Source organism: Asterias amurensis, chromosome 8 (genome assembly GCF_032118995.1).
Source record: "Asterias amurensis chromosome 8, ASM3211899v1".
NCBI lineage: Eukaryota > Metazoa > Echinodermata > Asteroidea > Forcipulatida > Asteriidae > Asterias > Asterias amurensis.
In genome coordinates, this window is record NC_092655.1 from 542,116 (window position 1) to 665,255 (window position 123,140).

At 39.1% G+C, this 123,140-nt stretch overlaps 9 protein-coding genes across 24 annotated transcripts in view; 5 read left to right on the plus strand and 4 right to left on the minus strand.

Annotated features, from left to right (window-relative positions):
- Nucleotides 1-2,267, minus strand: part of LOC139940904 (vacuolar protein sorting-associated protein 51 homolog) — a 21,327-nt gene extending 19,060 nt beyond the window's left edge. For both annotated transcript variants that reach the window (XR_011786505.1, XM_071937295.1), the window contains exons 1-3: nt 2,239-2,267; nt 883-1,089; nt 254-339 (exon numbers count right to left, since the gene is read on the minus strand). Coding sequence is in view for 1 of the 2 variants with exons in the window: in XM_071937295.1 (XP_071793396.1) it covers nt 254-339; nt 883-1,089; nt 2,239-2,257 (312 nt within the window). In the remaining variant the exon portion in view is untranslated. The remainder of the gene's footprint in view (nt 1-253; nt 340-882; nt 1,090-2,238) is intronic.
- A 3,108-nt stretch (nt 2,268-5,375) lies between these two features.
- LOC139940901 (monocarboxylate transporter 13-like) lies at nt 5,376-12,575 on the plus strand. 8 transcript variants are annotated; one of them, XM_071937293.1, is made up of 9 exons: nt 5,376-5,456; nt 5,757-5,906; nt 7,189-7,315; nt 7,953-8,169; nt 9,296-9,592; nt 9,828-10,291; nt 10,501-10,726; nt 10,991-11,134; nt 11,466-12,575. In XM_071937293.1, the coding sequence occupies exons 4-9, from the start codon at nt 7,974-7,976 to the stop codon at nt 11,630-11,632; spliced, it is 1,494 nt and encodes a 497-aa protein (XP_071793394.1). In that variant the 5' UTR covers nt 5,376-5,456; nt 5,757-5,906; nt 7,189-7,315; nt 7,953-7,973; the 3' UTR covers nt 11,633-12,575. The 8 variants fall into 8 exon arrangements, with proteins under 8 accessions (XP_071793394.1, XP_071793388.1, XP_071793389.1 ...); XM_071937287.1 differs by lacking the exon at nt 5,376-5,456 and having other exon boundaries at nt 5,478-5,927; XM_071937288.1 differs by lacking the exon at nt 5,376-5,456 and having other exon boundaries at nt 5,478-5,927; nt 7,234-7,315.
- Nucleotides 12,576-13,112: 537 nt separating this feature from the next.
- LOC139940795 (uncharacterized) lies at nt 13,113-17,685 on the plus strand. The gene is made up of 4 exons (XM_071937175.1): nt 13,113-13,312; nt 14,415-14,559; nt 15,059-16,424; nt 16,487-17,685. Exons 1-4 carry the CDS (start codon nt 13,297-13,299, stop codon nt 17,144-17,146), a joined length of 2,187 nt encoding a protein of 728 aa, XP_071793276.1. The 5' UTR covers nt 13,113-13,296; the 3' UTR covers nt 17,147-17,685.
- Nucleotides 17,686-18,309: 624 nt separating this feature from the next.
- LOC139941174 (phosphoacetylglucosamine mutase-like) lies at nt 18,310-37,426 on the plus strand. The gene is made up of 19 exons (XM_071937635.1): nt 18,310-18,584; nt 19,919-19,989; nt 20,930-21,059; nt 21,553-21,648; nt 22,553-22,626; nt 23,080-23,116; nt 23,915-24,005; nt 24,721-24,876; nt 26,177-26,219; nt 27,565-27,648; nt 28,641-28,684; nt 29,249-29,362; nt 29,496-29,597; nt 29,942-29,997; nt 30,821-30,884; nt 31,657-31,779; nt 32,489-32,610; nt 32,992-33,043; nt 33,592-37,426. The coding sequence occupies exons 1-19, from the start codon at nt 18,481-18,483 to the stop codon at nt 33,685-33,687; spliced, it is 1,659 nt and encodes a 552-aa protein (XP_071793736.1). The 5' UTR covers nt 18,310-18,480; the 3' UTR covers nt 33,688-37,426.
- A 327-nt stretch (nt 37,427-37,753) lies between these two features.
- LOC139941173 (uncharacterized) lies at nt 37,754-44,402 on the minus strand. 2 transcript variants are annotated; one of them, XM_071937634.1, is made up of 4 exons: nt 44,388-44,402; nt 42,671-43,313; nt 41,157-42,369; nt 37,754-40,825 (listed from the first exon to the last, which is right to left on the minus strand). In XM_071937634.1, the coding sequence occupies exons 2-4, from the start codon at nt 43,248-43,250 to the stop codon at nt 40,342-40,344; spliced, it is 2,277 nt and encodes a 758-aa protein (XP_071793735.1). In that variant the 5' UTR covers nt 43,251-43,313; nt 44,388-44,402; the 3' UTR covers nt 37,754-40,341. The 2 variants fall into 2 exon arrangements, with proteins under 2 accessions (XP_071793735.1, XP_071793734.1); XM_071937633.1 differs by lacking the exon at nt 44,388-44,402 and adding an exon at nt 43,936-44,065.
- A 532-nt stretch (nt 44,403-44,934) lies between these two features.
- On the plus strand, nt 44,935-51,139 carry LOC139941182 (RING finger protein 24-like). The gene is made up of 6 exons (XM_071937645.1): nt 44,935-45,157; nt 46,191-46,385; nt 46,702-46,741; nt 47,286-47,324; nt 48,123-48,202; nt 48,836-51,139. The coding sequence occupies exons 2-6, from the start codon at nt 46,264-46,266 to the stop codon at nt 48,972-48,974; spliced, it is 420 nt and encodes a 139-aa protein (XP_071793746.1). The 5' UTR covers nt 44,935-45,157; nt 46,191-46,263; the 3' UTR covers nt 48,975-51,139.
- Nucleotides 51,140-51,545: 406 nt separating this feature from the next.
- Nucleotides 51,546-111,604, plus strand: LOC139941184 (uncharacterized). Of its 4 annotated transcripts, XR_011786552.1 has the most exons (6): nt 51,546-51,700; nt 72,741-72,895; nt 87,466-87,620; nt 105,623-105,779; nt 108,853-108,937; nt 109,765-111,604. XR_011786552.1 is itself a non-coding variant. In XM_071937646.1 (4 exons), the coding sequence occupies exons 1-3, from the start codon at nt 51,600-51,602 to the stop codon at nt 108,933-108,935; spliced, it is 339 nt and encodes a 112-aa protein (XP_071793747.1). In that variant the 5' UTR covers nt 51,546-51,599; the 3' UTR covers nt 108,936-108,937; nt 109,765-111,604. The 4 variants fall into 4 exon arrangements, 1 of the variants encoding a protein (XP_071793747.1); XR_011786554.1 differs by lacking the exon at nt 72,741-72,895; XR_011786553.1 differs by lacking the exons at nt 108,853-108,937; nt 109,765-111,604 and adding an exon at nt 108,552-108,569.
- On the minus strand, nt 53,064-73,387 carry LOC139941178 (mixed lineage kinase domain-like protein). Its single transcript, XM_071937641.1, has 11 exons — nt 73,249-73,387; nt 71,008-71,524; nt 69,091-69,138; nt 67,998-68,151; nt 65,950-66,053; nt 64,789-65,000; nt 62,364-62,503; nt 61,915-61,964; nt 57,987-58,127; nt 57,400-57,429; nt 53,064-55,972 (listed from the first exon to the last, which is right to left on the minus strand). Exons 2-11 carry the CDS (start codon nt 71,486-71,488, stop codon nt 55,935-55,937), a joined length of 1,398 nt encoding a protein of 465 aa, XP_071793742.1. The 5' UTR covers nt 71,489-71,524; nt 73,249-73,387; the 3' UTR covers nt 53,064-55,934.
- Nucleotides 77,093-106,350, minus strand: LOC139941176 (mixed lineage kinase domain-like protein). 4 transcript variants are annotated; one of them, XM_071937637.1, is made up of 11 exons: nt 87,972-88,118; nt 85,689-86,202; nt 83,093-83,140; nt 82,158-82,314; nt 81,622-81,725; nt 81,040-81,251; nt 79,994-80,142; nt 79,227-79,276; nt 78,394-78,534; nt 78,064-78,093; nt 77,093-77,704 (listed from the first exon to the last, which is right to left on the minus strand). In XM_071937637.1, exons 2-11 carry the CDS (start codon nt 86,164-86,166, stop codon nt 77,667-77,669), a joined length of 1,407 nt encoding a protein of 468 aa, XP_071793738.1. In that variant the 5' UTR covers nt 86,167-86,202; nt 87,972-88,118; the 3' UTR covers nt 77,093-77,666. The 4 variants fall into 4 exon arrangements, with proteins under 4 accessions (XP_071793738.1, XP_071793741.1, XP_071793739.1 ...); XM_071937640.1 differs by lacking the exons at nt 78,064-78,093; nt 78,394-78,534; nt 79,227-79,276; ... (5 more) ...; nt 85,689-86,202; nt 87,972-88,118 and adding exons at nt 93,088-93,117; nt 93,673-93,813; nt 96,104-96,153; ... (5 more) ...; nt 103,048-103,561; nt 106,120-106,350 and having other exon boundaries at nt 77,095-77,704; XM_071937638.1 differs by lacking the exons at nt 77,093-77,704; nt 78,064-78,093; nt 78,394-78,534; ... (6 more) ...; nt 85,689-86,202; nt 87,972-88,118 and adding exons at nt 88,425-91,609; nt 93,088-93,117; nt 93,673-93,813; ... (6 more) ...; nt 103,048-103,561; nt 106,120-106,349.
- Nucleotides 111,605-123,140: the final 11,536 nt, after the last annotated feature.

The window sequence follows — 123,140 nt, forward strand, 5'->3', positions numbered from 1 at the left end:
CGATTCAATTTTGTGATATTCTCATTTTCCAATCGTTAGAGTCCCCATGTGAGTGGGGAAATAATTACAAGTCTCTAACCTCACGTTAAACTGGTGTGAAATTCAACAGCCTTCCAGTGCACAATTTTCAACATCCAAAACTTCCGATGAGAAAAATGGATCTCTAAATTTGTGTACAGGGATTTTTGTGAAGTTTCACTTCCCTGTAAAAAACCCCATTATTTTCATGAAACACTTTAGTAAATTCATTTACCTTTCTTATCGTGTCTGTTGCACTAATAAACTTGTTGTAGTTCTCATACACCAAGGTCTGCATATCACTATCTAGCGACCGGATCTCTGTGAAAGAAAGAACAAATGTTGAAGACTTTGAGTGTCACTGATTGACAGACATGAGCGCTAAAAAGAAGCCAATATTATTACTATAAAAGATACAAATTTGCATGGGGAACAAATCAGGATTTATCCCTGATGAAAATGTCTGATCTATTAATGCGGTACCCGCTTCTAAAATATAGGATTCGAACAGCTTCTAGCTACTGGCAATCAGGGTGGTCTAGTTGGTAAGACACTGCTCTAGATTGCAAAGGTTTGAATCCCACCCAAGTAGTGTTCCTGAGATTTTTTTTCACAGAGCTCGGCTAAGCACTGAGTAAACAGTGCTTCTTATACATTGGTGTATAATGGGTAAAACCAAAAGTTACAATTATTATTATAGTTTTTAAATAATATAGGTATTTAGCACCTTTAACAAAGATCAAAGCGCTAAATAATTAAACAAGAACAATTACAAAGCAAAGAAACAAGAAAAACAACAAAACAACAAATGATTAAAGGCGAGGCTGACTGAAACAGTTTTTCTTTTTGTAAGACTCGACTCACGCTTAACCATGTCAACCTCCTGATCTACCAGCTCAGTCAATCTCTTTTCTCTCATGAGTTTAGTCAGGTAGATCTCTGAATCAAAGTGTGCCCCGTCGATGTCAATGGGACTCGCACTGGTGTCTCCTCCCGATTCATCATCAAGTCCGTAATACATCTTGAGCATCCCATGCTTGCGTCGACGCCGCTGTTCACTCTCAGCTGATTCTAAATGCAAGACATATTGTTTATCTTTATTTATTTAGTTATTTTTTAGAATATTTATCAGGCATACAGTTTACATAAAAGATACAATACCCTACTACAAGGTCTTCTTCTTCTTCCTATACGATTACGAGTACAAGCCTCACATATATCTTTATGTGAGTAATATCGTTCATTTACGTTTTAAGTGATACTGGGCAGAATCCTTAAGTGAGGACGTAAGGCCAAGGGTGCTTGATTGTTGATGCAGTGCAGATCGGACACAAAAGTGCTAACAGAGAAACAAAACTGAAGAAACTGAAGGTGATGAAGACAAGACAACTGGAAGTGGAACTCAACTGGTGCTAGACAAAGTGCAAGTAAAAACTGGGCTGCTGCTTATAGGCTCGTTGCAACTCCTCCCCTGAAGGACTCTAAGGTTGGGGCGGCCAACACCACAACTGGGAGCGAGTTCCAGAGTTTGACTGTTCTTGGAAAGTAGGAACTACCATATAGCTGAGTGCGGCTAGTGACGGTCAGGAGTTTGCAAAGGTGGTATGATCTGTTGTTGGAAGGAATCATTGGAGACAGGTAATGGGAGGCGTTGATGGCGACGATGTTGTGTTGTATCTTGTAGAACCTACGTACTATGTATGTTAAGTACTACTACTATGGAGTGCAAAAGTAAGCAGGCCGCGGGAACATGTCGGTAAAAAAGCTCACAGCATGAAATAAGTTGTAGTAAGTTCGTGTAGTACAACAAAAGTGGGGAAAAGGAAAAGTTTCCGTATGGCGCCACCACTTTTTCATTCGAAATAAAATAATATAGTATCTAATTTACCTGATTGATATATCCCTTTTTGTAAAAATGAGTGAAAAAGTGGTGGCGCCATACGGAAAGTTATCCGGGGAAAAAATAAACAGGAAAATTGCAACCTCAGGCTACCTCTCCGCCCGCCCACCTCTGGTAATTTTTTTTTCAACATCTTCCTTGAAACTCTGCGTCCGATAACCATTTGACAAGCCTAAATTTTCACAGATTTGTTATTTTATGTATGTTGGGATACACCAAGTGCTTAAACTGGTCATTGACAATTACTAAACGTATCCAGTGCCTTCAAACCAACATAATTATTACTAATAAGAGTGACAAAATCAGAATTTGTTTTTTACCTTCTCTGGTCGCCGCCATCTTGATGTCTTGTGTCGGTGGAAAACGCCCTCTTTTGTCCTGCTTGGTAACTATTTTACTCACCATGCGCTAGTCTTGAAATCAAGTCGGTAATTGTTATTCTCGATGCCAGTATGTATGCGCGCTACCTACGACCGTTGCATGTGTATAATCGCACTTTGACTGTTGCATGAACGGCAGAATGTGTATTAGTAACAAATAGGCAGCGTCGAATGACTTGTCATCAAGTCTAACCATGCGCACAACAACATACAAAAGTTCTTTTTCGACGAAACAAGGACAAACAAGAAACACAAATGAGGCAAAGTCTATTTTATTGAAAAAAGACCCTCTGATAATCAATAGGGGGTGATCCAACGCGCCGGAGAAGATAAAAACACTTAAAAACATAAAATATTCCCAACAATAGTATCCTTTTGAAAACATTAAAGGGCATAAACATTCTTCTCTGAGTTCTTATTGTGGGCAAGTGAAAGTTTAGGGCAAAAAATACGTGTTTGGATCGCCGTCATTGAAAGGCAGCATGGGTAGTCAGGGTTTGCGATGAGGCTCACTTTCCGCTGCCTTGCATCTCTGGGACGACCCGGTTCGAATCATGCCGCGGCCCGGGGCACTACCTTAATTGTTTATCATTACATCCCCTAAACTATGGCAGAGTTATCACCCTTATCTTTTACATCAAACAGTAATGAGTTTGCTTTTCTCATGGCTTAAAAACCTGAATGTTAAGGTCTGTTTGTATTATGCAATACTCCTTGTTAATGGAAGTTCGCACACTGTTTACTTCCATCTGAATAAGCTCTTCTATATAGCACCCTATGTTTGTTCTTTTCCTAAGTCTTTTGTTACAGTTCTTGCATAATCCTCGGCAGTGTGATCAACCCAGAGAGATAATTACAGTTATTAATAGAAAACCCTACTTGGTAGTGAGTAATGGGAGCTGTTGATAATATCATGGAGGAAATGATAATATAAAACATTGTGATAAACGGCTCCCTCTGAAAAAACGTAGTTTTCGAGAAAGAAGTATTTTTCCACGAATTTGATTTCGAAACCTAGCACTCAGATTTAGAATTTTGAGCACTCGAAATCAAGCATCTGAAAGCACATCACTTCGTTAGACAAAGGTGTTTTTTCTTGCATTATTATCTCGTAACTTCGACGACCAATTGAGCTAAAATTTCCACAGGTTTGTTGTTATTTTATATGCACATAGTGTGCAGTGTCCTTAAAGGAGATTTAACAGACATTATACATTTTAATTACTCCACAGTTTAAATATGACCAGAAACTTACTTTGAAGATAGAAAGTTGCAGCTGCTGGTAATGCATAACGTTTTGAGAAACAATAATGTTAAGTAGTTGCGAACGCTTCTGCGTGTGACGTTTCTTAGATATAGTTATAATTATGAGATTTAATATGAGATTATAATAACAGTATTTACTTGTTTACAAAGTCGCTTCCTTGGCTTGGCTGTACATGAACGGGAAGTTTTGCAACTGTAAGTGGCCACTAATGAATTTTGCGCTGTGAAATTACGATAAAAATTTCTATTTTTATTTTCTTATGGATATTTTTGTTTTATCGAGGGTGGTATTATTGTTGAAGCGTCGAATGTGCTTTAAACGAGGGACAATAATTCATCGCTTGTCATGTTTTTGCATCTGTCTTTAGCTTCTTTGAGCTACTGTGCTTCGTGGCCCCAACCGGGCTGGATCTATCCATAGAGTACAGTATGTATGATCATGGAGGTAGGTATGATCTAACTTATCGAGGTGATTCTATTCCTAAAGTTATTTTCTTGGAACACTATTTGACCCTTACCCAAAGTTGTGCAGTGTTGAGGGTAGGACCTACGGAGTAGAATTCATGGTGGGCGTATTACGAATCAACTCGTAGTTTAGCAAAGTTGAAGAGCAGTCTTTTCTACCTTTAGCTTCTTTAGGGAGCCACTTCGTGCTTTGTGGCCCCCGGGGCTGGGCGATCTCATCGAGATGTTTCCTGCGACAGCATTATTTGTGTTTATTTATCTGACACTTGCCGAAATTTGGCAAAGGGGTACTTTGAGTACGTAGTTGAAGTCATGGTGGGCAAGTGAGGAAATTGGACGTGAAGTTAACGTTTTAGAAATAATTTTTCACTTTAAATTTGCATATTCTCGCGACTAAACATTTGCATAAAGTGAATAATTATTCTAGAACGTTTACTTCACGTCCAAATTCTACTTTCCCACCATGACTTCAACTACGTACCCAAAATACCCCCTTGCCAAATTTCGGCATAATTAAACACAAATAATGCTGTCGCTGGAAACTTCTTAATAAGATACACCCAGCCCCGGGGGCCACGAAGCACAAGTGGCTCCCTAAAGAAGCTAAAAACAGGTAAAAGAATCTAATGACTGCTCTTCATCTTAGATAAACTGTGAGTTGATTTACACGTAGTTTGGTTGTGCAACCGATCATTTTTCCTAGTCGGCACTCTAGATTTCCGGCGATTCCTAATACACTCCCACCTTAGTTTTATTTTATGTATACATATCGAACAATGCCTCTCGGATTTTCGAAAATGAGAAGTCAAAATTGTGTTCAAGCTACCCATCGCTTGTTATTGGGCTGTTAGACAGGAGAATATTTTAGTCCTCGCCCAAGGGCAAAGTTAATTGCATTGCCCCGGCTTACATTAACATACAAATGAGGTCATCACAAACGGCATGGGACACCTGCAAAAATATATGCCTAAACCTAGTTGCACTTTCCCTACATCTGATGAGCCAAGTTGTTTGACTAACATTGCCCGTCAACCATCAACTCACTCCTTTCCTTCAATAGTTATTTCGTGATTTGGTCTGTCGCGGTGAGATAGTCGAGTCGTGGTGGTGTCGTATAATGATTCGGGCTTCCACGATCTAATTCTGCTCTCGCGAGATCATTATAACGCGAAGCTGCTGGCTGCAGACTAAAGCAGTAGCCTCGCAAGAATAGTCGTCAGTGTCACGGGTATCGCGGAGAGAGTCGAACGCTATAAGGCGACAGACATTTAACGACTTGTTCACAAGTCTAGCATGCATACTGGGATATTTACTCCGTGCGCGGACCATCCATCCAGCTACATATATTATAGTGTGTAACTTGAACTCCTGAAATACCTGAATGGTATTTCATTTTTAATGCTCACTCGTTCGTGATATTTTGAAAGGTAAAAATGATATATGGCTGCTGCTGTCTGTGAGTTGTGACAATGCGATGAGATCCCTGTTGTTGACAGCAGATAAAATATAATGATTGTACCACCGATGGGCTTGACGGCAGGCCTAGCTGGAGAGTCTCGGTTTGTAAGGCCCCGTCATCCATGCCGGAGAAGGTGCATTAAGCTGGACTATTTAAGTTTTAACTTCTCTATTGGATTGTTCAAGTAATGTACAACTGAATAGCAGCTCGAACTACCGGAAATCTTTGCGGAAATGATATTAACAAATGCAGTTGCCTATCTATACAGAATTTTGCAGTCAAGGGGGAGAAGAAACGGCAGGCAGGCCACGAAGTGCATGCGTTTCTAGCTAGCACAAGTCTTCACGACCTGTCTCCACAGCAGACTGATTCTATCCCAGTGACATCCATCATCAGCAGCTGCCAACTCATTTGAAGGGTGAGCGTTCTGCCATTCAAGGTTGGAAATATTCAAGGACTAATGCATATAGCCTACCAGTAGCTTACATTGTAACTTACTATATTGATGGTATGGGATTTAAGGCAATGCATGGTGAGGGCGTCAATATTTGGTTGATGGTTTTGCGGAAACACCATGTTTGTATCTACTTCGGCAGGTATAGTCCGGGAGCCCAGCAGGATTTATTGGAAATTTTGAGTGCTAAAGATTGATGTGTGGTATGTGTAGTACCCCATTGGGGAACCTTGAAATGTGAATTCTTTAGCGCACCCAGTGGTGCGTTGGGATGGGAGGGGAGCCCCCTAAACACACCCCAAAATTTAGCTTGCACTCAACATTTCATTGAAATGGAATTTTGGGGTGTGTTAAGGGGGCTCCCCCCTCCCAACGCACCACAGGGTGCGCTTAAGAATTCACATTTTAAGGTTCCCCCATGGGGTACTATACATATCCCACACCTCAAACCTTTTGCACTCAAAACTTCCAATAAACCCTGCTGGGCTCCCGGACTATGCATGGCTTGATATTCTGCTACAAAGAGGAGTATATATTCCGAATTCGGGAGACTTTTCAGTTTCCAAAACAATGGTCTTGCTTTTCAACTACCTGGACAGAAGGTAGAAAATCGGTGGGGACTATTATTAGCTACTTTGGCTTTTTACTTCACTTCTGCGGAGTGAGTGCTTGGTCTCAACGTTTCGACTTTGCTCTTTTATGTTTCAGAGCCGCCTGAGACAAGTCTCCCGAATTCCCAAAATCTAAAGCCAGACAGCTCTCAAGGAACAAAATCTACCTGGCCAAATAAGCAACCTGCAAAAACTTGGTTGTTCTATCTCCATGGTTAAAGCAACACCACATGAGTTGTCACATGTTGATACCAACAATCAAAATTTACACCTTAGTAGTGCTTAAAAGAACACTAATTTTTTTAACAATTACATTGATCTTATTTTTAACCCCCATGATGTTAATTGTGATTTTCTTTGTTCGGTATCTATAATGTGTTAAATTTTAATACCAAAGTTTTGCAGTGTAGTTTCATGGTATGTTATGGTATACTGATGGGCGTGGTGAAAGACCCATAAATGGCTTGAAATGATATGTTTGCTTATTACGTAAAAGAAATTAACAATGTTTGCATATGGATTTAAATCATGCAAAACTTCAACCTAAGAACACAGCTATATACTGCTTGTGTGTACTGTGGGCAATACTGTACATGTGTCTTGTGGAGCTATCGTGAGTTTATCTATTTTGGCAGATCAGGGGATAAAAAGTGTTATCTTTTTTTCAACAACCGTGGTAGGCCTACTTGAAGTGAAATGTTTCTCGAAATGCATTGTTGAATCCAAAGCTGGGTGGCACATCTCAAAGTTCTATGTAACCACGTAAGTTTTTTTCCATTCCGTAAATGTACAGATTTATTACTAAAACAGATACAGACCCTTTAAAGGGAGATTACAAAATAGTTATTTATAATCTCATATCATGAATTAGCAATTAGCATTTTGGCATAATTATGAGTTGTGTCAATAAGACTAGATTAGATGTAATTAGTCGTATAGGCCCTTACCCCACGACAAGTGCTGACTCAACGCTTTCTACCCCCTCCCTCCCCATTACTCTGGCGAGGCACCTGTATAAAACGACTGTCTAGAACAGTGCTTTGGTACATAAGGTAATGATTAAATAATGCCGTATCCGAAGGCTATACAGCTACAACTGTAGTCTTGGTGCAAGACGTTGTTATTCACTATACCACTCAAATATCGCGATGCCCCGCTTGACTTCTCATAGCCGCGCACATGGAGGTTGACCAACTCAACAAGAACGTCATGCACCAAGACTACGACTGTGGCCAAATGACGTCCGAATCTTCAACGCATTCTGACGCATAACATAATCAGTGACAACACCGACACCAGTTCTCGCTTTGTGTCTTGATTGTACTGTTTTTACAGAAAAAAAAGACAGACCCAAAACCGCTTAGATAAAAGTTGAAATCGTCACCTCTTTATTTTTCAGTGATTACTTTGGAAGATAAAAATGACAGCTCCCGAAGCGAAGGAAGAAGGCATAATGATGCGCCTGAGATTGAAGACATTATATTCTGGCTGGTGGCATTGGGTTGTAACAGTCTCATCAGCGATTCAGTTTTTCATCGTCCTGGGTTTTTTGCAGAACTACAGCATTTTATTTGTGAGTTTTCAAGAGGAGTTTGGTTCAGGAGCTGCTCTTACAGGTAAGGCTATAGACAGTGACATTAATCATGACTTTTCAAGATTTCTTTCTTTCCATGTTCCATGTAAAAGAGAAAGTATACTTTGTAGTTTTTAAAAAATTTTTTTAAAGGCGCTCGGCACCTTTGGTTATTGTCAAACACCAGTATCCTCACTTCGTGTTACCGCAAACCAAGTATATATTATTATTATTACTGGTTCTTTGTAAAAACATCTGCTTGTCGCAGTCCAGAGACTGAATTAAAATACAGATTGATACGGTATTATTTAATCATATTGATACCTCACCATGCAATGCCTCAAATCACATAGACGACAATACTTATTCTAAGTTATTGTGAAACCAGCGGTTAGCATGATGGTGCTTGAACCATGAACCTTGTTATTACAATGTCCTGCAGTCTAACCAATTAAAACGCTGTTTTTGGATGTTAACAAATTTCACAAAATGGAAGGATCTGCCCACGTCCATAATCACCTTTCACCTCGCATCATTTCACACGGCCTTCATGGTTCTGGACCCCACGTCTGAACGTACCCATTGTCTCACGTATAGTTTGTTTATAAATAGGGAGGTTTAGTTGCACGTTTTTTATTTTTCAATGCAAGTTCGCCCAAAACAAGGCTAAAAGTCACTCAAGTTACGCGAGCAAACACGTGAACGTGAACGTCAGACAATTTCGCTGTAAAAGACTCACGTTTAAGCATATACTATTTTCACGTCAGGTAAGTACGTTCAGACGTCATACGTGAGCCTGAAATAAGCCCACAGTGTTGACGTCACCTAGAAATGACACAATCTGTTGACGTTAACGTTCACGTTTTTGCTCGCGTATAACGTAGAGCTAAACCTCACAATTAATAATACCTGCCATCATCCTTGTGGATGAATATTAAGGGGACCAGTTTACCCATTGATTTGGCAATAACATTTTTTCCGCTTTCTCCAGAAGACGATCAGAGCATACTGGTCGAAACGTCGAGTTAAAACCGACGGTTCTTTTCAGAACCACCCCAACTCATTTAGAGATAGTCATGACATGGTGTTACCGCAAACCTTTCCATATCGTATTTCTACCATGCAAAGTTTCAAATTCTACTGACATTTTTTGTTGTTGTTCGGTATAGGATGGCCGAGTTCAATAGCTTGGTCGCTGACTTTCCTTGGAAGTCCATTTGACGCTCTGCTTCTTTATCGGATAACGAATCGTACGATGACCCTACTGGGGCAATGCATCTTATGTGCAGGAATTGTGATGACGTCATTCGTTCCGTCCGTGAAATATGCCATCATAACTTACGGAGTCGGTGTTGGAGTCGGAAATAGCTTCGTGAACCATGCGGCATCGGTGGTTGTCCTCAACTGGTTTGCAGACAGAGATTATGTTCGCGCCAATGCAATCGTAACCATGGGATCATCTATAGGTAATAATAATAGATTTTGCATGGCAAATTGTTCTTGTAAACAAGCAATGTGGCAAAAACACAAAATTGTATGAATATAAATTGTAAATAGTGATGAAAAAGGTTCTCACTTGGTATTTTGAACAAAGACATGTTTCCATTATAAAATCCAGGCCATCTTACTACTATATTGTTTTTCTTATTATCCACAATTTAACAATTTAAAAGCCCGTTCTTTGGTTTTCCGTCTCTGAAGGAATGTTTGTCTTTAGCCCCGTACTCACAGCGTCTTTTGCGCGCTTCGGGTGGCGGGCGTCGTTGAGGTTTGTCGCCGGCGGATGTTTGGCTCTCAGCTTCTTCTTTGGAGTGTTTCTCGTTGAACCGCCACCAAACGACGATCCGCGGCATCGGGAAAAACAGCGAGCAATCAAAGAAGAAGGTGAAAGGGAACATATTTCTTTACGAGAGGAGGATGATAAAGACTATGAAGCCGCATCAGAAGAAACGTCGACGATGAATGTGGATCTTCAAGACAAAGAAGATGATAAAGGTGGGAACATTCAAATGGAAACTGACAAAGAGACGAGGTTGACAGAGGGACGAGGTTGTTGCTCTTGCCATTGGGAGTTATGTCACATGGTGAGATGTCTGGACACGTGGTTGTGGACCATCGCAATCATTCTCCTGTCGTTCGGCTGGACCTTTTTCGTCATAAATTTCGTAAGTATTATATGAAGACGATGCTCGCACTAATGACGTCACATGATGGGTGATTCAATTCAGTTCACAAAACACCTTACAAACAGCAACAACGCTGCTGAAAATGGAATGTAAATATGAAAAATAAAATAGTGATATACATAAGTACCTGGCAAAGCAGTTAATCGAAAGAATTGGTTCTCCAATTGTCTTCCTCCATTGTCAAACAGGCAAGTTTTCTGGATGGCCGCGGTCTAAGCAGTGAACAAACCGCCCTGGTCATTATGCTCTTCGCAGCAGGAGACATCGCAGGGAAAGCTCTCATCGCCATAGTTGGAAAGAAACTTCCGGTTAAGGAGATCTACTGCGCCTCTGCTTCGATGCTCGTGGGGACCGTCTTGTTCGGATTAATGACGATCGTCCGGACTTTCACGGAATCTATTATCTTGGCATTGGGTAAGTCGGATTGATTGTGTCTTGGGAAAGTGACTATTCAATTCAATAAGACGTTTATTCCATACTCTGTTTGGGAAATAATTAAATGTGAACATTTAGAAAGGTAACACAATCAAAAGCGCATACATGTATACAAAACAGCCAATCAGGAAATAAGGACATAAGTAACATTGATATCAATGGGAGAAATTCAAGATGGCTGCACCAAAGGTCTATTTCAACCATTGGCGAATCATCTCTCCCTTTTACTTGTCTATATTGTAGCAGCTGGAGTGACGAGATCAGTAGCGTTTGGTACATCTAACGTAATAGCAGCCGATCTCTTCCGACAGTACAGTGCCAATGGAGTGATGATTCTAGCAATGTTTCCATATGGTTTGGGAGGGTTGCTCAACGCTCCTTTATCAGGTATTTCATAACCGTAGGGTAGGGTCATGTTACACGAGCAATATACCGGAAACCAGCTTCAGGCAATATCTCAAAGAAGAACACTCATATTTCAATGTTCATCTATATTTCTGTGGGATCGTATAAGACGATGTTTGAAAATGTCCCACGCTACCAAAGTGGGCCTGTAGCATGCACTGCAGTTGGTTGCCCCCAAGTTGCCTGTAAAAGTTGCCTCGTGTGATATAACCCTAATATTGATACCTCATCCTGCAATGCCTCAAATCCCATCACCAAAACTGCTATAACGATCAATTCAAATAATCCATTACTATTTGTTTTATTTTCGCAGGTGGTTTATTTGACGTCACTGGTAATTACGTAGTCAGCCTCATTGTCATTAGTACAAGCTTCGTTTGCTGCTCACTGGTACTCTGTTTATTCCTATCCGTCGACGTATGCAGTCACGTGGTTGGTGGTGTTGCCTCAGGAAAACACGGTGCAACAACCCACCAGTGAAGTTATGATTCAAACCAAACATGGGCTCCGATTCTGGTTGTTAAAGCCAAGTACTCTAAGAAAAGCGAACTTAAAGGGGCACTGACCTTTGGTAATTGTGGCGTATCATGGCCTAACGGTTAAGAGCACCGGATTCAAACTCATCAGAGTGTACGTTCGAGTCCCCGTCGTGACATTGGCCCTTAACTACTGCGTCCTTCGGACGGGACGTAAAGCAATTGGTCCTGTGTGTTGTGTGACGCACGTAAAATAACACCGTGCAGTTATCAAAAGAGAAAGGACTCGCCTCGTTGTTACTGAAGGAAAGTAAAATATGTAGAAACACATACCTTTAACATCGGTACGTCAATTTTATTTGTTTACATTTTGTTATACAAGTTGCCTTTTGGGCAAATGGTGTTATGAAGATTTTTAGAATGAAAGTATATTATATATATACTTTTTTGTTTATTTTCTTTTGTATGGTACACTTTAATATCAATTATTGACAATTGGGCAATAGTATCGAACTATAGACAACGTGCCATTACGTTTATATACAGGAGAGCCACAGAGCCTGACTTCATGCAGGCGGATTTTTACACAGCCAAATGGAACAAGACATTTTTTTTAGTTTGCACTGTCTGATTTTCATCAAACGTTTAATATGCAGAAATCAGGCACATCTGAAAACTTGTTCAGCTGTTATTTTTGTGTAACTATTAAGTTTAGGATGAAAATGATACGAACATTTAAAATTTTCCACAAATGACCGACCTGCTAATAGGCCTACCCTTTAAACTTTCACGACTTATGAAAACCCACTTTACAAAGAACTACTTTTTAATAACTTTATATTGTTATTGTTTAGTTAATAATCATTATCTGTGGAGACAATGTTATTGAAATTATTTTATCAAATGGATTTTTTTTCATATAATTTAAATAAGAGGTTAAATAAATGATATTTGAACAACGTCACATGCAAAGGTCAAAATTCATCTGTGACCATAATATAATTACTTTAAAAAGACCTCCTCTTACAAATTTGGTGAAATTAGAACTTCCTTAACTTTGGGAATGCTCAGAATGGCTATTTTTTTTATACGCATTATGACGTGCACGTGTATGCGTCTTTTGCATAATTATAATCATTATTGCAATGCAAAAAAGGCACAAATGTGTATGCCTAAAGCTCGGTTAATACCTGGTACCTGTTCCCTATCCCATAGTCTTATGACCCTAGGAGCACCCTTGCGGACACTCGTCAATCAGTTCCCTCCATCCTCTCTCTCGCTCGATCCACGGTTCATACTTTCTGCAAAAGGGAATAGAATTGAATTGAATGGAATATTCTTGCGTCACAATTGGAAAGGGCGCGCGTACGGGTTGTTACGTCACTAAATTTCGCTTCGCATTCCCTTTCGCATGAAGGTGTGTGCGGTGACGCAAGATGCGTACCTTAGTTACGCGCATACGCGCCAGTGCGTTCACAGTTTATCATAGCAACATGTATGAACTCATGCTGGCATGCTCCAACACGGTGTAACGGGGCCAGTAGAGAGATGCAGAGCGCGTTTGTACATTGACGTAGAACGACTGGAAAGTTTGGGGGTTCAGCTTAAGGGGGGAGGGAACTGGGATACATTATATTTTCAACCTAAACTTGGATTAACATCATTACTATGACTCGTAAACAAAGTAAGTAGATTTTGAATTGTTTTACTTAAAGTATTATTTGTTAGAATGTTAACAAATTTCGACTTCCTTTTGTGAGAACAAAAACCCCGAAAACGAACCGGTGAGCCGCCCGCTGTTATTGGCATCGTCTCAAAAATACTGCTGCCCGCATTGTGACACTGTCTAGAAAATCCTGTTCTATCACCCCCATTCTGAAACAACTACACTGGCTCCCTATCTCTCAACGAATCATCTTCAAGCTAATGCTCATTGTCCACAAAGCTCTTAATGGCAAGGCTCCCCACTATATTTCTAAACTGCTTCAAGTTTACACTCCATCAAGGAATCTTCGATCAAGTTCCATTCTTCTCCTCATTGAACCAAAGTCCCGACACTCATGGGGTGACAGGTCGTTTTCTTCTGGAACTCTCTACCACTTAATCTTAGATCTTGTCTTTGTACCACAAAATTCAAGTCTCTTCTCAAAACTTATCTTATGTCACAGGTTTTCAATGAGTAATTTTGTTGCGTCTGTTTTTCTTTTTGTTTGGTTTTTGGTTTTACTGCGCATTAAACACCCAGCAGGGTGGATATGTGCGCATTAAGTCCTACTATTATTATCATTATTGTTATTATTAAAAAGTCCACCGTTGGCACAAAATGTCTCCTGTAAACCCTGGCATGGTATAAATTTAAAGATGGTCATGGTGGAAAACTTCTACAAATTTGAGACCCCCAGGGTTTCAGTTTTACAAAAATTCAAGAATTGTTGACATTGGGCCCAACAAAATTGGTCCTATTTGCTGAGATGTGTAGGGTCATTAATGTGTAGGGTCATTATATTTTCATGGTTGATGTTTGGACGTTTGAAAAAAATTACCCTGGTGTAGGGGCGTTTTGGGGTTCGAGGCCCGGGGGAATAAACTCGACGGGCCCAGGGGACCCCCAAAATTGAGGAGGGTCAGAGTTCAAGAGTCAATGAATAATTGTCCCTTTACAGTAAAAACAAATCTGTGAGACTTGTAGGTACTTTTCGTGTATTTTTTTAATGTTTTGCACTGTATGCTTTAGGGAATGTATTTAGTGGGGTACACCTTTATGTACTCCTTTTTCTTAATAACAGATCTGGCGGATGCCGTACGGCAGACCAGCCTGGGAAATTCTAGTAAGATGGAGGAGCTTCTGGATAGATTTGTACAGGGCAAACCTTGTGGGACTCCTCAGGACATTGACTTTCTTATCGATGAAGTTATCAAGAGGATCGAAAAGTAATTTTTCACATTTTGTATTTCATTATTAACCTTCAAAGTTTATTATTTTGTTTAAATATACTTAGGTTCGTCATCTTTTGTTTTGTTGCTCTCAAACCAACATCTTTCATGAGTTAGTGTTCGATTGGGCCAAACACTATTATGAATGAAAAGTTCCCTCTTTTACATTGATTTCCATGAAAATAAGATTCAAGTTTCCAATTCCCGATTGATTTACCGTTAGTGAATAAGAAGCCAGCTCCTGGTTAAATGACTAACGTCAAAGCTGAATAAGTAAATAAACCAGATGCATAACGAGAGTAGTTCCACATTGTATTGTGTTGTGAATAAGGAACGAGCCCCTTGACTGTGCACGTTTTTACGTGCGGGACTTGCAACCTGGTTGATATACATTTTTATTTGAGTCAAGCCCGGATCTAATGACCCCATAACAACACCCATGGAATGGATTAACAGAAAAGAGATTTAGTTTTCCTTTTTATCCTTTCTTTTGCAGTCGGTTGATTCGGAGGATTAGGCAGCTTCCCCAAACTTCTCTCGATCAAGAGAAGAAAGTTTCCCGTACGAAGAAACGTGGTGCCGGTACTACCAGTACCACTGTCGAGACGACTCTACGCCATCAGGCACGACTCATCGTCGAGCACATTCTGAAAATTGCCATGCGTCACTTCAAGGAAACCGGTAGAAAAGTATCTTCTGGTAAAAAGCCAGGAAGTGCTGGTCTCAGTGTTGCTAAGGTTAAGGAACTTGGCAAAGAGGTAGCTGTTGAGAAGTCCCCGGCTTCTACTAAGAAAGCTAATACTCAACCTGGCGGTAACCGTAGTAGACCCACCGGCAACAAGCCGGCACCAGACCGGCGAAATCAGGTATACTACCGCTTCGCCGACACCGATGGGGAATCACAGAGCACAGCCAACACTTATGCACTGAGGAAGGCTAACAAAGCATCCATGAGGAGGTACAGCGTGTCAGCCAATGTCAAGGCCTTGATGTGTGCCGCGCAGTGGGCTATCAGTGGAGACATGGATGTGGTCGCTGCACCAGTTGGACGCACTGTAGCCAAGGCTCTTCCAGACAAGGTAGAGTTGGATCAAGATGCTCTCTTTGATACTCACGATGATGCTGACTTCAGGACTGAAGTTACTTCCACGAAATCCCCTAAAGCTCGAGCAGTCAAGGCTTCTCCAAAAGGATCCAACAAGACCAAAGGGGCGGGGAGCTTCCTCAACTCTAGCTATACGTACGCTCGAAGGGCTGAGATCAAGAAGGCACTTCCAAAGTTCCTGGCAACTCGTCACCGTGACGCCATGATGAACATGTTCGATGCGATCAGACTTGCAATGGCTGAAGAAGAAGTCGAGAACCAGAGTTTTGACTTCGTAGCTTCACTCATTAACAGTTCTCAAGAACAGATCTCCTCACAACAAGCCAGACCGAAGCAACGGGATGCCAACTTACCCCGTGTTGCAGCGACCCCAACTGCACACGCATACGAGAACCAAGAGGCTCACACGGACACCTCGACCAGAGGGATCTCAAAGGATCGCATTTCTGCTGCTATGTTGGAGAAGCAAGAACCTGAAGTTCGTATGGATGGCTTCAAAGAGGACTCGCGCAGTAAAGCAATCACCTCCCAGTCCACCAATCAAAACAAAGGTGTCACCGAGTGCACGTACGGATTTCGTCGCGACATGAAACGTATGATGCCGAAGTTTACCGGTAATAGACCCTACAACGCCTTGATGCACTACGCTGACAGCATGATGGCGGACGTCTACGGAGAAATGGTGCGCACTGGACAGTTCGTGTCGTTCCCTGACAGCACTCCAAAACAAGATACCCCCCGCCCAGCGTCGACCCCAGCATGAAGAGAAGGCCGATGAGGTAAACCGCAGTGCAAGTTATTACAAACCCACACCTTTAGCTGTCAGTACAGGGCAGTCAGTTGCCACCCAAACATCGAAAGACTTCGGTGTCGACAGCGGCGAGGATTTGTTATACGATCAAGATGCATGGGTACCCTCAAATCACAAGCGAACAGCAGGAGAACCCAGAGATACAGGTTGCTATAATCCAGGAGCAAAAAGAACAACAAGCCCAACGTGAGATCGATGAAGTCATGAATCCTCGACCCGCTCAAGAACTGGACGAAGATGCTTTCAACCCCACTGCCTTTCTGGAGGAAAACAGGGCCTCTACCTCAGACCTCGGACGTTCATCGAGTAAGAATGAGAACAACACCGAGACTCGTGTGAGATTTGCCGACGGCATGAAGCCCGGGGAGACGGGGAGAGAGAATGACGACACCCTGGGGGATCCTTTCTTCAACAAACTCGGCTACTACGAGCGTGTAGGCGGAGGTGAGCTCCTTCACAAGACAGCCCTAAAGAAAAGCCAGAAGACAGACGCCAATGAAGCCAGCAATAAGACGGAGGAGATCACCGAGAAGGCCCTTTCTGAACCAGAACCAGGACCGTCATCCCAAGAGGAAACCGATGCCAACTTACCGGTTACAGAAGAGGAGAGACAGACCGAAGTACAACCCCCATCAACACCAGTTGAGAAGATGTGCAACTGCCTTTAGAAACTGTTCATCGGCCTTACAATAAAATTATCAATTTTTCAATTATCTTTTCTTGTCTATAACTATCTAATTGATGAATCACATCAGGTTCTTACTGCTTCTTAATTAGAACAAAAATTTCATTTACCAAACAGGTAGGAGGTACTTAGTGTTAATTTATTTACAACGTAGGCCTACCGGTATATTTTTCAAAAATGTTGGGCGGGAAAACTACACGGCGAAAAATATTATAGTCAAACAATATTAACAAATTAAATAGTGAATGAAAATCAACTTAACAATCATGAAGACTACTTACTGCGAATAAGAACACCGGTGACCAAACTTTAGTGATCAAACTTTAGACAATGATATTGAACCTTAAGTTTTCAAGAAGTACTAGTGTACCACAAAAAATAAATAATTTTATTATAAATAACCTGTTACTCTTGGCAATGCAAAGTATACACAAATACAAATACCTGGAAAAATAATGAGTTCAATGATTGACACTTACAACATGACACAAATAAAGAGGTGATAATAAAACAGAAATTTGAAAATAAGTTGTTGTCGTTTTTGTTTGTTTATTGGAGTGGCTTGTCGCTGTTGTTGTTTATGGTTTGTTTTCTTGGGGGGGGGGGGGGGGCGTTCTGTAAAGAACTATATCTTTAATCTTACACATTGAAATGACTGACAATAACAAGTCCGGTTCGAAGTACAGAGAGCTTTCGATAGTCAAAGTTGAGAATCATTACATGAAGTAATGTGGTAGAGGAAAAATATATCAGTTTTGATCCTGGATTTTGAACGATATCTTAAAAGCAAGACCACCTTACCCCCCCCCCCCCCCCCCCCCCCCACCTTTAGACTGGGCCCTGTCTTCTCGAAGTGTGACGTAAGATGTTCAGAGCTTACGATAGTCAAAGTTGAGAATCATTACATGAAGTAATGTGGTAGAGGAAAAATATATCAGTTTTGATCCTGGATTTTGAACGATATCTTAAAAGCAAGACCACCTTTAAATGTTAGTCCCCCCCCCCCACCTTTAGACTGGGCCCTGTCTTCTCGAAGTGTGACGTAAGATGTTCAGGCTACCCCCCTTCTCCCCGCCTTCCACCAAATGTGAAATCTGGACCTCAGCACTTGGTGGCAGTATTCAGTTTTTTTGTGGGCACGTTTTGTGCCATGCGTTTTGCACGAAATGCACGGTAACTGACGTATGTGATGCACACGTACATTCACAGCTGACCAAGGACACGTTGTCTGTCCATGACGTTAATATTTCACACCTACCTGAATAACAAAGACAACTTCGCACAAAATATCAGAGCATAATTCTAGAATTTTGCAAGATGAATCATTCGTCACTTTGTGGTTCTGTTGCCATTGGGGCCAGTAAACACCCCAACAATGGCAAGAATGTCTTCAGCTACGGCACGGCAGGATTTCGGTGCAGGTTCGTTCTCTTTTTTGTCCACTTGTTAAATCTCTTTCTTTTCTCGGCTCGAAAAATATTTGTTGACAAAACAAAACAACAAAACATCAACTCCTGTCATTTTAAAACTGCTTACTGAGTTATGGCTTATTATTTGTATATTAAATTAAAAGTTAGTTACGTATTAGGTTATTATTATTATATTAGTAGTATTCAATTTTGATAACTTTCCGTATCACGCCACCCCTTCTTCACTGATTTTTACAAAAAGGGATACCTTTAAACTTAAAAAGTTGTGGCGTGATACGGAAACTTTTTCCAATGACCATTACAATTTGGCCCTGTTTAAGCGGTTTATCACTAACTTTTGGTTGACCATTCTATTGTACTTATAAAAACCTTTAGTAAAGAGCGCTTTTTAATTCAAAATAGTTATTAGGTTAGCAGAAAACAGCTGTTGATAGTATGTATACATAAAACATTGTGAGAAAGGGCTTCCTCTGAATTCCTCGAAATCGAGCATCTGAAAGCACACAAATTCGTGCGACAAGGGTGTTTTTTTTCCCCATTATTATCTCACAACTTCGACGACCAATTCAGCTCAAATGTTCACATTATGCAGATACACCAAGTGAGAAGACTGGTCTTTGACAAATTACCAATACTTATAGTGTCCACCGTCTTTAAGTAAATATTTATAACCGGTGTTATATTTTTGTATCCATTATTGTTTCTTTGTAGTTCTAGCTATTAATTATGGGGGGTGTTGTTGTTAGTGTTTAGGCAATAAGAATGGACAGTCATAGACCCAGTAACTTGGGCGCTGTATGTACTCCTCGGCTCTTCCATGGCAAAACAGCCCAAATCTAAAGATTTTTCTTTTACATGTTTGATAGTTTATTGGTAAATTGAGGGTGCTTTTCCCTTTTAAAAATTTCAAAAGCATACTATGTATGTATGTGACTACAGGAATATGACCAGGGGTCGATTTCACAAAGAGTTAGGACTAGTCCTAACTTAGGACTAGTCCTAGGAGATATACAAATTGCATGGATAGTCCCAAGTTAGGACAAGTAACTGGTCCTAACTCGAGATAAGACTAGTCCCAACTCTTTGTGAAAACCACCACTGTGCCAGCCTCTTTTTACACTTTAGTCCTATGTCAAAAAAAAGCTTAAATCCCTGCCTGGTACTTGCAGTTGCCTATTCATAAAATTGTACTTTTTAGTTCTAACGTTTTGCCATTGAAGTGCCAACTGAGCAGCAATCGTTATGAGACTCTTCTCAATTGTTGCTACATGTAAAATGTTAATTTCTGCCATAACTGAGTGAAAAATTGTATTATTTTTACTCAGAGCTGATATCCTGGACCCTGTGCTGTATCGTCTTGGGCTGCTAGTTGTACTCAGGTCTAAAGCTGTCAAAGGTTTGTAATGATCAGGGCCCAATTTCATAAAGCATACATGTTAGCATACAAACTTGCTAAGCATGGACAACTCTTGCTTAACAGAAACTGGTTACCAGCCAAAATTCCATAAAGTTTACATTGTTGCAACTGGTGCACCACTCCATTTGTGCTTAGCAAAAACACTTGCTTAGCAGAAGTTTTCACAGAACTCTAATGCCAGACCATACAGTGCTTATAACAAAGTCGATGCAAGTTCCACAGAACTCTTATGCCACATACGGTGCTTATAACAAAGACGGTGCAAATTTAGGATTTGTACTAGACTTTCTTGAACACTTTGTCACTGATGTCAGTAGCACATTTAGTCAATCACTCGTCGACTTGTTAAACAGTCTAGGTTGTTTGGTCGATGGTGTAGTCCAACTCGTTGAGTTGTCTGGCCGGTGAGGTTGCCAGACTGGTGAGTTGTACAGCTGTTGAGTTGTCCGAGAGGTGGAGTTGTCAGAGTGTTGAGTTGTCCAACCTGTCGAGTTGTCTGACTGTCGGTTTGTCTGACTGTCGAGTTATCTGACAGGCTGAGTTGTCCGACAGGTCGAGTTGTCAGACTGTCAAGTTGTCAGACTGTCCAGTTGTCAATACTAGTTCCTGTGATCCATCCAATGTAATAATATTAGTAAAGATTTATACCCCGGTTTGTCTGTCAGACTTGACACTCCTGGCATGATTGAGAGATAAGCCAAAAAAGTCTCAGCTAAAGCAACAAACTAATTAAGTCAGGAAGTATGGAAGAGGTGGGTTTATTGAATTTTGAACTTCGCAAATGAGGTTTCTTTTTTGAGTTCAGCAAGGAGTCTGTTCCAGAGTAGAACGATTGAGTTCCCTAAGGAATGCCTTGACTGTAGGTTGTAACTGATTAGATTGGTTGAAGGTTTTGATTCAATATGATTGTTTTTTACAGCAACCGTTGGTGTAATGATAACTGCATCGCACAATCCGGAGGAGGACAATGGGGTCAAGGTCGTTGAACCCATGGGAGAGATGTTGGTAGCTGACTGGGAGAAGTATGCAACGTCCATTGCTAATGTTCCGTAAGTATACCCAGATGCAACAAATTATAATGTGCAAATTGAAGGGGATGGGTTTGAGTTAGGTTTGAGTTGGGTTTGAGTTGGGTTGTTACATGTCTGGGACTGGGGATGGGGTAAGCCTGTAGTACACAAGGGACTTTGCAATGTGCTGCATGTCAGGCATAAGGAGTTTAGTTCACCGGACCCAAGCTCTGGTGTTGTAGCAGCAGAGTGTGGGTTTGAATCCTGGTAATGACACTTTTGCCCTACGGCTAGGGCGGGCGCATCTGCTATTCTTCAACACTGACAGATGATCTAGCCGTAGCTGTAGCCGAAGTGGCCAATTCGGACACGGCCTTAGTCCCACATAGCTTGCAGGAAAATACTGAATGTTCTTGAGCGCCACTGAGTAACGGATATGAGCGTTATATAAAAAGCCACTATTATTATTATTGTTATTATTAATACTTCATCCTCGCTTACATTTGAGTCTTTGTGTGTCTGTCTGTTTCAGAGATGAGGATCTTGGCCGATACATTGAGAGCTTAATCAGTGATCTAGAGATCGACATAACACTCCCTGCAAACGTCTTCCTAGCAAGAGATACAAGGTAAGACGAGCTGTTGATTTATAGACCATGTGACCTGTGACATCGCCATTGTTGAGGCCTTGATGGGCGGTGCTGGGCATGCTTACCTAGGCCTCACAATTTTTGCCCAGCACTCTGAGTTAAATGCATTGTGGTGCCCAAAATCAAAATACTGTCCACTGTGCATTGATCTGAGACACAGCTAATAATGACGAGTATCAAATGTCACAGAAAAAGAGCACAGTCAAAAGGCCATTTACATGTAACTTATTGCATGGCCCATAATGCGAACAGTTTGGAAACCTGGCATCTTGTCTGATTAAACATGAATAATTTTGTTGATCTGCTCGCTCTCGTGGACCCTGGACATCACATGTTTACAAAAGAGCCACAGAGCCTGGCCTTCCTCTGGAACGATTTGTTAACAGCTGAATGGCAAAATGACTTGCTACAATGACTTGCTTAGTCACAATGTACCGCTTACATTTTGAATTTCTCAGACTATAGAGACAGTTGCTATGTCAAATGGTTCGAGGCAAGCTTTTGTATAGCAACCTTCAGAAGAGCAAACCCTGGCAGCATTGTGCCATACACGTTCATTCAGAATCGTGCATGGGTGTTCTTCATCTCTTACGCAACTAAGCAAAAGCTTGCCCCTAATCATGTGACATAGTAACTGTCTCGATAGTCTGAGGAATTCAAGTTTAAGTGGACTTGTGATCAGGCACGTCATTGTACCAGACAATATTAAAATCTAACACACAAATGACTTATTACAAGAGATGACACAGTCTGATTCTTATCAACTTATGATATTATAAAAGGAGTCACATCTCAAAATTGTATATTTGATTTTGTAATTTTGATGTAAAACGTCCTTCATGATAGTAACTGAAGATGTTTTGCTGTTTTTTTCTCTTCTCAGACCCAGTAGTGTAGCCTTGGCTCAAGCGCTAATGGATGGTATTCAGACCTTGAAAGGAGACTATATCGACTATGGTATGATTTACATAAAATTAATATTATTGATACATGTATAAGTAATAAGTAGATTAATTGTGCACCTGATGCAGGCCCGACCTCAAAGCCATCATAAAACCATGACAAAAGGGAAATTTACACAAGTGAATAATAATCCCAAAAGATTATTTGTTTAAGGAAACCCCACATAGCTGGTCTTATGCGTTTTCACTGGGAAGTGTAAAAAAACCAACTTTATCTTAATAGTTAAAAAGCAGGACAGCTCTTTTCAGAACTGAGAAGTCTCCGCGGTAGTGGAATATATAGCAAGACAGTTCTCTAAAGAACAAACTCTACCTGGCAAGTAGATACACCCATGGTGTTACCGCAAACCAAGTATTATCGCAATGCCTTAAATAATATGTATACTTTATCTTTTTCTGATAGCTATGTTCTAACACACTTTACATTTTGTATTTTGTCTTCTCAAAGGGCTGCTGTCAACACCACAACTCCATTACATGGTCAGGTAAATACATCTTAATTGTACCAGCAGGGCTCGCATTTTACACTGGACCACAGGCTTCAGGCCAGTAATTTCAGGCCGTGTCCGAATTGGCGACTTTGGCTACAGCTACGGCTAGACCAGCGCGTCTGTCAGTGTTGAAGAATGGCTGATGCGCGCGCCCTAGTCGTAGCTGTAGCCGAAGTCGCCAATTCGGACACGGCCTTAGCCTAAGGCCAGTTAACTCTTGACTGGACAAGTCTGACGGTCTGTTTTTAAACAAATAAAAAAATCCCACTGTGTTAATATAACTTCAATGAAAAAGAAAATGATGATCAAACATTTGAGTAGAGTCTCTCTTTCAATTCTACTTTTCGGCAATAGCAAGACAAGTTATCAAAGAACAAATATACAAAGCTAAGAGCATGTTCGAGTGCGCACATATAGTCGACTACTGCCCAGCAACATACATGCGTAGTGACGCACTCACTTGAACGACTTGTTTGGAACCCTAATCAACCGTCCGTACCATGGTACTTAACACTCCATTGCCTTCCGCGTTTTCCCTACATTGTCACTGGTTCCACTCTGCGCTTTACACGTGTTAGCATGGAACAGGCTATTGTGAACAGTGAACAAACCGTGGTCCTGAGGCTGGTTCCAAGTGGTCGACCACAGTAGTCATCCAATGGTCGACAATATAGTAAACCTTTAGTTAACCATGGTGCAGTCTCGCACTTGCTCTAAGTATATATACACATGGTGTTACCGGAGATACCTCACCATGCAATGACTCATAACCCTTTGTTGTCCAATCTTCAGGTGTCATAACACAAAGGGTGACTACGGTAAAGCAACTGAGCAGGGTTACTACAGTAAACTATCGTCAGCATTTACTCAAGTTAGGCAACAGGTTAGTTCATAATTGCTAATTTATCTACTTTGTCTAGTTAGAATTCAACCCTTTGTCAAAGACCCCTTGCACAAAGCGCAGCGCACATATGCGCACTTCTCTCTTGTCTGCCATTTTGTCTGTCAAAACGTGCTCAAAAGGAATGGACTCTCCACAAAAGGCAGAAATGGTAGACGCATTGTTCGGAGGTGCGTAAACACGTGTACCATCATTTTGTGGGTGTGACGCCCAAAATGGTGGGCAGGAGACCCGCATTCAAGTGCGCTGCGCATTATGCATTGGGTCTATAGGACCTATTAGCAGGGCTTGAATTTGGCACTGGACTACTGGCCCGAGGCCATTGATTTTAGCATGTGGCCAGTAAACTCATGACCGGGTTCAAATTCCGACTTTCAGTCTCATAAATAATATTCTGTCAATTATCTAAGACTAATTACCCATACAAATATACGAATGAGTATCAATCTCAGTATACAAATGAGATTATTTTAATCTTAGTGTTTTTATTTAATTCAAACAGTGACTAACATGTGAGGCATTTTTTTCTCACCTCAATTCTGGTCTTGTCACAAAATTTGGTCCAATTAAAAATATATTGAGCTTTCCCCAACCCCAATGCTAGCCCTGATTAGTATAGTTGATACTTATAATGTTCAAACGTTGTTTATTCTGTGGACGCTAAATGACAGCTCAAATACAATTGTTTTCCCTGTAGTGTAACTCTGGTGAGAGTTGTTACGCTAGGGAGATCTCAGTGGATGGAGCTAATGGGGTCGGGGCTCTGAAAATGCAGCAGTTATGTCAGCATCTAAACAACCAGCTGAAAATATCCGTTCATAATGATGGAACACATGGCAAACTCAACGACAGGGTAAGCGAAAATATTGATTGAAAAATGTAGGAGTCTTTACTCACCTGTAATAAATACAACCACAGGAAAAAGCCAAAGAGCAAAGATGAATATGAACAGTTTTAAAATCAAAACAAATTCATCCACAATGTTTGCTTTGAAAAGGTCTTTGTAGTGTTAACTAGTTTTGGTGATTATTATGGGGTTCAATATTTATACAAAGAAAAAAGTCGGACAATTTTGTGATGTGAATTTTAATGATTTATGTTACCCGTTATGTTGAGGGGACTCTATACCCTTGGTGTTTGGAACCGGTTGACTGTTTTAATTCTGTGCAAAGAAACTAACCTGTGAAAATTTAATTTCAAAATGTGGTAGCACTTTTGAGACATCTTCAAAAATCCATAGTGGTTATGTCCATGCAGGAAGTTTAATCCATATTTGGAATACACAACATGAGAAACGTATTTGATAGTTTAAAATTTATGGTGTAAAAATAATTTCTCAACATGCTTTATAGTAACGAAAACTAAGTAAGTTTTGATTGTCGTTTATTGTAACAGTGATGACCAAATGTAAACCTCCCCTTTAAAGCTTCTTACACTATTGCTTTTCCTGGTTATCTGGCTTTAAGTAATCCAGAAGCAGCCTTTATTCCTTTGGAGTGTGCAGCACCATAAGCCAAATTGGCACACAGTTTGTTAACTGTTCACTGGAGGCTATTTCGTGACATTTGGTAGACTCTTTTTACATTTTATGTTGTGTTTGGACATTTTCTTAAAGGCAGGGTATGCCTTTGGTATTGAATTTTCAAAGACCAGCATCTTCACTTGGTTATTCCAAAATATGGATAACATTGAAAACCTGTAATATTTGACTCAATTGGTCATCAAAGAGAATAATGAAACAAAAATTACTCTTGTTGCATAGAATGTTGTGCTTTCAGATCAGGGCCCGAGAACTCTTCCTCTAACCTTCCTCAGATTCAAATTTTTGTTGTAAAATTACTTCATTCTCTAAAACTACATTATTTTAAATGGGTTGTTTCTTCTAATTTAGATACTATCAACAGCTCTCTAGTCCTCTTTACCAAGTAACTTTGAATGGTCCTTAGCTTGTGGAGTACATGTAGTTACCAATAATATATTCTGCTTTTAAATCGATAGCCTTCTAGATTTACAGCCCTTTTGAGTGTTACAAATATGATAATTATTGCTAATCAGGACTGGATATAGCATTGAGGCAATGAAGTTATACAGCTGTGAAATGCTCACTCTGCTAGTTTGTGTTAATTTTGTTTTTGATTGTTTTTTTTTTACAGTGTGGAGCAGACTTTGTCAAAGTCGAGCAAAAACCTCCTCATGGTAGGTCTATATTAAGACAAATATGACATCCAGTATTTTAGCCGGAAATTGTAATGTGCGTAGGAGAATTATTTTAACGCTTAGCTGCTTTTGTGGCCTAAGCAGTTATGTGAAGTGGGGCTCAGCATAATTTAAAATAATTGTTGACACGTTTAAAAGAAATAACCAGCACAACTCAACGAAGCAGGGAAATTAAAAACAATCAATACAGGTGTATATCTGCCATATGTCAATAATTCGTACTTAACTGTGTAAAGACCATCTGGTTAGTCTCTAAATAAACATAAACTCAGTGGTTGTTGTTTACATTGCAACGTCTGGCACCAAATATTTATTATGGATTGATAATCAGAGTGAAAAATTCACATAAATTTAGATGATCAGGGTTCTCCCATGCAGTAGACAGCATGTTGGGCCAATATGCGCCAACTGCATGCTGATTCCTGCAAATTTCGTATGATACTCAAAAGAAATGTAAATTATTATTATTATTATTTATTTATACAAATTTCAAAAAAATCATCAAGATAAAACCATTATAATGCTCCAGAGTGGCACATAAAACCAAGATAATCAACAAGTAGAAAACAATCCATACTGATGACCATGTTTCAATTCCTCGTCCTTTGGCCAAACTTCCCAAATTTGGGTCTAGAATGCCCCCACAGTGTCGTACAAATTACTGGGGAGAGACCCGATGATTCTTTATTGATGTGTTTTTATGTCTGTGTGAAACGACATGTATTTTGTAGTATAGAGTTCTCTGCAATTTTCTAGTTTTCAGTTCCAACAAAAGTTTGGCAAACTTGGAACTGATACCCCTCTAACCCACTTGGATTATTGTCTCGGATCCTTCTTCTCGCTAATAAAATCCAACACTTTGTGTGTTGTGTAGGACATGTACAGATATCAAATACACTTATCAACAACCTTTACTGCCATGTAGCCAGGGATAAAGGACAAGTCAAACAGGCCCGATAATGAGAACGAAAACAGTAACAATAAAAATGCACGCCCTCGATTGGTTGAAATGCTCCACGCGGAATACGCCCACGCTCATTCAACCAATCGACGGTGTGCATTTGTGTCGTTATTGTTTTCGTTTAGGTTATCGGGGCCTGTGTGACTTGGACTTAACACCCAAGTTTACGATACAACCTGGGAAGTGGCAGCCAGGGGATCACCTCAAGGGGATGCCAACAAGATACTGACAAAATAGGGAGCCCACCAACAGAGGGTTAGATAGCTCATCAGTTGGTAGAGCTCTGGTAAATTTGTCTTTATTCAAACCCAACTTATTTTTGTTTAAAAACAATAACTAGAATAATTTGTTGATATCCTGAAGGTATGCCAACCAAAGAAGCTGGAGGTAAATGTATATCTCTTGATGGAGACGCTGATAGGATTGTCTACTACTTCATTGACAACGGTAAGTTGTTTGTACTCTCTTCAAGTAGCATGTTGCATTGTTCGTTTATTTATTTTGATGATCTTCCCATCAAGGGAACTCAGCAAACTCCCACAAGGGGATATAAACACCAAGCTGGCAACAGTCAATCTCTCTCAGTCTCACAAGCATTTGTTTAATGTCTATGATAATGAATTGCAATGTAAAGTGAGTTCGAGTGCGCACATATAGTCGACTACTGCCCAGCAACGTACATGCGCAGTGACGCACTCACTCGAACGACTCGTTTGAAAGTCTAGTCAACTATTGGTGCCACGGTATTCAACACTCCATTGCCTTTTCGCTGTAGTGTCACTGGTTCCCCTCGGCGCTTTACACATGTTAGAATGGAACAGGCTACTGGGACCAATGAAGAAACCATGGGCTCAGGCTGCTTTCAAATGCTCGACCACAGTAGTAAAACCAATAGTCAACCAGCCTGGGTTTGAGTCAAAATAGTCGACCTTTAGTTAACCACAGAGCGCACTCGAACTTGCTCATAATTGCTGACTAATGTAATTTTCATTAGAAATACATTTTTATAATAATGAAAACTGTCATTTGTGTGACCTTCGTCGTCCAATTGAGTGTCAAATTTTATGGAACTGTTTACAAACAAAAAGCACATGAGCACAACCAAAATTTTAAACTGTTTGTATTCCTACTATAATTGAAAATTTATTTTTATATTTTACGTGTATGGTGGTTAGTTTGTTTGCATATTTTATGGGTTTCTAATGCACTAGCCTCATATAAGTGTTATTTTTCATAATTTTTATTTAACTTCATGTAACCTCTATCCCCTTGTTCAACTTAATTTCAAAAAGTGTGTTTTAATAATTTATTCATGTCTGATTAGTCATTTGTTTTTGCTCTCTGACCACAGTTGTTGATGATTTGAAACAGAAATAGATAAATAAATACACGTAAATGAATAATTAGATGAAAAAGTTTGAACATTGTTCTTCCTTCAGATGGCGTTTTCCATCTCCTGGATGGAGACAAGATTGCAACTCTTGTAAGTTAATATTAGTTGTTGAATCTTATGATACATTCTCACGGTGCTTCAACATTCAGTATTTTCCAGCAAGGGATTCAGACCTATTCCTTTACATAGGACCATTTCACGGTTAATAAGGTGCTGTGATGCATTATAAAGCCAATCAAACAAGGAACACAGGGGGAACTCCTTCTCTTTTTGATAAGTGCACTGTCAAACTAACCTGTGAAAATTTCATTTCAAAAGGTGGTAGCGTTTTTGAGATATTGCTGAAAATCTGGAGTGGTTATGTTCACGAAGGAAGAATAACGCTTCTCAGATTAAATTTTTAGGGATAAAAGTGATATCTTTTTCCATACCTTAACCGCGGTACTTTAAAGTGAAAAGTCTCTCGAAATGCATTACATTTTCCAAAGCTGCAATACTTCTTACCCAGTAAGTTTTTGTCGCCATTTTTTTTTCATAGTCATTACCAAACATGTACAGACACTAAAACGAATGTAAAAATTGACAATATATGGACAATTCATATTTCAAATTAGAAGCTCTGAACCTTCTGTCTCCGTTCTTGTTTTTCTGTAGATTGCTGGGTACATTCAGGAGTTGGTCACAGCATCCGGTCTCCAACTCAATATGGGTCTCGTACAAACAGCCTACGCCAATGGAAGCTCTACAGCATATGCCTCAAACGTCCTAGTAAGTCACAAAACAGAAGTTTGATTTCTGAGTTGCGTTCTATATTCACAAAGTTAAGGAATGGACCTTTCATATTTCTATTATGTGCTACTTTTTCGCAAGGGCTTATTGAATTTTTATGAATTGTTTTCAGAAAGTACCGGTAGCATGTGCCTGCACTGGAGTCAAACATCTACATCGTAAAGCTCTGGAGTTTGATGTGGGTGTTTACTTTGAAGCCAATGGACATGGAACGGTAAGAATAACAACATTGAAACTACATTTATTTCTGAATCAAACTGATGTAATAAGGGAATAAAAGGGTAGTGACAAGTTCTTATCGGCTGTTTAAAACCGGCAGGGATGTGGCCGTGTGATAATGGCCTGAGCCGAAAGTGATCACACAAAACATTCACACTGTCTGCAACTGTTTTAACAGTTCAACCGTTCCTGTATTACACCTTTAAAAGTTTCACAGGGTTGTTATTTCTTGTATATGTTGGTCACAAAAAGTGTAGATACAGGTCTTTGACAAAAAACGAAGTTGGCCGAATGATTTAGAATGAAATGATGTGGATTTTGTTATCGTGATGTTTGCAGGTTTTATTCAGTACAGAAGCAGCAGACAAAATCAGTAAAGCCAGTCAAGACGAAAGGTAAGACCAACATTGAAAGTCTGTCATATCAGAACTTATATATAAAATAACAAACCTGTGAAAATTTAGGCTCAATCAGTCATTGGAGTCGGGAGAAAATAACGGGAAAACCCACTCTTGTTTCCGCGCGTTTCGCTGTGTCATGACATGTGTTTAAAATAAATCCGTAATTATCGAGAATTGATAATTGTTTTAATGTTTTCTCAAAAAGTAAAGCATTTCATGGAAAAATATTTCAAGAGAAGTCTTTCACCATTACCTTCTGTAAACCCTGTAGGTTATTTGTAAATCTGTGAACTTTTTTGTGTCTGTTCCGAAAGTGTCCAATGGCTTTAAGTCTGATCTCCGATTTGTTTGCCCTAAGGGACAAATCAGACAAATTGTGATAAAAAAGTCTATTAAAGGTGCCGGACATTTAGGTCAGCCCTTATGCAGAACTAAATATAATATTCCTACTTTTTCCCCCAATATCATGCCTGTATAGTGTAAGTTACAGTGACATATCAATGCACTCCATCTCTACCCCTGCATGGACATGTACCCATGAATTTCTCAACATATAGAATATTTTAGGTGTCACGTCACATTTATATCAAGGCTTATGTTCTGGTTGTTTCCACTTTTAATGCTATTTTTTTTAGGAATAACTTATTTTAGCACAGGGTGTCACATTTAAAGATATTAGATTGTTTTTGTTCAGATAACTAACTTATAAACTGGTCTTATATATAGTTTGCGGTTAAACCATGTGTATATATCTACTTTGTATATTTTGTAGAACTGTCTTGCTATTTAATCGACTTTTGTTTTGTTTCTTATGAAGTTTACCAGAAGATAAAAGGCATGCTGCAGTCACATTGAAAGACCTTCGGGATCTTATTAATGAGGTATTGTTTGTAATTTTGCTATTCGCATTGTGCGACCCAAAAAACTGTGCGAGTGCGAGCATTTATGTCTTAAAGGGGCAAGCCTATTAATTTAGTTTGATTTAGAGCTGCATAAGCATTCAACATGTTTTATGCTTTTGTTATAAGATTATGTTTTAAACTCATAATTATGTTGTATACTTTTGAGCGTAGGCCCTATCTGATATGATCAGTTAATTTCCTTTTGGAAATCAAATTCAGGGATGATGTTTTTCAGACTTTTATCCGAGATCAGACTTTTTATGTTCACTGGTGAAGTAAATCCGACATTGCTCTTTGGTGTACTTCTCTAGTGCTGAGGACACTGTTTTTGTTATGCAAGTCGCCAGACACACAAGGCCACTTTAAGGTGTGGGCTATATTTATTTTTTTCCAGAGGCCACCTACTCCTAGGGCTGAAACAGGGTTACCCCTTTTACAGTCCATATGGATGTAGGCTTGGGTATCATCAATCCGAAGCCTGGCCGGTAGAGCAGAAAGCACTACCTCCCCAATTTTATGTAGCAAGTGTCACTACCGGGATTCCAACCCACACTCTGCTGATCAAACACCAGAGCTTGAATCCGGTGCTCTCTTAACCGCTCGGCCATGACACGGAATCTTTGATTCCTTGGTTTACAAAAAAGTGGAAATGCTATCATTTCAAACAAACCTTAGAATTTGTATCCCAGTTTCAGACCTTTTTGTTAGCAATGACTCTAACCCCTGAAAATTCCTCATTTTTTATTTTCAGACTGTTGGTGACGCAATCTCAGACATGTTAGTTGTAGAATGTATCCTATATGCCAAAGGATGGGGGATGTCAGACTGGAACGCAGCCTACAAAGATCTTCCCAACAGACAACTCAAAGTCAAGGTACAGTGTGATTTTATAGGTTTTCAACTTGTACACCCTTTTCAGATAGGCGCACCGCAGTCGCACCAAACCAAATAGATTAGGAGCCACTCTAGGTCAACCTAAATAAGTTTTGGTTTCAGACAGGCGAACTTAACAATCAATTAACTGCAGAGACAGCAAGGGTCCATTGCGCCGATCTCCTGTGTCCACGTCCTACAGCCTCACGCCACATGTGGTCGATTCGCTAGGCGGGCCAAGTTGTTGGGCCCAGGATGATCGAGGGTGACCTCTAGGTCTCTTCCAGCCAGGAGCTGGTGCTAGGCCTCCTCTGGAGTTTATGGCGATGCTTAGAGCTTTTTTAGCTGGGATGTTGTCAGCTAGGTGAGCGACATGACTGAAGAAGGCAGAGCGGCGGCGTTGAATTAGGTGGTTGATGGGGGCAGACATGTTCTTTGGTTGACCTGATTGTTGTTGACGAAGTGAAACCACTGGATGCCGAGAATTGATCGTTGACACCTCATGTGGAACGATTCTAGTCGATTGAGGCCAGATTTGAGGAGGGTCCATGTTTCTGCGCCGTACAACATTGCCATATTGCATTGCTGTGAACAATATCAAGGTTATTATTATTACTAACAAAGATGTTGTACCCTAAGAGCTCAACAAAGAAATTCCGCAGATCGTTGATGATAATATTTGTTTTGCTCTCATTATGTTTTACCATCAGGTGAAAGACCGTAGGGCCATACAGACAACAGACTCTGAACGTTGTGCGACCTCGCCAAGCGGCCTTCAAGATGTCATTAATAACCTTGTTGGAAACTACCAGAAAGCTCGATCGTTTGTCAGGTATTTTAATATGTCCTATATCCTTTATTTCTCACTCAAATAATAAAAGACTTCAGCTGAAACCCTTTATTTTGCATGCAACAAGGTTGTTTTTTCTTTCATTATTCTTTTGCAAACTTGATGACCAATTGAGCCAAAACTTTCACAGTTTTGTTGTTTTATGCATAAGTTGGGTACACCAAGTGAGTATACTGGTCTTTGACAATTACCAAGCGCGTCCCGGGGTGGATTTCACAAAGAGTTAGGACTAGTCTTATCTCGAGTTAGGACGAGTTACGAGTCATAACTTAGGACTAGACTCTTACCTAACTCATTGTGAAATCGACCCCTGTGCATTTAACTCAAACCTTAATTGAACGATGTTTTTACGTTTACTGACAGGCCTTCTGGTACAGAAGATATAGTAAGGGTGTATGCTGAAGCTGATACACAGGTGAGTCTTGTACATTTGATACAAAGGTCAAAAGGGTGACCTTAATTATACTACTAATAATAATAATAATAACACAGCATTTTTAAAGTGCACTTAATCTGTCAAACATTCAAAGGCGCTGGTCAAGAACAAGAAGAAAATTTCACTGGATATCTTTATAGGCTAATCTGAAGAGATGGGTTTTGAAAGAATGTTGGAATCATGAGATGTCATGTGTGTCCTTGAGATGTTGAGGCAGAGAATTCCAGAGGCAGGGTAAAATGTTACCTAGCTGGATAAACGGGTCAGAGGAATAATGCATTTCCCGACAATCAAGTTTGATACTACACAGGCTATATGGGACACTTTACGATTTGTATCATACTATTCACCTCAATTCAAATGTTTGCAAAAAAACAAGAGCTGTACAGCTTTTGAATCGTCCCCTTTTTCTCCATATCTAAAGAGCTTAAGTTCGCTGATCTTATCGCTCCGCCCTGAATGCCAAGCTTCTCTCAACCATTAGTGTTTAAGTTTCCTCTATTTGTACTTTCTCTTTTTTCCTTTAGAACGCAGCAGACTCCCTCGCATATGAAGTGGCCGCAAAGGTCCACCAGCTTGCCGACGGCATCGGAGATCCCCCAGTCAAACCTTCATCCACATAAGAGGAAAGACGAGTTTCTCAAACTAAACAACTCTTTCGTCCAACACAAGTAGTCATAGACCTTTTTGCAAATACCCATTGTGCAAGCGCTTGATTGAGGTGCATGCTGGTCTAGCTAGCGATCCAACTTGATTGCTTGCTAGACCAGCATGCACCTCATTCCCAGCCTTGCACGCGCCTACCAAGTATTTGCGATTAGGTCTATGGTAGTTGAAGAAGAGTGTACAAAACTCTCTGCAGTACTATTTTTATAAAGTCTGTAGTAGTACTCAGAACAAGTACTTCTTTACACCACGCCGAGTCCCTCGATGTTCTTGCCAGGAGCTGCCCTAAATCCATCCAACCTTGGGATTGATTCAAATAAGTTAAGCATTCCTTACATAACCAGCATTCCAGTAATAATAGTAACAAAATAATAATGACTTTTATATAATGTAATTTCAAAGAGGAACATTGTGTTTCAAACATTACTACTCCTGGTCACTTGGCCATGTATTTCTTTCCACAAACCATCTCAGCGAGTGTACTGCCTGTGCTGCCAAGTGAGAAGCACACTAGCTAACACAATCACCAGAACCATGTCTGCTCTCACAGATACCAATTACCCCTGGGTGATAAGAACCAATTATAACCAAGTGTCATGACCGGGATTTGATTTGATTTGCTGTTGTCTCAGCAACGAGAACTTGAGTTGGATGCACTAAGCTGCTCGGCCAGTAGGCTACAAGTACTTCAGTCAGAATCATAGAGTTATATATAAGAACTAGAGGGCGCACTGGTGATGCTTCTTGCACAAACGTGGCAGGACCGCAAGGAGACACGCGTGCCATTCTGCACGCGCCTTGAATATGAAGTACACGTTGGAGTTTGTGTTTATTGAACGCTACGCGATGCTGTTTTGTCAACTTACAAAATGGCTGCACAAACGCACGCTGTGCGATGCCAATTATGTAAACTTAGAAAATGGCTGCCTGCGCGCATGCCGGGTCGCGTATATAGGCCAATGCGCCCTCTAGTTCTTATAATAACTCTATGGTCAGAATAGACTCCACAAGTCTTGCACATATTCAAATACTGGGGCCCGTGTAAACAACCGTACCCCCCCCCCCCTTTGGCCTCCTGTTTTTCAATTGAATCATAGAAGAAAGACAATCATTTAACTTATTTTTCTATTATTAAAGGCACTGTACACGTTTGGTTATTGTCAAAGACCAGTGTTCGTACTTGGTGTATCCCATCATAAGCATAACTTAATAAGCCTGTGGAAATATGAGCTCAATCGGTTGTCGAAGTTGCGAGAAAATGACGTCAGAAAAAACACTCTTGTTGGACGAATTTGTGTGATTTCAGATAGGAATAAAATACTTCTTGCTAGAAGTTTTTTATTTTGTAAGTGAGAAATAACCTCTTTCTCAAAAACTACGTTACTTCAGAGGGAGACATTTCCCACAATGTTTTATGCAAAATACCAAACGTGTACTTTCTCTTTAAGGTGCTCATATTTGATCGGGGGTAAGGAATATTATTTTGGTTTTACCTTTCCACTACTAGCCATTTTCACACTTAATCTAATCTCAGTGTTATTGTTTTGAGCATTCTTCTAAACTGACTGAAAAAATGATAATTAGCAACACAAACTTCAAGTTTCATGCATTTATCTTTATTTTTTTAATATAGTTATTTTACAAATATAGGTGGGTTATAATTACATTTTATGGTATGTAAGGTAGCTTACTTAAAATAAAAACACAAAAAACATTCCTTTTTTTTAGTTTGGGGGAAAACTGGTCTAGTTTTATTTACTTAGAATAAATAAAAGTGAAAAGTTTAAAGATTTTTAATTTACATTATACATAAAATACATCTAGGGTGAATGATATACGAGTTGGTTTATTTACAATTTATTGCTTTGTTTTTGACCAATGTTACTACAAACAAAATCTTGACAATGAGCCAACAAGTTTTCAGCTCTAACAGTTACGTAAACCGTAACATTTGTGCCAATTTGTGTTACAACTCACCTGAATATGTGAACCTGTTTTTATTTTTCCATTTAGTGAAACAAAATCTATTGGGAAATGAATAAGGTGAGGTTTGTGGTAGCACTATCTAAATCTCTTTTGAGAAGCTTTATTTCAGACAAGAATTGGTGGTTAACAACTCAACGTTTCCATCAGTATGCTCCATTCTCCAGAAGACAGAGCTGACTGATCAAAACGTTGAGTTGTCAACCAATGGTTTATTTCAGCACAAACACAGTGAGATTTACACATGGTGGTATCGCAACTCTAGCCTCATTATACTCCCACCATACAAAGTTTCAAATTTCAAATGTCAAAGTTTCTTACTTATTGGGAATTTACCAATCATTGTGGTCAGACAGATACAACCAAAGTACGTATGAAGCATAAGAAGCAAATACAGAAGCCTCAAGCCCGGTTCATACTTCCAGAAAATGTGAATACGAAGCGCATTTTAACATCACAAGGCTGTTTTGAAAGAAAATGTTGCGTTCATCTGTTGAAAATTATTAAGTGCGAAATTGTGGCTTAATTTATTTTTTTTTTTGCGAATTTGTGGCGTCAAATTTCACTTGGCAGGAAATATGAACTGGGCTCAAGTCGGAGGGCTGCCAGGCTCAGAGGCGGACGAGCCAAAGGTCAAATGTGCCACAGACAGAAAACACAAACTCTGGGGCTGTAAATAAGGCACTGTTATGCATGATGTAAAGTAACTCAGCTGCAACTTATAGTAACTGATGCCCAGTGAGTTATCTTTAGATAACATACAGTGTATTCCAGAAAAGTGTTCTTACTAAACATAATTGTATACATGAACAAAATTCAGAACTGGAAATTGCATTAACAATAGAAAATTTTATTTTATTTTATCATACTCATGAAATTCTTTGACAAAATGGGCACCTGTAAGTTGACATCAGCAACATGCTTAGCCCATAGATCTTATCGCAATTACTCAGTATGCGTGTATTAGACGTGGAATGAGGTGCATGTTGGTCTAGCAAGTGATCAAGTTTGATCCTTAGCTAGACCATCATGCACCTCATTCAACAGTAAGCACAGTTGCTTTTTGCCATAAGCCAAAGAGTTTATTTTTAAAGTAGTACACTGTATAATCCGTTTGCACAGTAGTCGGTCAACAAATGGTGCTTTTACTGCAGTGCCTACAAATTCTTCCATGTTTACAAACAACATGTGCATAAGTTATATATTAAACTGTCGATTGCTTAAATGTATTGTATGCTAATGTACTTACTAATCCTTTAGAGACCATTATTTTCTGTATAGCCATCACCGAATGGTCCGAAATTGCTTCTTGTTTTTTTTTTTGCACTTTTTTTTCAGAAACAGTCAGGAAAATATTTAAGAAACAGAAAAATATGGTTTTGTTTTAGAGTTGGAGATTCTATGTTTACATTGGAATCATTAGAACAACAATTCAATTCTGTCTGCTACCTTTTCTTTGACACTCTTGTTTAAGCAAAATTAGTCCAATCTTGCGGCATTTTGGTATGTGTTCAAGCAGTGTGCGGCCGCTATAGTCTTAAAAGGGTTGAACAGGGACAAGAAAATTGCCCTCTATATGTAGCTGTTATTGGTAACACTTTTTGCGTAATGTGCATGCTAATGAAAGCATTCAAGTAGATTGTTGTTGCATAATACATGTACTTTATGTGTTTTAACCATGTCAGTAGTTTTATAAAACCAACTGTTACTGTCCGTTGGCTTTCAGTTTTCTTTTTTGTCCGTTTTGAATTGAAGTTGCAGCGCAGGAATCATTCTTTATTTGCCAGGTCATGATTATTTGGCAAATAGAAATGGTGTGGCCTTTTAAAGTAACACTCTCAGTTCAAAAGATGTTAAAAGATGATACAAAATAAATCACTTGTGAACTTTATGAGGGTCATGTAACAGGTAATTCATATTCATTAAGCAGTTTATTTACCAATAATCACATTTTTCTGCTTACTTTAAGCAGATTTGTAAAAGCAATAGTGTATTTCATAAATGATCGAGACGGTTTGACAGCCTGTGCCTGCGAGTTCACAATGGATTTACTTGTTGTGACACTTGCTGCTTACAAGAACCAGCAAGCTAGCAATTACTTTGCTTACGGTTAGCAGTGTTAATGATAACCAAATTCTGCTAATGGCCTGCTTACAGGTTTTATGAAATAAAAGTGTGCACAGGACTTTAATTTGATGGCACTGCTGCTGATCACCACTCCATGCTAATGGTACCCTGTAAAAAAGGAGCTTGGTTTTTGAGATCACAGAATTTCTGGAGCGGATATGTCATCGCAGAAATTAGAACCCACAATCTGAGAAGCCTGATCTCAGATTCAAATTTTTGGGCAAAAAAAACCTTTTTATAAAATCACATTACTTTAAAGTGAAATGTTTCCGAACATGCTTTATACTGTTACAAGCTGCTTTAGGCTTCTGAACAAAAGGTTTTTCTTGCCATTAATTTGAAGATAACAACCTACCCTTTAACAAAGTCCAAAATCAGATTAAAGTAGGAAGAATATCATGGTTGTGTGGATGACAGTTCCTGACCTTTTAAAAAAAAAGTGCCAGTCGGCATCAGAATATTTCTGCTTAAAAACCTCCTTTAAGATATCACTGGGAATTCACCAAAATAAAGAAGTTGCTTTTTAAAATGAATATAAACAACAAAATGCAACTTTCCCTTGAATTGAAACATTTGAGGAACACCTACTAAGGAGAAGGTTAAAGTCATGGGTTGCTGAACAAAGGGCATTATTGTTATTCCAACAAATTTCAGTCTAAAACGTTTTCATATTATTTATATAGTAAAGGATACCTTAAAACTTTAAGTAGGCCATATTTTTGAATAATTTTGTTTTTACATAACCATGCAATCACTTTGATTTCTTAAATAATTGTACACTCTATGCTTGTTGAATAACATACATGCAATGGTCTTTGCTCCAATATTAATATTTTAAATATGTGCATGCTTTGTCTAACCACCCGTAGGGCTTATGTTTTTATTATAATAGCAAATTATTATTCTTAGTATTTTTTTCAACGAAGAGACATGGACCTAGGGCGAGACTAGCTAATGAAATAGTTCGACATTATAATCATATGGACGAGTACAGTTTTATAATTTTAGTACCCAATTGTAGTTGTTCATAATATGCATGGCTTCTTTGTATAATGTGTAGGCCTAATACATGTACAAAATGAAATAGATTACCTCGACCAGTTGGAAAAATGGGCCACTTGCCCTACCTGGCCAATTCCTGTCGGTTTTGGCCAATTTTCTCACAGACATTGTCATTGCATGCCAACTTGTTCAAACTGACCAGTGGCCACATTTTCATTTACTAACTGCATGTTTGTCATTGTATTTTAACCATCACATACTGGCCATTAAACTAAAAAGAGCCAATGTGAACCTAGAAGGAGCTCTGAAAACCTAACATTGAAACTTGGCGTGGTAAAACCATGTAGAAAAGGGTCAAACCCCAAAACACTTGTTGGTATTCTGTACCATTTTGAACAAAGAAATATAATTTTGTTTGACTACATGCAATATGTTGTTTATAATATAATATAATTTATAGTTGCATACATTTCTTCATGTTCAAATACATATCAATGATTGCCATGCATATTATATAACTTAAGAAAATTGCTATTGTCTTGTCAACAACAGACACATACTGTGTAATAACCTTAATATAAAGGCCACCTAACAAAAGCGGACACGTTATACAGTTTTGAGTGTAGTAGTGAACAGTAAATTATCACACGCATGTGGTTGTGGTTAGGGGGGGGGGGGGGCGGTGCCCAAGACGATAGGTTATTGATGTGCCTAGAAGCGTTAAGAAAGCCTGTTTCATACTTACTGCGGATGCTATATGAATTTTGGCGTCACAAATTCACAACAAACAATTGGCATCAGTCGACTTGTGCCGTACTCCTGTGAAACATTCGCTGCGAAAACAGTTCTGTGAGTCCTGTGACATTAAAATTCACTTCGCGATCGCATTTGCAGGAAGTATGAACCACGCTTCAAGCTAACGAGTGGTAATGAATTAAGCACCATTCAAACGAAGCACATCGCTGTGGCTTGAATGGTTCCATTTGAGAATACATGTACCGTACATTGTAGGTCTTTTGTAGAGGAATAAAGGCATGCATTTTGATGAGTTAGTCGACATCAACTACAAGCAATTTATGGACAGCATTTATTTATACTACATGGTTGACCCTCGACCAATGCTGTCCACTATTATCATGAGTAACACTAGCATATAATCAGTAGGAGTGTAGATTAATGTAGGAGTGTAGAGGGTGGTATTGGAGGGGTCGGGGAGGGGCAAAGGTAAAGGGAGATAGATATTCTGCTCTTGCTTTACTTGGGATGGCTGTGTGTCCAAATATACAGCCTGCTAAATTCATTGCATACAATATACAGATTCAGATGCGTCTGATCTTATTATGCCTACATGAAGCGTGACTATAGATTTATTTTTAATATTTATGTAAGTAAAATATTCTCAGGGCGAGTTGAGAAGAAAGTGCGAGATGGCCAAATCTGGAGTCACTTTTAAAAACGTAAATCCCAGACAGCAAAACAATAACATCCCTACTACCTGACTACATTAACGAAGCTGTATTCATCATGTAAGCTTGTAAGTTGGGAACTTGGTGAACCTGGTTAACACCCGGTGACATGGAGGAGGTTGTTATGTGAATGTTTTGGGAAGCAGACGAGATCAGACCCATGGGCATGGGAGACCGCGACGCCATCGACATGGGCGATGCCATCGGGGAGTTCAGGGTGGAGTTGGGCGGAGGCATCTGTAAGGCTTGGTTCTGCTGTTGGTGCGCATGTAGATTCATTGGGGTATGTTGACCTGGTGAGTGCAGGGGTGGGGTGGGGTCCGGGGATTGGGCGTGGTTGGGCTGGATGGAGAGTTGGTTCTGGGCATCGGTGTTGACTTGGAGGCCGACTGGGAGGTTGTTGCCAGGGGGCAGGGAGAGGCCTTGTACTGGTAGACCCATGAGTGCAGCGATGTGCTGGAGGGACCCACCGTCGTGTTGACTCATCATAGAAGTGTCTTGGGCACCTGTTCTCTGGCTGTAAAACCAGACAAAAATACCCAAAATAATATCATTTTCATTTCATTTATTAATTCGGATTGTGAACTAAGAGCTATCAGAAAAGCAAACGGTATTAGCCAAGTAACCAATGGAGAGATGACGAGGAAGGAAATTTCACTTCTGTGGACCCCAGTTCGAGTCCCACCTCAAACCAGAGCCTTGCATGTAGATTGGCTTTTCAACCTGATTGCATGGGTTTTCCTCCCACACCTTAAATGGAAATTTCTTTCATTTCCTATTAACCCTGTTATTTGCGCTAATTGTGCTGTTTAATGTGTAATCAAATATTTTGTTTTACAGAAACCTACCCCCAATGGTTCTTCTCGTGTATCTTCATACTACTGAGATGTCTGAAGCTAGCACCACACAAGCTACACTTATACGGCTGCTCACCGCTGTGAATACGCTGGTGACTTCGCAGGTTCTCCTTGCGATTAAACTGTGCTCCACACGTCTCGCACTGGTACGGTTTATTGTTACTGTGGATCATCATATGTCTATTAAGGTGGCCCGTCCGCTTAAAGCTCGCCCCACACTTATCGCAGGTGTGGGGCTTGGTATCGTTGTGAATCAGCGAGTGAGTTTTGAGATCGTTCGTGGTCTTGAATTTGGCCAGGCAGATATCGCAGGTAAAGGGTTTGTCAGAGCTGTGCACGCGATTGTGACTGCGTAGGTCGCTCTTGCGTTTGAACATGGCACCGCATGTCTCGCATTGGAAGGGTCGCTCACTGCTGTGCGTGATCTCGTGACTCTTCAGATAGACGAAGACGCTGAACTTTTTGTCGCAGAACTTGCATTCGTAGGGCGTGTCTTTCTGGTGGTTGGTGAGGACGTGCCTTTTCAGGTTTATGGACTGGATGAAGCGGGCACTGCATAGGTCACACTTGAAGGGTTTCTCCCCGGTGTGAGTTCGGACGTGGATTTTAAGTGCCGATGAGTATCCGCAGTTCTTACCACAATATGTGCAGACATACCGTCGCGGCCCTCTGGCCGTGTCGCGTCTCTGGTGGGATATCAGGTGGCGTTCTAGCTCGGCATCAGCGCGGAAAACCTTGGTGCATCTGTCGCACTGGCTGTGCTCCTTGATGTAATGCTGTCTAAGGTCTCTTAGCTTGCCGAACTTGAGCGTGCAAAAGCGACAGATATATTCCTTCCTTGATTTGGCAATGCTAAAGGTTCCCCTCTTGTTCCGCAGTGTCTTACGTAATCTCGTTGTACGCTGGACAGCTTCTGTTTTCCTCGGCCTGCCCCTCCTACGAGGAAGCTGCCTCAGAGCCCTCAACACTGGGCTCTTCAGGGCGGCTTTGGTTTCCACCTTGAGTGTCCGATCCCTGGTAGGGTCCAAGTTTGGCGGTTGTGTTTGTACGCGGGGTCGGAGCCTGTCCCCCATCATTGTTGGCACCATGTCTGAGAAGGAACAGTCTGATTCCACTCCACCAATGTCTTCACTCTCACTGTCGCAACTCTCTTGATGATTAGCTTCCAGGGCTGCTAAGGCTTCTTTATTGGCATTGATAAGACCTGAATCAAAATCATACAGAATATTCTTTAATATGCAAAAGTCTACATAAAAAAACTATAACCCTAAATGGGGCAACATTACTTTACCCATGTTCAAATTATAAATAAAATTTGAAAAACCCTGAACAAAACTGCTCCTGGATCAACCAAACCAATTTGAGGTGTAATTATATGCAAAACCTTTAACGGATTAAATGCTTTAAAAAGACTCTGCTAGGATCGAAATGTTAGGTAAATGACAGCTCTTTTGCCTTGGAGTCAAAATTAATGACAATTTTGATAAGGTTGCTTTATTTCCTACCTTCCAGCTCTTCTTTACTATCAGGAAGCAATGGCCCACTGCCTTTCTTGTTGTATGTCTGTGATAACTCAATCAGCCGTTCACACATGAGCCTATTAGCCTGACGTTTGATCTCAGTCAGGTTAAAAGTCTCAGCGACCGAGATGATGTCCACACAGTTATCTCCGGTCAGTTGAGACTTCAGGAACTCACAACAAGCTTCCAGGACAGACGCTGCCTTTAGATTGACGGCCACTGAGAGAACATCCTCCATGACTGCCATGGTAAGACACATCCTCGATGTGTAGGCAAACTCAAGAAGGAGGTGGAAGCCCCGCGCGCTGACATTCTCCAGGACGATCGGCTGGCCGGAGACATCCGGCAGGGTCGTGAAGTAACTCTTGAAGTAGTCACTGCAGGCTATCAAGACAGCCTTGTGGGTGTTAAAGGTTCGGGTCTCGACCAGGACGGTGCAGTCACAGAGCCGGGGGAACTGACGGCATTCGTTTAGTGTCTGCAAGATGTGCTGGCTGTGAGAGGTGAACTCGTAGAGGTAGCTGCCATCCTCCCGCCGAGTGATCTGAAGGGAGCTGGCTGCCATGCTTGGGGCTCAAAGGCAGCACCCTATAAACCAAGGCTTGGGCATTCTTTCACCACAGCGTTTCTATATTTGGAGAGAATAATCGTCAAGTATGACATTTAATTATTTATCAAATGAATTTTTCAGTTTCAGCAATACTACATCAACGACTTTATACTATAGCTGCTTTTTGGGTAATCTAGAGATGAACTCCATGATACAAGGGTTGAGGAATGACTTTGCCATCTGAAGTGGTATGATGATGACAAAGTGCCCTTAATTAAGTTATTGGCACCCTACAATACATGTCTAACTGATAGTTTTGTTCTGTTCAACATTAACAGTCAGGCCTGAAACAGTCAGGCCTGATAATTCACGTAGGCAACAAAGGTAATTGCCTTGGTGCCCCGTGGCAAACTTTCGAAAAAAGGAGTACAGCGCCCTAAAAAAGTTACTAGTGACAGACCTGCAGTTTTGAGACATATTGAAACCTGAGTTAGGCCTATATAATTTTAAGTCACCATCATGATCATGTGACCATGGGGAATAGCTTTTTAAAACAAAAGACTGTGTCACTGTAGTGTCAGTGCATGGAGGTAGAAACAGTGTGACCCGTGAAAAGTGAGCATGTTTAAGATGCTTTTTGGAAAAGAAATCAGGGACTGTGTTCAAAAACATGGAGAAAGTTTTGCAGAACCTATTTTACTTTTTGTTGGAGAAGTTTTTCATTTATTTCAATTTCAAGATCATGATCTATTGATTGAACAAACAAATTATAATTGAGGACTCGGAGGCCGGGAACCTTTCAATGTTCTCCTCACGCCTGTCACTTCGGCAGTGACATTTAAATAGCAATCAGTATGTACAAACAACACACTTTTTTCTTACACACAAAAAGGCCATTCAAGTTTCACACATACAGCAACCCTGGGCAGGGATACCCTGGTTTTCCGACCGAGTCAACTCAAACTCAAACTCAAACTCCACAAAGAATTCGATTATTTTCTTCCTTTTCTCACCACCAGATTCAATCTTTACTATAACCAAAATGACAATTAATATTTCACGTGTACAAATCTGTCCATCGTTTTCACTAAATGTTGTATGAAGGTATCCATTTAATGCAAAGTTAAGATTGTAAATTTAAGAAATACTCACCAAATTAAAAGAAATCCCTGGAAATGAATACTTACTAGGCTCATCGAGATGATTTAAATATGTCTTATTCAATTCTATCGAAAATAATTATTTGTTAACTTTAAACATACCATAGAAATATTCAATTACGTTTCTATTTTTATGAATGCCGTTAAGATTATTTTAAAACAACATAATTGTCGGAGATTGTGGACTATAAGAAACAAATCTGATTTAGGTGTCACGAACTTTTCTAAAATCAACGGGACATCATAATCAAATTTCGTTTCCCGTGTATTTGTTTTGAAATTGTCAAAATGTTTGTGGTCACTGATTTCTACGCCCAACATGTATGTTTCCATGCAAACAATTTCTATTAAAAGGGTAATAAAATCAGAATATTACTAACCAACATGTACGGCTTCGAGTTTATTCTTAATTTGATATTATGTTAACTGAAAGAATGTTAGAAATTAAACACATAGATTGTATTCTATTATTTATGTTATGAGAAACATAATTTTATAAGTGATTGGCTTGCATAACAAGCACTTTACAGTGTCATTACTCATACGTACAAAAGCATAAAGGTAAACAATGAGGTTTTACTTTTAGCAATAAGTTACGGCAAATCCAGATTGTACGTTGATAATAATGCTAGTGTTACATCAAATGTGTTGCAGGTATATGTTAGGAAATAAAGACTCCCCGATGGAAGCGCCAACAACTTGCTGAGAGCTGTATTTTCCAGCTGATGAAGTGCACAAAACCTGACTGCTGTATTAATAAAGGTAATTGTGCACGTCTCGTCGTCGATGTTTTGAATGACCTCCTTCCTTTTTAATAGCTCCATGGTTTTCGTAATCATGAGATAGGATAAATTTCCGTATGGCGCCATCACTTTTTTTACTCGTTTTTACTTAAAGGGTTATCTCATTGAGCCTCAATTTGAGGTAAATTAGATACCAGATTATTTCATAATCATATCGATCGAATGAACATGATGAAAAAGTGGTGCCTGGTCATGCTGGTGGCGCCATCCAATGATCCATGCGGAAACTTTTCCGCATAAGATATCGCCCAAATGCCCTGATTGAGCAGCGTAATTTCAGAAATGAGCAGTCGATCTGTGATTCAGTTGTGTTTGAGTTGTTATAACTGTATATATAAACACTGTTCGTTTTAAATGAATAGAATCGACCCCCTTCGTTTCGTCGTTGTATTTAGGGAATAATAGTCCGAATAATCCATAGGACACGGTCTTCACTGCATGGTAATGACCGGGTTGGTGGCTGGCGCTGCTGTTAACAGACCTGGAGGCGGGGTCTGTTAATAGCGCCAGCGACTAACCAAGGTCATTACCACGCAGTAAAGACCGGGTCCGAACACTGTTATTCACATTTAATAAATACCTTTTTAACAAAATAAATGGCTAAAATTGTCCAAATTGTGTGACTTTCTGATCTCTCACCGATACTTCCCTACATGTTCAGAACTTCAGGGGCCATATTTTAGCTTTTGATGGTTCCTTCTCTTTCGTGCATAATAATCACATCACTGATACTTGGAGTCCAGTCGCCCTCACTGGGGTCAAAGGAGGCAAATGATTGGATGATAGCTGTTCTTTGTGCATTAAAACGCGCACGAGCTCAGTTGTGTCTGTTTACTTTGGTTATTTTTTTGCAGCGCCTTGAACACTCCTGCAGGGTGGATATGTGGGCATTACAAGTCTTTATTATTCAAGATTGATTAGTAGTCGAAGTAACCAATATCTTCAATCCTATTTCCTACATGTAACTTAAATGAAATGCTTTGTTTTAACAGATGCAATTGTGAGCAGTTGAGAATTTGTGTATCAATGGTCTAGAAGACTTCCGTCCCATCAGTGCGAAAACAAATGATTGAGAATGTCACCATGTCCACTGAACTTCCATTGAATTTTCAGCAAGTGTTGCCGTTTCTTGTCGTTGCTGGGCTAATCTTGTTGCTTAACCTGGTCTTCTGCTGCTATCTTCTGAGGTAAGCACTGAGCACTATTGGTAATTACTCACAGTAATTGTTAGCACAAAAACTTACTTTGTAACAAGCATTGGAGAGCTGTTGAAAGAATATTTGAAGGTAGAGCATTCTGCTCTACCAGTCACGCTTCTGGTGGATGACACCCATGCTCACATCCTTATGGACTGTGAAGGGAGTAATCCTGCAATGACCCCTGGAAATAGTTGATTGTAGCCCACACCTTGAAGTGGACTACAGGCCTGTTGTGTCTGGCGACTTGCAGAAAAAAAAACTATTAAAAAAAACCTTAATTTCTTTTTTTTTCAATTGTTTCCAGGCTCAAACGATCCGGAAAGGTCGACCTTGGATTCAAAACAGTGAGTACATTTTTCATCAGTCACACCAGTGACTATCCAAAGTTGTTGTGATTTTGGAGGAACTTTGGCTACCCCATCATGTAATGCTTTCTACAATTGTTGAAACTAAATGACTCTTCCTCAAGTCGTCTCAGTCATTTTGTCCAAGTCAAGTCAAGTCTATAAGTCACTTTTGTCCCTGTGAACTCGCAATTTGCTTTTCTTTTCCAATTCGTTTTATTTTTTTCCAAGTTAAGTTAGGTCATAAGGCATTGTTTTTTTGAGCAAATAAGTCTCAGTTATTTTTGTCCCAGCCCAGTCAGGTCACAAGTAATTTTTGTCAAGTCAAATCAAGGCACGAGTCATTTTTTGTACAAGTCAAGTCAGTTCAACTTGCAAGTCTTTTATTTTCAAGGTGTGTCAAGTCTCAGGAATTTTAGTCCGAGACAAGTCAAGTGACAGGTCGTTTAAGTCCAAGTCAAAACAAGTCACAAGTCATTTTTGTCCAGAAGTAAGTCGTTTTGTCAAGGCAAATTAACAATAGTCATTGTTTCTATTCTTTCAGGTGAACTATACGAAGAAGAAAATTGGAGCCAAGTTTGACGTGAGTTTATGAATTGTTTGCTTCAAATACATGTAGGCCTACATGTTTTATCTTTAGATTTGAAGGATTTGAAACTTTGCATGGTGGAAGTATAACTAAGAGAGGTTTGCGGTTACAGCTTTAGAGTAATGTTGGTTTTGAAAAGAACCAGTGGTTAACGACTCAAAATTTTGATCATTATTGCGTATAATATTAAAAAAAAAAACATGAGCTTTGAAAATTAACTGCATCATAAATAGCAATACTTTGGTTGGTGTTTAGCTTTATGCTTTGCATTATGTTGGTTTCATGCCCGTACCAGCCATCTTAAATTGATACTGTTTTCTGCGCATACGCCCACGCGTGGTATGCCGAGCAGTGGCACCATCTGTCCTTGCCAAAAAACACAAAATTAATTTGCCAGAGAAAACAGTTAATTTCTAGGTTTCCAGAATAACAATAACATTGTGCATGTAACAATATGCTCATGTAGGGACCATTTATTCGCTACTTCACAGAACCCCCAAAGTGACCATTCTTTAACCAATCAGAGTGCAAAAAACTCTCTGAGCATATTTTTCAATCATCATTGTGTAGGCGTTTAAAAATACTTCAGCTGCATTCTGCCCACAGCAACTTGTAAACTATTCATGGTGCTATGTAAAAGGAGTAGGTACCTTACTTCAAACATAGCCCCCTTATACCTTGCAGTAAAGTACTGAACCTTGAGTGTCACTGAGTGACTAATATAAAGGCTATAAGAAGCAAATATTATTATTGTTAAAAATAATACATTGTCTGTTTGCATTTCCCCTACAGATGTGCTCCGTTTGCCTAGAAGACTTCGAAGAGGGCACAAAGATTGGTCAGTGTCACTGCCAGCATGTGTTCCATGTCATGTAAGAACCTTTGTATTACTTTTATTAGTCAAGTATGATATTTCCAGCCAATCAACAACAGCCCCAGGATTCTGCCCTGTATATCTATGCAGATAGCCTATGATGCTCCAATATTTAATAAAGGAGTCCTATATGAATAATTGGTCATTGTCACTGCCAGCATGTATTTCATGTTATGTAAGACCCTTTGTATTAACAACAACCGCGGAAATTCTGCATTGTATACTACCACAAACCCACAATGCTCCAATATTTAATACAGGAGTCCTATATAAATAGTTATAGGATGCTTTGGACGCTTCACAGAGCTGCTTTCAAAGTCATTGTTCCCCCACACATCTGCCAAATGAGGCAAGGCCCTTTAACCTCTCTAAGGCGTTGTTCTCTTCAACTTCCTTAATCACTTCTCGATGGGATCAATTTACCTAGCCTTTGCGGGAAGTAATTTTTTAGACCTTTGCGCTCTCTGAACTCATTGAGATTGCAAAAGTTAATCAAATCACGTCTGTGTTATTGCTATAATGATTCATTGAACTTGCTCCTTGTGATGATGGAATCACCTACAATGGCATTGTGATCAGTTTTCCACAACTCTCATAATGTACTGTTTTTTATTTGTTTATCTCTCTATAGATGCATCTCCAAGTGGCTGCGATTGCGCAATACGTGTCCTATTTGTAACGCCAAGTTACGGCCTTCAGTGACGGAGCGCTCGAGCCTACGTGTCCATGTGCATTCACTACCTACACAGTCAGTTACCAGTAACCTCTAACTGGTAAACACTATCGACCGGCAGGTACCCCAACTACAGCAGTATGTGACAGTATGTGATAGTATGCTGGTTACCAGGGAGAGACATCAGTCTGGTACCAAAGTCCACCACCTTGTAGCCAGTGATGCCAAACTAAACAAAACCAAGACCGATGGAAATGGGAACCACTCTGTCAGTTGTTGAAGGTGATATGAGACTACTTTTTTGGAAATCTTAATTTAAAGTTGGTGAAGACAGAGACTACTTCTGAATGTTTCTGTTCTATTTGGAAAGATCATCTCAGCATTCCTGCCCGGAAGGTTTGTCTCGGGCCGTACATTTATCTTTGTCGCTGATAGTGACTGGCACAACAGATTGATTGCAACTTTTTAATGATGGCAGCTGCAGTTTAATGCTGATGGATTTTGTCTGATGTAGGGAATATCTCTTGGTCTATTTGGACACTGTACATGACCATTCTGCTGTGTCACAGACAATAAAGGAAAATCTTCTTGAAGGTATCGGCTGTTCCAAACAGGAACTAATTTCATAGAGCTGTTCGAAGCACAACAAAATTGGGCTTTTTTGAAGTAAATTGTGTAAAATGTATCTTACAAATGAAAACTTGGCAATTTAAAATGTTATTGTATCTAAAACTTTGTTAAGGGCTGAACTGCTATCATGAAATCATGTCTTCCCGGTTGAATGCTAATCATATTTTTCAGTACTGAAACAGTAAAATTGTGTACATAGAATATATAAATATATAAAATATTTGTTTCTGTAATTGGTTTTTAAGGTATTTGGTAATGTAGAACTATTGAAGCAACTAACTTTTTTTCTCCAATTACGTATTGTCGATTTTAAATTGTAAACATTTTGAGGTTTTTTTTTTCAAAGTAAGATTTAAAGCTTTGCATGGTTGTAGAAAGTGAGAACTAGTTTTGGTATAAACAAAGAAAATGTACTTGAACGGGATTTGAACCAAAGACTGTTTTGTCAATAAAATTGTTTGGGTGCCAGTCAGACTAATGTTGCGTCCCCATAAGGTGATCCCCTGGCTGCTGCTTTCCATGTTGAAGCTGGTACTTGGGTGTGATACCTGGCTACAAGGTAGCTAGCAGTTATATGGCTCTGCCTGGTACCCCAGAACAAACATTGACAAAATAGGGAGACTGCCAACATAGGGCTAGATAGCTCAATTGTTTGGAGCGCCATCACATTTATCTGGAGGTCGTTGGTTCAAATCCCGCTCTAGTCAAATTGTCTTTGTTTATACTCAAATTCATAACAAGTTTACCCAGTCAGTTTCCCCTGTGGGTTTATTACTTGATAAAGTGAGAACTTTGTGTGTGTCTGCTTACCAGGTAGATTTTCCTTTGAGAGAAGTGTCTTACTTTATATTCTACTACTGCGGAGTAAATTTTAAGGGTTCGGGATACTCCTAAGCATTCTGAAAAGGTCCGGTCAGACTTACATGTACCTCACATCTGACTTCCGATTCTTGTGAGAAGGCATGTCACTTCTTTCACAAAGAGATTACATAAAAGCACCCAAGGGGATTCTATTGAAGAAAAGTCTAAAACATGTGGATTTCCTCCCACATTTCAAACTGGAGCGTGCATGCTTTTCTCATCTCCATTCGATTCTTTTCTGAGAGTTCTTGGCTTCACAACCAGAATGAATAAATGATTAAAACGAAAATGCAATGAAATTTGTGAAAATATTCTCATAAATATTCAGCATTGCTATACTAATTCCCAAAGTATAGTTCAATTATCTTTTCTATTGAAAGTCTAAAACATGAAACTGTAAAGTTTGGAATAGTTTGCTTACAAGACATCTCTCACACTGAAAGTGCTTTATGTTACTGCCTGAAACATTTGAGACACTTTCACATTTATATGACAGAAAAACTTGGTATTTGATGTCACACTTCACTTTACTCAGTACTTTTGTAATAATTTGATATCACTTTGGTGCCTTCTCTAAATTTGCCTAAAATTTTGTCTGCTGAGCCATTTACGGTTGATGGTTTACTAATGATCTGTAAAAAATAATAATAATAATATTTTTTTTTATGTACTTACAATAATTATCTTATATAAATATTTCTAAAGGGTTTAAAACATTTTGGGTATTTTATAATAACTTGTAAATATTGAATTTTGTCCCCCTTTGAATTCTTGAATTAATAAATGTGTACTTGATTTTTATGTAAATTGTTGGCTTACATGCGGTTTGTTGTAGCAAAGGATAACAGATGGTTTGCTGGGACGTGGGGTTGGTTGCAAGGGTGGGGTTGGTTGCAGGGGTGGGGTTGGTTCACTGGGTGTGAGGTTATAGGGGGATGGGTGTGAGTGTGAGGGTCAGTAGGGTTATGTTCCTGGGTAGGGCTAGGGGTTGGTTGCAAGGGTGGGGTTTTGCCCCCCCCCCCCGTCCCCTCAATTCGGTTTAGGCTAGCTTGACCCCACGGTTGTATTGAAAATTTGCGTGTTTGCGTGCGCACTTCAGACATCAGGACGGAGCCTGAAGCCGAATCCAAAGCCGGGACCGTGGTTTCGAAAAGGGCCATAGTGGTCTTGCGTGCGATCACACGAGCGCCCTCATGCGATAGACAAAGTGGCTGACCCTCGGATTCGAAGAATGACGTCACACGTTCATCTCTCTCTTCTGCCTGACAGCTCTTTCTTTCAGTTCACATTTTATGTGCGATTCAGCCGCCAAATCTATACAAAACGAGCAAGGTGAGTTTTAAATTATTCATACCTACTGATGAAGATCTTTTGCTGTAAATGTAATGGTTTGAAACAGTCAAAATTAACATTTTTATGGATCCACTGGAAATTGGCTGGCGGCGCCATCCCTTTTGAAAACCACACGTGTATAACTATAGGGCCTTTAAAGTTTAATATCGAGTCCGGCAAATTGCCGTTTTGTAAAACGTGTGAAAAGTAGCTGTGAATAACTCGCGTTAACCTTGTCCTAATCAAATGAGAATTCAGTTTTGCGGAAGAATAAAGATTAAATTCCACAGAAAATCTTCTAGAAAAAAATGCAGCAAATGAAATTTGTGAAAAATTCAGTTTACTTATTATTGTTTTGGGACCAGATTTTCTAATTCTGTTGACGCATCTACATTTCTGACCTTTGTCGGCTGCCAGAAGAAGTATATTCTTAAGAATATTGGAGGATGCTCTTTGTTTTGAGATAATGCGAGAAAACCAAAGCACATGATGTAGAATTTTGTCAGCTTTCCAATATAGTCATGATACTGTTGTACCATTTTGAAATATTTCTTGGAGTAAAATTTGTAACTTTTGCTGAATGTTTCAAACACTGTTGAAATGCAGAGATAGTATGTAGATTTTTCTCCTGAAAATGCTTCGAAACCTTTACCTATTTTCTAGTCATAACAGTTTTTTGACAGTAAATTAATTGAAAGGTTAGACTCTTAACTGGGTGTCTATGTTTTTTTTTTGTATTATGAACTATCGCAAAGGATCGCAAAGCAAATTGATAGAGAAGGCGCAATTTCCACAAAATTGGGTTGATGGTAGTACACGTGTAGGAACACAGCGCAGCACTGCGCTTTTCTGACACACCCTACCTGCGCAAATTTCAGATTTAACGATCGTGTTCCCCGACTTAAAATGGAAAGTTAGCAAACGTTGCTAGTGTGAGTGATTGACAGCATGGGGGAGTCTGTTAAAGATTGTGCAATTTGCTGATGCAAAAAAAATATACATGAACAACAAACACCATACTCTGCGGTAGTAGAATTAAGCAAGACAGTTCTCTAAGAACCAACTCTACCTGGCAAGTAGATACACACATGGTGTTACCGCAAACCAAATATATAAAAACAAACACCAAGCGATTTTTGCCTGGGGAGTTTATATGGTTCATTTTGGAGGCTCTATGGTTTAAATTATCTTCTGATGGCTGATGTAGCTTTCTTTTTATTATTGGAGGTTGCTTAAATTGATTAAATTCAACTTTTATTATTTGTTTAATAAGATATACTAACAAATTATCAAAACCAACATTAAAAGAAAATTAAAAAAAGTATTTTTTGCAAAATTTGAAATAAAATTCAAATAAGGCAGATGATATTTGACAATGTTTATTTTTACTTTTCAAAAGAAATTGCTTACAACAATTTTGCGCTATATTAAATATTAACCTGTGGCTATCTCATTCATTGTTATGTCTCAAAGACAATGCTATGTCTCCTAAAAAACAATGCCCCTGTCCTCTGGAGAGGAGTGGGTTTTAAACTTGTAGTGTACTGTCCAACGCACAAATCTATGCCAACAATTTTGATGAGAAAGTGACCTTTTCAAATATCCGTAAAACAGCAAATGTGATTTAAATCAATGGGTTGTATGAATAAAAAGTAGTATTTACTGACAAGTACCAGCAAAAAGTAAAAGCATAAACTTCCAAGTAGAAGCATTCAGTAAAAGCATCTTCTGAATTCTGTATGAATAAACCTATTCTTTTACTGCAAAGTATTCACTTAATGCTTTGGAGTAAATACTTCTGATATACCATGGCTGAATGGCTCTTTAACAAAAGGTTTCCTGTGTATTACAACTCCCATTCACGTCTACGTATGCGCTCACACACACACAGCTTAAGCAGCATTTGATTTAATAGAAACATAGAAATCTTCAAGTTAGCCATGAGTTTTTTTTTCTGACAACATTTTGATGAAGACGACTCATCTGGACACCCAGAATCAAAACGTTTTTGTTAAGGTTTTGCTATATAGAGAAGATGAGAGCTGGATATGAGCATAGCTATTTAATTTAAACTTAGAAGTTTTAATAGTAACACGAACAACAACATTCTAATGAAATGCATTTAACTGTTTAAACAATTACCTTTTCTGAGCCTAAATGACCGAGGCATTCATTTCTGAGCCGAAAAATTGCTTTATATCTTTAAAAAAGCTTGCTTTACTGATACAAAACGTTTTTTTTACAAATGGTTTTATTTTATCCTCAGCAAAAATATAAACAAACTTGTTTAAAAGCAGTTTGAGTTTATGTGCATTGTTTCTGTTGTGAAACACTGTGCATGTGTCTATTTAATATTTCAGTGATGTCTTTCATTTGGACTAAAACATTTATCCCTGTGAGGAACATTCATAAACACTCATTTCTTCAGATAAGCCTTTTACTTCTGTGTCCAAGGTAGCTCTGGAGCTACCTTGAAAAATTACCAGTACTTACTAGCATTTTGTAGTATTTTCTACTTTTTATTCATGTGAACGTAAGTAAGTGCTAAAAAGAAAAGGATTTACTTTTCATTAAAAGTAGATACTTTTAGCATTTTAGTAAATACTTTCCAGTAAAAGCTTTTACTTCCTTTTATTAGTATGGATGGTAGTAAACACTTGAAATTTTCAAGTAAAAGAAAATACTAGTTTTTATGCATATGACCCAATGTCTCAACATTCAACTTTGTAAAAAGAGCCGTTTTGGAGTTTAAAAGGGGTATTAAAATCGAAGCTTATACAGAGGACTCCCTTGGCCCTCATGAGATCAAAAAATGCGCAAATGCATAGTTAATACAGAGAGCGAAATCCTATAGCGAAGGCTGGCACCTTTTGCCTGTCATTTGAGATCCAAAAGATGCACAAATGCATGGCTGATATTATTAAGATAGCTCCATAATAATGTTTTTGCCCCTGCTTGACCCCCCCCCCCCCCATGAACATCAGGGGGCCATTGACTGATTCAAAAGAAACTTTTGCCCACACAGCATGAAGAGCTGATTGTACACTTTTAATAAGTATTCAGTGAATGTTTTCGATCAGCAACTTTGCATAGCAAGAATTTTAGACTGGACTTGTATTGTGCACATTGAATGCCAATATTGAGTACAACTGTAGCAAATCCTGATTTCTGAGATAGCCATTAAAACATTTTGTGTAGCATTTTGCTCTGCTATTCAATTATTACAAGGGAAATCGTTCACTGCTGGTGACTCCTTATATACTAGAGCCAGCTATTCTGACAATAATGAACCTTTGAGCTACAATGTAATTCTCTATTATGACATACATGAGGAGAGTAAAAGATTATATTTTTCCGTAATCACTTAAATTATTGATTACTATTTTAGAAGCAGCAAACATTTACATAATAGGTATATTACATATATAGGCAATTACAATACAGAAATGTACGTTACTAATTGCATTAGTAACATTATGTTAGTACTGTTTTAACCTTTGCAAGGTGTGGAGAAATAATAAGAAGATACTATAAATGCGGGTACAACCATGTGTAAATCTCTAATGGTGAGTGTTGGCTCTAAAAAGAGCCGGTTTAGTCTCGACGTTATAATACTCAGGCTTATGCATTTTTTATATCGAAAGCTGCTATAATATTTTCCAAGTTTTATTGCAATTATTTTTAAGAGTAGGATTTTGAATTAAAATAGTAAAAAAAATGTTGGGTCATTACCAGTGAACCAAGTCCAAGACTGAGAACGATTTTGGGACCTACATCACTGATACTGACTTAACCAAAAGTAACACTGATGTCACACTACATGCACTGTTAAACTGTCTGTACAAGCATGCAGGTCACCTTGATATAGACTGGTCCATCCGTAAGACAGGTATTGGTTTTACAGAACCAGTGATGTCATGGGATTCAATGCCTTCTACAGATACAATAATTTCATTGGATAGACGTGCAGTGCCGTACATGATAGCTTTCCAGGTGTTTTGATTGGTCCGAGGTGCTGTTTGGCAGCTGCACTTTCGGTCGTCTGCATGCAGCAGCGTATATTTGTTTGAATATTACATTACATGTATACATAGGATTTGACTCAGATCGTAATGTAAAACGAATGATAGGTCAATAAGTGCTTATAAAGAAAGGGATTAATGTAGGCTCAATGCAGATCTCTGATGAAATCTAGAGTCTTGAAGTGTGACGTCAGAGGTTCAGGCTAGTCACCTTACTGCCATGGTACACCACTGGATTTTTCGATGGCACCTGTGGATAGAAGTGCAGAGCTTTTTAATCGAACTCAAGCATTTCTATTGGCCTGGGTTTTGTAAACCCAGCAAATTGTTTAAATCTCATATAAATGTAGATGTACCGTATAAATCTAACCTGTGCAAAATTTATTTCAAAAGGTTCGTAGTGGTAGTGATGACCACCCTGGAAGAATTTAGAAAATACGCAATCTGAGAGTGATGCTTCTCGATTCAAATTGTGGGCATAAAAACTTATACAAAACAACAATACCTTAAAGTGGAATGCTTTACACTAAATCAGAAGCTGCTGTATAAGCTTCTAACCAAAAGTTGTTATATAATACCCAAGCAGATCCTTGCCATTTGATTGGAGGATTGTCCGTCATGTGATAGCAAATAAAAGTACCATTGCGCGCTGAGTCACTCACCGCGCAAATAATTCATGCACGATCTCCAAATTGCCGCGCATGCTGTACCAATCTTGCACTATAGGCATATAGCGCACACTACTCCTGTACTATTGTCAAATTGCGCAAGATATTCATGCTCAAATAGATAAGTCAATTGCATAAACCACAAACCATTCCTGCACGATCGGCAGTTACACAAACTATTCCTGAAAGATGGACTGATTGTGCACACAATTTTGCGCAAATCAATTCAACAAGAACACAACCACTTTAGTGCACGATCGGCTGTAAAAAAATTTGAGTTTCAGATTTGCGTTGGGGTGTTTTTCGATCTCTGATCGGTCTCCTAACACCACGTAAACTTGATTTCAAGTCTGAGAGTGCGGTCATTTCTCTGCATCAGCCATGCATAATTCCCCCGTAGATTTGCTACCCCGCTCTAACTCGCTCTATTGACATATGTTTGACCACGAGAGGGCACTGTTTCATCCAATAATATATCAGGACAACTAAACCGCACAATTGGAACCAAGTCTAAATATCACGCTGTTGTCAAAATATAGTCAGGATGCCCTGCGACACAGAGAAAAATGCACGCGAAATGCCGTTACGAAATAGCTGACTTCTGGGTACCAGTCGCTGCACACTATATGATACACAAAAAGATAGGTGATGCAGTGTGTTGGAACAGTGGTTTGTGTTGGTCTAGTGTTTTTTTTTGTCCGGGCGCGATATTTTTTGTCCGGGCGGACGACAAGTTTTTCCGGGCGCAGCATTTTTTGTCCGGACGCATTTGATAACAATGTTGGAAGTGGCGACGGGCCAAAAAACAGATCGACATTAAAAATATTTTAAAAAGCGTACGGCAGGAATAAAACCCCCTCCCCCAGCCTCGGTTTGTACGCTCATGAAAATGTTGAATATTGTGAACGGCCCCTTACTCGTTACCAAGATAGGTTTTATGCTAATAATTATTTTGAGAAATTACCAACTGTGTCCACTGCCTTTAAGACAACATAACAAACACACTTACTTCTCAAGCCTTGAAGGGTGTCCACGATCTCTGAAAAAGGGACAGTAAAACAGCATTCAATGAAACAATAACATAAACAAATGTATTTGTTAATAGTCAACAATACACTTCTGGTAATGAACAGCGTTTCATAAAAAGGTAGTTAGTCACTGAGGAAAGCGATACCGTGGGTGCTTGCTATGTGAACCAAAAACACCGGTAACCCCTACTTTTCGTCATGGGTTTCTGGGTCCTTTAATGCGCAATACCAATACTAAAACACAGGACCAATGGTTGATTGTCCCATCCAAAGGACAAAGCAATAATAATGGTGAAGGATCAAGGACAGGTGCCCTGACCGGGACTTGAACAAAGTAAAACAAATAGGGTATTATTAACTTTTAAATGTTTGGTGCTAGAGTTACTCCGCAGACATGTTTTTCCATTTCAATGCAGAATTTAAATTTCAAACCTTGACTACTCAAATGACCAAGAAAATAATGAGGTGTTCACATGCGAGGTTTTTTTGTTTGAGGTAAGAATTGTGCAATATAATTTGCAAATAATCTTTTGCTGTTTCTGCCGATGCACTTCAAATGTTTACTTACCACTAGATGACGGTCGATCCAGAGGGCGAAAGCTCCGACATTTATCAATCAGTTCTTTAAGTCCCTCATTTGTCACTGTTGAAGGAAAGGGTAATTTTTTCTTCTGCCTAACAAATTCCTCAATTTCCTTGGAATCTTTCCCTGGAGAAATAAATCAAATGTTTAAAGTCACCTGGAAATAGAATTTGTTTTTCTTCAAACATTGGAGTATATGTTTCTGAACAATAAAATATTTTTTTTAGTAATTGTTTTTAATGATTTATTTGTTTAAAAACAATAAATAAAGTTGTGTGGGGGGTGACTCCGCCATCCCTTTTGTGACGTCAATCGAGGCAAGGCAGACTTTGCCTCGATCGAACATCGACCACACGTACGTCCAAGTACATTCAAGTCCTAGTCGTGAGTTTGTACTAAGCTTGGGCGGTTCCAGAAATTTCGGACTCGGTTTCGGTTCCAACAAAAGGCTCGGTTCTGAGACATACCCGGTTCCATTCATTCAATAAAAAAACAGCGGTCTCAGTAGCTTGTATTCTCTACTAGTCACAAACAACACCCCGTGTGTAGTGCAGTACATGTACACTACATACATACTAAACTACGTCATGGAGTTTTTCCTCCACTCCATGCTATTACATGCACACACACACACACTCGCACTCGTGGTCGGTGACCGGGGGATTGGGGCCACTCCATTACAATTAGGGGAGAACAAAAACAGCTCTTAACATTTATCAAAGAAAGATGTTTATTAGAAAAACAAAATGAAAGAACAACGATATACAGTTAAGTTGGGCAAATCAGAAAGACAAATAACCAGTATTAGGAAAATAAACTTGCCAGATAAAAAACTTAAAACTGAATCAGGAAACATGATACTGTACAAAAACTACTTCCCCAAGCGTTTAATGGACTGCCCTTGGATGTGCTGATTGGATGGCAGATTTGTGGTTTTGGTACACATTGTTTTACACATACTGCAGGGCCCTTTTACGTTGTGTTGTTTACTTCTAAGATTTTGCGGAGATATCGGGGATGACGTCGTCTGAGCTGATCGTTGGCCCTTTTTGAATCGAACCCCAACGCCTCGGCTTTGGATTCGGCTCAGGCAAGCTTGTTTTTTTGCGTAAGCGTAAGTGCCAAGGGCTTCTCAGACGAGAGGACGGAGCCTGAGGCCAAATCCAAAGCCGAAGCTATGGTTTCTAAAAGGGTCTTAGTGCCGGACCATGGAGGAAAAGTTAGAGCCCCGCTGGACTGACTGCTAAATGTTTGCTTGTTTTATATTTATAACGGTTTCAATGAATTTTAATAAGAAATAATTTATAGTATTTTTTGTCAAAACAATTACAAGGATTTGAATTGACAGACAGAGAAAACACATACAATTTACACAGGGTCTTAAAAACACAATATTATCTTTATATAAATCTGATCTTGGGTTTCAAATGTCCGCAATAAGATTTACAAACTTATTTAATTAACTGTGTCCAGCCCTATCCTGATAAAATGGCCCAGGACTTAAATTGATACAAAGTTATACCTTCTTGTTAAATTTTCGCTTTGTATGCCGCCCAGGGAATAAGATTGGCCCCCAAACATGAATAAATTTGGCAAACATATACCGTAGCCGAGTTCATTGACTCTGGCGCACTGTAAGTCTTCACTGTCTGGCTGAGTGAGTGCGTTCGGTCGGGACTTGACTTACTATTATACTGAGTCTGGTTTGGGACCGGCGCCACCTGGCAGTTGGGGCTCGGTTTTTTTATAGGAACTGAGTAAGAACCGAGTCATGGGGCTCGGTTTTTGGATAAAAACCGAGTCATCTAAAGCCAGAACCGACAAAAGCGGGTACCCGGTTCCGCCGAAGACTGGAACCGCGGTTCCAGTTTTCAATTTGGAACCGGGTAGAACCGGGTAACCGAAGGCACCGCCCAAGCTTAGTTTGTACGTTTCGAAAAAGTTTTTTTCTTGCATTTTCCTGGCAATGTCGACCAGGTATATTGCTGCTGGATGCAGCAAAACAACTAAAGATGGTGTCAGTTTACAAAGTGGTCCGGTCCGACGTCTTTTCCAGCGCTGTGCAGCAAACACTTCGAGCCGTTGTGCTTTGAAAATCCGGAACACATTTTGACATGAAGAGAAAAGTTCTTTTCTAAAACATGACGCCATCCCAACATTTTTTCCAGCTAGTGGGGAAGTCGAAGAAGGTACCTGAAAGATTTGCCTAATTCAGGTATTGTTTCAACTTTGAGGGCACGTTTTTAGCTTGCGCCAAGCGTCACTATCTTGTGTTGGCACTGCATGCGATTCATTGTGCCTTGATTGACGTCACAAACAGCGCCGGGTCGGGCTTTTTTTCAAATTTGTAAATAACGTGGAAACTAATTTTGTTAAACCTTAGTTAATTGTTTATTCAATTGTTACATATTTTAGTGACAAAAGCTTTATTTTGACAAAATACCACTTCCAGGTGACTTTAAGAATATCACATCAAACTGATCTTCTTAGAAATTGTATACAAATGTTTTAAGGAAGGAGTTTCTTCTAATGAAACAGTAAGAAAGAATCAGATTCAATTGCTGATCTATATGAAGTGATGCGTCTAGGGAATAATTAATGCGATATCTGATGGCCGCTTTCCTAGCTTTTGACACTACACAAAATCTCTGTGTTGGACACAGAAACAATCCGGATAATGTGCACTGACCTTTTCACACTACAACTTTTCAACATGGAGACGACCCTGCCCGGGAGGTGAGTTGATAAATCTCTATCCGTGTCAAAGATTCCAACACGGATTGAAAGTTTTAGTGTGAACACCTCCGGGTTAATTTTTGATCCGTGTTGAGTGTGTACGCTTTATTTTGCGCCACCACGCAACGGCTCGCGCAGCTACGCGTCCTACTTCGATTCATGTAAGACCTTGCAGTGTGACACGGTTGCACAATATCCGCAATTGAAAAGTATACAAGTGTAACCAAAAAGCTGATTTTGCGCAGAGCCAGTGTGAAAGCGAAGCTGTTTGTATCCGTGTTGAAATGTTACCGAACCAACACGAACCCTATCCGGATAAGGTTCGACACTGATCGAAGGCTGATAGTGTCAAAAGGCCTAATGTCTTTGTTCTTCATACCACTTTATAAAAAGACTTGGAATATTACACAGTGTACATGGGCAAGTAGTCCCGTATCACAACCTCATAATATGGATGACCATACAGCCAGCAGTTGTTTTTTGAGGAACAGAAAGGTTGGGATGTGTGCAGAATATTTAATAAGGCGGAGGAGACTGTATTTCATATTGTCAGTTAGTGTGTAAATGGCCCAGACTGAGTACAAAGGAAGACACGACAAGTTGGCCAAGGTGATTGTGATTGATGAGGATCAGTGTCCGAAAATGGGTTGTCCGAAAATGGGTTGTCCGAGTCACTGCAAAATTGTACGACCATGTGCTGGAGAAAGTTGCAGAGACCGACGAGGTCAAGATCCTCTGGGACTTTAACATTCAGACTGATCATATAGAACATAGGTGTCCGGATGTTGTAGCCTTAGATAAGAAGAAGAAGTGTCATCTCATTGACATTTGGTAGCTCTAAAAGATCCAAAAGTACAAAAACCTTGCTGGGGAACTACGTTACATCAACACGAAATAGGGACAATGTGAGGATGTTTGTTGCAGAAGGCGGGTTTTTGGGAACAGTGAAGATCATGAGAAAAACCCTTGAGGTCTAGGTTAGGGGATGTAGTCCGACTCAAGGAATTACCGGCACAAAGGAAAATATTCTCTTTATTTCGCATGCTTTTATTGTTATTATTATAAAAACTTTCATGGTTATAAAACCATTTAAAAACTTGTTCATGGGATTTAAAGATGATGTTGAAAAAAAATATTCCTGAAGATTTTCTTCACAATCAAGATCATAATCATTTACCTTCGTATGGTCGGAGTCCAGTGGCAATTTCCCACATTATTATTCCATAACTGTAAAGAAATTGAAATAACAGATGACATGAATGAGAACCCCCATAACCAGCAACCTGCCGTCAGCCCACAGAATGCTATAATCCCAGACAAATAATACCAAACTATATGATAATTAGTGTTTTCACTACAATACTCGGCACTGCTTATATGTATCGCGACTGATACATACTTGCAACAACACTGTGTTTTAAGTTGAACACTAGAGTTTGCTTTGTGAATCTGCTTTTCTGAGAAAAACTAATGAATGTACTTCGGTGGCACATTTGGTGGTGTTGGGGGGGGGGGGTTGCTGTGTGACTCATTTTCCATTAACAATATTATAACTAACATGATCCGAATCTAGGTGATATAAGAGATATAACCAACTACTCTTTTGGTAATTCATGACGCCTGTACCTGTACACCTCCATGGGCGCATCTATGTCAAGTGGTTCATGCACAATGCGCTCAGGGCTAATGTAGCACTTGTGACTTCGCATCCTTCGTTCTGACATGAATACTGAAACATTAGCTTTGGCCATCTTCAAACCTGAAATCTTTAAATTGTGAAAATAATAAAACAGACATGGGTAAGAGCTAGGGGTATTGACAAGATAAGGGTGCCTCCATATTACGCCCTGTTTGGCCGGTGACTGGATTCATTGAATAATTGGACCTTCCAGTGATTTTCTCGTGGCCCGCACATCAATTGTTTCGTGGACTTGGCAATTGGGAATTTTTTGTGTGTGAAAACACTGGCTGTAATTAATTGTGCTTTTATAATTAAACCGTTTATAACCATTTGAGTTACCAGTCTCGTGGATGACTTATACAGCAGGGTCGCGACCATACATGTAGTCCTTTTACAACCAATCCCACGATGAAAATGAAGTCCACTGTCCAACATTTCATTTTATTTTATTTATTCTGTTGGAGTCAGTATACTCAAACCCAACAATCCACATAATAGTTTATGTGGATTATATAAACTGCTCACAAAAAGTAAGGAAACTTTTTTCAATCAAGTATATTTTTATCATTTGTTACTTTTTTTGTATTGAGTTATATATAGCTGAGGTGTTGCTCTTTAAAATGATACCACATTTGCAATGATTACATGTTGCTGAAATTGGCTACATGAATGACAATGAGGCAAAGTCACAAATCAAATGTGCCAAAATTACCGATACAGTCAAATAGGTAATGATCAATAATCAAACTGGTCAAGCTTCAGAACCATGAATGGTTTACACAAAGATTTGCACCAATGAGAACACCACACACAATTACCCCCATCTCTTAAAAAAACCACCTTGTTTGGGTATTTGCGAGACTCGTTACTGAGTTACTGAGTGGATTAAGATCAGTAAGTTGCCTTGCTTGCTTGAATCACAGTGTCAATTGTTTGTTACATTAACACAAAATTGCTAATTTTGGCACATTTGATTTGTTTCTCTGTCTCTTTCTCTCGCATCTGGCCAAGTCCAGCAACATGTCATCATTGCGAATGTGGTATCATTTTTAAGAGGAACACTTCAGCTTTGCACTGATACATAACTTAATACAAAGAGAGTAATAAATAATACAAATATATTTGGTTGAAAAAAGTTTCCTAACTTCTTGTGAGCAGTTTACATGGATTATGTGGGCTATTAATGGTGCCCCTGTGTCATATTCGAACCAGGGTTCTGCATATATATGCAAATGTCTATGTAAATTTGTTCATACTATAAATATTCATAGCTTGTGTGTACTATTTCATTGGTTGTCTGGTCTTTAGACTTCACTCAAGTGCCAATCCCGTGCCATTGCCAAAAAAACTATTGTTTTGTGGTGCTCTGCAATCCCAACCTGTTGTCGGGACCAACAACTATATACGGCCTGTTGCTTGTTTGCACGATATGCTGAGGGACCTCTCATATGAGAACGGGAGTTGAATCACTAGGTCACTATAGGTCCTAGAGGTGGAAGACTACATTTGTAGCTTACCCGTTCAGGTGGTGCCATGACCCGTTCACCATGATCTTCAAATACTCACATGGTTCATTGCTATGTACATGTATATGGCACCAGACTATTATAAATACAAGCCTCAGTTTAATCTAAAACAATATCGAAGGTGCTTAGGGCGCTTGATCAAAGAGAAACACGTTTTAAGTTTCTGCATACTACGAGGCCCATGTAGCACCTTCAGGTTCTACAAGGTGCTGCGGTGCACTGACATCCACTGCCAAACAAACACCTTGGAAAACCCCTTCTAGTAGTGTAACTGGGTTATTTTACATGCCTCAAACAATACACACAGCTTTAATTGTCAAGACCAGGACTCGAACCCACGCTCTGCTGATCGAAAACGCCAGAGCTTGAGTCCAGCGCTTGACCGCTCAGCAACAGTTTGACTATGAATTTTAAAGGAACACGTTGCCTTGGATCGGACGAGTTGGTCAAAACAAAAGCGTTTGTAACCGTTTTTTTTATATAATGCATATGGTTGGAAAGACGTTTTAAAAGTAGAATACAATGATCCACACAAGTTTGCCTCGAAATTGCATGGTTTTCCTTCTACTGTGCGAACCAACACGGTCGGCCATTTATGGGAGTCAAAATTTTGACCCCCATAAATGGCCGACGTGTTAGTCGACGAGGTAAAAGGAAAACCACGCAGTTTTGAGGCATGTTTGTGTGGATCAATGTATTCTACTTTTACAACATCTTTCTACCCATATGCATTTTATGAAAAACGGTTACAAACGCTTTTCAAAAACCAACTCGACCGATCCAAGGCAATGTGTTCCTTTAATTCAGTTAGTGAAAAAACTCAAAAGGCTAAATGACAGATCACCTTCACTTCCCACTTGGCATTGACGAGAAACCTGCGGCTTGCCAGATCACGGTGAACCATGGCTCGGTCCATGTTATGGATGCGATAAAGTCCGAGGGCGCCATCCAGAGCCATCTGAATGCGCATTTGAGATGTGAGCAGACTTGGGTCGGTGGTGTCTAGAACATGACGAAGGTTGCCCCGCTCCATATACTCCATAATGATCATAGGCTCTGGAATTAAAAAAAAATTAAATACGAACAGTACACAAAATTTCCAATTTCAGATGGTTCTTTTAAGTGAAGGGGAAGTAGATTAAATCCTTTTGCGTGTGTTTGTGTTTTTCAAAACAACTTGGCGCCAGGATTTCCAAAACTTTGCTCAAGTAGGGGGTTAATTTTTCAGTACTTAATAATGAAACCATGACTATAACCAAGTAAACACAACAAATGTTGTCATAATATGCAATATTATTGTGAATGTGAAACCTTACATGTAGCCGTGTGCAAGCAAATTATGTGATGAGACTATGTGTGACCACAAACAAAAATGTTGATGGTATTTTATGTATGTGCATCATCGTATTTTGTTTTAAAGACAGTGGACACTATTGGTAATTGTCAAAGACTAGCCTTCACAGTTGGTGTATCTCAACATATGCATAAAATAACAAACCTGTGAAAATTTGAGCTCAATCGGTCGTCAAAGTTGCGAGATAATAATGAAAGAAGAAAACACCCTTGTCACACGAAGTTGTGTGCGTTTAGATGGTTGATTTTAAGACCTCAAGTTCTAAACTTGAGGTCTTGAAATCAAATTCGTGGGAAATTACTTCTTTCTCAAAAACTATGTCACTTCAGAGGGAGCTGTTTCTCACAATGTTTTATACCACCAACCTCTCCCCATTACTTGTCACCAAGAAAGGTTTTATGCTAATAATTATTTTGAGTAATTACCAATAGTGTCCACTGCCTTTAAAGGATATATGCAAATAAATCAAAATAGTAGGCCCGGTGTCACAGGGATTTCTGTGTAGAGAATTCTAGGATTCCCACAGGGATTTCTGTGTAGAGAATTCTAGGATTCCCACACAATCTGCTTACATGTATCAGAAACATTTAGCTTGAGTCCATGTGCTTGATTGCTCAAGGGAATTAATTACGTAGCAATTGAAGATCTCACCTCTTGCGATACTACACACACCCCAAATGCGAACAACGTTCTTGGAGTCGAGGCGAATGAGATTTTTTATTTCTCGAAAGAGATAACCTTCTTTCAAATTCGATCTGCAAATATGAAATATTGAAGAAAAGGAAAAAATTAAGAATATAAAGGTTTTTTATTTCTTCTTTGAGCAGAAAATAATTGGTGAGCAAAGTTGGGTTACTATAGTATTATGACACACTGTGGAAGTATTTTTTGGTTTGTCCTCTTTCTGCTTTTCCTGGTTTGCTGGCACCAGGTTCATTGTTCTTCTTTTGTGATTTTTATGTTTGTTGTTGTTGTTGTTGTAATCTCCCCTTTAATTTTTTGGGTGGTTGTAAATAATATTCATAAATACCTAAGACAGTTTATCCATTCTGATTGGTCGAGAGGGAATCACTAGGGGGTGTTATAACGGATGATATTACACCAGTAAAAAGTGTTGAAACATGGGCGTGACACGCAAGCTTGCACCTGTGCTTATAAGACAGTTTCTTCATTCCTATTGGTCGAGAGCAACGGCTGAACCAACCGCGCCACATCACGCGATACACGCGACGCGCACAGCAATCTCCTTATAAGGAGATGTTTACCCGAGGGTCTTACCATTTCATAGCTGGAGGGGTGTTGTGTTGAAAGAAATAATTGAAAATTTTAAAATTTTGCATTTATTTTACTTTTTGACCAACAAGTGTTGATGTTTTTTGACCGAAAAGGTATTTATGAATGGGAATCAAAGTGTGTTGAATCGGTTTTCAACTAGTGGTTTAAACCCGCCGAGGCTTGGTTCTCGATAGTTTTCCTCGACTTCGTCTCAGTAAAATTATCAAGAACCAGGCCTCTCTGGGTTTAAACCACTAGTTGAAAACCTCTTCACCACACATTGATTCTCTTTATTTAATAATAATAGTAATTTATTTTTAATATAGCGTCTTACATAAAAACAATCTCAAAACGCTGTACAATATCTTTGTCTCTGTGTATTTTGTCCCGTTTCTATTTTTATATTTTTACACCTGTAGTTTATATTTATATTTATTGTTTGAAATTCTGTGTTTTTTTATCATTGTCTATTGATGCACACTGGAAGGCAATTATCATGTTTTTAATGTGATGTGAATAATAAATTGAATTAAATTGAATTGAAATTGAGATGAAGATAATTATTCACCATTATTAGCTCCTTTTCCGTTGATTGTATTATTAAATATAATTCACTAGGTTAAAGGCAGTGGACACTTGGTAATTGCTCAAAATAACTATTAGCATAAAATCTTACTTGGTAATGAGTAATGGGGAGAGGTTGGTAGTATAAAACATTATGAGAAACGGTTCCCTCTGAAGTGATGTAGTTTTCGAGAAAGAAGTAGTTTTCCGCGAATTTGATTGTGAGACCTCAGATTTAGAATTTGAGGTCTCGAAATCAAGCATCTGAAAGCACACAATTCGTGTGACCATGGTGCGACAAGGGTGTTTTTTTCTTTCATTAGTATCTCACGACCGATTGAGCTCAAATTTGTTTTACAGATTTGTTATTGTGTGCATATGTTGAGATACACGAAGTGAGAATCTGGTCTTTGACAATTACCAATAGTGTCCAGGGTCTTTTAAAATGTTCATTGGTGTTTACTATAGAAGTATTATATAGTTTGACCGTGTGTGTACTGAACCATCTGTGCATATTGAGGTAACATTTTGGTCTGGTTTACAAGCCGCTATATACCTCCCTATTTAAAACAGTTACGAAATATCTCCTTCATAACCAAAGCAGTGGTTATAGAGCATTGAACTTTTGCAAAGAATTTAAAAAAATAGTTGTTGCAAACAGCTACTTATACCAACTAAAAGGATCTTTGGTATAAATGCACAATAAACAGTTAATGGCCTAATGTACAAACATGGAATGGACCAACTAAAAAGGATGGGGGGGGGTAGTAGGAAAGAGAATTGTTTCGAACGGCTTGTACCCAACATCTTCCCTTACCCCCGTCCCCGTGTGTTGATTTATTGTTCATCCCTTGCCATACCCTTCTTTATAAATCTTCAGGGCGACCGTTTCCTTCATGTACGAAGCCTTGTAGACGAATCTCTCATCATCAGATAGCTCGAATGTTTTATTTTCTAGCTTGCGCATGTCAATTTCTTTGGGTCCACCATCTTGTCCAGGGTAAAAATTGTGTTCTGTACATTAAAAAAAGATAGACTGAGTAAAAAAACGTTAATGATTTTGGAATTAGTTTGGGTAATGAGTACATGACAATACTTTGACATTATGCGTGGGAGTTTACTTTGCTATACCTCCATGCTGCATCAAAGCACTGGATAAGGGTATTCAAAATGCAATCTGTAATAATCATCTCAATTTCCTTATTGATTGAAAACATTTTAAATGAATTAAGCAAAGACCACACCCTGCTGTTTTCGTTCAAGTAGGTCTTTGAGGTTTGTGTGAGTTATACATGTAGTACTCAAGTATCTGTGTACTTGGATTGATTACAAATACCAGGGGCGGATCCAGGAATTATTAAACCGGGGGGCACAACGGCGCAACAAGGATTTTTGATTAGAGGGTAAACCAAAAATGGGTGGGGTTCAGGGGGCGAAGCCCCCTGAAGCTCTGAGCTTTTGGCGTTCTGTTGGGTGAAAAACCATGCCTCCATGTGCCTAGAACCGAGAAATAGACACACTCTGATTGGAAATCAGATCCATATAAATCTTGTAAGTTTACTGGAAAAATGTCTGTAACATCGACGTTTAGGGTTCAGGGGCGAAGTGGTAGAAAAAAAACAATTTATAGGCATAGAATGAAAAAAAACCTCCATCCTGCTGCTGGGGGAAAAGACACTACACACACTTGAGTAAAATAGTTATAAAAAAAAAGTATTAAAACATTTTTCCCCCCTTTTTTTTCTTTTCTTCAAATTTTACCCGGGGGGCACGTGCCCCCTGGGCCCCCCCCCTGGATCCGCGCCTGAATACAAAGTGTCAAAGTGTGCCAAGTATTATGATATCGGATATGAGTACTCAAGTATGAGTCCTAACAACACTCTGGGCACAAAGGGGGGAGCCTGGTCAAGTTGGCATGACAGTTAAAGTCTAAAGGTAATAATGTAATGTTACCAGATTTTCCAGACGTTTTCCTTATTTCATCGATGATTTGTTGTTGACCTGTTTGTAAGAAAACAATGCAAATAATATACAAATGAGAATAACGAGATGTTTTGAGGAGCTTGGTCTTAATGTGGTGCAGAGTACAACTTTGCAACTGAGTTAAGAAGTTTTAAAGTTCTTTTTGAGGCAGTATATAGAAAGCAATTAAAGCAATGTGTGGAATTTGAAAGGACAAGAACTATTTCCCAGTTTTGTCATTATATTTAATCCCCATTAGACTTGTTGAGGTGTGGAGGACACTATATCCAGTACTGTTCAGTTTTCAGTCGTAAAGACAAATAATAACAAACACAATAGTGTTGAAAGCATAATGTGCCCACCGGTAGGCCTGGGCGAATTATTCGAATATCCTGTTAATGGCGAATAGGTTTTCCTATCCGTAACCGCGAATGCCTTTTTTTTCTTAACCGGATATCCGCATATAGGGCACGAATACCTATTTACAAACTGGATAATTCTGTAATTACAACCGAGTAACCGGATATTCTTTAATATCCGAATATCCGCGGACGTCGGGCGACAACTGATATGAATGTTTTGTCTAAATCCTTATGAAACTTCTATTAAGACAGCATAAAACAGCATATATTAAGTATTTAACCATGCTCACCTCCGTGAAGAGTTAAAACAATGACATTTCTGACGTAATTTGTTCAAAGATTACAAAAGTTTTCCTTCACGTAGAGTCAATCACGATCAAAAGAAAAAGCAAATCGCCATCTTTAAATTAGATCCGGTCATTTTTATGAATGAACCGAGTGACACTGTCTAAAACTAATATCAATCCGCTCATAAGATCTCATTCACAAACGAAGAGCGCCCTCTAGCGAAAAAAAATAATTATTTTTTAATTTTTTTTAATTTATTTTTTAAATAGCGCCCTCTAGCGGTGAAAAAACTATTCGAATATCCGGTTAATTTCGGATAGTTGGCCAGCAGTATCCGAATATCAAAATTTCACTATTCGCCCAGCACTACCCACCGGAGATCTCACAATAGCTTATGGAGAAAAGTCTGCCTGACCCGAGTAGATGTGATTCACAAGAATTCTCATCCTTCCTAGTTCAGGAGTTTCACTTCCTTGGGTATAAAAGGTCGACAGGAAAAGATTTTAAGAAAAGTTTTTACCGAACAGAACACCAATCTGTATTCTTGTGTATACCCCCCCCCCCTAAAGTTAAGCTAAGAACCTACTGACTAGGCCTGGGCGAATTATTCGAATATCCGGTTAATGGCGAATAGGTTTTCCTATCCGTAACCGCGAATGCCTTTTTTTTTCTTAACCGGATATCCGCATAGGGCGCGAATACCTATTTACAAACCGGATATTTCTGTAATTACAACCGAGTAACCGGATATTCTTTAATATCCGAATATCTGCGGACGTCGGGCGACAACTGACATGAATGTTTTCTCTGAATTCTTATGAAACTTCTATTAAAACAGCATAAAACAGCATATATTAAGTATTTAACCATGCTCACCTCCGTGAAGAGTTAAAACAATGACATTTCTGACGTAATTTGTTCAAAGATTACAAAAGTTTTCCTTCACGTAGCGTCAATCACGATCAAAAGAAAAAGCAAATCGCCATCTTTAAATTAGATCCGGTCATTTTTATTAATGAACCGAGTGACACTGTCTAAAACTTATATCAATCCGCCCACATGATCTCATTCACAAACTAACAGTGCCCTCTAGCGGCAAAAAAAAATATTTTTATTATTTTTTATTTTTTATTTTTTATTAAATAGCGCCCTCTAGCGGCGAAAAAACTATTCGAGTATCCGGTTAATTTTGGATAGTTGGCCAGCGGTATCCGAATAACAAAATTTCACTATTCGCCCAGCACTACTACTGACGTACCCGATTGTAGTCCTTCGAGTTGTTGTGTGATTTGAAGAAGATATTTCAGATCTTCCGCATGGTCTTCTTCATCTTGTTTAATGCGAGTGAACGCCTCCTCTCCTATCTGCACAACCACAAGAAACTGAAAATCGCCCACGTTGTTATCCAACTGCTCACTGAAATCGGTGAACCGTTTTCCAATTGAATTTACATTTAGTAACTTCTTGAAGAAGGATTTATTTGTAAGTGTGGCAAGGAAATCTTGAATATTCTGAACAAGTGCCAGCAGACTCTCCACTGCTGCTTTCCCCGGACCCATACTGTTCATTTTGTTGTTCTCATCGATGGTGGTGAGTTTCTCGATGGCTGGTGTAAATTTTGCAATCCGCCCTTTAAGAGTCTCACTACGATGCTTAAAGGACTGCACTTTCTCCACGGTGGTGTATATCTCCTTGATCACATTAAGGACCATACTAGCTGGCTCAATTATGTCAACCATTCTGATGATAAATTCTTACTTTCTCTGAGATGGAAACTGCAAAAGGGAAGAGAATTGTAAACAACAATGGGTTAGAATCGTAGTTTGTGGCATGCATGGTTTTGCAGTCAAACGTACTGCACTAAAGGTCTTAGTATTTTTTATTAGTGGAGTGTGATGGATTAGTTGGGCCTAATGGCTCTGCTAATGGCCACTTGTTAGCAGTGAATCTTTGCTTGAATGTACTCCATGCTATACAAAGGCAGTCTTTGCTTAAGAGGACAATTGTAATCATAAGCGCCAAATTCGGCAATAAGCAGATCCAGGAAGTTGGGCCCTGGTCTCTTGTCCGTATGAGCAAGACACTAAATCACTAATATTTTGTTGTTCGGAAGGGAGGTAAAGGTAGGTTCCGCTTTTGGATTGTCCTCACAAAATACTCAGGTGAAGAGTACCTTGCTCCTGGCTAGCCTCCATGGCATTCTTTACAGCTGGGAGGAATCTTGGGGGAATGTACTGGCTGTGGTTAGATGCAACTTCTAGATGTGTCTTCTTCGTGCAGTACCTCCTGGCTAGCCTCCATGGCATTCTTTACAGCTCAGAGCACTCTGGGGGAATGTACTGGCTGTCGAAAGATGCAACACTGCTATATTTCTAATGTGTCTTCTTCATGCAGTACCCCCTTGCTCCTGGCTAGCCTCAATGGCATTTTTTACAGCTCAGAGCACTCTTTACAGCTGGGAGGAATCTTGGGGGAATAGTAATTTTAGTAATTTTTACAAGACGTGTTAGTTATGGTGCAGGCTGTCATCTCTCAGTGTAGTCATGGTGTGGTGAATGCACTCGTCTCAGCAAAGATGTACCTTTCCCCTGATCCTACCATCCCATGGACAGAGAAGGGTTAAAAAGGTCTGAATACATGCATTCTTTTAATAACCAAAAGAGAATCATCCTTTTAAAGTCAAAATACAGAGTTTGTTCTTTGCTGTGGGATAATTTGTTCCTTTTGCACCGGCCAGCCTTCATGACAGATGCAAGTGTGGCATCCATCAAACAGTTCAGTGTACCTTTATCAACTCTTGCTCCATTCTCCAGAAGACGATCAGAGCATACTGATCGAAATGTCCAGTTAATCCAACGGTTCTTTTCAGAACCACCCCAACTCATATAGAGAAAGTCATTACATGGTGTTACCGCAAACTCTTCTATATATCTTATTTCCACCATGCAAAATTTCAAATCCGACTTGCTCTATGTCATTTTTGTCTTTCAGATGGCTGCGATGGATGTCCATCATATCTAGTTCTGGCAAGCTTGTGAAGTATTCAAACCATCCATACAGTTGGGATGTCCCACTACAAGGATGGGGAAGATCAACAGATGTACTGGACAGGGATCTTGACTTCTCCTCATCTTCTCCAGACACAGGTAAGGTAGTTTACTGAATTTAGTGATTCATTTTTATAATTGTGTTTCATCAAGGGTGTTGAGGGCTATAGTCAAACTTGCTTCTTGGGTAGCCCCCACAAACTAATCAAACCTCTAGGGTACCACTTATTTAACCAGGCCTTTGAAAATTTACATCAAGTTGATCAAAATAAAGCATTTTGATGTCGTCACAGCATTTTGAAAATTAATGTTTCTTTATTTGTCTAAGGCCGACCATTAAACCCCTTTGTGCTCATGAAATGGCAATTCAACTACATGTAGTTTCAGATTAAAATTTTACCCCACACTACCCCACAACTCAGAACATTTCTGAATGAAAGTAGACCGCTTACCCAACAGATCACTGTGAGATAGAAAATACAGCAGTCGGAAGATCAGACGATCAAACAATAGCCAGCAGGGTGGATATGTGCGCATTACAAGTCTTATTATTATTATTATTATTATTATTATTATTATCTTGTACTGCAATGAGTGCTCTGATGTGATCTAATGGCAAGGATTTCCTGTACTGTATCCGGTGGGAAAAAATTTGGTGCGTCACACTTGGGCAACAGTGCATGAAATGAAAGAACAGAAGAAAAAAAAATATATATATATACCATTGAATACGGGAATCGTGTGTGGGTGATGTTAAGAAATCGGGACAAAAGTACATGCACATTCTGAACGAGTATGTGGTGCTGCCTTTGAAGTCTTTTGACAATACTTTTGTTACCTTGGCTTTGTAAGCGTACTGACTCGGGGTTTGATATATCAGGGGAGTGTGGGTTTGGGTCCTAGTGTAGGCCCAATTTCATGGCCCTGTTTGCCAAAATCAATTTTTGCCTGGGGAATTTATTTGGTTCATTTTGGAGGCTCTAGGTTTAAATTATCTTCTGATGGCTGATGTAGCTTTCTTTTTATTATTGGAGGTTGCTTAAATTGATTAAATTCAACTTTTATTATTTGTTTAATAAGATATACTAACGAATTATCAAAACCAACATAAAAAAAAAAATTGAAATAAAATTGAAATAAGGCAGATGATATTTGACAATGTTTATTTTTACTTTTCAAAAGAAATTGCTTACAACAATTTTGCGCTATAATAAATATTAACCTGTGGCTATCTCATTCATTGTTATGTCTTAAAGACAATGCTATGTCTCCTAAAAAACAATGCCCCTGTCCTCTGGAGAGGAGTGGGTTTTAAACTTGTAGTGTACTGTCCAACGCACAAATCTATGCCAACAATTTTGATGAGAAAGTGACCTTTTCAAATATCCGTAAAACAGCAAATGTGATTTAAATCAATGTCTCAACATTCAACTTTGTAAAAAGGGCTTTCTTTTTGGTTAAAAGTGTTATTAATATCGAAATACAGACGATTATATGGTCCATCTTTACTGTGTAGCTTTGTTTTTTTATACCCATTATAGGTCATGTGATCTCATGTAAACAATGGCAGCGCAATCGGTCTATAACACTACAGAAATAATTACGTTCATATCGCTACACTAAAAAAAATTGCTTATATTTTCTGATTCTGAACATGTCTATAAACAGCAAATGTTAATTATTCCAATAAATGTTAATTATTACCAAGTACCACGTTTTAATTATTATTATTATTTTAACCCGAGATAGTCAAAAGACTAAATGGATAAGTTTGGATAAGTTTGAAATTTTTTTCAAAATTACTACCTTTTCTAATGCCACACATCATGCACATAATGGATTTTTAATGGGCAGGCGTGGATCCAGGGGGGGGGGGGCAGGGGGCACGTTCCCCCCCCCTTCCCTCAAGGTGGTTTCGGCCCCTGGACCCCCACCAGGGCTTCGCCCCTGGACCCCACCCCTTAAATATCTTTGAGCAAAAATCAAAGTATTATGACTACAAAGTTGTGCCCCCCGGTTAAACAAATCCTGAATCCGCGCCTGATGGGGGACCATTTGGATGCTAGGTGGCAGCAGACTTACCAGGTAAATCCATTGTTCTAGCAATGTGTGCATAATTTTGTCAAGAAAACATATAAAAATAGGAGGAACCCAAAATAATTATAACGATATATGACCCCATAGCAAAGGTTGACTCCCTTGCCCCTCATGAGATCAAAAAATGCACATTATGCATAGATAATACAATAAATATATTCTATGTCTTTGCCCCCTGGTTGCCCCCCTCCCCTAATAAACAAAAATCTGCACGCCACTAACTGTGATATTCAAAGGACAATTTTACCCACTCGGGATTAAGGCTATAGGTACACCTCTATATACTAAGTATAACACCATTTAGACTAGAGAATGCTATTCTGAAAATAATGAACCTCTTACCTACAATATACAATACATATTCTCTATTATGACATCCATGTATATGAATGGAGTATCAGGATCATATTTTCAATAATCAGTTAATACACTGATTGGATCTATAAGATAATTTTAGTAATTACTATTTTAGATGCAGCAAATAGCGACATGTATACATAAGTAAGCAATTACAATACAGAAAAAACTACGCTCATTATTTAACTACTGATGCATACTAACAGCTTATAATTTCTGAATTTTCCTAACATTAGCTAATTACAATGTAACAGCAAACAGTAAAATGTTAATTATTCCCGTATTTTAATTATTACCCCAAAAAACTCAAACGTTTTGACAAATGTTTCAAAATTAAAACACACAAAATACTTTTTCTAACGCCACATATCATGCACAAATTGATTTTTTTGGGGGGAAATTTGGGATGTTATGTGGCAGCAGACTTATCAGAGAAATCCATTGTTCCCAGCCTATGTGCGCATAATATTAATATTGTCAAAAAAAAAAAAAATAAGGAGGAACTTAATTACAAATCATTAAAAGCTTTACAAATCTCTGAGAGAGCATCGCAGTTAACGGACCTTTATTCTGTACCACATATAGTGGACATGTGACCCTATAGCGAAGGCTGGCACCTTTTGCCTGTCATTTGAGATCCAAAAGATGCACAAATGCATGGCTGATATTACTAAGATAGCTCCATAATAATGTCTTTGCCCCGCTTGACCCCCCCCCCCCCCCATGAACATCAGGGGGCCATTGACTGATTCAAAAGAAACTTTTGCCCACACAGCATGAAGAGCTGATTGTACACTTTTAATAAGTATTGTGCACATTGAATGCCAATATTGAGTACAACTGTAGCAAATCCTGATTTCTGAGATAGCCATTAAAACATTTTGTGTAGCATTTTGCTCTGCTATTCAATTATTACAAGGGAAATCGTTCACTGCTGGTGACTCCTTATACTAGAGCCAGCTATTCTGACAATAATGAACCTCTGAGCTACAATGTAATTCTCTATTATGACATACATGAGGAGAGTAAAAGATTATATTTTTCTGTAATCACTTAAATTATTGATTACTATTTTAGAAGCAGCAAACATTTACATAATATGTATATTACATATATAGGCAATTACAATACAGAAATGTACGTTACTAATTGCATTAGTAACATTATGTTAGTACTGTTTGAAGCTTTGCAAGGTGTGGAGAAATAATTAGAAGACACTATAAATGCGGGTACATGTACAACCATGTTTAAATCTCTAATGGTGAGTGTTGGCTCTAAAAAGAGCCGGTTTAGTATCGACGTTATGATACTCAGCGTTTTTTATGTCGAAAGCTTCTATAATATTTTCCAAGTTTTATTGCTATTATTTTGAGAGTAGGATTTTGAATAAAAATAGTTGATTTTTTTGGGGGGTCATTACAAGACTGAGAACGATTTTGGGACCTACATCACTGATACTGACATAACCAAAAGTAACAATGATGTCACACTACATGCACTGTTAAACTGTCTGTACAAGCATGCAGGTCACCTTATAGACTGGTCCATCCTTAAAGTCACCTGGAAATAGAATTTTTTTCTTTCAAACATAAGAGTATATGCTTACGAACAATAAAACAATTTTGTTAGTAATTGTTTGTCACGATTTATATGTTTAAAAAATATATAAAGTTGTTTGGGGGCTGACTCCGCCTACCCCTTTTGTGACGTCAATCGAGGCAGACTTTGCCTGCAATGCGTATAGTAAACACACGTGCAAAGTACATGTACGTCCAAGTCGTGAGTTGGTACATTTCAAAAAGTTTTTTTTTTTTTTACTTACAAACTCACGACTTGCCGTACATGTACTTTGCAATTGTGTTTACTCTACGCATTACAGGCAAAGTCTGCCTCGATTGACGTCACGAACAGCGCCCTCTCAGGTCGGGGTCTACTCTTAAATTTGTAAATAACATAAGAACTGATTTTTTAAAACCTTAGTTAACTGTTTATTCACATTCCACTCATCAAAACACATATTATTAGTGACAAAAGCTTTATTTTGAAAAAATACCACTTCCAGGTGACTTTAAGACAGGTACATGTATTGGTTTTACAGAACCAGTGATGTCATGGGATACAATGCCTTCATCGGATACAATGATTTCATAGGATGAACTGCAGTGACGTATAAGCTTTCTATATCTGTGTTTTGATTGGTCTGAGGTGAAAGCTGCACTTTCGATCGTCTGCATTCAGCAGCATAGCATGCATTTGTTTTAATGGATAAACCTTTTCCTAGGATTTGACTGCGAGTCTCAATGTGAAAATAAGTGCGAGGTCAAAAGGTGCTTTGGGGTTAATGTTGGCTTAATGCAGATCTCTGACGTTATTCATGAGTCTCGAAGTGTGACGTCAGAGGTTCAGGCTAGTCACCTTACTGCCATGATACACCACTGGATTTTTCGATGTCACCTGTGGATAGAAGTACAGAATTTTTTATTCAAATTTAAACAGGCCTGACGTTTTTGAACCCAGGCAGATTGTTTTAATCTCATATAAGTTTAGATGTAAAATTTATTTCAAAAGGTCCGGAGTGGTTTGACCACGCAGGAAGAAATATACACAATCTGAGAAGTAGTACTGACAGTAAACTCGATTCAAATTTTGGGCATAAAAACTGATATATTATTTACAAAACCACAACATTACTTATAAATGGAATTTTTCTCATATTACTCTATTGTATCGGAAGCTTCATTAGGCTTCTAACCAAAAGTTGTTACCACCAAACGTATACCATCCCTTTAAGACAACATGACAAACACACTTACTTCTCAAGCCTTCAAGGGTGTCCACGATCTCTGAAAAAGGGACAGTAAAACAGCATTCAATGAAACAAAATGGACAGCGTCTCATAAGAAGTTGGTGCGCCTTACAACTTACAAGCGACCACTAGATGTTTGGTGCTAGAATTACTCCGCAGACATGTTTTTCCATTTCAATGCAGAACTTAAATTTCAAACCGTCACTATTAAACTGACAGAGAAAATGCTGAGATGTTCTCACTCTTTTTTTTTTTTTTTTTGAGGTACGAATTTTGCACATGTATTTCAAACATTTTTTTGCTCTTTCTGCCGGGCGCACAACAAATGTTTACTTACCACTAGATGTCGGTCGGTCCATAGGGCGAAAGCTCCGGCATTTATCAATCAGTTCTTTAAGTCCATCATTTGTCACTGTTGAGGGAAAGGGTAACCTGTTCTTCTGCTTAACGAATTCCTCAATTTCCTCGTACTCTTTCCCTAGGGAAATAAAACAATTGTTTAAGAATTTCACAGTACTGATCATCTTGGAAATTGTGTGCAAATGTTTTGATAAGGAGTTTCTTCTAATAAATCAGTATTACAAATACTGAGATTTAATTGCTGATCTATGAAGTGATATCCGTCGGAATAATTAGGGCGATATTATGTTGGCAGCTTTCCTAGCTTGTGACAATGTATTCATTCTTTTATCTGTACATGTATACATGTAACACATTATAAGAAGACTAATAACACAGTTGTGTACAAATACATGGGCAAGTAGTCCCAAATCCCAACAATCTATATTGTCATGAATGACTAGAAGTTGTTTTTGAGCAAAACACAGTTGTTTCTCTTCATCCAGGTGTAAAAGGGTACCTGTGTTTGGCAGAGATGGTTCTTGTGATCTGAGGCTTTGGTATTTGTGCCACTTAACTTTTGACAGCACAGGCTGTATTCTTCAGGGAGCTGAGATTGTTTAGGATTGAAATGCCGTAATGACCAGGGGCAAAATATTTTGAGCACCATGATGGATTTACGCGTTGTACTAAAGGTCCCTTTTGTTATTATTATTATTGCTGGTTTTTTTTTCATAAAAAGATATCCATTTTAAAACTTATTCATGGGATTTAAAGATGATGTCTCAAAAAGCTTTCCTGAAGAATTTCTTCACAATCAAGATCATTTACCTTCGTATGGTCGGAGTCCAGTGGCTATTTCCCACATTATAATTCCATAACTGTAAAGAGATTGAAATAAACAGATGATATGAATGAGAACCCCATAATCAACCTGCCGTCATAGCCCAGAATGTGATAATCCCAAACAAAACTGAATTGGTTTGTTAGTGTTTTCACAATGGAGTGAGCTTCGAATTTGATGAAATTTCCAGGCTGACTGAGTCATACACTGTATGCCTTTGCAGAGTTGTAATTATTAAATGATATTTTGGTGGGATGTTGCCACATGAGTGAATGTTGATAATACATTGTGCACCTTATATTGCCGGAGATGAACTAGATAAGGTTTTACGATTTATATGTTAACATAGGCCTATGGGTGGACCTTACTAAATAAACTCCCAGTAGCATAAAGTGAAAATTGCTGGAAGTCTCATCTTTATACCGTATTGTGACACTTATTCATTGACTCTTGAAACTTACTATGGGCATGGAGGTAGAATTCTACCTCCATGCTATGGGCATCCCTGGGCCCGTTTAGTTATTCCCAAAACACTCTTACACCAGTGTAATTTTTCCAAACGTCTGAGCATAGAGTTTGCTCTGTGAATCTGCTTTTCTGAGAAACACTGATGTTTGTACTTCGGTGGCACATCTGGTGGTGTTGGGGGGGGGGGGCTGCTGTAAGACCAATTTTCCATGAACACTATACTTTTTAACATGCTCCGAATCTAAGTAATCACCCACTACTCTTTTGTTAAATTATATGCCTGTACCTGTACACCTCCATGGACGCATCTATGTCAAGTGATTCATGCACAATGCGCTCAGGGCTAATGTAGTTTATGCGTGCGCTGTAACCTTCCTCCTCTGGTTGTCGGACTCTTTGCGAACCAAAAGCTGTGGCCATCTTCAAACCTGAAATCTGTAAGTTGTGAAAATAATAAAACAGACAATGGTAAGACTATGAGCTGTTGTCAAGATGATGGTGCCCCCATTTTGGTCTGTAGGGCCGGCGAGTGAGTTTCGTTAAGTAAATGGACCTTCCATGCAGTGATTTTCTAGCAGTCCAAACATCAATTGTTTCCGGTGGACTGCAATTGGGAAGACACTTGGCAAGAACACTCTGGTTACCTAGTGCAGTCTGTAATCAATTGTGCTTTTATTAAATCAAACCATAACTACACGCAGTAAGTGTTTTAGTTACCCGTCGTGGTACAGCAAGGCTGGCCTCACGACCAATCCCACAAAAAACATATTTATTATGTATATAGTAAACCCTGAAGTCCACTGTCCAGTATATATATTTATTCTGGTTGTGAATTATATTTATTCTGTTTGTAAGCCAATACTCTCAGAAAAGTGAATTACATTACTGCCAGAAACACTGGAAAGGGAAGCCCCTTCTAGTGTAACTGGAGAGTCTTGCTTTAGGACACAAACTTGTGACACTTGTGTCAAGGCTCAATTTGATAGAGCTGCTGAACGGTTAGCAATTTGTTTTGCTTAATGTAGCAAAAATAATTGCTTAAACCATTCTACCACTATGCTAAACGTACACCTATTTCACGAGCTTAAGCACGTAAACAAACTGCGCGCGCAAGACTTTAGATCGTTTGCTTTCGCGAAAAAGAAGAAGGTTGGCCCCCTACTGACAAAATGGTGGGCAATATAAATGCAGAGTGGCGATAAAGAAAAATCATCGCCTTCTCTGTCTTATATGTACTATTTGTAATATGGTTCAAAGCACCCCTTGACAGTTGGCCTATGGTTATTATTCAGTGGAATAAATGGCTGAATGTTGACAGGCCGATGCATTCACCTTCACTTCCCACTTAGCATTGACGAGGAACCTGTGGCTTGCCAGGTTGAGGTGAAGCATGGCTCGCTTCATGTTATGGATGCGATAAAGTCCGAGGGCACCATCCAGAGCCATCTGAATGCGCATTTGACACGGAAGCAGACTTGGGTCGGTGGTGTCTAGAACATGACGAAGGTTGCCCCGCTCCATATACTCTATAATGATCATTGGCTCTTGAATTAAAAGACAATTTTACAAATTTCAGGTGGTCATTTTAAGTAAAGGGAAATCACATTAAATACTTTTTCTTTCAAAACAATTTGGCGACAGGATTTCCAAAACTTGTCTGTGCTCAAGAAGGGGATGTAATTGTTTAACATGACTGTTAACCAAGTAAAGACAACAGACATTCTCATAAAATGCATCAGGATATTTGTTTCCTGCTTATAGAGGGAGGAGCAAAACCTTATATACATGTAGCCTTAAGCAAGCAAATTATCAGATGAGACTGATGTCACAGGGAATTCTGCCCCCCCCCCCCCCACAATGATGTGGGGGGAAAAGAATGTACTAGAAAATCCTAGAAGCAATTGAAAAGCTCACCTATTGAGGTACTACACACACCCCAAATGCGAACAACATGCTTGGAGTCGAGGCGAATGAGATTTTTTATTTCTCGAAAGCGAAAACCTTCCTTCAAATTTGTTCTACAAACATAAATTAAACAAGAAAAGTCTAGGCTGAGGGAGACTTTATGCTTTTAAAACAATTACATGTAATGGTCATGAGTTTGTACTGAACAAACCATGCACAAATAGGAAAAAGTTCTGGTAAATACAACTAGCTGTTGCAAATACATGTAAAGTTCTGCTTATACAACCCATGGCCAAGATTGGGATATGAACAATTGAAAAGGAGATAGGAGGGTGGGGGTGGGGTGGGGGGGGGGGTAGAGGAAAGAGAATTGTTAACATATTGCTTGTGGTCAACCGACCTCTTTCCTGTACCCCGACTCAATATTACTTTATAAACTTTCATCCCTTGCTATTTCTGTATTTTTAAGTTTGTTGAGAGAGACTCTCTGCAAGGGTCGAATGTCATGCCATGAAATATTGATTTTGCAAAAGTTAAAAAAATACCCTTCTCTGTAAACCTTCACGGCGACCGCTTCCTTCATATAAAAAGCTTTGTAGAGGGTTCCTGTACCACGAGGTAACTCTATCTCTGTTTTTTTTTCTAGCTGGCTTTTGTCGATTTCTTTGGGTCCACCATCATGTCCAGGGTAAAAATTGTGTTCTGTACATTAAGAAAAGAAAGACTGAGTAAAAAAAACCTTTATGATTCTGGAATAATATTAGCTAGAGAACCTGGGAAGGTGCAAATCTTTGAGTTAAGTGTTGGTATATCTGGAGAGATAAATGACAACACTAACACCACATTTACACTAGATCCTGCTAGGAAGATCAAAGGAGGATCTGATCTCGAAAGGGCGATCAAAGGGAGATCACCGGCTAGTGTGAACGCTATCAGGTCGCGGCACAAAAATGCTTGATCCAGCTTTCAGGATCTGATCCTCATTGGATCCTTGTAGGAGGATCTAGTGTAAACGCGGTGTTTGACATCATGTGTGGGTGTTTGCTTTGTTCCAGCATGCTGCAACTATGCAAATTGGAGCTACCCATATGACGTAGAATGAATGATGACACTACAGAGCTTTTCGCGAATCTCTCTGAAAAGCACTGGATAAGGGTATTATTTTACACAATTAAATCTATAATACTCATGTAAACTCAATTTCGTTATTGATTGAAACACATTTTAAATGAACTAAACAAAGTTATGCCTTGCTGTTTTCTTTCAAGTAGGTCTTTGAGGTTTGTGTGAGTTATAGTACTTAAGTATACGTATACGTGTACTTAGCCATCGATTACAAATACAAAGTGTCCCAGTGTACCTATATGGTGTCGAATATGAGTACTCAAGTATGAGTCCTAACAACACTCTGGGCACAAAGGGGGGAGCCTGGTCAAGTTGGCATGACAGTTAAAGTCTAAAGGTAATAATGTAATGTTACCAGATTTTCCAGACGTTTTCCTTATTTCATCGATGATTTGTTGTTGACCTGTTTGTGAGAAACCAATGCAAATAATATACAAATGAGAATAACGAGATGTTTTGAGGAGCTTGGTCTTAATGCAACTGAGTTAAGAAGTTTTAAAGTTCTTTTTGAGGAAGTATATAGAAAGCAATTACAATATTAAGTGCTACCAACCTTTCACACAATCTGAAAACAATCCCTAACATCACTATGTACTCTAGGAGTACAAGCATGGTGAAAAAGTAACATTAAAGTAATAACAATCGTATGTATTGCAGTTGCTTTGTTCTCAAGATATGTAATAAATGGTTGAAATTGCAACAATTGTAAAAACAACATGATGATGTCATTGTGACGTCACTTTAAATTCAAGCAGGTATTGCCATTGACTAACAATACACCAGGGGCCGATTTCACAAAGATCTCAAATTGATCGTAACTTGATCGCAACATACATTACCCTTTGGGTTAGTTAGTCTCCTCTAGTTCATATTTCGTCAACCACATTTAGCTTTTTTGACAATCTAAGGGCTTTACGTACTTCACAAAAATGAACATGTTGGTGCACTTTTCTTAACCTTTTGACCTGTCTAAACTGGAAGTGACTGCATGTTAATGTTTTGAAAGGCGTTATTTAAAGGAAAGGCGTTATTTAAAGGAAAGGCGTTATTTAAAGGAAAGGCGTTATTTAAAGGAACATTTCAGAATTGGTTTTGCTAGCCAAAAAGTTGCTGGCAGTGTACCACTTGGTAAGCACTTTGTATACTCATGGAGGAAGGAAATACATGGAGTCCATTATTGGAGAACAGATTAGTGCACACAAGATAATCTAAAACTGTTCAGAAGCTCATACGGACATAGAACCCATGCGCAGTACATTATTAATGATAACAGCTATGCGTGCAATGTCTTGTTTGATACGTGTTGAATTTCCAAATCTTTTCCAGTTTTTTCCATATATAGCTTTTTTTAAGGTAAGATGTGACATTTTATGTCAGAACAATAGCCTTAGAACAATATGAGTGAAATGTGTGATCCTTTGTTTATGAGTTTAGTGGTTTCCAGTGATATCCGGTGCTGGTAAAAGAGTTTGCCCTTTTCTGCGTCATTCGTATGTTGTTGAGCTGTCCAGAGTAGTCCAGAAATGTTATAGATGTTTTGCAACATGCCTATTGCGCAGCCGCGATTCACGCGACATTTTGTCATCCATCTCAGACATCATTCTTGTGGGCTTACCGAACCGCGCTAATTGGAATTCCCAGAATGCCAGTGAACGACCGAGACAGCCAACCTTGTCCTTTTGATGTACATGTAGGCTAACTAGCTTGTTCGAACTCCATGTATTTACTATTAGATTATTAGAAATTCTATCATTTATTTCTCATCAAATAAGAAATTTCCGACATAAATATTTCAACGGATGTCTTTTCTACCATCATCATCATTAGACAATGTAAATTTTATGTAAATCTGTGATCTTCATGTTTTTTTCTTTTTTTTTACCAATTCTGTAGGCCTAATAACCTTCCTCTAATGGCTTTTGATGCATTACCATCACAGAATACGTGTCTGGCAAAGGTCTGGTTTAAAAAAAAAAATACCGATGACGTCACCAAGTATAAGTGCGCCCCCTAGTGGCAGATTAAATTCATCTAAAAAATACACTTTTACTAGATGTCTGAGTCAGAGTTTATGATAATTGTTTCAAAATTAGCATACATAATTTCCTTCATAATAGCAACATATCTGTGGAGTCTTTAGCTTGATGACACAATCATGTGTCATGTGGTATTGCTTTAAAGGTGCACTTTTCAAAGCTGTATGTCTGCCAAACCAAAAGTTTGACTGAGGTAAAACCATAGTGTACTGTTAGTTAAAGACAATGTGCTTGAATTTGTCATGATGACGTCTGCAGCATGTTGGTTTTTTTTTAAATGTTTGCAATTTCAACCATTTATAACATAGCTTGAGAATAAAGCAGCTGCAATTATACATACTCTTGTTACATTTTCACCATGCTTTACTCCCGGAAGCCAAACAGCTGGGATTTTGTAGTTGACAAAAACTGAATGCCTCGTTTTTTTTATAGGAAATCTGTAAGAAAATTCTTGTAAAACATATTTAGAAAAACTAAAATATGTAGAGGACAAAAACTTAGTAAAAATTATACATAGAAAGCTGGTATGTGTGGAATTTGAAAGGACAAGAACTATTTCCCAGTTTTGTCATTATATTTAATCCCCATTAGACTTGTTGAGGTGTGGAGGACACTATATCCAGTACTGTTCAGTTTTCAGTCATAAAGACAAATTTAAACAAACACAATAGTGTTGAAAGCATAATGTGCCCATCGGAGATCTCACAATAGCTTATGGAGAAAAGTCTGCCTGACCCGAGTAGATGTGATTCACAAGAATTCTCATCCTTCCTAGTTCAGGAGTTTCACTTCCTTGGGTATAAAAGGTCGACAGGAAAAGATTTTAAGAAAAGTTTTTACCGAACAGAACATGAATCTGTATTCTTGTATATACCCCCCCCCCCCTAAAGTTAAGCTAAGAACCTACTGACGTACCCGATTGTAGTCCTTCAAGGTTTTGTGTGATTTGAATAAGATATTTCAAATCTTCCTTACGGTCTTTTTCATCTTGTTTAATGCGATTGAACGTCGCCTCTTCGATTTGCACGAGCGAAAGAAGCTGAAAATCATTCAATTGATTATCCAACTGCTCGCTGTATTCGTCGAACCGTTTTCCATTCTTGGTTGCATTTAGAAACTTCTTAAAGAAGGAGTCATCTGTAAGTGAGTCGAGGAAATTTTTGATCTTCTCTAAAAGTACCAGCAAACCCTCCACTGCTGCTTTCTTCAGACTCTTACGGTTCATTTCTTTTTTCTCACTGGTGGCGAGTTTCTTGATGGCTGGTGTCAATTTTGCAATCCGCCCTTTAAGAGTCGCGCTGCTACTCTTAAAGGACTGCACTTTCTCCACGATGGTGTATATCTCCTTGATCACATCAAGGACCATACTAGCTGGCTTAATAATGTCAACCATTCTGATGATAAATTCTTACTTTCTCTGAGATGGAAACTGCAAAAGGGAAGAGAATTGTAAACAACAATGGGTTAGAATCGTAGTTTGTGGCATGCATGGTTTTGCAGTCAAACGTACTGCACTAAAGGTCTTAGAATTTTTTATTAGTGGAGTGTGATGGATTAGTTGGGCCTAATGGCTCTGCTAGAGGCCACTTGTTAGCAGTGAATCTTTGCTTGAATGTACTCCATGCTATACAAAGGCAGTCTTTGCTTACACAACTAGCGCAGAAAATTGGCACTTGCACAGTTTATATAAAGAGGACAATTGTAATCATAAGCGCCAAATTCGGCAATAAGCAGATCCAGGAAGTTGGGCCCTGGTCTCTTGTCCATATGAGCAAGACACTAAATCACTAATATTTTGTTGTTCGGAAGGGAGGTAAAGGTAGGTTCCGCTTTTGGATTGTCCTCACAAAATACTCAGGTGAAGAGTACCTTGCTCCTGGCTAGCCTCCATGGCATTCTTTACAGCTGGGAGGAATCTTGGGGGAATGTACTGGCTGTGGTTAGATGCAACTTCTAGATGTGTCTTCTTCATGCAGTACCCCCCTTGCTCCTGGCTAGCCTCCATGGCATTTTTACAGCTCAGAGCACTGTGGGGGAATGTACTGGCTGTCGTAAGATGCAACACTGATATACTGCTAATGTGTCTTCTTTGTGCAGTACCCCCCTTGCTCCTGGCTAGCCTCCATGGCATTTTTTACAGCTCAGAGCACTCTTTACAGCTGGGAGGAATCTTGGGGGAATAGTAATTTTAGTAATTTTTACAAGACGTGTTAGTTATGGTGCAGGCTGTCATCTCTCAGTGTAGTCATGGTGTGGTGAATGCACTTGTCTCAGCAAAGATGTACCTTTCCCCTGATCCTACCATCCCATGGACAGAGAAGGGTTAAAAAGGTCTGAATACATGCATTCTTTTAATAACCAAAAGAGAATCATCCTTTTAAAGTCAAAATACAGAGTTTGTTCTTTGCTGTGGGATAATTTGTTCCTTTTGCACCGGCCAGCCTTCATGACAGATGCAAGTGTGGCATTCATCAAACAGTTCAGTGTACCTTTATCAACTCTTGCTCCATTCTCCAGAAGACGATCAGAGCATATTGATCGAAATGTCGAGTTAATCCAACGGTTCTTTCAGAACCACCCCAACTCATTTAGAGAAAGTCATTACATGGTGTAACCGCAAACTCTTCTATATCTTATTTCCACCATGCAAAGTTTCAAATCCGACTTGCTCTATGTCATTTTTGTCTTTCAGATGGCTGCCATGGGTGTCCATCATATCTAGTTCTGGCAAGCTTGTGAAGTATTCAAACCATCCATACAGTTGGGATGTCCCACTACAAGGATGGGGAAGATCAACAGATGTACTGGACAGGGATCTTGACTTCTCCTCATCTTCTCCAGACACAGGTAAGGTAGTTTACTGAATTTAGTGATTCATTTTTATAATTGTGTTTCATCAAGGGTGCTGAGGGCTAGTCAAACTTGCTTCTTGGGTAGCCCCCACAAACTAATCAAACCTCTAGGGTACCACTTATTTAACCAGGCCTTTGAAAATTTACATCAAGTTGATCAAAACAAAGCATTTTGATGTCGTCACAGCATTTTGAAAATTAATGTTTCTTTATTTGTCTAAGGCCGACCATTAAACCCCTTTGTGCTCATGAAATGGCAATTCAACTACATGTAGTTTCAGATTAAAATTTTACCCCACACTACCCCACAACTCAGAACATTTCTGAATGAAAGTAGACCGCTTACCCAACAGATCACTGTGAGATAGAAAATACAGCAGTCGGAAGATCAGACGATCAAACAATAGCCAGCAGGGTGGATATGTGCGCATTACAAGTCTTATTATTATTATTATTATTATTATTATTATTATTATTATTATCTTGTACTGCAATGAGTGCTCTGATGTGATCTAATGGCAAGGATTTCCTGTACTGTATCCGGTGGGAAAAAATTTGGTGCGTCACACTTGGGCAACAGTGCATGAAATGAAAGAACAGAAAAAAAAAAAAATATATATTATACCATTGAATACGGGAATCGTGTGTGGGTGATGTTAAGAAATCGGGACAATAGTACATGCACATTCTGAACGAGTATGTGGTGCTGCCTTTGAAGTCTTTTGACAATACTTTTGTTACCTGATATATCAGGGGAGTGTGGGTTTGGGTCCTAGTGTAGGCCCAATTTCATGGCCCTGTTTGCCAAAATCAATTTTTGCCTGGGGAATTTATATGGTTCATTTTGGAGGCTCTAGGTTTAAATTATCTTCTGATGGCTGATGTAGCTTTCTTTTTATTATTGGAGGTTGCTTAAATTGATTAAATTCAACTTTTATTATTTGTTTAATAAGATATACTAACGAATTATCAAAACCAACATAAAACAAAAATTTGAAATAAAATTGAAATAAGGCAGATGATATTTGACAATGTTTATTTTTACTTTTCAAAAGAAATTCCTTACAACAATTTTGCGCTATATTAAATATTAACCTGTGGCTATCTCATTCATTGTTATGTCTCAAAGACAATGCTATATGTCTCCTAAAAAACAAATGCCCCTGTCCTCTGGAGAGGAGTGGGTTTTCAACTTGTAGTGTACTGTCTAACGCACAAATCTATGCTAAAAATGTTGATCCCAGTAGTGACCTTTTCAAATATCCGTAAAACAGCAAATGTGATTTAAATCAATGTCTCAACATTCAACTTTGTAAAAAGGGCTTTCTTTTTGGTTAAAAGTGTTATTAATATCGATAAACACAGACGATTATATGGTCCATCTTTACTGTGTAGCTTTGTTTTTTTATACCCATTATAGGTCATGTGATCACATGTGTGACAATGGCAGCGCAATCGGTCTATAACACTACAGAAATAATTACGTTCATATTGCTACACTAAAAAAATTGCTTATATTTTCTGATTCTGAACATGTCTATAAACAGCAAATGTTAATTAGCTAATAAATGTTAATTATTACCAAATACCACGTTTTAATTATTATTATTATTTTATCCCGAGATAGTCAAAAGACTAAATGGATAAGTTTGGTTAAGTTTGACAAATGTTTCAAAATTACCACCTTTTCTAATGCCACACATCATGCACATAATGGATTTTTAAGGGGCAGGCGTGGATCCAGGGGGGGGGGCAGGGGGCACGTTCCCCCCCCTTCCCTCAAGGTGGTTTCGGCCCCTGGACCCCCACCAGGGCTTCGCCCCTGGACCCCACCCCTTAAATATCTTTGAGCAAAAATCAAAGTATTATGACTACAAAGTTGTGCCCCCCGGTTAAACAAATCCTGAATCCGCGCCTGATGGGGGACCATTTGGATGCTAGGTGGCAGCAGACTTACCAGGTAAATCCATTGTTCTAGCAATGTGTGCATAATTTTGTCAAGAAAACATATAAAAATAGGAGGAACCCAAAATAATTATAACAATATATGACCCCATAGCAAAGGTTGACTCTCATGAGATCAAAAAATGCACATTATGCATAGATAATACATTAAATATATTCTATGTCTTTGCCCCCCCCCTCCCCTAATAAACAAAAATCTGCACGCCACTAACTGTGATATTCAAAGGACAATTTTACCCACTCGGGATTAAGGCTATAGGTACACCTCTATATACTAAGTATAACACCATTTAGACTAGAGAATGCTATTCTGAAAATAATGAACCTCTTAGCTACAATGTACAATACATATTCTCTATTATGACATCCATGTATATGAATGGAGTATTAGGATCATATTTTCAATAATCAGTTAATACACTGATTGGATCTAATTGATTTTTTTGGGGGGAAATTTGGGATGTTATGTGGCAGCAGACTTATCAGAGAAATCCATTGTTCCCAGCCTATGTGCGCATAATATTAATATTGTCAAAAAAAATATAAAATAAGGAGGAACTTAATTACAAATCATTAAAAGCTTTACAAATCTCTGAGAGAGCATCGCAGTTAACGGACCTTTATTCTGTACCACATATAGTGGACATGTGACCCTATAGCGAAGGCTGGCACCTTTTGCCTGTCATTGAGATCCAAAAGATGCACAAATGCATGGCTGATATTATTAAGATTATTATTAAGCCCCATAATGTCTTTGCCCCTGCTTGACCCCCCCCCCCCCATGAACATCAGGGGGCCATTGACTGATTCAAAGGAAACTTTTGCCCACACAGCATGAAGAGCTGATTGTACACTTTTAATAAGTATTGTGCACATTGAATGCCAATATTGAGTACAACTGTAGCAAATCCTGATTTCTGAGATAGCCATTAAAACATTTTTTGTAGCATTTTGCTCTGCTATTCAATTATTACAAGGGAAATCGTTCACTGCTGGTGACTCCTTATACTAGAGCCAGCTATTCTCACAATAATGAACCTCTGAGTTACAATGTAATTCTCTATTATGACATACATGAGGAGAGTAAAAGATTATATTTTTCCGTAATCACTTAAATTATTGATTACTATTTTAGAAGCAGCAAACATTTACATAATATGTATATTACATATATAGGCAATTACAATACAGAAATGTACGTTACTAATTGCATTAGTAACATTATGTTAGTACTGTTTTAACCTTTGCAAGGTGTGGAGAAATAATTAGAAGATACTATAAATGCGGGTACAACCATGTGTAAATCTCTAATGGTGAGTGTTGGCTCTAAAAAGAGCCGGTTTAGTCTCGACGTTATAATTCTCAGGCTTATGCATTTTTTATATCGAAAGCTGCTATAATATTTTCCAAGTTTTATTGCAATTATTTTTAAGAGTAGGATTTTGAATGAAAATAGTAAAAAAAAATGTTGGGTCATTACCAGTGAACCAAGTCCAAGACTGAGAACGATTTTGGGACCTACATCACTGATACTGACTTAACCAAAAGTAACACTGATGTCACACTACATGCACTGTTAAACTGTCTGTACAAGCATGCAGGTCACCTTGATATAGACTGGTCCATCCGTAAGACAGGTATTGGTTTTACAGAACCAGTGATGTCATGGGATTCAATGCCTTCTACAGATACAATAATTTCATTGGATGGACGTGCAGTGCCGTACATAGCTTTCCAGGTGTTTTGTTGGTCCGAGGTGCTGTTTGGCAGCTGCACTTTCAGTCGTCTGCATGCAGCAGCGTATATTTGTTTGAATGACTACATTACATGTATACATAGGATTTGACTCAGATCGTAATGTAAAACGAATGATAGGTCAATATAAGTGCTTAAAAAGAAAGGGATTAATGTAGGCTCAATGCAGATCTCTGATGAAATCTAGAGTCTTGAAGTGTGACGTCAGAGGTTCAGGCTAGTCACCTTACTGCCATGGTACACCACTGGATTTTTCGATGGCACCTGTGGATTAGAAGTGCAGAGCTTTTTAATCAAATTCAAGCATTTCTAATGGCCTGGCAAATTGTTTAAATCTCATATAAATGTAGATGTACCGTATAAATCTAACCTGTGCAAAATTTATTTCAAAAGGTTCGTAGTGGTAGTGTTGACCACCCTGGAAGAATTTAGAAAATACGTAATCTGAGAGTGATGCGCTTCTCGATTCAAATTGTGGGCATAAAAACTTATACAAAACAACAATACCTTTAAGTGGAATGCTTTACACTAAATCAGAAGCTGCTGTATAAGCTTCTAACCAAAAGTTGTTATATAATACCCAAGCAGATCCTTGCCATTTGATTGGAGGATTGTCTGTCATGTGATAGCAAATAAAAGTACCATTGCGCGCTGAGTCACTCACCGTGCTTTTTCGTTCCATCCGAAAAGTACCATTGCACTGTTTTCAAATTGCGCAAATAATTCATGCACGATCTCCAAATTGCCGCGCATGCTGTACCAATCTTGCACTATAGGCATATAGCGCACACTACTCCTGTACTATTGTCAAATTGCGCAAAATATTCATGCTCAAATAGATAAGCCAATTGCATAAACCACAAACCATTCCTGCACGATCGGCAGTTACACAAACTATTCCTGAAAGATGGACTGATTGTGCACACAATTTTGCGCAAATCAATTCAACAAGAACACAACCACTTTAGTGCACGATCGGCTGTAAAAAAATTCGAGTTTCAGATTTGCGTTGGGGTGTTTTTTGATCTCTGATCGGTCTCCTAACACCACGTAAACTTGATTTCAAGTCTGAGAGTGCGGTCATTTCTCTGCATCAGCCATGCATAATTCCCCCGTAGATTTGCTACCCCGCTCTAACTCGCTCTATTGACGAATGTTTGACCACGAGAGGGCACTGTTTCATCCAATAATATATCAGGACAACTAAACCGCACAATTGGAACCAAGTCTAAATATCACGCTGTTGTCAAAATGTAGTCAGGATGCCCTGTGCCACAGAGAAAAATGCACGTGAAATGCCGTTACAAAATAGCCGTCTTCTGGGTACCAGTCGCTGCACACTATATGATACACAAAAAGATAGGTGATGCAGTGTGTTGGAACAGTGGTTTGTGTTGGTCTAGTGTTTTTCGAAATTTTTTGTCCGGGCGCGATATTTTGTGTCCGGGCGGACATCGAGTTTTTCCGGGCGCAGCATTTTTTGTCCGGACGCATTTGATAACAATGTTGGAAGTGGTGACGAGCCAAAAAACAGATCGACATTAAAAATATTTTAAAAAGCGTACGGCAGGAATAAAACCCCCTCCCCCCCCCCCCAGCATTCGGTTTGTACGCTCATGAAAATGTTGAATATTGTGAACGGCCCCTTACTCGTTACCAAGATAGGTTTTATGCTAATAATTATTTTGAGAAATTACCAACTGTGTCCACTGCCTTTAAGACAACATAACAAACACACTTACTTCTCAAGCCTTGAAGGGTGTCCACGATCTCTGAAAAAGGGACAGTAAAACAGCATTCAATGAAACAATAACATAAACAAATGTATTTGTTAATAGTCAACAATACACTTCTGGTAATGAACAGCGTTTCATAAAAAGGTAGTTAGTCACTGAGGAAAGCAATACCGTGGGTGCTTGCTATGTGAACCAAAAACACCGGTAACCCCCCACTTTTCGTCAAGGGTTTCTGGGTCCTTTAATGCGCAATACCAATACTAAAACACAGGACCAATGGTTGATTGTCCCATCCAAAGGACAAAGCAATAATAATGGTGAAGGATCAAGGACAGGTGCCCTGACCGGGACTTGAACAAAGTAAAACAAATAGGGTATTATTAACTTTTAAATGTTTGGTGCTAGAGTTACTCCGCAGACATGTTTTTCCATTTCAATGCAGAATTTAAATTTCAAACCTTGACTACTCAAATGACCAAGAAAATAATGAGGTGTTCATATGCGAGGTTTTTTTGGTTGAGGTAAGAATTGTGCACATAACAAATAATCTTTTGCTGTTTCTGCCGACGCACTGCAAATGTTTATACTTACCACTAGATGTCGGTCTGTCCAGAGGGCGAAAGCTCCGGCATTTATCAATCAGTTCTTTAAGTCCCTCATTTGTCACTGTTGAAGGAAAGGGTAATTTTTTCTTCTGCCTAACAAATTCCTCAATTTCCTCGGAATCTTTCCCTGGAGAAATAAATCAAATGTTTAAAGTCACCTGGAAATAGAATTTGTTTTTCTTCAAACATTAGAGTATATGTTTGTGAACAATAAAATATTTTTTTTAGTAATTGTTTTTAATGATTTATTTGTTTAAAAACATAAATAAAGTTGTGTGGGGGGTGACTCCGCCATCCCTTTTGTGACGTCAATCGAGGCAAGGTAGACTTTGCCTGAATCGAACATCGAACACATGTACATCCAAGTACATTCAAGTCCTAGCTGTGAGTTTGTACGTTTCAATAAAGTTTTTTTCTTGCATTTTCCCGGCAATGTCGACCAGGTGTATTGCTGCTGGATGCAGCAAAACAACTAAAGATGGTGTCAGTTTGCAAAGTGGACGTCTTTTCCAGCGCTGTGCAGCAAACACTTTGAGCCGTTGTGTGCAGCAAACACTTCGAGCCTCTGTGTTGGACACAGAAACAATCCGGAAAATCCGGAACACATTTTGACATGAAGAGAAAAGTTCTTTTCTAAAACATGACGCCATCCCAACAATTTTTCCAGCTAGTGGGGAAGTCGAAGAAGGTACCTGAAAGATTTGCCTAATTCAGGTATTGTTTCATCTTTGAGGGCATGTTTTTAGCTTGCGCCAAGCGTCACTATCTTGTGTTGGCACTGCATGCGATTCATTGTGCCTCGATTGACGTCACGAACAGCGCCGGGTCGGGTTTTTTTTCAAATTTGTAAATAACATGGAAACTAATTTTGTTAAACCTTAGTTAATTGTTTATTCAATTGTTACATATTTTAGTGACAAAAGCTTTATTTTGACAAAATACCACTTCCAGGTGACTTTAAGAATATCACATCAAACTGATCTTCTTAGAAATTGTATGCAAATGTTTTAAGGAAGGAGTTTCTTCTAATGAAAGAGTAAGAAAGAATCAGATTCAATTGCTGATCTATATGAAGTGATGCGTCTAGGGAATAATTAACGCGATATACGATGGCCGCTTTCCTAGCTTTTGACACTACACAAAATCTCTGTGTTAGACACAGAAACAATCCGGATAATGTGCACTGACCTTTTCACAGTACATGGAGACGATCCTGATATGGCACTTTATCCGTGTCGAAACCAACCCTGCCGGGGAGGTGAGTTGATAAATCTCTATCCGTGTCAAAGATTCCAACACGGATTGAAAGTTGTAGTGTGAACACCTCCGGGTTAATTTTTGATCCGTGTTGAGTGTGTACGCTTTACTTTGCGCCACCACGCAACGGCTCGCGCAGCTACGTGTCCTACTTCGATCCATGTAAGACCTTGCAGTGTGAAACGGTTGCACAATATCCGGATTGAAAAGTACAAGTGTAACCAAAAAGCTGATTTTGCGCAGAGCCAGTGTGAAAGCGAGGCTGTTTGTATCCGTGTTGAAATGTTACCGAACCAACACGAACCCTATCCGGATAAGGTTCGACACTGATCGAAGGCTGATAGTGTCAAAAGGCCTAATGTCTTTGTTCTTCATACCACTTTATAAAAAGACTTAGAATATTACACAGTGTACATGGGCAAGTAGTCCCGTATCACAAAACCTCATAATATGGATGACCAGCCAGCAGTTGTTTTTGAGGAACAGAAAGGTTGGGATGTGTGCAGAATATTTAATAAGGCGGAGGAGACTGTATTTCATATTGTCAGTTAGTGTGTAAATGGCCCAGACTGAGTACAAAGGAAGACACGACAAGTTGGCCAAGGTGATTGTGATTGATGAGGATCAGTGTCCGAAAATGGGTTGTCCGAAAATGGGTTGTCCGAAAATGGGTTGTCCGAGTCACTGCAAAATTGTGCGACCATGTTCTGGAGAAAGTTGCAGAGACCGACGAGGTCAAGATCCTCTGGGACTTTAACATTCAGACTGATCATATAGAACATAGGTGTCCGGATGTTGAGAAGTGTCATCTCCGTCATTGACATTTGGTAGCTCCACAAGATCCAAAAGTAGAAAAACCTTGCAGGGGAACTTCGTTACATCAACATGAAATAGGGACAATGTGAGGATGTTTGTTGCAGAAGGCTTTTTTGGGTTTTTGGGAACAGTGAAGATCATGAGAAAAGCCCTTGAGGTCTAGGTTAGGGGATGTAGTCCGACTCAAGGAATTACCGGCACAAAGGAAAATATTCTCTTTATTTCGCATGCTTTTATTGTTATTATTATAAACCATTTAAAAACTTGTTCATGGGATTTAAAGATGATGTTGACAAAAAATATTCCTGAAGATTTTCTTCACAATCAAGATCATAATCATTTACCTTCATATGGTCGGAGTCCAGTGGCAATTTCCCACATTATTATTCCATAACTGTAAAGAGATTGAAATAACAGATGACATGAATGAGAACCCCCATAACCAGCAACCTGCCGTCAGCCCACAGAATGCTATAATCCCAGACAAATAATACCAAACTATATGATAATTGGTGTTTTCACTACAATACTCGGCACTGCTTATATGTATCTCGACTGATACATACTTGCAACAACACTGTGTTTTAAGTTGAACACTAGAGTTTGCTTTGTGAATCTGCTTTTCTGAGAAAAACTAATGAATGTACTTCGGTGGCACATTTGGTGGTGTTGGGGGGGGGGGGGGGTTGCTGTATGACTCATTTTCCATTAACAATATTATAACTAACATGATCCGAATCTAGGTGATATAAGAGATATAACTAACTACTCTTTTGGTAATTCATGACGCCTGTACCTGTACACCTCCATGGGCGCATCTATGTCAAGTGATTCATGCACAATGCGCTCAGGGCTAATGTAGCACTTGCGTCTGCGACTTCGCCTCCTTTGTTCTGACATCAATACTGAAACATTAGCTTTGGCCATCTTCAAACCTGAAATCTTTAAATTGTGAAAATAATAAAACATACATGGGTAAGAGCTAGGGGTATTGACAAGATAAGGGTGCCTCCATTACGCCCTGTTTGGCCGGTGACTGGATTCATTAAATAATTGGACCTTCCAGTGATTTTCTCGTGGCCCGCACATCAATTGTTTCGTGGACTTGGCAATTGGGAATTTTTTGTGTGTGAAAACACTGGCTGTAATTAATTGTGCTTTTATAATTAAACCGTTTATAACTATGCAATGAGTGTTTGAGTTACCAGTCTTGTGGATGACTTATACAGCAGGGTCGCGACCATACATGTAGTCCTTTTACAACCAATCCCACGATGAAAATGAAGTCCACTGTCCAACATTTCATTTTATTTTATTTATTCTGTTGGAGTCAGTATACTCAAACCCAACAATCTACATAATAGTTTATGTGGATTATATAAACTGCTCACAAAAAGTAAGGAAACTTTTTTCAATCAAGTATATTTTTATCATTTGTTACTTTTTTTGTATTGAGTTATATATAGCTGAGGTGTTGCTCTTTAAAATGATACCACATTTGCAATGATTACATGTTGCTGAAATTGGCTACATGAATGACAATGAGGCAAAGTCACAAATCAAATGTGCCAAAATTACCGATACAGTCAAATAGGTAATGATCAATAATCAAACTGGTCAAGCTTCAGAACCATGAATGGTTTACACAAAGATTTGCACCAATGAGAACACCACACACAATTACCCCCATCTCTTAAAAAACACCTTGTTTGGGTATTTTGGCACATTTGATTTGTGACTCTGTCTCTTTCTCACTCATCTGGCCAAGTCCAGCATCATGTCATCATTGCAAATGTGGTCTCATTTTTAAGAGGAACACTTCAGCTTTGCACTGATACATAACTTAATACAAAGAGAGTAATAAATAATACAAATATATTTGGTTGAAAAAAGTTTCCTAACTTCTTGTGAGCAGTTTACATGGATTATGTGGGCTATTAATGGTGCCCCTGTGTCATATTCGAACCAGGGTTCTGCATATATATGCAAATGTCTATGTAAATTTGTTCATACTATAAATATTCATAGCTTGTGTGTACTATTTCATTGGTTGTCTGGTGTTTAGACTTCACTCAAGTGCCAATCCCGTGCCATTGCCAGAAAACTATTGTTTTGTGGTGCTCTGCAATCCCAACCTGTTGTCGGGACCAACAACTATATACGGCCTGTTGCTTGTTTGCACGATATGCTGAGGGACCTCTCATATGAGAACGGGAGTTGAATCACTAGGTCACTATAGGTCCTAGAGGTGGAAGACTACATTTGTAGCTTACCCGTTCAGGTGGTGCCATGACCCGTTCACCATGATCTTCAAATATTCACACGGATTGCTATGTATATGGCACCAGACTATAAATACAAGCCTCAGTTTAATCTAAAACAATATCGAAGGTGCTTAGGGCGCTTGATCAAAGAGAAACACGTTTTAAGTTTCTGCATACTACGAGGCCCATGTAGCACCTTCAGGTTCTACAAGGTGCTTTGGTGCACTGACATCCACTGCCAAACAAACACCTTGGAAAACCCCTTCTAGTAGTGTAACTGGGTTATTTTACATGCCTCAAACAATACACACAGCTTTAATTGTCAAGACCAGGACTCGAACCCACGCTCTGCTGATCGAAAACGCCAGAGCTTGAGTCCAGCGCTTGACGGCTCAGCTACTGTTCGACTATGAATTTTATTTAGTTAGTGAAAAAACTCAAAAGGCTAAATGACAGATCACCTTCACTTCCCACTTGGCATTGACGAGAAACCTGTGGCTTGCCAGATCACGGTGAACCATGGCTCGATCCATGTTATGGATGCGATAAAGTCCGAGGGCGCCATCCAGAGCCATCTGAATGCGCATTTGACATGTGAGCAGACTTGGGTCGGTGGTGTCTAGAACATGACGAAGGTTGCCCCGCTCCATATACTCCATAATGATCATAGGCTCTGGAATTAAAATTTTTAAAAATACGAAAAGTACACAAAATTTCCAATTTCAGATGGTTCTTTTAAGTGAAGGGGAAGAAGATTAAATCCTTTTGCGTGTGTTTGTGTTTTTCAAAACAACTTGGCGCCAGGATTTCCAAAACTTTGCTCAAGTAGGGGGTTAATTTTTCAGTACTTAATAATGAAACCATGACTATAACCAAGTAAATACAACAAATGTTGTCATAATATGCAATATTATTGTGAATGTGAAACCTTACATGTAGCCGTGTGCAAGCAAATTATGTGATGAGACTATGTGTGACCACAAACAAAAATGTTGATGGTATTTTATGTATGTGCATCATCGTATTTTGTTTTAAAGGCAGTGGACACTATTGGTAATTGTCAAAGACTAGCCTTCACAGTTGGTGTATCTCAACATATGCATAAAATAACAAACCTGTGAAAATGTGAGCTCAATCGGTCATCAAAGTTGCGAGATAATAATGAAAGAAGAAAACACCCTTGTCACACAAAGTTGTGTGCGTTTAGATGCTTGATTTCAAGACCTCAAGTTCTAAACTTGAGGTCTCGAAATCAAATTCGTGGGAAATTACTTCTTTCTCAAAAACTATGGCACTTCAGAGGGAGCTGTTTCTCACAATGTTTTATACCACCAACCTCTCCCCATTACTCGTTACCAAGTAAGGTTTTATGCTAATAATTATTTTGAGTAATTACCAATAGTGTCCACTGCCTTTAAAGGATATATGCAAATAAATCAAAATAGTAGGCCCGGTGTCACAGGGATTAATCTGTGTAGAGAATTTTAGGATTCCCACACAATCTGCTTACATGTATCAAAAACATTTAGCTTGAGTCCATGTGCTTGATTGCTCAAGGGAATTAATTACGTAGCAATTGAAGATCTCACCTCTTGCGGTACTACACACCCCCCAAATGCGAACAACGTTCTTGGAGTCGAGGCGAATGAGATTTTTTATTTCTCGAAAGAGCTCACCTTCGTTCAAATTCGACCTGCAAATATGAAATATTGAAGAAAAGGAGAAAATTAAGACAATAAAGGTTTTTTATTTCTTCTTTGGGCAGTAGTTTATTGGTGAGCAAAGTTGGGTTACTGTAGTACTAAGACACACTGTCTTATATTTATTGTTTAAAATTCTGTGTTTTTTATCATTGTCTATTGATGCACACTGGAAGGCAATTTTCATGTTTTTAATGTGATGTGAATAATAAGTTGAATTGAATTGAATTGAAATTGAGATGAAGATAATTATTCACCATTATTAGCTCCTTTTCATCATTGTATCGTTGATTGTATTATTAAATATAATTCACTAGGTTAAAGGCAGTGGACACTATTGGTTATTACTCAAAATAATTATTAGCATAAAATCTTACTTGGTAACGAGTAATGGGGAGAGGTTGGTAGTATAAAACATGAGAAACGGCTCCCTCTGAAGTTTTTGAGAAAGAAGTAGTTTTCCGCGAATTTGATTTCAAGACCTCAGATTTAGAATTTGAGGTCTCGAAATCAAGCATCTGAAAGCACACAATTCGTGTGACCATGGTGCGACAAGGGTGTTTTTTTCTTTCATTAGTATCTCACAACTTCGACGACCGATTGAGCTCAAATTTTTACAGGTTTGTTATTGTATGCATATTTTGAGATTAAGTAGTTGAGATACACGAAGTGAGAGTCTGGTCTTTGACAATTACCAATAGTGTCCAGGGTCTTTTAAAATGTTCATTGGTGTTTACTATAGAAGTATTATATAGTTTGACCGTGTGTGTACTGAACCATCTGTGCATATTGAGGTAACATTTGGGTCTGGTTTACAAGCCGCTTTATACCTCCCTTTTTAAAACAGTTACGAAATATCTCCTTCATAATCAAAGCAGTGGTTATAGAGCATTGAACTTTTGCAAAGAATTTAAAAAAACAGCTGTTGCAAACAGCTGCTTATATACCAACTAAAAGGATCTTTGGTATAAATGCACAATAAACAGTTAATGGCCTAATGTACAAACATGGAATGGACCAACTAAAAAGGATGGGGGGGGGGGGTAGTAGGAAAGAGAATTGTTTCGAACGGCTTGTACCCAACATCTTCCCTTTACCCCCGTCCCCGTGTGTTGATTTATTGTTCATCCCTTGCCATACCCTTCTTCATAAACCTTCAGGGCGACCGTTTCCTTCATGTACGAAGCCTTGTAGACGAATCTCTCATCATCAGATAGCTCTGTTTTATTTTCCAGCTTGCGCATGTCAATTTCTTTGGGTCCACCATCTTGTCCAGGGTAAAAATTGTGTTCTGTACATTAAGAAAAGATAGACTGAGTAAAAAAACGTTAATGACTTTGGAATTAGTTTGGGTAATGAGTACATGACAATACTTTGACATTATGCGTGGGAGTTTACTTTGCTATACCTCCATGCTGCATCAAAGCACTGGATAAGGGTATTCAAAATGCAATCTGTAATAATCATCTCAATTTCCTTATTGATTGAAAAACATTTTAAACGAGTTTAAGCAAAGACCACACCCTGCTGTTTTCGTTCAAGTAGGTCTTTGAGGTTTGTGTGAGTTATAGTACTCAAGTATACGTAAATACATGTACCTGGGCCATCGCGTTACAATACAAAGTGTCCCAGTGTACCTATGGTGTCGAATATGAGTACTCAAGTATGAGTCCTAACAACACTCTGGGCACAAAAGGGGGGAGCCTGGTCAAGTTGGCATGACAGTTAAAATCTAAAAGTAATAATGTAATGTTACCAGATTTTTCAGACGTTTTCCTTATTTCATCGATGATTTGTTGTTGACCTGTAAGAAAACAATGCAAATAATATACAAATGAGAATAACGAGATGTTTTGAGGAGCTTGGTCTTAATGTGGTGCAGAGTACAACTTTGCAATGCAACTGAGTTAAGAAGTTTTAAAGTTCTTTTTGAGGCAGTATATAGAAAGCAATTACAATATAAAGTGCTACCATAGGGAAACCTTTCACTCAAACTGAAAATAAGCGCTAACATCACTATCCTCATTGTCAGCAATTATAATTTTGTAATTTTCTTTCAATATTCACCACGGCGACACAATGCAAAAGGACCACTCAAGATAAAGGTCACACAGAACATAACGAAAACATAAATAACTAGACATTCAGTTTTTGTCAACTACAAAAATCAGGGCCCAATTTCATGGTTCCGTAAGCGCCGATTCTGTGCTTAACAGTAAGCAGAGCCATGAAATTGGGACCAGGTGTTTGGCTTCTGGGAGTACAAGCATGGTGAAAAAGTAACGTAATAGTAATAACAATAGTATGTACTGCAGTTGCTTTGTTCTCATAAATGAAATTGCAACAAATGGCAACAATTGTAAAAAACAACATGATGACGTCATTGTGACGTCACTTTAAATTCAAGCAGGTATTGCCATTGACTATTATACACCAGGTTTCACCTCATCAGTCAAACGTTTGGTTTGGCAGAAACTGTCAGCCTCATAGACATGATCCCGGCGTTCAAAAGGGAAGATGAAAGTTTCAAAATTCATATCTCATGCATAAACATTTTACACATACACCACGTGTAGTGTAAGCTGAGGTGAAACCATGGTGTATTGTTAGTTAATGAATGTGCTTGAATTTGTAGTGACGTCATGATGATGTCAGCATGTTGTTTTTTTTTGAAATTTTTTGCAATTTCGACCATTTATAACATAGCTTGAGAATAAAGCAACTGCAATTATACTCTTTTTACATTTTCACCATGCTTGTACTCCCGGAAGCTTGTACTCCCGGAAGCCGAACAGCTGGGATTTTGTAGTTGACAAAAACTGAATGCCTCTTTTTTTTTATAGAAAATCTGTAAGAAAGACCTTGTAAAACATATAGAAAAACAAAAATATGTAGAGGACAAAAACTTAGTAAAAATTATACATAGAAAGAGCTGGTATGTGTGGAATTTGAAAGGACAAGAACTATTTCCCAGTTTTGTCATTATATTTAATCCCCATTAGACTTGTTGAGGTGTGGAGGACACTATATCCAGTACTGTTCAGTTTTCAGTCATAAAGACAAATTTAAACAAACACAATAGTGTTGAAAGCATAATGTGCCCATCGGAGATCTCACAATAGCTTATGGAGAAAAGTCTGCCTGACCCGAGTAGATGTGATTCACAAGAATTCTCATCCTTCCTAGTTCAGGAGTTTCACTTCCTTGGGTATAAAAGGTCGACAGGAAAAGATTTTAAGAAACGTTTGTACCAAACAGAACACGAATCTGTATTCTTGTATATACCCCCCCCCCTAAAGTTAAGCTAAGAACCTACTGACGTACCCGATTGTAGTCCTTCAAGGTTTTGTGTGATTTGAATAAGATATTTCAAATCTTCCTTACGGTCTTTTTCATCTTGTTTAATGCGATTGAACGTCGCCTCTTCGATTTGCACGAGCGAAAGAAGCTGAAAATCATTCAATTGATTATCCAACTGCTCGCTGTATTCGTCGAACCGTTTTCCATTCTTGGTTGCATTTAGAAACTTCTTAAAGAAGGAGTCATCTGTAAGTGAGGCGAGGAAATTTTTGATCTTCTCTAAAAGTACCAGCAGACCCTCCACTGCTGCTTTCTTCAGACTCTTACGGTTCATTTCTTTTTTCTCACTGGTGGCGAGTTTCTTGATGGCTGGTGTCAATTTTGCAATCCGCCCTTCAAGAGTCGCGCTGCTACTCTTAAAGGACTGCACTTTCTCCACGGTGGTGTATATCTCCTTGATCACATCAAGGACCATACTAGCTGGCTTAATAATGTCAACCATTGTGATGATAAATTCTTACTTTCTCTGAGATGGAAACTGCAAAAGGGAAGAGAATTGTAAACAACAATGGGTTAGAATCGTAGTTTGTGGCATTCATGGCTTTGCAGTCAAACATACTGCACTAAAGGTCTTAGTATTTTTTATTAGTGGAGTGTGATGGATTAGTTGGGCTTAATGGCTCTGCTTACCAAAATCAAAGAATCGGAGTTTAAAGAAGCACTTAAGAAGCACTTAATTCTGCCCTTATGTCAACAAGTTACACTTGTTATGCTTGAATGTACTCCATGCTATACAAAGGCAGTCTTTGCTTACACAGGTAGCACAGAAATTTGGCACTTGCAGAGTTTATATAAAAAGGACAATTGTAATCATAAGAGCCAAATTTGGCACTATAAGCAGATCCAGGAAGTTGGGCCCTGGTCTCCTGCCGTATGAGCAAGAAACCACTAATATTTTGTTGTTCGGAAGGGAGGTAAAGGTAGGTCCCGCTTCTTGGATTGTCCTCACAAAATACTCAGGTGAAGAGTACCTGGCTATAGCCTCCATGGCATTCTTTACAGCTGGGAGGAATCTTGGGGGAATGTACTGGCTGTGGTTAGATGCAACTTCTATGTGTCTTCTTCGTGCAGTACCCCCTTGCTCCTGGCTAGCCTCCATGGCATTTTTACAGCTCAGAGCACTGTGGGGGAATGTACTGGCTGTCGAAAGATGCAACACTGCTATATTTCTAATGTGTCTTCTTCATGCAGTACCCCCTTGCTCCTGGCTAGCCTCCATGGCATTTTTACAGCTCAGAGCACTGTGGGGGAATGTACTGGCTGTCGAAAGATGCAACACTGCTATATTTCTAATGTGTCTTCTTCGTGCAGTACCCCCTTGCTCCTGGCTAGCCTCCATGGCATTTTTACAGCTCAGAGCACTGTGGGGGAATGTACTGGCTGTCGAAAGATGCAACACTGCTATATTTCTAATGTGTCTTCTTCATGCAGTACCCCCCTTGCTCCTGGCTAGCCTCCATGGCATTTTTTACAGCTCAGAGCACTTTGGGGGAATGTACTGGCTGTCGTAAGATGCAACACTGCTATATTTCTAATGTGTCTTCTTTAGTACAGTACCCCCCTTGCTCCTGGCTAGCCTCCATGGCATTTTTTACAGCTCAGAGCACTGTGGGGGAATGTACCTGGCTGTCGTAAGATGCAACACTGCTATATTTCTAATGTGTCTTCTTTAGTGCAGTACCCCCCTTGCTCCTGGCTAGCCTCCATGGCATTCTTTACAGCTGGGAGGAATCTTGGGGGAATATACTGGCTGTCGTAAGATGCAACACTGCTATATTTATTATGTGTCTTCTTCGTGCAGTACCCCCTTGCTCCTGGCTAGCATCCATGGCATTCTTTACAGCTGGGAGGAATCTTGGGGGAATATACTGGCTGTCGTAAGATGCAACACTGCTATATTTATTATGTGTCTTCTTCGTGCAGTACCCCCCTTGCTCCTGGCTAGCATCCATGGCATTTTTGCAGCTCAGAGCACTCTTTACAGCTGGGAGGAATCTTGGGGGAATAGTAATTTTAGTAATTTTTACAAGACGTGTTAGTTATGGTGCAGGCTGTCATCTCTCAGTGTAGTCATGGTGTGGTGAATGCACTTGTCTCAGCAAAGATGTACCTTCCCCTGATCCTACCATCCCATGGACAGAGAAGGGTTAAAAAGGTCTGAATACATGCATTCTTTTAATAACCAAAAGAGAATCATCCTTTTAAAGTCAAAATACAGAGTTTGTTCTTTGCTGTGGGATAATTTGTTCCTTTTGCACCGGCCAGCCTTCATGACAGATGCAAGTGTGGCATCCATGAAACAGTTCAGTGTACCTTTATCAACTCTTGCTCCATTCTCCAGAAGACGATCAGAGCATACTGATCGAAATGTCGAGTTAATCCAACCATGGAGGCTCCATGATCCAACGGTTCTTTTCAGAACCACCCCAACTCATTTAGAGAAAGTCATTACATGGTGTTACCGCAAACTCTTCTATATCTTATTTCCACCATGCAAAGTTTCAAATCCGACTTGCTCTATGTCATTTTTGTCTTTCAGATGGCTGCCATGGGTGTCCATCATATCTAGTTCTGGCAAGCTTGTGAAGTATTCAAACCATCCATACAGTTGGGATGTCCCATTACAAGGATGGGGAAGATCAACAGATGTACTGGACAGGGATCTTGACTGATCTCCTCATCTTCTCCAGACACAGGTAAGGTAGTTTACTGAATTTAGTGATTAATTTTTATAATTGTGTTTCATCAAGGGTGTTGAGGGCTAGTCAAACTTGCTTCTTGGGTAGCCCCCACAAACTAATCAAACCTCTATGGTACCACTTATTTAACCAGGCCTTTGAAAATTTACACCAAGTTGATCAAAATAAAGCATTTTGATGTCGTCACAGCATTTTCTTTATTTGTCTAAGGCCGACCATTAAACCCCTTTGTGCTCATGAAATGGCAATTCAACTACATGTAGTTTCAGATTAAAATTTTACCCCACACTCCCCCACAACTCAGAACTTTTCTGAATGAAAGTTATAGACCCCTTACCCAACAGATCACTGTGAGACAGAAAATACAGCAGTCGGAAGATCAGACGATCAAACAATAGTCTAGTCTTGTACTGCAACGAGTGCTCCGATGTGATCTAATAGCAAGGATTTCCGGTACTGTATCGGTGGGAAAAAATTTGGTGCGTCACACTTGGGCAACACTGCATGAAATGAAAGAACGGTTAAAAAAAAAAATATATATATATACACATATGAACAACTTTGTGCAACAAATCCCATTTCCTCTTTGTGTGTGTGTGCGCGCGTGGGGATTTGACCTTGTGTACAAAGCACACACATTCTTTGTGAAACAGGTCAATGGACTGGACCATTTCACACAATGGGGGGGGGGGTGGGGATAACTTATGTACACAGTCTTAGTACACAATACAAGATGTTGGAGTCAAACAGTTCAACTAAATGAAGTTTTATTTTATAAGTACATGCCCAGCAGGCACAAGATGGTCATAGTAACGTTAAACCGACGTCAAATCCCGACGTCAGATGACGGTCGGCTCATGGTTCTATGTGAAAGTTTGTAGGACGTCTGTTACCGACCATGATACAACGTAATTTTTCCGACCACAAACCGACGTCGACAGGGGGCAAAACTAACACCCGACCGGCGTGCTTCGTCTTCGACGAAATGACTGCGTGGTGTAATCTAGTTCCCTGTTCAACCTACATTATACGCGTGTTTACAAGAGATTATATATATAGCCAGACTAAAGAAATACTTTGCATTATGGTAATCGGGTCATGTCTTAGAAGAGAGACGTTGCATGATTGGAAGCAAAAAAGCCCCTTTTTCCCCTTGTCCAATCAGAATGATTCTTATACGAGTGGAACGGAAATCTTATGTACTTTATTCAGAAGTGCGAGTTGAATCTGTGGGACAAAAGGAACGACTGTGCCGTTCAATTCAGTGAGGCAACCCACCGGAAAATGGTCAATAATCATGTTGACCTCCATTGACTTTGCCGATTTTGAGGTTTTACACCCCGTTTTTGACTGAAAAAAGCCCCTTTTCCCCGAGCATAATAAATACCCAAAAAATAACCAAGCTAAAGGTAATACTTTGAACTTTGAAATGCGTAGCGAGTTGGTGAGAAACCTAGACGTACTTTCTATTTACTCGCGAAAGTTGTCAGTGAGGGGTCTTTTTGAGTGTCATTTTCCTGTGCTGAGCACAGGGACACGGAGCTCAGTGAGCAGATGCGCGCAAGTTGTTCATATGATACCATTGAATACGGGAATCGTGTGTGGGTGATGTTAAGAAATCGGGACAATAGTACATGCACATTCTGAACGAGTATGTGGTGCTGCCTTTGAAGTCTTTTGACAATACTTTTGTTACCCTGGCTTTGCAAGCGTACTGACTCGGGGTTTGATATATCAGGGGAGTGTGGGTTTGGGTCCTAGTGTAGGCCCAATTTCATGGCCCTGTTTGCCAAAATCAATTGAAGTTTACAGAAGCAAATAATTAATGTGGTGCAACTGATGAGGTATTTAGAAAGCAATTACAGGTTTGTGTGCTACCATAGGGAAACCTTTCACTCAATCTGAAAACGATCCCTAAAACCTCACATTGTCAGCAATGATAATTTTGTATTTTTCTTTGGATAATCGCCCCGATACAAGGCAAAAAGACCTCTCAAGAAAGGTCATCACACAGAACATAACGAAAATCTATTCACATAAAGAGGGGCTCCCAGGTCAAATCCAGTTTTATGATGTTCTGTTTTTTAATAGATAGACTCCTCATGAAAATGGGGGACAACAATGTTTTTTTTGTAAACCTGTATGAAAAACTTTAAAAATATAGAAATAGCCGAGGACAAAAATAAACAAATATACATACATAGGAATTAACTTTTTGAGGTGTGGTTGACACTATACAGGAGTGCTGTTCAGTTTTAGTAATAAAGACAAATTTACACAACATTATGAAAAACTTTGGCCCCGATTTGAGCAGAAAAGAACACAGCCTTGTGTGCCACGGCTTCCTGTGTGTTGCACTGTGTCAGGCAGTGCCCACCCCCCTTGCTCTTGGTTAACCCCAACGGCAGTCATTACAGGCAGGCTGACTCTAGAGGAATGTACTGGCTTTTTGGTTCTTGTGTGGCCTCTTTGGGCAGTACCCTCTTTGCCCCCGGCTTGTCACGATGGTAGCCATTACAGCTGGGCTGACTTGGGGGGGGGGGGGATATACTGGCCCTAAGAGGCAACTTTTCTATAGTTCTATAATGTGGCCTCTTTGGGCAGTACCCTCTTTGCTTCGGGCTTGCCCCTATGGCAGTCATTTCAGCTAAACTGACTCTAGGGGAATACATATGAATTCCTTACTGCAACTTAAGCGAACCACCGCGGATCTTTCAATACAAAAAAATGTCCTGAAAAACGTACTTTTGTATGTGTTTTCAATCATAGCTCTTCAACCTGTTCCACCAAGTGAGGGCACCCTTTACTCTTTTGGCCCAACACTTTGTGCCAAGACTATCGGAGGGAGGCGAAAGGAGGGGTGGCGGGAATATAGGTTCAGTTGTCGGAACATAGGGGTGTCAGAATATGGGTGTGTCGGAGCATAGGGATGTCGGAATATAGGTGTGTAACTGTTTATGCAATATATTTTTTAATGTTAAGGGAAAATAGATTTATCTTTAACTATTTTACTGTGGGTAATGTTTTTGATCACTGATACTGGAAATTCTTAATCATGCTTGTGTTGCAGAAAGGCTTGCTATCTCCAAATACATCGACCCATCAACAAGTCAAGACTGGTCTATGGTAGAGGAGCTGCACAATCCAGTTTAAGGGCAAGTTCCCCAAAATTATACTTTGAATATTTTCCTCTGCATGTTTTTGTTCGTAATAGAAGTTAATATTAGTCATTTTCTATAGAATGGCAAATCATGCAAAGAACTTTTGTATGTTGTTTGGCAATTGTTTTCCGCCATGTCAACTATGACCTAGCCCTCTCTTCCTAGAGCCACACCTGCCTGGTCCTTGGCACACTACAACAACACCTCAACCCAGTGTTGCTAATGTGATTGACAGTATCCCCTTGCTCCCAGGCTAGCCTCAATGGCGGTCAATACAGTCGGGAGAGTCTGGGGGAATGTACTGGCTGTTGTAAGAGGCAACACAGCTATAATTCTATAGTGTGTCCTTCGGGCAGTACCCCTTGCTCCCTGTTCCCTTAGCAGTCATAACAGGTGGGCAGACTCTGAGGGAAATATACTGCCTGTGGTAAGATGCAACACTGCTATATTTCTAATGTGCCTTCTTTGTGCAGCACCCCCTTGCTCCTGGCTAGCCTCTATGGCATTCTTTAAAGCTGGGAGGACTCTTGGGGGAATGTACTGCCTGTCGTAAGATGCAACACTGCTATATATGGACTTAATACCTCTTGTGATTTTTCAATTTTAGGCCCAAATTTGATAAAACTGCTTGACTCACCCTTTGTGATTTTATTAATTTAGGTCAAAATTCAATAAAACTGCTGGACTTACCATGCTTACCCCTTGTGATTTTTTTTTTTTAAACTTAAGACCCAAACTGGCTAAACTGCTGTAACCCCTTGTAATTTTAATCATTTTAGATGCAAACTTATTTTTGTCTTTTAAAATGTTTTTCTTTGTAGTGTTTGTCCGCCATCATCATGAAGATGTCAAGAGATCACCAGTAACGAAGCTCATACTGATCTGAATAGTATGGTGGCTACAGTCTCATCTAATTTGAAGTTCACTCTTTGTATCAATAATCCTACAGTAAAAAGTATTCTTAAAATCTGTCAAAGTTGTTTATTCCACAAACTCCAGAACATAAAGGCAACTGGATTGCACTAAGTTTAAAGTTTTGTACCCTGGTCCTGTGGTTGGTTTGACCCCTAGGCTTTTAGGATTGGACTACCTGCCCCAAGATCTTGTGGTTAGTCCACTTTATTTACTCTCAGATTTATCAAGTTTGGCTCCCATTAAAATAGCATGGAAGTGTTAGATTGCCCAACCTCAAACAGAGCCATGATTGTTTTCTGTCTGCAAGGGTGGTTCAGGTTTCACAACGAGGGGAAAACTTCCCACGCTCTCAGAGAGACTCAAGTAAAGTGGCTTTGTATGAGATTTTTAAAACTTAATTTTGATGTTCAAGTTGGGACTTTGCATGATGAAATCGTTGAAAGAAATTCACTAAGAAAAAGCTGCCTTTTTAAAGACTTTAACAAAAGTTGCTCAATCCTTCAGGCTTTGTTCTTTGTTCGTTTTATGTTTGCTCAGTATTCAGTATTTATCAGTGGTTCAAAGCAAACAATGACTCAAATTATCCCTTGTGTTTTATTACTTGATAATTGAAATAAAATGCGAAATCTCCAAAAATATTGACAAAACCAAAAATGGTTTTGCAATTTGTTAACCGGCCTGGGGTCGATTTCACAAAGAGTTGGGACTAGTCCTAGCTTAGGAACGAGTCCTAGTCCTAAATAGCTAGTCCTAAGTTAGGATGAGTTACTCATCCTAACTCCTTTGTGATCCACCCCTGGATACCTCAATTGGTAAAGGGCTAGCATGGGAATCCAAAAGTTGCATGGTCAAGTCCTGCTCTCATCAATTTTTTTCGCTGTTCCAATAGCCTTGCTCATGACCATATTTAAAAGACTGGTTCAAACTAACTTCTAAGAGCCACTTAGCCACATCTACTAAGCGTGGAAAACTTAGACAATGTATTACCACCCAACATTGCAACTTACTCATGTTAACTGTGACTGTTTTCCTGCAAATTTTTGCTCAGCCGAGAAATGAAGGACTGCGGTTGATTTGGGATGGCTACTAGATATGCCCAGGGGCCAATTTCATAGAGTTGCTTAAGCAGAAAATTTTGCTTATAAGTTTCTGCTTAGCAAATGAGCAGGGTACCAGTCACAGATGATACATGTTCATAAACATTTTGGCTAGTAGGTCTAGTAACTTGACTCTGGTAAGCATAATACTACTGCGCTTAGCTTCTTTTTGTGCTTAAAGCCATTGGACCCTTTCGGTACAGAAATAAAATAAAAGTTCACAGATTTACAAATAACTTACAGGGTTTACAGAAGGTAATGGTGAAAGACTTTTCTTGAAACATTAGTCCATGAAATGCTTTACTCTTTGAGAAAACAGTGAAACAATATTAATTCTCGATATCGAGAACTACAGATTTTTTAAAACACATGTCATATCACGGCGAAACGTGCGGATACAAGGGTGGGTTTTCCCGCTATTTTCTGACCGATTGAGCCTAAATTTTCACAGGTTTGTTATTTGATAAAGAAGTTGTGATACACAAAGTGTGGGCCTTGGACAATACTGTTTACCGAAAGGGTCCAATGGCTTTAAAAAAGTAACTATGAAATTGGGCCTTGGCTGTAGAAGACCTGATTTGGTTTTTAGTAAATTTCCCATTTGTTTTTTTATAGAGCTTATGAAAGTAATGTGAAAATATGGGGAAATTGAGGTATAAGAAATCAGATCACTGTAAAAACTGAACCTATATCTTCATTTCATAGGGAAAGATATTACTGAAGAAAAAATAAGTTCTGGTGTGATTTTAGTATGATTTTAAGTCGGTAAGCGTTTGGACTGAAACTGAACAATGATGTTTAACTTTGTAATTGTTACCAACCTTGTTTAACACCTTTTTTTTACACTATATCAAAACCGTGCCATTAGTTCTTCCACTTTCTATATTCCTTCCAGAAAAGTTGTATCCAAGGTTGTAGCTGCAAGTTGTTATTACTAGTAAGATTATGTAAGCTTGTGATTTGTTGTCTTTTGTACAATTTCTAATACCTATAGTTATATTATTCTTAAAGGGAAGGTACATGTTTGGTAATTGTCAAAGACCAGTCTTCTCACTTGGTGTATCCCATCATAACCATAAAATAACAAGCCTGTGAAAATGTGGGCTCAATTGGTCATCAAAGTTGCGAGAAAATTATAAAGTAAAAACACCCATGTTGGACGAATTTGTGTGCTTTCAGGTAAGAATAAAAGACTTCTAGCTGGAAGTCTTTAGAGAGAAATTACCTTTCTCAAAAACTACATTACTTCAGAGGGAGCTGTTTCCGACAATGTTTTATACTATCAACAGCTCTCGAATGCTCATTACCAAGTCAGTTTTTAAGTTAATATTTGTTTTGAGTGAAAACCAAACGTGTACCTTCCCTTTAAACTATTTCTATTTACAAATCTACTTAATGTAGATTCATAACATTATCTACAGTTGAGTGTATTACTACCTTCCAAACTGACAGATAAGAGGAAGTGCAACAAAACATTGGTTAGCTGAATATTGTGTTTTCTTTCAATTTACAAAAACTTTTTCCAGTTTAGAAATATCATTTTAGTAACACATTTTATTGGTAGCTGAGCAAACTGACGTTGTAGTCGATAACTGACGTTCGACTTGATAATGCTGCAAGCACTAAAGAATGCCTCTATATGTTGTAATACTTATAATGTGACCAACTGTTGTTTGAAAATTTATACGAAATTAGATAGACTAACTAACTGTTATATAACCAATGGGGAAAATAGTTAAAGTCAGAGAATAGACTCTAAAGTGTAGATTTGGGAATACAATGTTCTCGCCTTCGGTTCGTACATTCTATTAACGAATCTACACTTTATCGTCCATTCTCCTTTACTATTTATTATCAATTGTATGTACATGTACTTTTGTATTGTATGAACTTGCAAATTAAAAATGTCCCGATTATCAACGTACTCTCTAGGTAAAAAGACGTTTCTATTCTTGATACGGTGGTAGTGTATTATTTTGGTATGGTTTGAAAAGAGCCACCCCTCTTTTGTATTGCTCATGAAGCAAGTTTTTGTGATTTTGATCATTTAAGAAAAATTATAAAACGTAATAAGATTTCTTCGCAAGCTATAAGTAATGTCTTGCTTTGATTATATTATAATTTAAAATCGACATAGAAGGATGAAGGTTTCTGAAGTCAGTGGAAGCTTATGAGGTTTTACTATTAAAAATGTGTTTAAGGTTTCAAAGAAATATGAAGACTTGTTTTGCATTTTTGGAAGTCCTGTAATTTTCAGTTTATGAGCTGCATATGTGTATGAAACTATGTACCAAACATGTTAAGCCTCTAGTTTGCTTGATATTCAAAATGCGGACCATGCTAGATCGTTTATTTTGGATGTTTTATGTCATTTTAGCCAAAATTAGTAAGCCTTGCTGCTCATTCCCTTGGATGTTTGGATGGTACTTTATACAAATCTCAGACTGCACAAGATCTTTACCGGCTGCAACACCCCCCCCCCCCCCCCTCCCCCGCTCCCAATTTTGCAGTGCCCACTTGCACTCAAAAGCTCCTCTTTATTCTTTAAAAACAAAGTTCAAGTACTTTTGCAGAAACCAATTTATGGGTTCCCATATTATTTCCAACCTTCTTCGCCTATCACCGTGAGAGGGCGCCCGGAAGATCTGGCAAGTCATGAATAATCATGAGTCGACGGCTAGCTTTAGATGGACAGGGTACCAGTGTAGCTGACCACGTAACATAATAGAAACATTGCAAGCATTGCGGTTTGGGCACCAGCTGGCTCCTCTCTTCCTTTCGAGATCATTCCACGACGTCGACAAGAAACCCGATTTTTCACTCCAATTTTTAAGGTAAATTTCTCCGTTAGGTCGAAAACAGTTCCGGGCAAAAAGCATTTTAAAGTTGGTACGGTGAGTCTCTCATTATCTTCGTGGATTATTTTATTTGAAAATGTGTCCTTTTGGATGAAAAATCTGTACTTTTACTGTTGGGTTTTCCAGTGGCGCTGGTTTTGTAAAACCACGAGGTCCGGAAGGGGCGCGTTGCTTGGGCATGTTGGCCGACTCTGGCCGAGCCGGCCGTGAGTTGTACACATTTCCGACAGGCCGCTTTTTCCCCCCTCTGGTTTTTTTTTTAGGGGGGGGGGGGAGGGAGGGGTGGAGGTCCTTACAACCTCAAATGGTCGGGAAATTGCTTCACCTTCCTCTCTTAGCGGGTATTGCGCAATTTACCTCTTTTTTTATGTCTGTTAATGAGATATTCTTTCATTCAGTAAACAAGACAAAAGAGTAAAAAAGTAGTGGTAGGATATAGCCCCATAAATCGGTCCAATCCACTCCGTATCCTTGGCCCCAGCACCACTGATATCAAAATCATTCGGTTCTTTGAAAAAAACGATCTGCATCATGAAACTTACCCATCTAATGCTTCAGAAGTTGTATATAGCACAACACTTGGAATTGTTCAAATAGGTATCACAGATTTTGAGTAAAAATTAAGTGAATTTTGCGTGGGAACTTTCTCAACTAATGCTCTTTTACCGCTAATGACGATATGCCGATTGTCCCCCGACCGTGCACAGATTTTTTTTGCAGGACAAACTTGTAGAACCATCTGCACACGTTCGTCCTGGGAAGAAAAGATACCCAATCCGCGCTTCATGTACAAATATATGGAGACGCATCTGGGAACTACTCTTCGTAGTTCCCAGACGCGTGTCCATATGTTTGTACACAAAGCACGGGTTGGGGAACCATTCTTTGTAGTTGAGTTTTCAATTAATTTTCTTACAAACAAATTGATGAACATTTTCAAAGTCCAAAACACTGGAGAATTAAATGAACACGCCCCTGGAATAAATGGAATATTAAGCATTAAAAATAGCCATGACTTGCATGTTCCAAACCACATTGATTTAAACTAAACTTCTTCCTCAAACAAAAAAATAGCATCATGCATTTGATTTCAGTAAAGTTTAAAAAGTAGAAGCCTGCAATAAAATTAAGAAATTAACTTTCGGTTTCCATAATAGTGTAGCTCTTGAAGTCCAGTTCTCAGAATTGTTCCTTCAACACTCCAAGGAAATTGCCTTAAAATATATAGCAGCCTGAAAATCTGCTCTGATTTTAGCAAAGGCGCACAATCACATAGATTTGCAGAGACCAACACCCAGTGCAATTTTTCTGCCACTTTTTCAACAAGGATCACATCCTCTCTCTATCTAAGACACTGCTAGAATGACCTCCCTCTATCCATGCTCTATCCAACACACAGCTAGCATAGACTCACTCTCCCTGACCGCACCCAGTTACTCAACATACCTCACAATTCCACCCATTCAAAACTTCATACTTGACTGGAACATTATGCCCTGAGGAATTTCATGAGGGTGACTTACCACTGCAGACCCAAATAAGGCAAAGCATTTAAATATAACAAAGACACTGAATAACTACCTACTGGCCCTGCCTACTGATAGAATATTCATGGGGCACAGTGAACTTTTATTAAACTCACAGCTACTGAGGAGGGAAATGCTAAATTCACATGTCTCCATGAGGTTAAATTGTTATATACTTGCCAGTCATAATTTTCAGCTAAGTTTTCCAATATTTTTGAAGTGTTTGGAATAAAAACAGTGTTAAAGTTTTTGGCTCGAACATTGATATCTGGATTTTAAAGTATCAAACTTAAATCTTAAAGTTTTTAAACACTTTTTTTAAAACAAAAATCAATGTCTCTGTCACTGGTTCCAGTTGAATGAGCTTAAAGGCAGTGGACACTATTGGTAATTACTCAAAATAATTATTAGCATATTAGTATAAAACAGATAACAGGGACGCAGTTTTCCGGCTGTTGCCGGAATTCTGGGTTTTTCAAATTTTCCCTGATTTTTTCCGGCGCTCTGTGTTTTATCTGGCCGAAAAAAAGGAAACAAACTTTCTGGCACTCCGTATTTCATTTTGTACAGGCCTGTGAAAATGCAAGATGGCGACCGACGATGGCAACCGACTTTGTAGCTTAGAGATATTTTTTTCACGATAAAAAAAACAAAATTCTTACAATCGAAATGTAGCCTAAAACTTTTCAAATTCTCTTTTAGCTTATACTGTATAGTTTTATGCATCTTTTGTGGATTTTAAATTTATTTTGGAGGAGTTGGCGGCATCAAGCGAGTTTACGCCAAGTTGTTGGACCCTCCCAATAATGTGCATTGCTGACACCGATCAAAAAATTCAGTTGCAAAAGAAGTTTTTTATATAACCGATCCTCACATCATGAACCCATCAACGTGGTTGACAAAAAAGTTTTATAAAGGCAGAAATAAGAGGGTAAGATCGTTCAAAAATGGAAAACAAAAAAAGACTATGCCTGCCTTTTTTGCAAGGGGGGGGAGCAGAATTTTTATTTTCTTTATGTTTTATTAAAAAAGGGCTGTTATGTTTTTTATAGTTCTTTGGTCTGGGGGGGGGGGGCGGTGACTCCTTTTTCTTCCAAAAAAATTTCAGGCTCTGAAGGAAAGAGCCACTGGCATCCCTAAGATAAACTCAAAGAGTTGATCTCTGGTTCCAGATGAATGAGCTCAAACCATAACAAACTTTAATGGCCACAACTCCTTATTGCAACGATGTTCTGACTTGAAACTTCAATCAAATATTGCTTCTTGTATGTAGCTTCATACAAAACGATAAAATTTAAAGAGTTTATCACTGGTTCCAGGTGAATGAGCTAAAACAACGAAATACTTAGTTCTTTAACGGCCGTTTAAAACTGGCATGGACTCATTTACGGTACCCGCTGCCAAAACATTGGATTCGAACTGCCTCTCGCTAAGGGGCAATTCCGGTAGTCTAGTTGATAAGACACTGCTCTAGAATTGCAATGGTCGTGGGTTCGAATCCCACCCGAGTATTATGCCTGTGATATTTTTTCACTAGACTCGGGGGAAGTACTGAGTATACAGTACTAACACACATCGGTGTATGGGTAAAAATAATTTTTTTTAGCCTGTGCATCGTTAAAATGAACCATCGTTGCTCACTAAATAAATGTTTAAATTTGTACTCATTCTTGACATGATTTGTCATCAACTTACAGATCAATTAACGCAGACAGAGCATCAGATCTTCAATCATGATTGACTGGCTGTCCATGGCACTCAGCAGAGATGTGTCAATCAAACAACTCACCGAGTGGCCAGCAATCTATCACAGCTCACATCTAAAGGTACGAAAATACGATCAAAATTGAACCATGAATAAGGAACTAAAAGGGTAGCGCCGAGTTCTTTAACGGCTGTTTAAAACCGGAAGGGTCGATGCTGTGTGATAAAGGGCCCGAGCCAAAGGCGAGGGCCTTAATCGCACGGCAACGATCCTGCAAGGTTTTAAACGGACGTTTAAGAACGAGTCACTACTGTTTTATTCCCATTCATTAATGCCCTTTTATTCAAAAACGTTTAAAAAAATACAATTATAGACACTTTGACAATTGAAAGTTTAAAGTATTTTTTCAAAAACTTTGTGAAGCATCTGTTTCCACAAGTGAGTTGTGTGTACGCACTCGCGTAGAAATATATTACGCGCCGTTACAATAGCTATGATGGCGGGTTCCGCGTGATAATATTGGCGTACACGCACGCCCGACACGCCTAAGCCAGCCGGTTATAAACAGCTCAAGAGTCTTTATCAACTGTTTATACATCCCAACATGACGCGCTGTCCACCAATAGGATTTAGAAACTGTCTGGGGTAATTTTGAATAATGTTTTCAGTAAAAAAGCTTAATGCTGCTCTCACACTGTGGCTTATATGAATATTTGAGGCCGTCTCAAAGCACATTATTACCCAGGGCTGGTCATTGGGTGGAGTGAAGCAGTTATAGTTCCAGTGTCTTGCTTTAAAAGGACACAAGCACCAGAGCTTGAGTTCGGTGCTCTTATCTGCTCAGCCACAACACCCTACTCACTAAATGTTTAAACTTGCACTTATTCATGAAATGTTTTGTCATCAACTTACAGATCTATTGGCGCAGACAGAGCGCTAAATCTGCAATCACGATGTCTGGCTGTCCATTGCACTCGGCAGAGATTTGTAAATCCATCAATGTTGAAGCATCGTAGAGTGGCAAGCAATCTATGACAGCTCACATCTAAAGGTACGAAAAAATGTACGAAAATAAATCATGAGTAATGTTTTTAGTATAGCAGCTTAATGCTGCTTTCACACTGTGGCGTATATGAATTTTAGAGGGCGTCTCAAAGCATTTCCAACATTATTACCCCTGGTCATTGGGCCTTAATTCATTCCTTAAACCATCTCAGCTCCCTGTGTAGTATACAGCCTGTGCAACATTAATATGCGCTATCAGCTAAATCGGTCAAAAGTACCATCTCTGGTTGGAGAGAAGCAATTATAGTGAAGTGTCTTGCTTAGGGACACAAGTGTCACGACCAGGATTGGAAGCCACACTCTTCTGAACAGAAGCCCCAGAGCTTGAGTTCAATGCTCTTATCCGCTCAGCCACAACACCCTACTCACTAAATGTTTAAACTGGTACTCATTCTAGAATGTTTTGTCATCAACTTACAGATCAAATATCGCAGGCAGAGCGGCTGTCTGTCCATCGCACTCAGCAGAGATATATCAATCAATCAATGTTGAAGCACCACACAGTCACCAGCAATCTGCGACAGCTCACAATTAAAGGTACGAGAAATTGATTAAAGCTGAACCATGAGTAATGTTTTTAGTATGGCAGCTTAAAGGGCCTTGTGTTTTTAGTATGGCAGCTGATGGTCGTTGCCATGTGATAAAGGCCAAAGCCAAAGTGGAAGGCCTTTATCGCACGGCAACGATTCTTCAAGGTTTTAAACGGACGTTTAATAACGAGTCATTACTCTTTCATTCCCATTCATAAATGCCCTTTTGTTTAAAATGTAAAAAAATACAATTATAGACACTTCAACGATTGAAAATTCAAGGTTTGAAGTATTTTTTTTCAAAAACTTTGTGAACTATCTGTTTGATGCGTGTGGGCTGTGTGTACTTAGAAATAGATTACGCGCTGTTACAAAGAGCTATGAATTGCGCATTCTGCGCATAATATTGGCGTACGCGCACACCCGACACGCGGAAGCCAGCCAGTTATAAACAGCTCCAGCTGGTCATTCTCAACCGTTATAACACCCACGCGACACGCTCTCCACCAATAGTTAGCGAAACTGTTTCAGGTATTTATGAATGGTCATTAATACTTCATACTTGTCAATGTCTCCACCTCTTTGACCATCAGTTGATCAAACGATTGGTTTTTCTGTCAGTCATTGGTTCTATCTGGCGATGAGCGGCTCACTATGGCAGCTTCAGTGTTCTAGTTTCAATTTTCGGCCCAATTTTCAATTTACTTTTTTTTAAATAAAGGCCCAAATTTGATAAAACTTCTGGACTTACTTGCCCCTTGTGATTTAAAAAATTTTAGGCCCAATTTTAATAAAACTGCTGGAATCACCGTTTGTGATTTTATCAAATTTAGGCCCAAATTTGATAAAAGTTCTGGACTAACACCCTTGTGACTTTAATTTTTGTTAGATAAAAACTTATTTTGTCTTTTAAAATGTTATTCTTTGTAGTGTTTGTCCGCCATCATGAAGATGTCAAGAGATCACCAGTAACGAAGCTCATAATGATCTGATTTTGATGTAGGCCTACAACTAAAAAGGTAAATACAATTCCAGACTAATTGTTTTTGTTTGACGCTGAAGTTTGTTTCGGCAAATGGAGCTTTACATCAAATAGAACTAGCGCCCATAATCTAGCTAAAGGCTTATTATATCACCTTGTAATTCCATGCATTTTCAGCCTCAATATTTTCAAATTTAGGCCCAATTCGTTGAAATCGAAGACTTACCCCTTGTGATTTAATCTACTTAAGGCCCAAATTTGATAAAACTGCTGAACTTGCCCCTTATAATTTTTTTAAAATTTAGGCCAAAATTTGATTAAACTGCTTGACTAACTCCTCATGATTTTATCAATTTGAGGCCCAAATTTGATGAAACTGCTGGACTTGCTCATTGTGATTTGTTCAATGTTAGGCCCAAATGTGATAAAACTGCTGGACTAACCCCTACTTACCCCTTGTGACTTTATTTAATTTATATGCACACTTATTTTGCCATTTAAATTCTTTTTTTCAATTTAAAGCCTAAAGTCGATAAAAATACTGGACTAACCCCTCTTTTTTTTCATCTTTTTTTTTTCCTTCCAATTTTTAGGCCCAAATTTGATAAAACTGCTGGACTTACCCCTTGTGTTTTTTTTTTAATTCAGGCCCAAATTCGATAAAACTGCCAAACTAACCCCTTGTATTTATTATTTTTTTTTTCATATGTAAACTTATTTTGTCTTTTAAAATAATTTTCTTATGTAGTGTTTGTCCGCCATCATCATGAAGATGCAAGAGATCACCAGTAACAAAGCTCATAATGATCTCATTATGACGCAGGCTCATAACTAAGAAGGTAAATTCATAATTCTTATCCATTGTTTGAAGGATGTGTATGCAAATCAAATGGAACTAGCGTCCATATTAAACTTTTCTAGCTAAAGGGCAATCCCCATGCAATGCTATGCATTTTAAGCTTAAAATAACTACAATTGTTTTTAAATTCACATATAAAGGTTGTAACAACTATGACCAGAGACAATTGGTACACCTAAATAAGTCAAACATACCAGCACAAAATGCGTCATAAAAGCAAGGTCTGATTTGTAAACAATACACCATCGAAAAATTGGGCTGATTTATAATAGTGGCTGCATTTCTGATTAAATTTGGGGGTGTGGGGGGGGGGGGGGGGTGTCTGTAACCCCCCCCCCCCCCCACCCAATAAAACTTCTTTAGGGCTGTATATTATTCCACCCAAATTATCTTGCACATTTGAGGGATTGCCTTTGGAAATACAATTGACCAATAAAACCTTGACTTGACAAAAGGAAAGACAGCAAAACATTCTTACACTTGGATTTGTTGTTGTCTTGTGAGAAATATGAGTAAGGCACCAACCATTAATCGCAGAACCTTCGCCATTAGCCAAAGCATGCAGATAAATAATCTGCCAGGGTATAGTGTAGAAATCCCAGAATGCTGTAGCTTCCATTTAGCCAAATACCCAAATACAGAATGATAAACTATATGGTGAAGCCTGTCTTGTCTACTGGATATGTATAACAAACGGACAACAAACGCTTTGGAACTGGGGATAAGGCAATAGGGGGATAAGGGGTGCATTATTTCTGCTACTTTCTGTCTCTTTTTTAATGGGTGAAAAGTGTATCACCACAGGGGCATGCCTGTGCAAGTGGGTATTCACGTCAACATAAGCTTCTCTCCACCCAGGAGTAAATGGGTACCTGTGAGGGCAAAGTTGTTTATTGACATTGATTATGGTTACATATTTGGGGGCACAGACTGTAAACTCCCCCCAGGAAGCTGAGATGGTTTAAGGAATGATTTAAAGGAACATGTTGCCTTGGTTCGGACGAGTCGGTCTATTAAAAGCGTTTGAAACCGTTTGTTATGAAATGTATATGGTTAGAAAGATGTTTTAAAAGTAGAATATAATGATCCACACAAGTATCACTCAAAATTGCACGGTTTCCTTTTTACGTCGCGATTAAACACGGTAGGTCATTTATGGGAGTCAATTTTTGACTCCCATAAATGGCCGACCGTTTTTGTCGACGAGGTAAAACGAAAACCACGCAATTTCGAGGCATATTTGTGGAGATCATTGTATTCTACTTTTACAGCATCTTTCTAACCATACCGATTTAATAACAAACGGTTACAGAATGCTTTTCAAAGACGAACTCGAACGATCCAAGGCAACATAATAATCATAATAATAATAACATTACATTTATAAGGGCGCAGTATCTGGAATAGATCCATTCAAAGGCGCCGGAAGCTAGTCAGCTGACAAATTAAACAGATTAGACTTGAGGTTCTGTTTGAAAGTAGAAAGATCAGGTGTGGCCCTCAGTTCGTCTGGCAAGGAATTCCAGAGACACAGTACGCAGCTGGAAAAGGCGCGGTCTCCGTAACTTGCCAGACGAGTTTTGGGAACATATAGTATGCGTGATGATGATGATGATCTAAGGCCTGGTCTGATGTTACGTTGTTGTAAAACATGTTCCTTTAAGGCCCAGTGACCATGGGTAATGTTGAGGTGCCATGAACGTCACTGCGTTACAGACCTGAGCGCTGTAAGAAGCCACCATTATTGTTATTATATAAAGAGGTGTTCTAAATTAGCCATTGAAGAGTTTTAATGACAAAATATTGGCTAACAATTACATAATTCTATCTGTTAACTTGAACTTTCAGGGCCAATAGTTCCTGAAACCAAGTATGGATGTGGAGTCTCCCCTACCGACACATTGAAGGCTGCAGGGTAAAAAGGAAATCAACTGCCTTGGAAAACATCAGTTATCATCAAGACATCCTAGCAGCTCATCTGTGGATCATGAATGAACAAATGTAAGATATTCTTTTAAGATGAGTAAAGCCTGGTTCATACTTCCTGCGAATGTGAATGCAAAATTCTCAACAAATAATTTTCAGTAGTTCAAATCTAATTAATTCACTTGTGAATATCAAGGCAAAAGAGGGTTCTGACGTCAAATTCGCGCCGCATTCGCAGGAAATATGAACTGGGCTTTACATGTATTGATATTTGATGCTTTACACGTAGTGGGTTGTTTTGGTGTTTATTTGATGCTCTACATGTAGTGAGTTGTTTTGGTAGCTCTCTATACAGTTGGCATCTTGTAAATAAGTACACCATTGCAAGCAAGCAAGCATATACGCGTTTTTTTTGCGCTAACTTGGTGGTGCCTGCGGATCGAGTGGTGCGTACGGATCGAAATAAATGGTGCCTGCGGATCGAAATGGTACAGCGCGGACAATTCCGAATAAGACTAAAGGGACCTGGACACGTGCACGTGGCATGTGGGGTCCTACTTCCGGCTCGGGCCACTGGGTGGTTGATCTTAAAGGTGCATTCGGGCTCCTCATCTGCTAGGATGGTGCCGGTGTTATCACAAATGGTTGACCAACGGAAGTAGTCCCTAGTTCTTTCCAACTAGGGACCGCGATAGTACAGTAGGGGACTGTCCCTCCTTCTGGGACGGCGGACC

Excerpts from the sequence above, each read along its gene's own strand:
- LOC139941173 (XM_071937634.1), bottom strand. The coding sequence starts at position 43,250 with ATGGCAGCCAGCTCCCTTCAGATCACTCGGCGGGAGGATGGCAGCTAC. Across the intron at positions 42,370-42,670 it reads TAGTAAAGAAGAGCTGGAAG|GTCTTATCAATGCCAATAAA; the intron begins GTAGGAAATAAA and ends ATTTTGATTCAG. Across the intron at positions 40,826-41,156 it reads CACGAGAAGAACCATTGGGG|CCAGAGAACAGGTGCCCAAG; the intron begins GTAGGTTTCTGT and ends CTGGTTTTACAG.
- LOC139941178 (XM_071937641.1), bottom strand. The coding sequence starts at position 71,488 with ATGGTTGACATAATTGAGCCAGCTAGTATGGTCCTTAATGTGATCAAG. Across the intron at positions 65,001-65,949 it reads TGTGTGTAGTATCGCAAGAG|AGCCTATGATCATTATGGAG; the intron begins GTGAGATCTTCA and ends TTTTAATTCCAG. Across the intron at positions 58,128-61,914 it reads TGGACTCCGACCATACGAAG|GGAAAGATTCCAAGGAAATT; the intron begins GTAAATGATTAT and ends TTATTTCTCCAG.
- LOC139941184 (XM_071937646.1), top strand. The coding sequence starts at position 51,600 with ATGACGTCACACGTTCATCTCTCTCTTCTGCCTGACAGCTCTTTCTTT. Across the intron at positions 51,701-87,465 it reads ATCTATACAAAACGAGCAAG|ATGGCTGCCATGGGTGTCCA; the intron begins GTGAGTTTTAAA and ends TTTGTCTTTCAG. Across the intron at positions 87,621-108,852 it reads CTCATCTTCTCCAGACACAG|AAAGGCTTGCTATCTCCAAA; the intron begins GTAAGGTAGTTT and ends CTTGTGTTGCAG.
- LOC139940795 (XM_071937175.1), top strand. Across the intron at positions 14,560-15,058 it reads GTTATCAAGAGGATCGAAAA|TCGGTTGATTCGGAGGATTA; the intron begins GTAATTTTTCAC and ends TTTCTTTTGCAG. Across the intron at positions 16,425-16,486 it reads CCCGCCCAGCGTCGACCCCA|CTGTCAGTACAGGGCAGTCA; the intron begins GCATGAAGAGAA and ends CCACACCTTTAG.
- LOC139940901 (XM_071937293.1), top strand. The coding sequence starts at position 7,974 with ATGACAGCTCCCGAAGCGAAGGAAGAAGGCATAATGATGCGCCTGAGA. Across the intron at positions 9,593-9,827 it reads AACCATGGGATCATCTATAG|GAATGTTTGTCTTTAGCCCC; the intron begins GTAATAATAATA and ends CCGTCTCTGAAG. Across the intron at positions 10,727-10,990 it reads ATCTATTATCTTGGCATTGG|CAGCTGGAGTGACGAGATCA; the intron begins GTAAGTCGGATT and ends TCTATATTGTAG.
- LOC139941174 (XM_071937635.1), top strand. The coding sequence starts at position 18,481 with ATGAATCATTCGTCACTTTGTGGTTCTGTTGCCATTGGGGCCAGTAAA. Across the intron at positions 22,627-23,079 it reads AGGAGACTATATCGACTATG|GGCTGCTGTCAACACCACAA; the intron begins GTATGATTTACA and ends GTCTTCTCAAAG. Across the intron at positions 31,780-32,488 it reads ACAGACAACTCAAAGTCAAG|GTGAAAGACCGTAGGGCCAT; the intron begins GTACAGTGTGAT and ends TTTTACCATCAG.
- LOC139941182 (XM_071937645.1), top strand. The coding sequence starts at position 46,264 with ATGATTGAGAATGTCACCATGTCCACTGAACTTCCATTGAATTTTCAG. Across the intron at positions 46,742-47,285 it reads TCGACCTTGGATTCAAAACA|GTGAACTATACGAAGAAGAA; the intron begins GTGAGTACATTT and ends CTATTCTTTCAG. Across the intron at positions 47,325-48,122 it reads AAATTGGAGCCAAGTTTGAC|ATGTGCTCCGTTTGCCTAGA; the intron begins GTGAGTTTATGA and ends TTTCCCCTACAG.
- LOC139941176 (XM_071937637.1), bottom strand. The coding sequence starts at position 86,166 with ATGGTTGACATTATTAAGCCAGCTAGTATGGTCCTTGATGTGATCAAG. Across the intron at positions 80,143-81,039 it reads ATGCTAAGTGGGAAGTGAAG|ATTTCAGGTTTGAAGATGGC; the intron begins GTGAATGCATCG and ends CACAACTTACAG. Across the intron at positions 77,705-78,063 it reads CACCCTTGAAGGCTTGAGAA|GTGACATCGAAAAATCCAGT; the intron begins GTAAGTGTGTTT and ends TTCTATCCACAG.